General features: G+C 41.9%; 1 protein-coding gene and 1 long non-coding RNA gene across 3 annotated transcripts; one reads left to right on the top strand and one right to left on the bottom strand.

The window, feature by feature from the left end:
• Window positions 1-1,688: 1,688 nt before the first annotated feature.
• Window positions 1,689-51,350, top strand: tgfbr3 (transforming growth factor, beta receptor III). Of its 2 annotated transcripts, none has more exons than XM_029828026.1 (16): window positions 1,689-1,924; window positions 6,637-6,797; window positions 17,773-17,960; window positions 24,891-25,028; window positions 32,423-32,606; window positions 34,499-34,661; window positions 35,070-35,217; window positions 37,330-37,519; window positions 37,681-37,910; window positions 38,866-39,021; window positions 39,971-40,114; window positions 40,440-40,625; window positions 41,258-41,551; window positions 41,713-41,842; window positions 45,452-45,559; window positions 48,029-51,350. In XM_029828026.1, the coding sequence occupies exons 2-16, from the start codon at window positions 6,680-6,682 to the stop codon at window positions 48,145-48,147; spliced, it is 2,496 nt and encodes an 831-aa protein (XP_029683886.1). In that variant the 5' UTR covers window positions 1,689-1,924; window positions 6,637-6,679; the 3' UTR covers window positions 48,148-51,350. The 2 variants fall into 2 exon arrangements, with proteins under 2 accessions (XP_029683886.1, XP_003973872.3); XM_003973823.3 differs by having other exon boundaries at window positions 37,645-37,910.
• Window positions 51,351-80,258: 28,908 nt separating this feature from the next.
• LOC115247284 (uncharacterized) lies at window positions 80,259-84,649 on the bottom strand. Its single transcript, XR_003886340.1, has 3 exons — window positions 84,560-84,649; window positions 80,880-80,992; window positions 80,259-80,711 (listed from the first exon to the last, which is right to left on the bottom strand). It is a non-coding gene; the product is annotated as an uncharacterized lncRNA (long non-coding RNA).
• Window positions 84,650-123,371: the final 38,722 nt, after the last annotated feature.

Raw genomic sequence — 123,371 nt, 5'->3', positions numbered from 1 at the left:
AGTTCTTGGAGCCAAAAACAAACAAAAACAGGTACTTTCAGTCAAGTTGTAATAAAATACTGTATTTATTGATATGGGTGAAACGGTGATGACATGATCTGGTGGCCTAAAGTGAGCCTGAACTATAGCTTAAACTAATGACTGGGCCCAGTTCTATGGCAGCGACAGCCTTCACTTCTGTTTTGATCATATTTACTTTATATTCACATAATGAAGGCTTTTATTTATGTTGCAGTTTTTTGAGTCGTTTAACTAAGTCTTGGATGTCACCTCATCAGTTTCAATAGGAAAATACGCAAAACGACTAATCATCACACTTTATTTTGTGAATTAGTTGCCCATGCGTGTTTTCCAGCGTTACCTGGAACCCAAGAACAACTGGGTGAGTGACTCAAATCCTACACAGCTTGTTATAACTTGTATGGAAAGAAGACATTTGTATTCTGAACTCATAAAACCCCTTTTTTAGGGGTGACTCTCATCAAACACACAATGGGAAAATGACATACATGCGTTTTTAAGTGGTGTTTTATGCAGATGCTCTTGCGTTCTGGTGTAGCAGAGTGCTGCTGAGCTCTTTTAGAATGCTACCCCCCCCCACCCTTTCCTTTCCTTCTATCTGTTGGGAAGACATGCCCAGGCAAGGCATTTGTCAGGCAGCTACTGCCGCACACTTGACCTTTGTGAAGTGTACGTGCCAAAGGGCGGCAATCAGTGCTCGCACACAGACAGAACCATCCTGGATAACCTTCCTGATCTCACTCTGAGAGGAGTAAGGAGAACAGAACATAAAAATACTGCTCACATCCAATAAAGAGAGGAAAAATGGTAACTTTGATTGTTCAGATGGATTGAGGGAGCTCTTTGTTGATCTGTTTTTGACTTGAATATGTTTATGGGGTGTTCTCAGGTGGATTATGTAAAACCTAAATGTTCATATTCTATTTTCTGAACACTTCATTCTGCATTCTGTAATGTGTAGAATGTCACAAAGAAGCTCCAAATCTAAACTTGATAACTGCGTGTAAGATTTACAAAACTATACAGCTTTAAATATTAGGTGGAACCCTGTTCCTAAGGATCTAAATCCTGCCAGGAAAGCACAACTTAAACTTTTCATTTTAAAAATCATGTAAATGTCTAACGTTTACAAATAGCTGCGTAAAATGTAGCTGCTTAAACTCTACTGCTTGAATATGCTGATTTATTTAAATGCAACAGGCACACTATTGCTTGACTGAGGCACATATGAGTGCAATTATAGATAACTGAGCCATCCCACAAGAAACTATTGGAGCCATAAAACTGTGTGCACACAAACCGATGGCGCCAAATACATCCACTGGAGGAGGAATAAAATCTCGGAGGTATGCTCCTCATGACCCTGTGTGAGTTGGAACAATTACAGCACCCCCTATAGTCTGTTTGTCGTCATGATTTTTGCTTATTTTAATAATTTCCCCATCCAGTCTGGGCCCCGCGTTAGTTTATCCCCCCATTGTAATCTGCAACAATACCCTAGGGAATTAATTATTCTCCTACACAACAATGACTGACAAAGTGTCTCGATTCTAATTTTTACATTGCATGACATTAAAACAACATTTTGAACGTGCACCGATCAGGGGAGGGGGCCGCGAAGGCGCTTTTGGGAAGCCCTGCAGCAGCTCAGCCTCCTGCCTGTTAGCCCCGCCCACAGATGAAGACCCCACGAAAGCAGATAGATTGTAGTAAAGTGCTTCAAACTTTGTTCGACAAAGGCTTTCCCCCTCCACACTGTAACACATGCAAGTGTTGTTTCAGCACCGGCCACATAACCGAATGAAAAGCGTGAAGCTTCTTCGACAGAAGAACCACCTTTACGCATCGGAGCGACGTCAACTTCAGCGAAGTTTGCTTGGACGTTTTCTGGAGACTCTGCCCGGTACGTTCAACCTGGAACTAATCGTACACACAGTCTTCAGCAGCCTTTTCTGTATCCAGAAGACTGTGGTGTGTGTATATTTCTAGGAGCGTGTGTGCGGAAACTGTTGGAGCTCTCTTTGCCAGCTGTTTTATGCGTCCGTGAACGCAGCGCAACATCTGTCTGTTGACGTCCAGCTTCCCCGCGCGCTCTCCCTCGTTATGGCTGCTAAACTTTTGACTTGCGTGGTTTAAATTTTAAAGCATAAAACGAAGAACATACGTAGAAGGGGAAAACAGCAGGATATAGTGTTGGTGAGCTGCGTTGAGGGACGAAACCGCGCTGTCGTCGACGCGTTTTTGACGTTGCAGTTGGAACGACCGAGCGTTGTGTGTTTACTTATGTCACCCAGTAGAGACTGTTGTGATTGATAAAGTTGCCAAACGTGTACCCCCCCTGTGGAAACAACTAGGTAATAAATTAGTACCTCTGACATCTATGGTTTGTTCTGTTTGTTGAGGGTCAGTTCGAAATTTCCCATCTACAAACCTATAAACATTGTCTTGTCTGATGCATCAGTCTAGCATATAGTGCAGCACTTAGATTGCATTACAATTACAATCCAAACTTGAACAGGTAATTAGCAGACAATGTTTTGTGTACTCAAAGAATATGTAAGAATTGTCTGTTATACCTGCACCTGTGTACTGCTCTGCTGTCTATGGATTATATTAGCAAATAATGTAATATAATGTAATTGTATATCCACTTACTTGTAGTTTGATTGAAGATTGATAGAAATTACTGTTGGCTTTCTGATCGGGATGTATGTCTGATCTCACCAGGTGAATTGTGGGTAGCATCCAGCACCCCCATAACCCTGGTTAAGAAAAAAGTTTAAGGTAGCCAAAGATAGGAGGGATTTAAGTGTCGTGGTGAATTATTATAGTTACTGCACGTTGGGTTTCGATCACAGGTCACGAGTGTGATTCATCTGGCAAAGGCACTGATCATGCATCTGTAGTGTTGTGCACGTCCGGGCTGTCGCACACACGCCTCATGACACCTGTCTTTTTGGGGGAGTTGTGAGTAAGACTGGCCAGTCTCAAACCTGCGTCTTTTGACACTTGAAGAGGAGCGGGACGCAGCTTATCCAGAGCACCGCAAAGCACAGGGAAGCACAGTGAAAACAGATTAGTAGCCCTTAGTCACATGACTTGGCTGGAGGATGCGAGGGTGAAAAGCCCGCGACACCATGGTTGTTGACACGACCCATGTCGGACAATTAGCCACAATTATTTTGATTAATTTCTTAGCACAGGAAGCATAAATTCCAGGATTCTGGCACTGAATACCTCCTGAAAACAGCTCCGCTCTGAACATCTTTATGTGCTGTTTATAATTTGTGTGAGAATTCTGTTGGCCAGTCTTAACTCAGTCTATAGGGGCCTGAAAAGCAGAGGGTTCTCGGTTCAAACCCCAGTGCGGACAAAACTTGGGAGATGTTCTGCTAATAGGGGCCGGTGCCAGGACACCCTCATATCACCACCAAGGTACCCCCATCCAAGGCACCGGACCCCAAAATGCTCACATAGTGCCCTGGATACGCAGGAGTGTATCCTGCCTTCACCCATATGCAGCTCCCCATGGCAAAGAGAAAAAAAAAGAATTCACCCTGTGAAATGCACAAGTTTTAACCAAGTTGTTTGCATTGTCCCACCCCCTTCCCACCAAAAACAAACAACAGAACTTACAATGATTATAGATATTTAAATGCAGATATTTTGCACCCCCCCAAATGGGGCGTATATAATCTGTCAGATGCCAAACGTGAACTGAGGTCTTAAATTAGAACCTGTACATGTCACGATGCTCCTCTCTTCACCTCTGATTCAGCAGGAGCACAGAGTATACCATCAGGACACAGTACAGATTTGTCAGCACTCCAGTTTATGGACGCGTGCTGCCAAAGATATAAGCCAGACTGTTAACATCGACCGCAACTACGGAGTTCGGTTTCCCTAACGTGCGTTCAGGTTCTGCATGTTTTGATGTGCTTTCCAGATATTCTTTGGGTAAATGGTGGCTAGGCTTAGACCTTCAGGGTTAAGAACAAGTCACATAAAGGGATTTGAGAGTTCAGTTGTTGCTGCAACAAAACCAGATCCGTAGCATTGAGATTTGATAACACAATCATCGCAGGCTTAACTTGGAACGAGTAAGACAGTTTATCTGTCACGAATGAGTTACTAACGATTAGAGCCGCTCCACTTGTAGTTACCGTTGTTGGTACAAACAGCACTTGTTTAGCTCTTCATATCAACTGAGTAGATGAGATATTGCCCTCGCGCTAATGTCTTTGACACTTCCATGTGATTTAACCTACTTTGAATAAGCAAAGAGATGAAGATCAAAGAGGAGAATAAATCAAGTGGAGGACACAGACTCTTGTTGACTAGCTGGAAGTGTAATATTTGTCATGATCCTCCAGAATGACTCCCCAGCCTCTGCAGCTGCCGCACACTCAAAGCCTCTTTGTCCTGAGCGGGCTACTTGCACAACAGAGCGATGCACCTTTCATACTGCATGCACCACATCCCTCACTGACTGGAGTTTACCATAAATCAGACAGAAGCCCTTCAGTATCAGTAAAACCATTGAAATGCTGTAATCCCATTGAATACACCAGCAACGATGTGATCAATAACGAGCAGTTCTAGATTAAAAGGTACTTCAGCATGTCGTCAAAGAATTCCCCACTGGATTTTCTGCTGCTGCTCTTGCCAATATTATATTCGCTTTGGTTAATTCTGTCCTTTTTTAAACTCTTATATGTCTCTATGGATGTGTTGTTGGTTGCTGTGGAGATTGGTCTTGTTCCCTTTGGAAGTTCAGCATGAGTTGCGTAATACCTGTGTTTGTTACATGTTGGTTGTCTTGATGGTGCAGCCTGTGCACATCTGTTTCTTTCATACTGCACGCGTTTTGTGGTCGTCTCAGAAGGAGCCTGCAAGCATTGAATAAGTGCAATTCCTGCCCTTTCATCTCCAGTAGAGACAATGCTAAAGAAACTTCTCCAACTTTGGAAGCCTCACTTTGCAACAGTCAGAATGATTTTAGTCTGATTCAGTGTGCTTGACCTGCATCCTTTTCCATTTAGAACATCTAGGGTTGTGCATGAATCTTTAATACTGGTGTTCTCAGCCAGACAAACATTTATTATAAGGGTTTTATGAGTGCGCTCCACTCGGCTCAGTAAAAGTAATGAGATTTAAAACCGTCCTCATCAGAAAACTAGTGAGGTCAGAGAGATTTTCCACTGGTGAATAAAGAAATACCAATTTTGTGGTCGATGAAAACTATGAATGACCGATTGCACTTTGAATTCAAAACCTTTCGAGTCATTGTGAGCAAAAGTTTGAAATTTATTTTAACTTTCAGCTTATAAAGATGTGTTGAAAAGTCTTAGGATGAATTGTTCTTAATTGCACATAATGAATTGGTCCAACAAACAGTGGTGCAGTGTTGTCGCATCACCGCAAGAAGGTTTCAGAATCGAATCCCCTTGGGGTGGGGGGTGGGGGTGGTGGTTAGGGGTTTTTCTGAGTGCTGTTGGCATCGCATTTCCTGTTACTAACAAAAGAACAGATTTGCTCAGAGTTGCTCTGTACTTATTTCATTATATTGAAATGAACATTGACATGGAATGTAGAGAAAAATGCTTAAAAAAGACAGTAACATTTCACTTCTACAACTATTATTTTAATTTACCAATTCTATATTACTGATACCATATTTGTGAACACGCTGCATTTATAGAAACAGAGTGTTGATGTGCTGGTGGGTTTTTCCCAGCAGCTGACTGACATCTGGGGGTGGTTTGAGACACTTTTAATGGCAGCGTGCTGGCTACAGCATAGAGCCTTTTGCCACTATCTTATGTCCGTGTTTTGTTGATTGCTGATTAAGTAATCAGTTGCAGTTGTCCATTCTGCCAGAGGTGTAGTGTGAGCTTGTCAGCACAGCCTGCTAACTCATTCCTGTTTAATGCTTTCAGTAAAATAGTTACAATCAATATCCTATACAGCAGGTTAGCTAGTTTGTTTCTGCTTTGGGGAGTAACAAGTAACCTTACTGTTCTCTTCTGAGTGTGAGTCCTGTAACTTCAGTGCACCCACATGTAAATACTTGTTATTGGGGGTTTAAAAGTTGCTCCGTTGCACAGATAAAGGAACAATAGATGCAAACAGGTGAGAGCAATTTCTGAAGTTGAAACAGAGTTGACTGGAACATGTGATAGAAGTGTAGCCCCCTCATAGTGGCCACTGTTTAATTACTAATGTTATATAGCCATTAGCATGTGGTCTTAAGCTGCTTAATTACGACCTAAGTGGAAAATCCAATTTCAAATGCACTCAGTTGAAGTGTGTTTATAACCTGTGGCGTGTTCCAAATTGTTTCACACCCTGCTGGCCACTCAGCCATCCCACACACTCCTCACAAACTTTGACCTCCCATGAAAGGTGTGTGCAGCTCAGTGTTTTGAAGCATGCAAGACCCCCCCAATTAACCTTTCTGGATTAATCCTCTGCTCTTCAAACTGTTGCTACTCTTGTCTCATCTCTGCACTCCCACTGGGTGTATTAATCAGAGCTCAGTCCCCTGCTGGTTGGCTAAACTCGGCACAACTTGCTCCGTCTGGTTGACTTTCTCCTCTTTTGTTCACTTCACAGCTGGACCCTGACGCGAACTTCCTATAAACTCAGGCAGACTTTTATGACAAGCAGGAAAACGACCCGTTCTTCACACGAAAGGCTGCGGGACAGTCGTACGATGGCAAGAAGATCCACCATTCTGTTATTACTTCTCACAATATGCTGCTTAGGATCCACAGGTAAGTTTTTATCATGTCAAACACCAAACACGTGAACTTAAGCTGTAACAACATAAAACTGTGCATCCAGTTATTTTTAGCCGATCTGAATATGCATCAACATTTAAAGAGGCATTTTTATATGCTTGATTTGAATATAAACCTGCTAATCGATCAACATGCAGAAGAGCAGCACCTGGTGAGCTCCTGCCATTGCCATAATCTCTTGATATGAGTCTTTGTGTCTATGAATGGTTAATGAATTGTTATTACCTGGATGAATGAGAATGTCCGTAATTGTTGATTGATAGATAGAACACCTCCTGAAAAATTGGTCCGTTTTAACTTAAACAAGACATAACTACACACAAAAAGCACTGGATTTAACAAAGGTGTGATCTACAACTTGGACACCTGCTTTAAATTTTTAAGTGTTGACTCAATTTTGCGTCACTACATTTTTCTCTCAGAAGCTCTGGACGTGCTGACCCAACCCTAGAAAAACATCTGACTTCAGATGGCTTCACTGATAGAAACAGTTCTGACCATCACCTCTGACTCACTGATTTAGTACTGACTTTGACGGATAGGCGAAATCTTGGAACGGCCCGCCCCTGCCATTCACCATCCCATGAAATGCTCTGTTGTCTGAAACCCACAAGTTTGTGATTTTCCACCAGTCCTCCCAGCATGCCTTTCTTGATAGTGCATGTCAGGGGGATTTACAGTCAAGAAAGTGCTGACAAGTCCAATCTAAGAAAACATGGAGTCAGCAGGCCTGTTTTAGGCGTGTGATTGATTGCCAAATGAGGGTAAACAGAGAATAACCAAGTAAATTTGAGCAAAACTAACAAAAGAAATGTGTCTGTGCTATCGCTACGTTCAATCAGTTTATGTAATACTCTGAATAATGTCCTTAACTGCCAAACCTCATATGAGCCTAATGCATTCAATATGTAGCTCTCTGCCCGGCCCTGGAAACATTATGTTAGAAGCAGAGCCGCTTGGCCCTCAGGGCTGTAATTAGTGTCATAGACAGTGGCAAATGAAAGGGAATCCAAACTTTCACAGGAATATTACTATTATGTCGTTTTTGGAACCTTTAATTACATTTTTAATCAGTAGGGTGAGCTACTGAAAGAAGAAATAAGCAATTCGCATATCTTCAGTGAAATGATTGAATAATTATTAGTGGTTATCAGTCCGTGCTGAGATTTCCTGTCTGTTTCTCTACATGTGCAGTTGTCAGGTCTTGATGGCCGGTAGGCTGACGGCAGATTGGACTCTAGATAAGAGACCATGAATACCAAGAACTTTTAACTTTTTACTTCATTACTGCCACTGGTTAAAAAAAAGCAGAAATCAGCAGCAGTTATGACCTAACACAATTCTGACACACACACAAACACACAAAAAAGTATGTTTAATTTACACAATTATAAGTTCTGTTTAATGGTATTTGGATCATTTAAAAAAATGGCGTGCAGCATACTGTTGCTATCCTTTTTAAAAGAGCACAGTTTACATTTTTCATGCCTTCGGGCTAATTCCTGCTACAGGTTGTTATTACAAATGTCCTCCAGAGAGCTGCCTTTTCAAACAATAAGAGTGTGGTTAGTCGCTGCTGTGGGTAGAGAAAACATCAGTTCTCGCACAATGCCAGGATCTGCAATACAATGATCGCGTATCGAGTTTTCCCCTCTAATTTCTTCCCCATGCGGCACAATACAATGTTGTACAGTGTCACAGGGGACTGATATTTACCATTACACAGCCAAATGCCCTTTCCAGCAAAGACCGCAATAGGTTGATGCAAGATTTACGCCCAACAACCTCAACCAGGCACTTCCTGTAGCCTCAGAAAGTAATTTAGCACAGGCTTCCTGGCAGAGCTGCTCCAGCTCTATCTTATGGCCTCTTGAAGTCATTACAAAGTATCTCTGTTGAATTGAGGTGTGGGCTCTAAATTGGCCTCTTCAAAAGGTGGATTTTTGGAAATTTTTGAAGCGATTCTGTTGCAGCTTTGCGATGGTGTTCTGGGTGACTGTTCCGTTGTATCACTCACCTTCTACAGAAATTACAGACGTTCTCACATTAACTTGAATTTTTTCCAGACTTGGGACTTGATCTTCCGCTCAATAATTGCAAACTGACGAGGCCATAGACGCCCTGCTTGTTGTTTTACATACTGCAGACCCATGAGCTCAGATAGAAGCCAGTTCCCATTACGCCTTCACATATTTGGCTGTGAGTTAGGGCTGTTATTAGTAGCCTCGCTCCTAGTGTCTTCATTTATAGGTGGACTGTAGACTAGTGCATCTCTTCTCATTGAATTTACTTTGGAATCCTTTAGTGTTTTTATGCAAATCAGCAATTCTTGATCGTAGCTCCTCAGAAATCTCTTCCTGAGGAAAGCGTGGCACACAGAGGGGTCTTCTTCCTGAAGAATCTCTAGCCCACACCTTCAAACTTGTTTTCTTAGCCGGACTACGTGCTAATCCCTGACCTTTCTGAGTTTAGTGACTCAAGAGTTCACATACTTTTCACTCAAGCAGTGTGAGGGCTCTGCGGTTGCTCTCAATAAAGACTAAACGCTATTATTTCAGACATATGTTTGTCAATAACTGAATAAATGAATTCAGAAAACTGTGAAACTTTTTTTTGCCACCGTGCTACCACTTTCCGTGATCTCTCACCTCTTTACCTTTCTTTTTTTGCCTATGTCTATCATCTTGTAGCATCTGTGCAAACAGTCACATCTGCCCTCTAAATGTCAGGAGAGCTCTTGCTCAATGTTTACATTAGTCAGCAATGTGTCCTCTCAGCATAATGAAAGCCAGGATCTGGGCCTCCCATAACTCTTGAATTCAGCCCAACGACACCTTGACATCCATATTTCAAGTCTCCACTATTTTCTACTCTCCCCTCTACATCCTCACTGTACTGCACCTTTTTGTGATTGCTTTTTTTAACTTGCTGTTCCTATGATACATTTTGGACTTCTTTTGGGGTTTCCTGTGAAACTTTGTGAGCGCAAGCCAGATATTAACTTAAGGCACTTGCCAGGAACACCCCTGGCAGGATGCTAGTTTAACTGGTGACGCACTGAGAGGCACACGAGCATTGTAGTTTGTAGAAATACTCTGTCCTCCTCCTGCCTTTCTTGTAAGTTCCAGACGAAGAATGGGCTGATATCACCTTCTGTTATTCTTTACATTAAGCTTTGTTTGTTTGTTTTAGTCATTCTAGGAGCACATATAGTACATTTACATGCACAGTTTAATCAAACTTTGTTCAAAATTAGACTTTAGTGTCTTGTCGGACTTTTTTCCTTGTCCCAGGGGTTTGTCTTCCTGCTCGACACTCGGCAATATGCGTCTTTTACTGGGTTAGTATGGCCCCTTATCGGATGACCCACACATAATAAACAACTGGAGTCAGGAGGCAGCATTTGGAACCACAGGAAGATTAATAGTCATACAACTTTGGCCATCTTGTACATAATGTATGCATTCTTCTCCTGTGACTACCTTCTTCTTCAGCTTAGTTGGATGTTCTTTTAGGGTCATAGAGCATATGCATTGTTTAGTTAAACTCCGATAAAGGCGTATACATACCAGAGCAACTCGATTCCAATTATCTGGGTGTCTCAGATAGATACGGAGTGCTCCGACAGTAGTGCGCTTACATGCACTTCTGTTGTCGTTATGATCAGATGAAGGAAATCTTTTTTTTCCCCAGATGTCATATAAATTTGGACTGAGAAATTAAAAGAATATTTGGAAGGAAGAACTGATTGTTCTTTATATTCTCATTGGATACATATAGCAAAGTAAACAACGTCTGCATATTTGTATAGTCTTGGCAGACAAGAGCCAATGTGATGCCAAAAGCCCAAAACTGGTTGTTACCACTCGGCACAAACACAAAGATACACACACACACGCACGCCCATGTGCACACATGCATCAATGAGTGAAAGCTTTCTGTCCACAACATCTCTTAAGGCTAGCATGACGGAGACTGCCAAAAAGCATTGTGCAACCGCTGTAATCTGAGAGATGGGTTAGACGGGGGGAGGAGGTAGGCCTGCGCAGGCGTGGATAGCCTGGTCCAAACTGACACACTCCACACTCATGCAGCATGCCAAACCAACAGGGTCCCTTCCAGCGACCAGATGTTGCCCTGTGATTCATGCGAGGAGCAAGAGCAGCCCCGCACAGAGGCAGTGCGCTACGGAGCAGAGCGGTTGGGCTGTTTACATAGCAACGGGAGTCCTGTGTGTGTCTAATTACAGGTCTCCTCTCCCCCATAGTGACGCCTTTATCTTAACAGTGCTGTCAAAGCAGAGGCATCCGCTTCTGGCACGGTTTGTCTCTTTCATTTATTGAAAAGGGGCCATATCTAATGTTAGTTCATTTATTAAGCTGTAGAATTTGTCTTTGATTGCCATGTGCTTTGATCTTCTCGCTTTTCTATCTGTCACACGTTCAGGAAGTCCTAGACCCTGTCTGACCCCCACCTTAATCTACAGTATGTCCACCATAAGTTACCAGGCTCCTGTTAAGAGGAGCGCAAATCAATGGGAGTAAATTGAATCCATCCATCCCCCCCTCTTCTCTCTCCATAGTTCCAGTAAGCTCATGAGTAAATAATATTGTCAAAGGCAGTAATGAAAGGCAGCTGGAATGATTGTATGTTTCCATTGTGTTTCACAGCACTATGAAAAAAAACACTGCAGATGGAGGAGAATAAGAGTAGAAAATGACATCATCGAGGAACGGTTATTGATAAAAAAGGGGGACACGCTAGATAACATGTGGAGCTTTTAAAAAATATACTACTGTTCTGCTGTATTGGTGTAGCTTCTGAATGAATCTGAGTAGGACAGCAAATACAAGAGACACTCAGATTTGTCAACCATAAGGAACTGATTCAAACGGGGGATGGTTAAGACCTTGGTCCAGCATTCATAGTCCTTTCTTTGAGTTCTAATTGAGTTTCCTCCAGATGATTTTTTGGTCACATTTCATAGTATTGGTATACTTTGGTTTGGTTGGAGATTACTAACATTCATCACCCGTGCAGCTACAGTAACCTTAAACCCTTTTTCTGGGGTTGGAATTGGCGTGATGTCACCAAGATTCATAGGTTTGGGTGTAAAAAGTAACACTGGAAATTCCACCCCAATGTAACCCCTAACACTGCGTAGAGATAAGTGGTGGCTAAATTTCTGTATTCCTGCCTTAATGAGTGTAAGGATGTCAAAGCACATCACTTTCTAGCAATGACAGCACACAGCACATTCGTTTACGTACCTGGAACGACATCTGATATGAGGCTGGAGCTGAAATATTCCAGGTAGTTTTTCATCAGCTTCTCCTGGGGCCTCACCTCTCCCTCTTTTTTCCTGCTGACAGACCCTGTCCCAGTTTTAAACTTGCCCTTTGGAAAACAGAATTTCCTTCCCAAAAATGACAGCAGGCTCTTAACTTTCCACAAATAAAAGTTAAAAGCTCACTTGAGAAATGCTTGTTTTAATTCCCCAAATTCTGTCCACATTTTATTTACTGCCTGTTTTGTTTTGTTCCCAGAAAAACACAATCCATTATATTTTTCTATCTGTTAAGTGCCCACTTTGAGGCCCTGTCAGCATTTTTTGTGCATGTTAACACATGAACCAGCATTGCCTTTGACAAGTCATACTTCATTTTGGCCTTGTCTCTCCTGAAGGTGAAGAGCCCTGGAGGAATGTGGCCCCATCCAGTGTGAAAACGCTGCCTGCCTGCCCTTTCTCACCCCCAGGGCTCCTTCACACTCGACTCACAGACATTCACAAAGGGCCAGCATTGTTCTGGCCTCTGCTTTCTGATGATGGCAACCTGCTGCTCCTCAAAAGATCCCATTATCACATCTGAGTGACGCCGTTTTTCTAAAGTATGGCAACATCAAAGAGATCTTTAATGTCATCTATTTGACAAATGACAAATGTGACATCTTTACGATGTAGAAATTTCCCAAAACAACTTTAATGGGCTTTAAACTGTTAACTGTGTTGCATAGTTATATTCTGAGGGCCTAAAGAAATACAAATTTTTGCATAGTGTAGTTTAGATTTCAGTTGACTTTGATCGTAGCTTTGCAGGTGGTAGATGAGTTTATATTCTATGTATTTTTCTGACAAGGCCAGCACTCCAGCAGAAACAAAATCAGGCTGATATTAAGTGGATCAAGACTCTTGGACCTCCTGCATCTTTATCAGCTTTGAATCATTGTGTGTGAAGATGAAAGGTCAGAATTTTGTCCCTGCTGTCCTACAGTCTTTAGAGTACATGAGCAAAAGATCAACAGTGTGCAGCTGGTGAGTGATGTTGTGGACAGAATATTCCCAACACTATATTATAATACACCACATTGTTGGATCCATGCAGAATTTTATACCTTTACTGTTTTTTGTCATTCATATCCTAGTTATTTTCCTCATAGAAGCTCGCTAAGAACTTTGTTGTCCTTTGATATAATCAGTCTAGACAGCACATGTCAGCATCCAACAGTAAAGACCTACAATGGCATCGCACAATCACAACACTTCAGTCATTGCTGTCTCACCTTACAGCGTGGCTCCTGTCTTCCTTCGGGAACAAGCCTCGTGATGTTCAAAGTCTTCTGATTTGGGTCTGCAGTTACAGGAACAGAGAAAGCCGCCTCGCTCGCTTCCCTTTTGTTTGACAATATTTAATATCACGGTGATGGTTTACCAGCAGGTGCCCACACCATTCTTCAGAGCTTTTGGAAATGACCGTCTTAGGGTTAGGGTTATTTTTCAATATGCTGCCTGTCTGGTTCCTAGGCAGCAGTTATTTTGGCTGATTTTAAATTTGGGATAAAAACCTGGGATAAAAGAGTTAAAGCTCTAACTATTAAACAACTAATATTGTAAAAACCTCATAGCTGTCAGTTTATTTCCTTTAGTGTGGTTAAGAAATTAGATTAATTTATTTACAAGGTAATTTATTCTGTAAGCATCTGTTAACCTACTCAAGCCCATAAAACCTTTGCCTGCATTATCTATACAGTACTTGCCTTTGGTCCAGAGCACCCTCATAAATAAACTCTAATCTTCTGAATTTCCTGTCTATTGGCTGGTTTTTCAATCATACTACGAGACAAGATTGTGGAGGACAAATGGCAAATATAGCGTATTTGTGAGATATTAAGTAACAGACTAGTTTGCAGGAGATCTGACTTCTGATGTTACACAGTTTATGACCTTCCTAACAGAGGCCAGGCTCAACCCTCCTTTCACCAGTGCAGCTTCCACTTTTTTGTGCCTCAAATGTTAAAGTCCAGAGATAAATCCTTTTCATAGTCAGGCCAATGGAGTGAACTTTCTACTACCTTTATGAAGGGCTTTACTTACTTCCTGTAGTAGTGACTGAAAGTTCAGGGGTGAGTGGGCCGTGCTAATGTAAACGCAGCAGAGCTAGTGATTCTTTAGCCCTAAACCCCTCAGGACAATAAGAACAGGCAGAATATTATGTTTCCTAAACTGGATTGCGTGGTCCACGGTCCATGGGAATCGTACCCTGTAGGAAAAAAGGGGATTAGAGGATTGGTTTAATCCTGAAGTTCATGTGGGAACTGGGATATCTTAGGTAGGGTAGAGATGTACTGGACCAAAAAACACTGCTGCATAATATTTTCTCTCATTTAAAACAAAGCAAATGTTTTATTATTGCATGTATGTAAGGATTTATACCCATGTTATCTGCAATCCTTTTTGTCGTATAAAACATAATTGGTTATATTGTATTTTTTTTATTTGTATGTAATTGCAGCCATAGTTACTACACATACTTACTGCAGGCTACTGGAAACTCCACATGGGGATGTGTGCTCACTCATAGTGGGAAGGTTCTGTTTGTTTATCCTTGGAAATGGCTTTGTGGGAATATCAGATTTGTCCCAAACTGGCACACACACTGACATCACTTCCTGGACCCATATCTTGGCACAGTGCAAAAGCAACACAGTGAATTCCTTGGAAACAGAGGTGTTTATCTGTTGTGATAGAGAAAGCTGTATTGATGAAGGCACAAAGCAGGAAGGCCTTTTTGGCAGCGTACTCAAACGACTAGACAGACAGACAAAACAGTTGATAATTGGAAATATCTGAAAGGAATAAATATTTAACAATAAATGATTTACTAATCATTCTAACCCAAGTTGAGTTAGATTATTTTTAAGGTTTAAAATATAAATTTCAGTAGGTATTAGTTGGTGCTGTTCGTTTGAAGTTACTTTTTATTGCCTTAGGTGTCCCTTACAGTTTTAATTCAAATGGGACTGCAACACGATCTGACTGTTTCTACATCATTTCTCTTTTATTTTAACGACTTTAATCCACCATAACACGGTGGGTATTTGATCATGTTGCCTCAAGTGCAACTGATCATATAGTAATTTGCACAGCAAGTCTGATAAATTGCAAATTAAAATTATTGCCAAAAATGACAGACAATATAAGAACTGAGAACTAAGAATTAAGAACTGGAAGTGGTGACATGTTAGAACTCTACAGTATGAGAGGGACAGACGCTCTTCCGGACTTTGATAGGACCTTGTCACCTCACTTTCCCAGCCCAAACCGCAGCATCTTGGGCCGTCAGTGTGATTTGTAACCTGCCTGGAGTTACTATTTTGGAGAATAAGCCTTGCTTGTCTAATATATTTCAGTGGTAAATGTCCTTTGGATCAGTGGCTGGTCCTTGTTTGTGTGATCCAGGACAAAGACAGCTGCATAGCTGCGTGTTAACTAAGGTTCTGGCGTCACTACTCACTGGTATTAAAGCACAGATGAGTCTTTTGAAACTTGTCGATTGGACTTGACGATGAGAGGTTGATGTTGAGTCTGTTTGGCTGCGCTGGGATGAAACCATGTTAGTTTTGTTGCTCATCTGTTGCTCATTTGACTCGAAACAATGTTCCTTGAGAAAACGTAAAAGTTCCTCTTTTGGCACTGGGATTTGATCTGTATATTCAATTTCCATGATTAACTATAGGATATAATTAATGGGAGACTTTGATATTGAATTTCTACATGCATCATGCTGCTGAAGCCTCTTAATACATTTGAGCATTATTGCTGCTGCTGGAGTAAAGACTTTTCCATCTGACTGTCTTCGAGGGTAGATTAGAGCTGGCAGAAGCACTTGTTTTGCTCCTTAATTTTGCTTTAGACTAATAATAAAAGTAAAAGAATAGGTTGTGCTCGTATTGGTAAAGGTGTCTTCCTTTATGTAGCCCTTAAAATCTTTTTTGTCTCTCTGAAAATAATAGAAGCAGCATCGAATGATTTAGCTTGAAGAGGTTAAACAGTTCTTGCCTGTTTTCATGCAGTTTGAAAATGTTTTTCATTTGTTTCCCAACACTCCCTAACGACAAAGGGCAGAAGGAGCTTTAAATTTGCCTCAATTGGCAGCTAGATATAGCAACCTGACAGATTGTATTTTCACTAGAAACTGCTCAAGAACAAATTTATTAGTATTCGTTTTCCAGAAGTATGACCAACAAATGAGAAGTCCATATGCAAAATGTATAAATGAGCTATCCTATACATCAGTTGTATTCAAATAGCTTTGGGGTCTCCACATACCAGAGAGATAATAAAATACTAAACTGGCATTGGCCAACAGAAATATAAAACCTGATTATTAGACCTCTTGAAATAATCTTTCTCCAAAACAATACCATTAGCGTTTGAATGCCCTACTTTTCTGTCCCATTTCTCCTCCTTGCATAGTCCAAAACAATGTTAAAACTCACAGCACTGCCCCGTGTGTATTGTAATGTTTTGGCACTCGCCCAGAAAGAACTCTATTTTTCTTTGTTTGTCTTGCAAGTGTTTGTTTTTCTCTGTGTGTGAGGGGAAAAAGTGAGTTGGAGTTGCCCCCCCGCACGCCCATGCATTTGTGGGAGTGAGTCTTGATGACATGCTGTAGCGGGAATAGGCTTTGGTCCTTTGGGAGGAAAAAGGAGGGCAGGAAATACTGATACATCATAGGTTTTTGCTATTAAGCCTGGTCCTTTCATCAATATATCAATAACTTTCCCTTTAAAAGATATCCTTTCCAGTCATAGATAATCCCTCTGAGCTTGAAAGACATTCACAACCAAGAACACAAAAATGCAGGATGCTACATCTATCAAATCTTTAATTTCTTTAGCCAAATATGGTAACAAAGCAGTTCTGTGTTCCTCACAAGAAGAAGAGGCAGTATGTCATACATGGTCTCTGGCTTATTCGATGTTAAAAAAAAAGAAAAACAATAGCTTTTCCAAAAAAATCTCCCTCCCCTACTAGCTGTGCCCCACTGTGTGTTTGACTCTGTTATTCTGTTATTCACTTGATGCTTTCCAAATGTTTTATCTGATTGCTTTTGGCATCCTGTCTGTATTTAGTGAGATGTGTTTCAAATGTGACAGAGACCAACTCGACCCGTGGCCCCTGAAGAAGGGCGTCATCGGTCACATGACACTCTAAAAAGAGCACATGAGTCAAACCACAGCATCATGTTTTTCTGCCACCCATTGCTGCATATGTAAACCTTAAAAGTGAGTCTCATAGACACATAGAACTTTATACGGGAAGCAAAACCTGTGAACTACAGCAGAAACCTCAGGCTGTAAACGAGGAAATCCTTGGTTTCCATACAACATGTATGAAAAGGCTCCTGTCATTCAATGGTCATTTCAGCCAGTGGTGCTGGACAAACCATATATAGAGTCAAAAAAGAGTTTTGGTTGACTGCTGTTCCGTCTCTGCTAGTACTTACAGAGAGACAGAAAGAGTTGATCAATATCCCCTTTTGCTAGCAATTGAAACCAGGAAGAAAATCAGTTTCATTATGCAAAAACATCGACAGTCGTAGGGGAATGTGTGCATTTTGTCTTTTGCATTAGTGAGTTTATTCATGCTGTTTTGTTTTCACTGCAGAGCCCTTGTTCCGTAGCCCCTGTGAGCTTTTGCCAGTTGGATTGGGCCACCCAGTGCAGGCCATGCTGAAGAGCTTCACCGCAATGTCAGGCTGTGCAAGCAGGGGCACCATCAGTCTACCACAGGAGGTCCATATCATCAACCTGAGAGGTCATGAAGCAGAAGGAGTAAGCAACCCTTTCCCACAAGTGAGTCAACATTCTTATTTTCCAAAATGTTTTTTTACATTTAACAAAAGTTGTGCATTTTATTCAGTCGCCCGTTCAGCAAATTCGTCTTGGACCTGCCCCCCAAAGCCACACCGTGTGGACAGGCGTGGCAGGATACTTATAGTGAGAACACCTCCAGGTTCACCGTGGTGCATCGCTGTTCTCAGTCACAGCAGTGTGAAAAGCCACAGGTCTAGATTTATCTTTGTGGTTTTGCTGCTGGTGGCGTACAGAGACAGTGTCTCTGTGTGTGCGTAGGTGGGTCTGCTGCACCAGGATGTTCTTCAGGGTTTCACTGTGCTTGTTCTCAAAGTTTACTCATTGAATTTAAAAAAAACCAATGTTACATTGTGTCACGGAGGAGTTCTCTTCTATTATTTAGTTTCCTGTATAATCTCCCAAACCCAGATGAAGTCAAAGGATTTCCGCTGAGGTTTCTACCAATATTTCATTACAACACAGCGCTGCAGCGTTAAATATTGATACTCTTCAGCTGGTTCCGATCTATGAAAATTGAAAGCAAACCATTAAAGTAATTTGAGCAATAAATCATCCTCCATCTTAAAAATAGCAATGTGTCTGTAGCAGAAGAGCCCAGTAAAGTCATGTGAAAGCTTTCTCTTCATGTCAGTTCATCCAGCTGTTAGTAACCCATCACCTCCTTGTTCAAGTGAGGATGTTTGTGTAGGAGGCAGAAGTTCAGCTGTTCCTTTCCCTGCCCACAGTACCGTCTGCCAAAGCTCAGTCCGGCTCTGAGTGACATCAGCTTTGTGCTTGTAATTGGACAAGAGCCCGAAAAGACGCGCAGACGCTCCGTTTAGTCCTGAGCTGGCTCTTGATTGCATCTCCACCTCCCTGTTGATGCAGCGTGACCAAGACTCTGTTAGGAGGTGCCTATAGTTCTTGGGAAGTGTGTCGCAAGCAGCACAGTGAGTCAGACGATGGGCGCATTTACAAATGAATTTTGAGGGGCTCATTAAGTGGAAAATAAGATTTACAGCTTGAAATGATTAGGATGAATGACCATATTTGGACAAGGACACTCCGACTGCGAAAATTCATCCTTGAGCTTTGAAAGTTTATTTCTTTCAGTAGCAGTGTTCTTCATCTTTTCACCCTAAAACATATTCTCTAAACATATTCTCTTACAAAACCAAATCTAACCGGTAGCTAAAAAAGGCATCTATGAAAAGATTGCAGCTTGTCCCATATTCAGATAGATGCCAACTTTTAAGACCTACCACATGAATTTGCATCTATAATGAACTAAAATAAGAGACATGCAATGTTTTTCATCTGTCCGTACATCTCTCAAATGATTTTATGACTTACAGAATTTCTTTCTGGTAGAATTCATAGGTTTGCTTTAGTTTTACGACATCAAAATGAGACAAGAATTAAAAAACATCTGGTACGTTGACTGTTGCTACAAAGTTATGATCTTCTAAATGTCACCATAAATTCAAACAGGGCAAATCAAACTGGAGAGTTTACTGGAATCAGTAAAGCAGAGACCAAAGTCTGGCCAGAAGGTGATTATGCAGTCTCCTCTTCACCTCTTCTGATGAGGGAGGAAGTCCACAGACCAGACTGTGCCTGGGTGTTTGGTGAAAAACAACTTGCAGCACAAGTGGTGCCTGTGGCTGATCTGTGCTGGCCTAAACTGTCGGGGCAGAGTCTGCCAGAGAAGCTGATGTGTCCCAGTCTCAGTCCAACCCTGAGCAGGTACTGGTAATAGTCCAGTGCAGACAAAAGGGATCACATGGTCAATTTCAGACAGTTTTATACACACAGGCTGTCACACATCCTGCAGCTGCAGCGTGTGAGGCCTGCTTCACTTTGCTTCCATGACCATGTGTAAAAGTCACAGTTTGCCTGTATTTTCACTAAAGACGTGACAGCAATGAATTGTTTCCTGTCTGCCCTCGTGAACCCATTCTGCACGGGTATTAAATAAAGGGTAGGAACTGTTATCCACAGAAGAAAATGCACAGCTGGACCTGACTCAGAATAAACACGTTGGCTCCTGGCCAATGTCCACACACACACACACACACGCACACGCACACACACACACACACACACACACACACACACACACACACACACACACACACACACACACTCACACACCAAAAGCTTAGTTAATAAGTGAAACGGAACCCCTCAGCAACGGCTGCGGGAACCAGAGAATGACACATTAGAAGGTGAAAGTATGCATCAAATTCCCAAATCCACAGTAATGTTCTGGTCCAGTCTGCTGAGGTGCTCCAGGTATTTTATTTACCTTGACCAAAACAAGCTCATGCTGAAGCGGCTTTTAGTTTGGCTTTAGTTCACCATGCGAGTGTATTGTGTTTTTTTCCACATTTTGTCTTGCCTTTTCCACCATGCAGCATGTGTAACCCAGAAGAGGTGGTAAACACCTATGCTGCCCTGAACCTTTGAGCAGACACGAGCAAGTACAAAAATAAAGACAGGCCAGCCTGGGTCGCACAGTAAGTGATAGTGAGGAAAGTAAACAAAAGGGACTTCTGGTATCTGGCATCACTTATCTTTTCTGGAGTCAGTTTACTAAATGAAAACATCAACCAGCCGTTAAATCAGTGTGAGGTGGAGGAGATGATTTATCAGCTGCAGAGATCTTTCAGTTTTGTTCCCTACCATTTTTAATGAATTATGCTTTAAGAACAATGAACGTGCTGTGTAACTCAACAATGACACTATAAGAAGCTTGTTTACAAAAGTACAACGGTTTTAAAGACTTCTAAGCTTCCTGTGGCCACAACCAGATTCAAATGGATGGTATATTGACGTATGGACATTCTATATATCGGCATGTTCTTCCTGTTCCTGAATGGTTTTCTCTGACTGCTTTAGTTTCTGCTGGCAGCTCAAAAACATGCACGACAGGTTGTCTGGAGACCCCAAATTAACTCTCGGTGTGAATGTGTGTGTGTGTGTGGTTGTGTGTGTGTGTGTGTGTGTGTGTGTGCCCAGGACTGGTGGCCTGTCTAGTGTATATTCCTGCTTTACCGTGACAGCTGGAATGGGTTCCGACACCCCCTCTGACCCCGGATGCTACTTTAATCAAAACACAATGACTATAGTGGAAATAAATGCCCACTTAAATGCCAATAAATTATCCACAAGCAAATTCAGTTCTGTTTACATTTCTGCAGTGTTCCAACTTCTCTGAAAACGTTTTAATCAAACTGCAGTCTTTATCCTTCCTCCTGTATTGATGCCATCTCCTTTACCTTAAACATGCCCCCGTTATCACGGCAAGATGGCTATCCAGTCGTTCTTGTCATCTTTTCAGTCTGTCGAGCCGTCCTGCCGTCTGGTGTTGACGTGATTGCGCCCTGATTATCGTCATGGTTCAGGAAAAAGGGCTTCCAGGTAGCATCTCTCCCATATTCAGATACAGGTATGTGGGTGGTGCTGATATGAGCAGTCAACAGGTCTTGGTCGGCCTCCTCCGCCATCATTTTGGTGCCTGAGCCAATGATTAGAAAGAACCTAGATCCAGACAGACAACACATATGCACCCACACATCAGATAACAGTGAGTGCCTCTCTCTTTTCAATATTCCAGACATATATGTTCTCAACTTAACATTTAATTACATTAAGTTATTCATTGGAAAGCTTTTACCAAGTTGGGCTAACCAAACAGTGTTGACTCTTTGTGTGCGCCTTATCAATACTTGTAATTATTATTTCCTGGGAGGGGGAGTGTGCGCTGCGATAACTGGAGATATGACTAATTAAAGGATGTTTTGGCTTTTCTCTGAATCAGCAGGGATCACTTCATCAACTCTGTCAATAAAGGAAAGTACAACAATGACTGAGCTGCTAGGATGCTGAGTTCGGACAGCAGGGTGTTTATGTTTGCCTTTGGAAGTATCACGTCGCAGTGTTTATGAAACACGCTCAACCCAAGCGCCGTGCAAATGGAATAAAAGGCCACAGAAATTGGAACAACAGCAGGCCCACCGCAGATCTCGACTTTATTTTCCATTCCGCTTTCGCACGTGAGCTGATTTGGAACGTATTTTGTAACATTTCCATTGGTTATACGTGCTTTCAACGCGAATGGCGCGCTCGGTGACTGCTCTTAGTTATCCCGCTACAGCTGTTGTCCCTGGTGCAGAGTGTGATTTCAGAAATATGATAGGTCCTCATCTGTGGCTGCTCGCAAATGTGCCGCTTAACTGAAATGGAGACGGCGGTTCCTAATCCTTATGCCAGCCTTACAATAATCAATCAGGTGTGGCCTTGTCCTGTGTTGACCCTCTCTGCGGGGTGCGTTGAAGGTGACAGGACCATCGCATTTCAGTGCAACCTGATCTTCACGGAATCCTAGTGCAAGTCTGATGTCTTCCAGCACCTCTTCTTGCTGTGTGACAAACTCTGTTGCTACACACACACACACACCACCTGCCATTGAATCATCACCAGTACTTGCATTGTGCAGCCAACCACTGGACGAACTTATACTGTTTGGATCTCTGGTTACTTTTTTTGGACTGGCTAAACAGCTAACAATAACCACACGGCTCTTTTTTTTAAAAATAGGATTATTGCCTATTGGCACCTCCGCTCCACAGTTTAAGTTTTCAGGTGACTCATGTCTTCTGGAAACGTTACTGTCTGGGTTTAATTCCCTCATCTTTTACCACCGGATCTCTCCTTCATTTGTATGTCTCAGGCTTTCATTTCTTAAAGGCAAAGCTTTAGAACAGAACCAGGTATGCTCCTATCTAATAACTGTTTTTGTCAGTGGAGTCATTCACTGCTTTTTTCCATCATGGACTGAAGAAGGCAGGTGTACAATTAGTTTATTATTTAAAAGAAACTATTCTTACGAGAATATGTAAGCCACTATTTAATACAGAAGATGTAATGTACAGCAACTACCTGGGCAAGTAGGAATTTAAAAAAATGTAACAATTATTATGGACTAAAATGAGAGAAGGTGTGACACCATTCATGCAGACGTTACACTATGTGATACACAGAGTGAGTTTTCACCCCTACTCATCCTGAAATTGTAGTGATTTATTTTCAGTTTTTCTTCTCACTTTTCAATCTACATATACATAAATGGCTTGTTTATGTTCCTTCCATCCTTCCTGTTCACTGTGTTCCTGATGTCCTTTAACAATGATGTGATCATTGTGAAGAAAGCCAAGAAGACAGGTCTCTTTTTTTCCTGGTGAAGCACATTATGTGGTTGTGATGGAGCAATATTTTGGCTTATTTATCTTAATTTCTGGCCAATTTGGCAATAGTTGTAGTGATGACAATAGGATTTAAAAGAATGCTGTCATTGCAACACATCTGTTCAGTGACAAATTGTTATCGCCAAGTAAGTGTGCTCTTTTTTTCTTGTGAGCAATAGCAATAAAAAAATGATGAATGTTTAGGGCTTTCTTGCTTAGAAATTGTGTGTAGGTAATTATGTTTGCATGATTTTAAAGGTTTTGGAAACTTTACAAACACACAACCAGCTGGAATTTTACAGTGCCATAAAATATCTACAGTAAACTATCTATAGCAGTGCCTGGTTCTCGAGAAGCACTTTTTAAACTCACTTTTTAGTTTTAAGTTAAGTTTAAATGAATAGTAACTTACAAAAGCATCATTTTCTTTATAGATAATCAACAGAAAGGATGTAACTAACCAGAGGGAATAAAGGAAGAGGGAGGGTGGCGATGCTTCAGAAAACTCAGACCAGTCAACATAAACTTCATGCTATAGTTATATGGTTTGTTTTAATCTTTAGACTGTGCTGAGATGGGAACAATTATGTTTACCATGGTTTCAGAGCTATTGCATTACGTAAACCCATGTGGCTTCAATTAGTCCTTTACTGTTGACACGCAGGATGGGGCTAATTTGATTTGTCTGAAGGATCTTTGACAAAGAGTGTGAGACAGGCCAATCCTCTTTTCTCATTGAAGAAATCAGCTCTCAGGCTTGCCTTGGGCATGATAATGCTGCAAATTCCTCAAAACCTGACTGGAAAATGCCTAAATTCAGTCAGTTTTCTCCTTCCTAATCAGTCCAATCTGGCACACTTGTTCAGATCTCAGTTATTCAAACTCCTCACCTGCCACTCACACCTTGCCAGGTGGTTTGTGTGTTCATGCCTGACTTGCCAGTGTTATTCTTTGGTTTGCTTCCTGGTTTATACCAAGCGCCCTCACCAAGCTCCTTGTCTTTTCCCATTTGCCTGAGTTCTACTCATCCTGGAATGAGTTCTTTCCTGAGGATTATCAACCTGTCAGATTATTTCTTGGATTTTTTGGACACTGTTCTTTGATCGGAGGCTGATTATTAATAAAATATGATCATTTGCAAAGTTCTCCTCTGGTTTGTGTTGCATCTGAGTCCTCTATCTGCCCGTGACAAAATTCAGTGGATGCTTGCAATATTGGTTCTAAGGCTCCATACAAATGTGCCACTAGAAACATAAATCACAGTCAAGATCCCAAAACAACAGGTTTTTTTTTTTTTTCATTTTTACCTTTGAAAATCCACTTTAATGGCATTTTAACAACCAAATGGGTGCTGAGATGCTTACAAAATCTGGCTGCTTACTTTTTTCTTCGAACAAAGACTCCACTGTGTGAAAGGTTAGATCCCACTGAGGCTAGATATCAGTTCTAATTTTGTATGTTTTGGGAGAATATAACATTTTTGATCTTATCAGCAGAGTGAGGAACTAAACAACTTAAACACCTGATAAAAAATAATCTACAACCACTGGAACAACGGCAGGCTAATTAGTATATTGTGTTTATCTTGCCAAAAAAGGAGAAAAATTACAACTTTGTTTATTTTATTCTGTTTTATTTAATCTTGGTTTGTGATTCCTCTCCTTTTGCTGGACTTTACCAGGTGGAGCTGCACCTGAAGCCCATCCAGTCCCTCCTGCGCCACCAGAAGCCACTTGTCTTTGTGCTCAACTCCCCTCAACAACTGATGTGGAAGATCAAGACAGAGAACCTGGCCCCCGGCATTAAGCATACCTTTCATGTGAGTCCAGATTCATGAAAAGCCTCTAAATCTTATTTACTTAAACTGCCATTTCATTTCCGCCTGGCCTGTATGCTGTGCTCCGTTTTAATAGTACGTCTTCTCTGAGAAGTATTGCAATTCACATAAATTTGTAAAGGATCTTTTCACAAGGGGTTGCCCAGGAATGATATGGATGGCATGCGTAGATAATAGCGTCGTTTCATTTGATAGGATTTTGTTGTTACTCTCATCATGCCTCCACTGTGTTACATGGAACCAAAACACATTCTTTATCCAAACAGACCAAAAGCGCTTTGTCAAATTGATTCACATGTCTTATGGGTGATAATTTCTGAGTGCCCCCCCTTCTCTGAACAGCGCTGTTGATAATTTGGCAGCTGCTCACATCTGACAGGGTGTGTCTGTACGCCACAAAAACCCCAACAAGTGGGAAAGGTTGGAGCCAAATGCAAAACCAAATGGGATTTGAGCTCTCATATTCGCTGGAATCCTTCAAGATAAAGTTGAAATTAGTTTCCAATGTAGAAATCTCAACATGTGGTTTTTTAACTTAAACTTCAGATACATTCTTTGCAGAGAATAATTCTAACAATGTGTGCTTCTTAATTCAGGTTCCCCGGTAAGTTATTTACTTTACTGACTTTAGAGAGACAATAAACTGGTCGATGTATTAGAAACAGGAGGGTTAGGTGGAGGTTATCTAAGTGTAAAAGACTGTTTACCTGGAGAGCCTGTGGCATTTAGGTAAAAGGCCCTGATGGCTCTCTGTAACCACCCATATGGGGAAAGACCTTTTTCTCTCTGAACGGCTTCTCAGGCGTAATCATTTCCATTGTGCGCCACATTCTCACAGAATGCGAGAATGTCGTATCAGGTACACAAATGTGTTCCACATGTGGTGTTTTCCTGCTTACTTCTCAAAAGCAAAACATCCTGCCATGAAAACCCACATACACCCACCATCAACTGCCCCCCTTCATATATTTAAAAGCCATTCCTTATGTTCAGCCTTATCTATACATGTATACAGAGACAAAGAGCCTTTCATTGGCCCCACCATTTTTGACAATTACAGTAGATTATTAGTGCCTCTTTACAGCTACCTGGAGCTTTTTAGTGTTATCTGACATTTGTATCATTATGCACACATCACATCAGTCATATATGCATTATTTTACTAATGTTCTCTTTTTCTTTATCATTCAGTCTTAGATTGAAAATGTGTTGGAAGGTTTCAGTTAAACTCACAATAAGGAGCAGCACCCTTCCTATTTATTACTATTTCATGTAGTAATGGAAACATTCTCATGTCAAGAGGGACTGATGGAGATGGATGTGCATCTGGCCTGGTTGTGTTTTCCTAAGCTGTCATCGTTTGTGAGTGGTGAGATGGGCGTTTCTGCAGAGAGCAGCAGGTCAGCATCACAGTCAGTCCCCCACTGTCAGTGGTGGCAGACAGAGAACAGCTGACAGCCATCAACCAGCAAGCCATCTTAGGAACAGTTGTGTGTCTAATCATATGGGACTTCAGTGTTCTCTCTTCTTAATCTCATGAAAAAGGGTTTAACATAATGTACATCACTGTGCTATACATGCTATTAACACACTTCATTAGCCTGTAGTTAGGAGAGTAGCAAGACATGTTAATAGTAAACAGGGAGTCGCACAGTCTGAAAAGTTGGGCCAGTGGTTTGGTTTTCTGGAGCCCCAGGTGTTACATATTTTGTGTGTGAATGATGCCACCGAGTCTGTGGGCATGGCTGGCTCTGTCGGTTCGAATCCAGGCGAGCGCTTAGGCATGGCTCCTTATGCATATATGCCTACACCTCGGTATGAGCTGAACGTTAACTGATATCATGCTGAGTCATACCGGCTCGGATGTCGCCCGGGTCAACAAGGGGTCAGGGAACCAGGGCTGCCTGATGTCAAATTGGCTACTGGAACAAGGCATTCATGGAGTAGTAATCAGCAGTAATCATTCATGGAGCAGGGCAGAGAACATGGTACTGATGGAGTGTTACTACGGGAGTAACCCCAGCAAGAGAGGGTACATGCAGAGATGGGTACTTTGAAACCCCACATCCTCACTGACTAAGAAGCGGCTCAGTATTCAAATATCCGCAATAAGAAGCTGCTATCACAACTAGAGATTGACGAGGCACGGCGGTGTGCCTCACCCACGGTACAAAATATGCTACAGTGCTACAGTACACAGCCCCAATGATAGACGGAATCAGGACAAGGGCAGCTGAGAGAGAGAATCATGCAGTCCTGGGGGAACTCAACTACCTCCCTGCCAAGGCTAACACACAAAGTACCAGACAAATCTCTAATGGAGGACATGAACATGGCACTGTCAACCATCCCTACCACTACCATCACTAAGACCAATCAGCTGATGTATGCAGCGGCAACGGTAATCCTACAGATGCTTGGCTATAAGATGAAGAGCATGAATAGCCATAAGGAGCAAATGGCCCCATGGAGGAGAAGGCTAGAGGCAAAAATCATGGCAACACGTAGCGAAGTCAGCCTCCTAACAGAGCTGAGTAGAGGTGTGAATCTAAGGACAGAGCGGCCCAAGAAGTACAACAAACTGTCCATACCTGAGGCACTGGAGACTGATAAGCAAAGGCTCACAGCCCTGGCTGCCTGACTAAAGAGGTACACAAGAGAAGTAGAGGAAAGGAGAATAAACAGGATGTTCTCCACTAACCCAGCAAAGGTCTACTCTCAATGGCAGGGCAACAAGATGACAACAGACCCCCCCAGGGCTGAGACGGAACAATAGTGGAAGAGTGTCTGGGAGAAAGAGGCAATGCATAACACTACTGCCAAATGGCTGCAAGACCTACAGAGTGAGCACAGCCAACTCCCAGAACAAGACCCAGTAGTCATCACCTTAGCAGACATCCAAACAAGAGTGTCCAAAATGAAGAGCTGGATGGCACCAGGGCCCGATAAGATCCACGCCTACTGGCTTAAGAAGCTGACTGCACTCCATGAACACCTGGCAGCACAAATGAACCAGCATCAGGGGACCACCCAGAGTGGCTAACCCAAGGCCGGACAGTCCTCATAATGAAGGACCCCCAGAAGGGCACAATACCGTCCAACTACCGGCCCATAACCTGCCTCAGCACCACATGGAAGCTCCTGTCAGGCATCATAGTGGCTAAGATCAGCAGGCACATGGATCAATACATGAGCAGAGCACAGAAAGGCATAGGGAACAACACCAGAGGTACCAAGCACCAGCTACTGGTCGACAGGGCAATCGCCCAGGACTGTAGGATGCGGCACACCAACCTGTGCACTGCCTGGATTGATTACAAGAAAGCCTATGACTCAATGCCGCACACATGGATACTAGAGTGCCTAAAGCTGTATAACATCAACAGGACACTAAGAGAGTTCATCCAGAACTCCATGAAGCTGTGGAACACGACTCTGGAGGCCAACTCAAAGCCAATTGTGCAGGTGAGCATCAGATGTGGCATATATCAAGGAGATGCTCTGTCCCCCCTGCTGTTCTGCATAGGCCTAAACCCCCTCAGCCAGATCATCACCAAGAGTGGCTATGGGTACCAGTTCCGGAGTGGAACAACCGTCAGCCACCTCCTCTAGATGGATGACATCAAGCTGTATGCCAAGAACGAACGTGACATCGACTCCCTGATTCACCTCACTAGGATCTACAGCAAAGACATCGGGATGTCATTCGGGATAGACAAATGTGGGCGGATGATATCTAGAAGGGGAAAGGTGATCGCAACTGACGGGGTTGAACTACCTGAAGGGAACATCACAGATGTGCAGGACAGCTACAAATACCTGGGGATCCCGCAGGCAAATGGTAACCATGAGGAGGCAGCTAGGAGGTCAGCCACAGCCAAATACCTGCAGAGGTTAAGACAGGTCCTGAAAAGCCAGCTGGATGGTAAGCATAAGATCCTGGCCATAAACACCTACGCCGTGCCAGTAATCAGATACCCTGCTAGCATAATACCCTGGCCACTGGAAGAGATACAAGCCACTGACATCAAGACAAGGAAGCTCCTCACCATGCATGGAGGGTTTCACCCTAAGTCCAGTGTCCTGAGGCTATACACAAAGCGAAAGGAAGGGGGCCGAGGACTAGTAAGTGTCCGAACTACTGTCCAGGAGGAAACAACAAGCCTCCAAGAATACATCAAGATGATGGCCCCCACTGACCCACTGCTGAGTGAATGCCTCAGGCAACAAAAGCCCACCAAGGAGGAGGAACCTGAGGGGCTATCATGGAAGGACAAGCCCATGCATGGAATGCACCACCGATAAATTGAGGAAGTGGCTGATATCGAGAAAACATACCAGTGGCTGACAAAGGCCGGAGCACCAGAGCAATAGAGGCCAGGGTCTACCATACCAGACAAGACCCCAGGTGCAGACTGCGTGGAGATGCCCCTGAGACAGTCCAGCACATCACAGCAGGGTGCAAGATGCTAGCAGGCAAGGCATACATGGAGCGGCACAACCAGGTGGCTGGCATAGTGCACAGGAACATCTGCACTGAGTATGGGCTGGAGGTCCCAGGGACCAGGTGGGAGACACCCCCGAAAGTGGTGGAGAACAAGCAGGCCAAGATCCTGTGGGACTTCTAGGTCCAGACTGACAATGGTGGTGGCCAACCAGCCTGACATAGTGGTGGTGGATAAACACCGGAAGACAGTGGTGGTGATAGAAGTAGCAATCTTGAGTGATAGCAACATCAGGAAGAAGGAACATGAGAAGCTGGAGAAGTACCAAGGGCTGAAGGAGGAGATAGAGAGAATGTGGGGCATGAAGGCAACAGTGGTCCCAGTGTTGATTTGGACACTAGGGGCAGTAACACCCAACCTGAGTAGATGGCTCCAACAGACACCAGGAACCACATCAGAGATCTCTGTCCAGAAGAGCGCAGTCCTAGGAACAGCTAAGATCCTGCGCAGAACCCTCAGACTCTCAGGCCTCTGGTAGAGGACCCGAGTCTGAAGGAAGGAGGCACCGCCCAGGAGGGCGAGGAAGAGATTTTTTTTAAATTTTATATATATATAAATAAATTTAAAAAAAATATAAACATATTATATACAGTATATATAAATATATATATATATAAAACCCCTGTGAGCTTGCTGATTCATAGAAACACATCACAATCAACCCAACACAGTGACAACTCGAGAGACTAGATCAGAACCAATCAGACTCCAGCAGTATTTATCACCTCAGGATCTTAGAGTTGCTGCATGCTCGTATTTCCCATCAACTTTTTCTTCACTTCCTGTTATCAAGCTTTGTTTGAGACACCTAATTTCCACAGGGCCTTCTGTGATTTTCCAGGCCAAGGTGTTGCTCAACGGAAAACCTCAGCTCACTCAACAATTGAACTCAAATGTTTGGCATGGCTTTTTCATGCAGCACATCTGGGTCTGGAGGTATAGGCTTAAGAAATATACTGGTAAATATTTGAGAATCTATAGAGTCTGTGTTGCAGATGTGCTTCTCAGAATATACAGTATATTCACCACCATGATAATGCTTTCAGCAGCATTTATTAGCACCAAAACAGAGCAATTTGCTGAAGTAAAAGGTTTCCTCACATATATATTTGTGAACCAAATGACATGTTTTTTTTCCCTGTGTGTATGAAAGCATCGGTGTCAGTAACTTACATTTTTTCAGGTCTTTCTTCATACTTTGCTGCTAAATCTGTGGAATCTCTCGTCAGTGGAAGTAATCTCTGGTATTCAGCTTCAGAGCACATTTCAAGACCTTCGCAGCAAACAGAGTGTAACTTCTACTGTTAATAGCAGTAGATGTAGACAGTTTATGGCTTGGTAGGCACTGGGAATGTAAAAGGCATTGTTGCATCTGTTGGTGTTACGTATGGCTAGTATGTTATAGGGCCACTTTTATAAACTAAAGATGAATGAAACAACCAATTGTGTGAAGTGTTTAAATATAACTGTAGGTATGTTTGCCAACTTTGGCAAAATGTCAATTACTAATAAGTGCAAATTAGTTCAATGAAAGATTGTAAAATAGAAAAATATTAAATTAAAAATATACATGACACGTTCGATGGTGCCCCAGGACTGATGCCAAGGACAACTGTGATGAGTTTCCTCCTAAAACTTGGAGCATCTGAATCCTCAGGCACATGTGCCTTTACAGGATTTGTTTGTGAGGGAGGGGGAAGCACACATATACGCAAGATCACTGTGTGTGGCAAAGCATTTTTACAGATGTAGCCTATAATACATCAAACTCTCTGCATTGTTGCTTTATGGGGAAATAGGAGTTATTTTGGTCATCAACTGGGCATGCAACAGTGAAAACGGAGAGAGGGAATGAGCGTGTTAAAGCCCAGAGTCGGTCACTTACTCATGTGTTTCAGACTCCTGAGGGTTTTGGTGATCTGCAAGGTCCTGGAGCTAATTTGGCTTTCAGGCTTTTCCCTCTCATGCTTTGGGTCTAATTGCAGTCACTCCCGTAATTAAAGTGATAAACTCTGCTGAGCATGGCAAAGTCAGAGGAGAAACCCTCCCCTCTTGTCCTCAGCTTGGGGAACAACACTTCTCCATCTCATGGGTATACACACACACATAAACACACACACACAAATCATCCTGAATTCTTCGAAAGAATCTGTCTCCTCCTTCGTATTTCCTGCCGCTGGTGACACTGCCAGGAATATTGAGGAGATGGTCCAGGTCAGACAGATGTTCCAGATGAGAGAAACTGAATCATTAAGGCCTGGCCAAATCTCAACAAGTCAAGGGAAAAACAATCTGTTATCAAAAAAAAAGTACATTGACACATACCAGCTGCAACATATGCCTGTACTGCTAATATAATTTCTTTTAATTGTGCCTGCCACCCCCATCCCAGCTCCATCTGCACACAGATAACACGCTGGGGGAGAAAGAAAAACAAGCATGGGCATAAAATGAGCGTGACTGTCTAGACTCTGTGCTCGCATTAATTTCATCATTTTGTGGCACATTTTCCCTCTGAAACGAAGCATATGGTTCAGCTCCATTTTGTAAAGAAGACATTGGCTGTTGTCAGTATGATTTTGTCAAACTCAAATCGGCACTTCCTCCCTGGCTCATGATAATTCTCCTCTGACAGTTTATACTTCACAGCTGGATTCAGTGCAGCAACAACCGAATGTGTCAGTGTAGACTTCATTAGTGATATCAAAAATTTTGCCATCTTTGGGTAATATTCTTACACAGTTTCATTTCGGAATATCCAGTTGGAATACTGTGTGTGTGCGTGTGTTGGCGTGCGCATGTGTGTTGGGAGTTGGTGAACCTACAGCATGTCTTTTGTAATCTAACACTCATTTTTTCTGCATTCTCAAGGTATCTGAGGGCTCAGAGGTCATTTTTCTGCCTGGAAACTTCTCCCTCGCCTGCCAGATCCAGAATGAAAACCTTCCCCATGGCAACGAGCACCTTCTCAACTGGGCGCAGAAGAAGTACAGCGCAGTCACCTCCTTTACTGAGCTCAAAACTACTCAAGATATCTACATCAAAGTTGGAGAAGGTGTGTACAAGATTCTCAAAATTCTCAACCAAGCTTGGTACCTCCTTGTTCCCTATAAGTTCCCATAGTTTAAATTACTAACAGCATTGATGCATTGTTGCCTTGTTAAAGGTGTAAATGTGCCTCCCTAAGAACAGAAAGATGATCTTTTAACAGTTTTACAGTTCTTAACAGACAATAACAGAATTGCACCCCAGAAAACAGGTGTGTAAATCTAAGGACATCTAACAGTACTGTACTTGGATAAATGTCAGTCTTGTACAATGTTAAGCAATTAAGTTTATATTACTTGTAGTAGTATTGTTAGTACTAGTAGTAGCATAGTAGAAATGGTATTTTTGTATGATTTCAGCCGACTCTGAGGTCATAATTATGTTAGATAACAGACAGGTGAAAATAAACAGATATACACTGAATACAAAAGAGACATATCTATGTAATATTTTCCACCAATAAATCCTCTAAGGAGAAGCATGAATAAAGTGCAGATCGAGTGGGAGAGGAGTTTAGGTAGATCCTCTGGATGTTTAGTCCTTCATTCTCTAGCGGCCTCCTCCACACATTGATCAGGCGTCACGGCGGTCTTCATAACACGTCAGCACAAACCATGAGCATTTTTCAAGGCATGGAAATAAAACAAAGCACATGTGTGGGGAGGAACAGTGGCTCCGTGAGTGTCGGTGATAACTTCTGTCTGAGTTAATGGTTGCTGGGGAGAACTGTGAAGTGGCTGCTCAGCCTTGAAGCATTTCTCTGTGTCATTAGGGGGCTGTGGTTTGGCAAGGGTCCAGGGTGCCGTGATGTTTACTTCAGGCTAAAGAGCTGTGGATCTCCACTCTTTCACATCATTAATAGTGTTCCATGAAGATGGCTTCGTAACCAGACTGTAACCACAAGGGTTTTGGAGAGGAAGGTGCAACCTTCCTTTTACACTCTATCCAAGGTGCTTCTTGCCAAAAGAGGAAGCATCTTGAGTTTTCTCTGAATTCTGAGAACAGTTTTGTCATTGTGTTGAGTCAATTACAATTATGACATGAGTGGACAACTTTAAAAGTGCAGAAGTTCAATTATAGTGTTTTTTTTCAATGCTATTGTCTTGTTAAATGATTTGTACATTTTACTGTATAAATTGCTTGGTTTAGCTGCACAATATAATGAGTGGGGCTGTCAGAATAATCCCATCAATGTGGGATGAGTTGTTTTTTTCCAACATATATTAATATATTTATTATAATGATTTGCCATCTCATGTGCTTCTGTTACAAAATGGCTGAAATTCTATGTCTACCTTTAGTCAGTTATCTTTCAATTGTACTGTAATTGCTCCTTGGGGATAAATGAAATAATTTGAATTGAGTTTAATAATTTAATTTAGAAGAATAATTAAGCATTACCTCATCAAAGTCTGTGGCAGCCACAATTCGTCTGATTAAATATTTTAACCATCTGACAACTCTGTTAATAATACTTAAAAAAAATCCACCCAGTTTATCTACACTATAACAAAATTGTATTGTATCCTGAAAATTGTGGTCAAATTATTTGTACAATAACCAAACTTTTTGTTAAAATGGGCAACAATAATGTAAATTCAAAACAATGCCCCCTCTCCACAAGGACTTCAAATTTTTGACATTGTTTATCTAGTACTTTCATACAGTTTAAGCTTCTAGCTTTCTAGTTTTATCGAGAGGCTACCACTACTATACTGTCTGAACCTGATTGGGCGGAAACGATGGGAATACCAGCTGCAGGGGATCTGTTTTTCTTTTTACCTGGAATGCAGTGACCTCGCTGTGGTGGAAGGATAACGAAAAAAGCTGTGTTTCTCCTCTGAGAGATCGAAATAACCTCAGCAAAACATAACGTAAATATCTTTTTCCCCCTCTCAGATCCAGTGTTTTCTGACACCTGCAAGATTGATACCAAGTTCCTGTCTCTCAACTACCTTGGCAGCTATATGGAGCCACAACCATCAAAGGGTTGCATCTTGTCTGGGCCCGACAAAGACAGAGAGGTCCACATCGTTGAGCTGCAAGCCCCCAACTCTAGCAGGTGAGCATCCAAAGCCAAGAAAACATGCCATCATATTTTATGTCGAGGTCAAGATGCTCTTGTTGATCTCTGCAGAGTTTGTTTTGAATGGAAACAACATGAAGGTGGATTTAGGGGGGGTACTGTTCACTTTTGGGATTTTTTTGATAAACATATTTCAGAACTTCAGAAGTCCAGCTTTGCCAGACAGTGTTCGCACTCCCTCACCTGAGTGATTATTTAGTTCACCCAGAAGGCTACAAATATGGGAAATTCTCTCGCTGTGCTTTATCTCACTCTATTGCTATTGGTGTGCTGTGCCTGTCTAGGAACACAGCCAGCATTTTAATGAGTTGGACAGACACAAGGGGCGCGATACCCGGGCCAGACCTCAACCTTTCAAAAAGATTTTTCCATGTTTTTCTGCAGTGCTTTCCAGGTGGACGTTATAGTGGAGCTGCGGCCGATGAAGGATGGCATCCTCCTACATCGTGACGTTGTCTTGCTGCTGAGGTGTGCCAAGTCTGTCAACTGGGTCATCCAGACACACGGTGTTGGAGGCAGGCTGGTTATAGTGGTAAGATAGCAACAGAAATGACTTCACACTGCAGCAGCGACAAAAGGTTTTGCCACATTGGAATGTGTGATGCTTCCTCTGCCTCACTGTAGGGGAAGGTGGGTATAACATTTTAGGGAGAACTGCGAAATTTCACAGCACTTCAGGGACTGTCATCAAGTTCTGGTGCCGGGGGATCACACAGTGGGCCTGGAATATTTTTCAGGCAAGACCGGATAACGGCCTCGCATCTGTCATCAGGTGTTACCTGGCAGTTGTTTCAGCTGCTTTGTTAATATGTGAGCTATTAGGATACATGAAAGAGAAACTCAGACATTTATCAGTTACCCATCCTTAAAAATTCCTGGGTTTATATGCAGTTTAAGCATTAAATCTTCATTACTCTTAACTTAAATCTCTTGAAATTCCTACAGTATGACCAAAAAGACACCTGCAGTAAAAATAGCTTTGTTCAGACCATGTTGATGGAACCTTGGCAGTTGCCCAACCACTGTAACTGCTTTCAGATATGGAATATTACCCCCTGGTTCTCAAACATTTCCCATGACGGATGCTATCTTTGAAGACTATGTACCTCCTACTCATTTAGGTCTGTGGTCTTCTCATGAATGTACCACTATTTGGCCTTTACAGGTTTCATTAGACTCTTGTTGGGTATTATGTGCTTCCTCTCTGTGTAACCCTGATATTCGCCCAATGCCGCTGAAGTCATCACTTTTGTTGAGGCACAGTGTATTTGCACAGCTGTGTGGCCACTGACATTGTATAGCACAGCGTCGTAAATCAGTCTAAATGAGTGTGATGGTTAGCTTCGTTCAGTGGTAACTGAATAACGAGGATACTCATATTTAAAATGAATATCATTTTACGGTAACATAGCTTGTATAAGGAAAATGGTGTCACTGTATAAATGACAATTGTTGACCTTTACATGAGTGGCTGTACAATCAGTTGTATTTTAGTTTCATAGCAACGACTATGCAAAATCAAGGTTTTACATTACAATTTTCATCTGCCTTAAAGCAGCAACATCAGAACTACAAGCATCAGCCATTTACAGGAACTTTTTCAGGGCCTAACTCAGTTCCTGCTTTCGGGTAGGTACTTAGATCGGGCCCAAAAGCCTCCTGGGTGGGGCTGGAGGTTTAATTGGCGCTGACTGACTAAACATAGAGTGCAATGTGATGTGTAACCCAGCAGAAGATGAGCAGACACCGCTCCTCCTCTCTTTCATAGGATCCAATGGCATGTACACACAAATCATGACACGTCCTGCTTTGAATTTCCTGAGTAACAAAACATAACACGTTGTGTTTGCATAAAGTTTATTAACTCATTGATGTGTCTACAGATACAGCCTGCAGTGTTAGATCAGAGCAAAAAAAGTCACGTGGGCAAAACTGCACACTTCATGGAGCTATAGGAAATCATATTCTGTTAGAATATTACACGGGTGTCCATGTTTTTGTCCTTCCCTGTTGTTTTCTTTGTTATTATTTATGCTGTTGGTGGCTTGCCCGGCTGACATCATGGTCAAAATTGCCACACAACGATTAGGCACTGTTCGAAACTCATGACGCCACCAAGGGGTCCTACCCCAAAGTAGAGACCCGACCACCGAGAGGGCGAGAGGAATGGTTGATGTAAAGTTCCTGTCCACAGTATTTACCAGGAACTGCACATTTAGAGAAAAAAAACACCCCAAAAGAGGATTATTTTGCAGTATCGGTCATCATGTATGTGGTATTTATAACTTCATGAGTGGTTACCCTGGAGATGAGTGTGTTGCTGTGATGGAGATGTTGTCAACAGTGTAAATGTGATAATCTCATGAAATGATCACCTCCTGATATCACTGGAATTGCTCAAGGGAAATGAATGTGTGGGAAATGACTGTGAGAACAAATTGTTACTCCCCCTCATGAACGGCGATTGCAACATCGGTGTTGCAGTGTTACCTCACACTCAAACTCACGGTTCACACTCGACACAGAATGTGTGCAGAGCCGGATTTGATGATGAACATCTTTGCACTACCTGAGCACTTAATCATGTCATTTGTTTGTAGAGTTCTCTTGGGATTTCCTTCAGGATTTACGCTTCCTTTCGCAGGCATCTGACACCATAAGTGTTAGTTCAAATCCAGAGGGAGCGGTGCAGCTGGTAAAATCCCCCAAGCAGAGGTTGCCATCAGGATCACAAGCCTTGATCATGTGGGCAGGGGATCATGGCTACAATCCCGTCACATCTTACACCAACACTCCTGTGGCTAACCACTTCAGCATCCACCTGAGGGAGTCAGGTATGGTGAATTCTACCCCTGATTTAAGTTCAGCTGCAAGAGAGAAATAGAAATAGTGTTGAATTGGCATTTAGCTTAAACAAAATATATATTTGCAAATTATAACCAAGTAACTGTGTCACCAGTTGCAGTGGACCCAACAAAGAGCATGTTTCCGCCAGATCTGTCCATCCTTCGACACACCGATCCTCGTCCGGGAGAGGGAGCCGTCTCTGGACGCTCTAGTCTGCCCTTTCCATTCCCTCCACCTGTTGACTTCCCCCCCCACTCCCACAATCGTCCCTGGGAAAATATAGATGCTGAAGACCATCAAGATGCCCTTAACATTGGCCACAGCGTGCAGTGTGAAGACACCAAGATGGTGGTCAGCATTGAAAAGGAATCCCTGGAAGTGAGTCAAGAAGATTTGCGTATGCACATTGTTACATTGTGGATGAGAATGGAAATATGGTTGACGTGTATCAGTTTAGCTCGGTTTGCACCGGAACTCGAAGGTCAGACCAGCACACTCAGTCATATAGTGTGTGAGTGGAAAATGAAATGAAAAATCTTTCCTGCAGTGTCTGCAAATTATTACATATTAATGAAGGCCTCTTTATTTTTCTTGTACTCAAACCCAGCGGTGGACCAGCAGATTCCTGTTGCTTTTTCTCTCCACTCAGCACTGCTTTCTTTATGCTACAACATTGGTCTGATGGGTTTCTTTGTTCGTCACTCACATCTGTTAAAAAGGGTTAAAACAAACTAGTTTCACTCCTTCCATTTGACTTCGTCAGATCATCTAGGGAATGTTAGTTTGTTGAAAAATCACTTTGATCTTTGTGTCTCCTGGGCCCATATTTGAGGCTCTGTTTCTTTTTGGATGTCTGCACAAAGGACACCAGCATGAATACCAGCAGCTTGACCAATTTGTGGGATTGGATTTTTAACAGTGATTAGAAAATGACAACAATGTTCGTATACTTAGACTGACCTGTGACCTCACATAAACGTGTAATCCACAGAGATGAATTTGGAAATGATGGCAAGTTTGGATGTACACATAGAAAGAGTTATTTTGTTCCTATGAAAATAGCGACATTGTTGTTAAAATAAACTTTAAGTAAAAAAAGAAAGAGTTCCATATGAAAAGTTTTCACGGGAGGATTTCCATCATTTGTTGTTTGAACATGGGGAAACACAGCCCACATCACAGAATGGAAACTGGCAGAGACTATAATTAGGAGAAACTGGAAAGAGGCTGTGCTGCTTTGTGGGATTTGTTGGTCTTGCACGAGGCTTTGCCTTCGTCCAAAATGTTAATTTTTGATGTTTATCTAGTGTCGCTCTTTTGTATTTTTCCTTAGGCAAATGGATTCACTAATGCCAACCTCGTGCTTCAAGACCCTGCTTGTAAAGCGTCAGTCAATTCCACCCACTACATACTGGAGACTCCTCTGACTGGGTGTCAAACCACCGTGTATCCCATACAGGGCAGCCCAATGGCTCTCTACATCAACTCTGTAAGTATCAGGAGTCTCAGGCGTTCTGAATCCTGCATATTGTGACAGACTCACATCAGGAACTAATACGACATTTCCCAGCTACTGTTTGCCAAATAATGAATTTTGTCTCAGCAGGTGATGTCAGCAGCTCTAGGCTTGTAATTTAGACAGTTTTCCACAAATGGTTTTGTGGAAGAAGAAGGAAACATACTGTAGTTATCTGATAAAAATGACAGACATTTGTCAAGCATTTTAAAAGCCAGTAAAAAAACATGTTTTTGTTAAATTCTTTTGAAATGAAAATCTATGGACGAATGCTCCAAAGGTTAAAGACTCATCCTCCCCGTCAGGTCTCTCCAGCAATTGTAATTAGTGGATGCTTTCACACAGTCTTTCTCCCAATAAGCAAAGACAAATCACTTCCTGTGTGATCATTTGTGGAGGAACTTTGGAACAACATATTTCCAGTCCCAAGCAGTAACCCTGGGCACACGTCCAAGGCTGCCTTTTGTGTTTGCACTTGGAAGCAGGGATGCGCTCTGTCCCTTTGTTAAGAGATAAATGTTCATTGTCTGTTTCTCCACACATCAAGGATTATCTGTTCTGCGCGATGTTCCTGTTGACCTGTCACATTCTGATTTCATTCAGCCGTGGCACCAAATGGCTGGACAACAATTTAACGCAGACTTGGGAAAAGAACTGCAAATGTCAGTGAATTCATCCAATCACATCATTAAGTCATTGCCTCCAAAGAGCACGCACTCATCCCAGAGCCTCGCAGTTCCTGTGTGTCTGGGTCATTCCCACAGTTTGAAACTGACTGGTTGCAGGGTGTTTTTGCAGCCCTTGTTGAAATTTCAAAGCATCTTTCTGTGGTCACCTCAAAGTCTGCTTAAGCTAAAGAAGTTACAAGTAAAGTTTGTAGGACATTAAAAAGATTTTTTATTTGTTTTTTTTGTGATTTTAGGTTTCGATCAGTCGTGCCGAAAATCCGGATGCGAGCGGTGGGCCGCTGGGTTTTGTTAACATCAAAGACCTGATGTTCCCGAGGGACCCGTCAGAGTTGGAGAGAAAAGCGACAGACACTGTGGAGCACCAGTCCATCATAGTGGTGAGACTGGGCTTCATATTCAAATCACAGGAAGACCGTTGGCGTGTCAGGATCCATCATCTTCTGTGTAAATCATGAGCAGATGGAGGGCAGGTCCCTTGATGCCAGGAAAGATTCCTCTGCCTTCAGAAATAACCCTGATACGTTTTTTATTAGAAAGCTCTCTATTTTCTCATTTGCTCACTTGCTTTCATTTGGTTATCATTTCTTATCAGTGTTCCTACACTCAGTATGTTTACTTGCTGGACTTTTTTGCTACTCAACGTTGATTCTGATTGAATCAATTTATAAAGTATTTGTTTATGATTCGATCCCATTCCTACAGTTCAACTGCACCTACAGAATGAACCAGCCTTCATCGAACGCACTCCCCAGCATTGTTCCAGTACCAGGGACGGACCCAGTGAAAAATGCTTCTTTTACCATTGAGTTGTATGACACGCTGCCCTTTAACAACCCCTCACGTCAGGCCTTCTACACCGTTTCACAGAATCAGCAGGTCTTTGCAGAGGTATGCTGTTATACATCTGATTCCACTGTGCTTTTGTATCTAAATTAAACCACATTTATTTGCCCTGATTAGAGGTTTTTCCTCAAGTTGTGTTTCACTTTGGGGTTAAAAGGATATTATTTTAATGCGCTGTATCTGTGTTGATTTTTTCCCCCGCCTACATCTGTTTTTTGCTCAAAAGCATGTGTTCTGTTTCACAACTGTATGGAAGGTTAGGTAAGGGATGAGAAGGCTAATATTCCAGTGTGCTTTGAAGAGTTGATTTATGATGATTTGAGAAGGAGATGCTCTCTGGATGGTGAGGACACACAGCCAGATGGTTTCAAAGATGGTTTCTCTGCATATGTTCTATGCAAGGATACATCCAATGATGTATCCATCTGATGAAATAATATTTCCTCATTTTGTTTCTCTTTTTTAAGAAAAAGAGCTTTCGTTGTCCATGTGGTCAGCATTGTCTACCAGAATGATTGAGATTTTCTCTGTCTGCCCACTTACGGGCAGGAGGTGTGCAGTGAACTTTGCAAAGCTGCTGCCAGATATGACTTTAAAAACAGATCGACCTTTTCGTTATAAACGGCACAAGCTTTTTGAAGATTCATGTTGTTTTTCTTCTCCCTGAAATCTTCCAGGTGACATCAGCTGCCTCCGAGCCAGAGTTGAGCTTCACCATCATATCATGCTTCATTTCGCCAAACTCTAACCCCGCTGTGACCTCTGACTACACTCTTATTGAGATGGTCTGTCCCAAGGACGACTCTGTGAAGTTCTATCCTCAGAGGGACGTCCCTTTCTCGCGTGCACACGTGGAGAAAAAACATTTTGCATTCAAGTTCAACTCAAAGTTCAACTTATCCCTGCTTTTCCTCCACTGTGAGATGTCTCTGTGCTCTAAGGTGTCTCAGACCGATTCGAACCTTCCACCGGTGTGTAGTGTCATTCTCCTATTCTCTTTTATCCTTATGAACATTATAACATTAAGGTTTTATGTATCTTGGTTGAAGAGTATACCCTCTTTTATCTGGAGGGAAAAAAGTAGCATCATTTTAATTAAAAACTTGTCTTTTTTCAAACTCTATCCACACAGTGCTTGAAGTCCAATGACACCTGTGATTCCATTTCCCTGAGCAACATTATGATAATGATGATGAACACCAAGATATCCACCAAGCCGCTGGTGGTGCTGGATGCACCGCCAGGTCAAGCACCATCTCCAGGTCAGAATTACAGTAACATTGTCCTAAAAAAAGTTCCACCATCAGTAAGACTCATCCAGTTTTTATTCAGGTTGTACATTACGGGTCTTCTATATAGTTTGAGTATAAACTGAAAAGAGAGAACGAATGAGTCTCTCCTTGGAAATGCAAAATGCCACACACTTTTTTTGCACATCTGGTTGCCGTTAACAGCAGCGTGTGTTGTGTGTTGTGTGATAGTGTATCGAATCTGTGGTCGGTTGCATCGGTGTGCGTGTGTGCGCGCATATGATTGTATACAGTAATGTTCGAAGGGTGTGTGTGGGTCCATGAATACTGTAGAGAGGCGTTTTCTAACACGGAGGCCCAGTTTGGCTCCCCTGGACTAGCTCATGGTGCGCCAGAGATGGAAAAAGCAAGAGTGAACTAGAACCAAGCGCCAGTTGTTTTTGCTTAGAGGACCTTCGCTGTGGCCTTTCTTTCCACTAGAGAGGGGAGAGAAGGAAGGAGTTTGTTTGAATGTGTTCGAGGGAGAGGTTTTCTCCTTGCTGGCCTCCTGGAGTGCAACAAGAGCCTCAAGGCAGCTTGCTCAATCATTGTTTAGTTAGCTGCCATCACTATTCATAACTATGACCTAAGCTGAGATGGGTTGATATCATAAGTGCTTGATCTATTGTTGCATGCCAGGATTTTTTAAATTTCCCTTTGAGAAATGACATCAGCAAAGAGAATCGGGGTCAGATGAGAAGGCTTTTTAAAAATTATTGATATCATATACAGTATATCTCATCAATCAGCAGCCTGATTGATAGCGGCCGGCTAAAGTAAACCCATTTCACATGCCGGCTCTTCCTACTCTGCACTGTGGCAGATGCCAGTGACAGGTCATACATTTTGATGTAGAAGTCCTTTAAACTGGACCCTAAAAATTGAATACATTATACTATTTTAAATGTTGTTTCGTGAGTTGTTCCTGTTATACTGAATTCTTTGCAGAAGTGAGACGTTTATGCATTTCAATCGGGTGATTCGTTTTAATTGTGGGTTGTAGATCTTTCAGTGCGGTGAGGTTTTAAAAACTGTTGAACATACAGCAGTCGTGAAAAGAGAGACTCCGAACTCAGTGTTATGAGAGAGCTATAAGCTTGTCCAGAGTTGGCAGCATCGTTCTTTATCCACAATGCTGTGCCAGCGAGGGAGGTTTATTTTCCATGAAACAGATTCAGTAAACACAGATACTCAATAAAGACGTGCTGAGGGCTGTGTTTCGTAACACAATGGCATCTTTTATGCTAGAATGGCAAGTTCTGCACTGGACGGCATCCCAATGCATTAAAGTTGATTTACAAATCAGCGGGAGCGCTTGTGGCCAACAAGGTGCATGGAAAAAACATAACGGCCTTGCAGCACATCCCATTAAAATATGAATTACTGCTTCATGACCTCAATAAATTTCATCCCCTTTATAGATTTGTAAGACAAATTTTTCTGAAGCTGGCAGTAACATCTCAGGCAATGTGATTATCTTTTAACCGATCGCTTTACTTGTTGCAGGCATTAATATACAGAGGGTTTGTATTTGTTCACTCCATAATCACGTAATCAAAGTGGATTTTGAATTAGACTGGTACTCTACCCACTATGTGACAGAAACGACCCTGATTTGTAGACTAGGGAATGAATAAACATTAAAAATGACATCACATGATGAAATGTAGCAATACGCTACCTTTTTTTAAGCCTCCGAGCCTAAATATTGGAATTTAGATTGATTAGCACAAAATTAAGAGCTCACTTTTATTAGACTCTGAATTCTTTCTGGGGTAATAGTGGTGCCGCTGTTGTTTGGGGCGAGGTCGGAGTTAAATGAAACAAGTTGTTGCACTGGTGTGCTGCTCTCTCATTCCAGCAAAGTTAAATAAACACATGATGAGATATCTGGCACGAGCTTAGCTCTGTCAGCTGGGGTTAACAGTAAGAAAAGGGAATAAAACGAGATCTCGCCGACCTCCTGCAAGGTATTCTCCCCTTGGATATCAACGTGCTGCAATGGATTTTCTGCTTCAAATCATTTCTTTTTTTGTAAAAAAATGCATTTGAATTTAAGGAAAAATGCCAGACATCCTCTAGACTCGTCCTCTAGACTCAGTGTTGTTTTTTAAAGCTGCAAAGTGGCTGCATTTTCCCTACATTTTCATCATAACAACTCCAATGTTACAGATAGCACAGGAGCAATGAGGCGGGGGTGAAGGGTACCAGAGAGGACGTCCTCGGGCCATTATCCCCTCTTAAATTAAAGTCCACTCTGATGACCTGTCATCTGTTATGCTACATGATAACCTAGAGGCTTCCAAGAATAGTGCCCATTGTAATGGAGTCTTGGACCGGGACCAGGCTTGCCTCTTGAGTTTCCTCACACACAAGTGCCTTTGTATTGTTTGTCAAGACATTATTAAACCCAAGTTGACATTTAAAGCTTTCCACATACTGCAGCTTGAAATAAATTGGTAAGGAAAGTGGGTCAAAGTCAGGAGGTACATTGTTGTGGACGCTGTCAGCTACTAAAGACCTGCTCGGTCAGAATCTGACAGAGGTGGTTTCACCAATGCTTTACAGTATTTATCATTGCGTGGCGCATGGAAGTGTTGCAAAAATCACTAGTAAATCAAAGCATGCCCTCCAAAAGACACTATTTGTCTCAATCCAAATGTCCTTGCAGAGTACCACTATGGCAGCCCAGTGGGAATAGATGATTTACAATTAGGAGACTTTAGAACATTATCTGGCCTTAGACTGTGGTCGCCACGACAACTGCCTGATCCCTCCCTGAGGAAACGTTGGAATTTACCTCAAAATTTAAGAAATGCAGTTATAATAAATTCTAGGGCATGGGACAGTATATGTAGGTCAAATGTGGCTCTTCTGCTGGAGAATGTTCCAAAATACACAGCAAAATAACGCCATTATGCATAGCTTTTATTTGAGTAAACACAAGAGTACAATATTATACAACAATTAAGACTGATCACACCGTTTCTGTGGAGATTAAATATCATTTATTGCTGTGTCATCTTTCATGAGCAAACAGATTCGAGGGAGAAATGAGGGTCGCAGACCGGTTGATGCGTTAGCCAAAGTGCTAGCACAAGCCCCGACTAATGTATGCTCCCCTTTAATGTGGTATTTAAGATGGAAACATTTGGTGATCAGTGAACTCCTTCCTGTAAAGTTTGCACAGTAGTTTGTGTTGGTCGACTCTTCCGTCCTGGGCTTTCTTTGTGAATCAAGAGGGCCAACATGCTGTTTAGGGTCTTCTATCTTTATCGGTTGCTTCTGCTGCACGTCAGCTGCCAAATTGTGCATGCATGATGGCGCCTCTACTTGTAAATCCTGCCTGAAATGTTTCCAGAGGCGTTCAGAGTCATCGCATTAAAACCTGATTACCGACCGTTAACGGATAACATTGCATTTTTTAATATTGCACCATTTTTGTAAGTATTTTGTATCTCTGATGTTTACATTTCTGTGTGTTGATTTGGAGGTGGAGATTGAGGTTGTCAAGAGTTTATCTGAATTATTTTCAGAGTTTCAGGTCAATATGTCTAAAGCGTGTGCTGTCCTGTTTTCCAGACCCTGTGGCCGTGTTGGACACTCCGACCGTGGTCGGCATCGCCTTTGCAGCCTTTGTGATTGGAGCTCTGTTGACCGGAGCCCTGTGGTTTATCTACTCACATACAGGTAGGTTCTGCACCTGCTGTTCACTGATCTGCTGCCAAAGTCCACTATTATGAAAAGCTAAGATAAGGAATGTGGGACAGAAATGAGCTGCCTGTTGGGGTTGCCAAACATCCTGCTGCTAAGAGACGCTGTTTCCAAATAACATATTGAGTCTTCTACTGTTAATATATCCTGTTGGTCAGCAGCAAGAGTTCTTCTCTTTCCTGTCTTTGAATGTTTTGAAGGCTGCGGGGTGGTCAGCAAATATTCTCAGCACAATGGCTGGAGACGAGCTGGAAATTCCCCTTGTTGAGTTTAGAGGTATTCACAGGAAAAGATACACAATCTCTCCATTAGATGCCAAGAACTTCCCCTTTGCCTCAGTATGCTGATCCCAGTTAACCTTTCAGAGGATGTGTGCTCTGAGCAGCCCATCGGGTCCAACATGCCGATGGCCTCTTTACCCTATGTGCATAACACTGAATAACATCCAATACAGTCATTACAGAAATAATTGAATTTTATCAAAATGTCTGGTTAAAGGTTTTGAGAGGTACATTAAGAAGTGGTTACAATTCTGGACTTAATAAGGACCCACATGGCAAACAGTGGGAAATGCTAATCGCCCAGACTAAATATGAAATAGATTTTGATGTTTGTCAGAACTGATCAAATCTGATAAAGACGTGGTGAAGAAACATGTTACTTTGTCCAGCAAATAAAGTGTTAGAAGCACAGAGACAAAGACACGTTCATAGTTTAGAGCTAAAGACACTCGATGAGTCTGATGTCGTTAAAATAGGATCTAGCCGGGTGTGTTCCTGTCTGAGCTAAAATGACCTTAAATGGCAACGTGTCCACTTTCTGTGAAAACCCCAAGAATGTATATCCCCCAAAACAAAAACCCAAAATATCACTTTGGTGTATTTTAAACTAGTGGACAGTGTGATGAAACATCAAAACAGATTTGGGTTTATCCCCCAAGTGTCCCAGGGTGATGTTCTAGGCCTCTTAAGAGAGCCCGTTTTAAGCCGTGCATAATCATTGGCATTGTATCTGGGATTTTATTCTATTCTATGTTAATTCCTTATAAGGCATGTAGAAGAATAAATGCAACCTGTAATATATTACGTGATATTTTGTTCATTGTCTTGGCACATAGTGGTAAGGCTTGCGTTGCCAGCGATGTTGTCACGTTTGCTAAGAGTTCTGGTCTGCATCTCACTCAAATTATGATGTGAAATGCAGATAGAAAATAAATACCAGCCAGGTGTTATCTAGTAGGAGCATTAGATCAGAACCACAGCGGGTTCATATCAATCACCCTAAACAATGTGTCCCGTCCCAGCAGCACTAATAGTTTCATCCTGAGGCTAGCCAAAAGGCTAATATAGCCCGTAAACACTCTTCAGACAGCTGCTGCTACAGGTCTCATCCGCAGTGTGTTTGTACGACAGAGATGGAGCTCGATCTCTTCTAGAGACGGTACCCGCCTTCCCAAAGTGAAATCCAAGTCTATTTATTTTAAAGAGCTTTTAGTCGTGTAATGGAAAGCAGCACGGCTGCTTACAGACAGTGGGACTGAAGCTCGCCTGCACACACACATCTCCCATATGTGCAAGCACGCATAGGAACACATACAAATAGGAATCCAAATGTACATGTAGTTAGATAATATTGTATCTTTCATTATAATTGTTTAATCCAGAGAGGCTACAGACTTTAATGCTGAACCAGTCAGTGGTGTGCACAGCAGTTAGGAGGTCCTGTCTGCTGTTTGTTCTACTTTATCTCCTAAAGGCACTTTAATTGAATCCAGAAAACCAAACAAATGAAGGCCATGAAGAGGAATCCTCTGTGCTGCATAGGTCCTAGTTCAATATATGATCTGTTAGAAGGGATGGGAGCAGTCATTTCAGCATTTTCCGAGCTGAAGCCTTTTCGGAAAGCGTCCTTCCAAAGATGGGAAGCTTTAGGACTTTAAGTCTGGATTTCTTTTTGTATTTCCATTTTTGAAAAGCAAGACTGTTTTTATTAGACCTGGACCGTGGCGGTTATTTGATATTTGGGATGTACTGATCCAGCTTTTCCCCTGGGCTGGTGTTGGTGTGATATTAACATGCTGGATGCTTCAAGGAAGGGATTCAGTTTATTCACAAGAAAACATCAAACTTGAGTCGAACATTACTTTGCTAATTTAAATATTTTTTAAAAAGTACTGAACTCTTTTGGTCTTCAACCACACTGATAACAACTGGCCATTTCACTTGATAGATTTCAGTTACTACACATCAAGAACATGTAATTTGGTGTCTACTTTTAAAAACTGACCAGTCCCAGTACTGCTTTTATTAGCAAATTTATTTATTTAAATGATAGGCTTAACTGGGAATCCGATACCTTTTTCTTTATTGAAATGTATACATTTAAAAAACAATGTACACAAAACCATGACAAGGGTATCTTGTCCTTCCTCTTTCTCATTGGTAGGTGAGACAGCTGGCACGCAGGAGCTCCAAAAGCCCCCACCCACCTCAGAGAACAGCAGCACGGCGCACAGTACAGGCAGCACCCAAAGCACCCCCTGCTCCAGCAGCAGCACAGCCTAGCCCAGCGCGGGACCCAGCAGGACGGAAAGCTGCGCCACAACAAAGCTTCACATGGACTGGTTTGTTCATCGCCTTCCAAAACATCTTTTCTGGGATTCAAACGTTGGAAAAAGTATGGAAATAAAGTAGGAAAAAGTATTTAGAGCCACCACTTCAGCAGTCGTCTGGCTAGGAAGAAGCCAGCGAGTTGTTGGACACAGGAGAGCAAATTACTTTACAACACATCAGCCTGAAAGTGAACAAAACAACCACTATGTGGACATAAGTGCATTATGAACTGGGCTCCACCAAACGCGTAGGTGTTGAATGTATTCAGAAGAGTGAATGCCAAAAAATGTGAAAGAAAAATGTGAAAAATCATGCTGAACAAGCCCCATTCAATAGTGTCAAATAGGATTTCTAGACATACATATTTTTCCAGTCTTTTAGGTGGAGCGCGATAGACAAAGCCCAGCTTAACGGGAACACTGGTAGCAAAAACACGTTGGTGTGGAATAACAGTGGATCTGTTCGTTGACATGCTTTCTGTTTTAGGCTAAACTTTGTGGAAAGTTGTTAACCAAGCTAGTCAAAGGGGGAGAAACCAGCTGCCTTGGCTCTTCTCAAAGACAATATGCTTCCAGTCTTATGCTAAGCTAGTTCATTTGTCCAAATATGCAGTACATATATTTTTGAGAGCTATCATATTTTACAAAATATCTATTTTTAAAAACCATGTATTTTTTTTGTGTGAATATTGTAAATAGTGAAAACACCACATGCACAAATTCCATGTTTCGCTTGCGGATCACACAGGGTTCACCTGGAAGGTTAACTGTAGATACTTTAAACAAGATTTACATTGAAAACGTCAGCGTTGGAAAAATCGGGGGGTGTAATTTAAGGTTTGATGTTAATGGCCCTTAAACTTTATGACAGCTCTTTGTTGATTCAGTTATTAACTGAACAGTAAAAAGGACTGCTACAAAAGTAGTTTTAAAATAGAATAAAGGGTTGTGATTTAAACCAGAGAAAGATAACAAACCTTTCATTTAGCCTAAAAAACCAGAACAAAGACTTAGCTGTTCTCTTGTTTTGTGAAACAGCAAATTTGTCAGTCAGTGAATGTTTTTGTGTCCAGTGTGTTCAGAAGCTGTAGCTGAAGCTCACCGTCGCAAACATGTATCACAAGTACAACGCACAACTTTTCACCATCAGAATCACACACATCTTTACTGGAGTGCAACTTTCCCCGAGCCTGTGTGTGATAAAAATGCCTCCTTTTGGAAAAGGGAAGTTAGACTTTTACATTTACCGTGAAGACAGAATGCATAATATCTCAACTGTGTGTTTGCTTTGTTTCTCATAGAACTGTGTATAAAGCTAGAGAGGGAATTGTGTGGTTGTGTGTGTGTGTGTGTGTGTATATACATATATACATATTTGTGTATAAGATTTTATTTTGAAATATATTTACCAAGATGAATTTATTGTCTATTGTGTGTACTGTGAATTAGATGTAACACGTCTGAGGGTGGGCTGATTTAAAATATGTGATTACAAAAGGTCATCTTTATATTGGTCATTATTTAAATTGTTTTAAAAAGGTATTATTTTTAACGAAATACATAAATATACTTTGGCCCCTACAGTAGTAATTTAAAAACACATGAGTGGTTGGACCCGTGTCACAAAACAGTTAATGTGTTTTATTTTATATTACAGTATGAAAATCAGAAATCTGTACGTGGAATAAAAGTCCAGATTTAGTAGAGCAGCACAAACTCAAGTGCTTTACATAAAACATTTAAAATAGCATACTGTAACCAATGTTAAAATATAAAATAGAATATGTAAGAGTGCTGAAATGTGCTGAAATAATCCAGTATCTATATGTATGTACATACAGTAAGGCAGCAAAATTAAGAACCTGTGTCAATAACAGTTTAGATCTGGACCTTCTTACAGCTTAGAGGTACTTTCACAGACTTTTTGTACGCTATGACATCTGCATTTGCTTTGTATATTAAGTCAGATTTGGGCGTTTATCTGAAACACAACTACATTCAAAGGGCTTTCCTTTTTTTCATGTACTGGTCACAAAACTTATGTCAGATGTTTGATAATGGATGTGATTACTCACAGCCAGAACTGCCCTCTCAGCCACCAAACCCAACCCGACGCAGCTTTGGGTTCCGTTACTCTGATTCTGCGGGGATGTGTGTGTGTTCAGTCAGAATCACCTGTGGAGAAAAACCCAGCAATATAAGGTTTGTTTCTGGAAACCTTTCATGACACATTTGTTCAAACCTTTTTTTTTTCTCTTGTATGTTATTAGAGGCACTTTACAGCAACCTTAGCGCTCGGCTGTTATACGAGGCCCGTCGCCAGGGGTTTCCATGCCAAAAACTAATCGAAAGCTTGAGTCAGTGATACTGGGTAATGTTTTGAAACCCACCGGGAGGCTATGCATCACATGGTCTTTGGAAAGTACTGCATCTTTGTGGGAGTTATTTGGTCACATGGGCTTTCTGACATTCCGCACTGTGGCCAATCCATGTCCCACCTGTGATCCTCTCTGGATCTAATCTCTTCTTTCAACCACATTCTGGGGCTTTTCAGTCACTCGGGCCAGTGATGCAATCCACAGGGGTTAATGGTTCAATCTCGTTATTCAATGGGGCCCCAGTGCGCGCTGGGTAAATCCCTCCATGATCACTATTGTAAATAATGTCAGAAATGCTGTATCTGACAGGAGGAGCACTGTAAATGAGCTGAAGCGCGTCCACTGAGAGACTCGCGGTTCATCTTCACCTCAGATCAGCTGTAAATGGAGAACAGTTCCATGACCTGGTTCCTCGTTCTGAATGATTGTATTTTTATTTTTTTTTAACCTTTTGACTACCTCAAGTTTTTTTTCTATGAATGTTGTACAGTCTGATTTGGTGGGCCTGTGTCCTCTGTTGATCGCTTGTATTGCAAATAAGTGATTCGGGGTTCGTGTGTGATTTTATAGCTGCTTGGCTTCAAGCATTGAGCACGTTCAGCTTTCTTAGGATGCCTTAACACTTTTCTGGATGTTGTGAATGTGTAAAAGTTTAGATCTCCTATTATGGTTTCCTTTTTTTGTTGGGGTTTTTTCCAGTTCTTTTTTCCCCTACACTGTTAAAAAATGCATGATATCTGTACACCCATTGTATCCAATAAATCACCATTATAATTTATTAGCATGTGTAATGGTCTTTTAAGGTCTCTCTCTCTCTCTCTCTCTCTCTCTTCCGTGTGTGTGTGTGTGTGTGTGTGTGTGTGAGGGCACTGCATGGATTTGATTTAGAACAATAAGCAGTAATGATGATGTGTGAGGCTTGGCTCTGTTGCGGTGAAGTCATGACTCCTCTCTGGTGAGCTCATAACACGATACAGTCCATGTGGCTGGAGGTGGTTGTGGTGGGGGGGGGGCTGATGAGTGCTGTGCGTGAGTCCTTACCACGCTCCCCACCCCACACCCCTCCCTCCCTCCCTCCCCACCACTCGCGTTTGCTTCATGTTTGCTTTTGATTAGAGGTCCTTGGAGAAGACTGAGAAGCGTGCCTTGGAGTAGATTTAAAATTCTCTCTGACTGTTGCACAAGAGAACGAGGCTGAGGGAGGGCTGGAACGTGACCCCTCGCTACCCCACTGCAGGTTACAGCCTCTGTGATGTCATGATGGCTTCCCCAGACTGTCCTCACAGAGCCATCTCCAGCCCCCGGCTAGTCCACTTCACGATTTACGTCTCGCACGCTGAATAAAAGGTTGAAAACGAAGCTTGTCCATGTCATCGTCGCAGAATTCAGATGCACTCACTTTCTTCCAGTTTTCCGCTCTTAAATGTGGGAAACAAATGCGTTGTTGTTGTCTTTTGTGTTCTCGGGCAAATCAGATTTCCTCCCGAGCATCACGCAATGGGAGTGGGAACGCTCACGCAGCGGAGTGAGACTGGCCTGATGTGGAGCAGACCTTCGCTCTTAAACACGATCACTTACTCCCAATTACGTTAAGTGAGTTGATTTGGAGCATTTGATGATTTACAAGATTAGAGAATGAGCCGAAAAACAAGACCACCTCGTATCTAATATTTATCTCACAGTATAATAATGAATCCATATATATACACCTATACAGACACATATATGTATAAATCATACTGCAGAATATATGATTAAGTGGAACAAGCCATTTAAAGCACGTCTGTGAGCTCCTGGACTGATATCAGCATGACGGATGTAAAACACTAAGAACCTCAGCTGGTTGTAATGCAAAACAAGGTCATGGTTCATCATTTTGCTGTAAGATTCTCCATAAATCAATTTATAGCACTAACATTTAAATCTTTATGCTGAGGGAACATCAATTTTAAGCAGACAGTTTTCCTGGATTGATGTTTTGGGTTTTTTTTACTGCCAAAGAGCCACTGGTTTGAGTTGGCAGCTCAGTTTAAAAAAGAGAGATTTCCTTTTCTTTCTGTGCATCAATCAGAATCTGGCAACATTTTTTGTTTAAGATTACAGGGTAGTTTATTTAGATGGTTTCTCTGATGCCGATCGAACCACACAGTCATGATTACACATATTCTTTGACATTTTTGGACTGTTCAAGTAAAGCGAATGTTCTCAGGAAATCCATCAGTTCACATCAGTATCTGTAAACGTGATGCTCTATTATATAAAATGCTCTTAGCACAATATTCCATACAAATACTGACAATGTACAAAACAACCCCATTCATTTATTTATGCTTCTTTTGTTCTAAGACACTGGACTCATTTAGCACTGAATCACTTCAGAGCCACTTTTACTCATCACACTTGTTCAGTGAGACTGTTTTTTATATGTATATATGATCAGCTGGGAAGCAAAGCACCGTTAAAAGAAATCCATCTCATTTTATTAAGAATGACCCATCAGCCACCACGTTTCTATTTCTATTTTTTACACTGACCCCTTTCCCCACATGTACACACCCCCTGATACATATTCTATACTTGCATGTGGCGATACTCTCACTTTATTCCACTGTAAACCACAAATTGCCATTGTGAGACTATTAAAGTTTTATCTTTGTAAGGTCACAGAGGAGCAGTTTGCCTGATTTCCTCAGTTAGCTTGGTATTGTATGTTTCCCTTAGCTTGTGTTCAATCTGTGCTCCCTTTTCAGTCTTACACTACACATTGTTCCGTATCAACATCAATGAAACATGATACAATAATCTGCACCAGTGCATCATCTGATATGTTCCAGTCTTATTTCACATGTTTTCCTATGCAAAGAGATCATATTCAGCTGTACTGAAAGTGAGGGAGGCTAACGTTAGCCTCACGTCTGCAGCTATTTCCTTTTGTTTTCAGATTCCCTTTAACACTCTCAATTTGCTGAATTGCAAACTGTGTTTGGATTGTGGCACATGGGTACTGCATGTGTGTGTTATTGTAGATATATGAAACCCTCGCAGTTCTCGCTGGAAGAAACCAGAGTGTTTCCAGTTGGGTGGACTGAAAAAAAAGGGGGAAAAAAATCCCTCTGCAGCCAAAAATGATACTACTCATACTAAAAACACTCTATCATAACCAACCTTATAACACAAACATCTCCCATTTAATTAGTAATTCCCTTAATACACCCTCTCATTCCACCTCCACACACTCACACTTCGCGTGCCCATTCGCACACACTCCTACACACACTCCTGATTCTGTTCCAAACCACAAATTCCAACAGAAAACAAAAACAAACTGGGGAAAAAAGAGTGAGCATTAACTGTTTTTCCAAATGATCTTATCGACGTGCGCTGCTTGTAAATCTTTTTTACAAACGGAGGACCTTGAGAGCCAGCGGTGAAGGTTACGTTTGTTGGTTATGTTCCAACGGCTCCTTGATGTTGGGATTGCGTAAGCGGCATGGGTCCAGAACCTGTCCAGACCCTGATCGTGGTCCCACCTGGCCACAGGTCCCCTCACACATCACATGTGTGGCTCCATCAGGCCGACAGATTCCTGTGACGATTGCGTTTCATTTCTTTTTATCGGAGGTGAAAACACAGACACTGACTGTAATTCGTGTGCTTGTATGGAAACCTGGCTGTTTTGGGTGTTTTCCTTTCCTTTTATTTACTTATGTTGATCTCATGCATGGAGGCACAAACAAGTTATCTGTTCCACACGTGACTTCGGTGTTGTAGATTCTGCTGCCAAGTGAACTGTAACTTTCTTCCAATTTTTGATTTTTCAAGCATTAAGTTTAGTCAACAGTCAAGATAATTATGAACGAGTAACCCAGGATTTAACAGCACAATTAATCCTCATCAAAAATAAGCCAAAGTTGTTCTTAATGTTAGAAATCCACACTGAATCCTGAGAGTGGGGTTGTGGTCAGTTCCCATCTTGTGATCTTCTTGTTCAGGTCCAAGGTTCAGTCCAAGTTGTTTCCTCCCCAAGAGTCATTTGCTCTGATCTTTTCTGGTTCAGAAGTGGAATTTGTGAAATTGAAGAGTCGTGGCTGTTTGATTCACTGGTTTTTAAGTCTCAATCAAGTCAGACATTTAGTCCAATCTATCTAAATGAAAAAAGGACAAGAACGAATGAACTACTGAGAAACGTCTACATTCCTGCTTTCTGTAAACATGCTGCTCAATTATGTATAAAAGTGTGTGAATAGATGTATATATATATATATATATTTTAAAAAACCACACACATCTAACTTTAGACAAGAAAGCGGCAGGAATTCTTGACATGTTTCGATGGATTCTGTACGGTCACAGAGCACAAGGCGCTGCAGTTAGCATGCTAACCAAGTATGGCTGTCTGCTTTTGCTGCACCAGAGAGGTGACACAAATCTGTCTCAACGCCAAAACAGACTGAAAAAAAGAAGAGTTGATTTATTTTTATAGTTACAGTAACCAAACTGCCTTTAACACCCCCCCCCCCCCCCACCCAAAAAGAGGTCATATATCAAAGATATAGATATAAGAAGGAACAAAGTAAACTTCTCTGTGTGCAGCAAAATTCTACTAGTAAAACCAGTGAGTAGTTCATCAGAATATTAATTCGTTTTGTGTAATTTATATAAGAAGTAGACTTTATTTATTTATACTACATAAATATTGATGTTCAAATTGTTATTTTTATACATTTAACTTAAAAAAAATCCTTTTAATGCCCTTCACTTACATGTCAATATCTATGCAATGGTCATGAACTGGACATCTGTTTAGAATTTTGGGAACTTTGGTCTTTTGTTGATGGATTAATGTTGGAATGACACCCGACAAGAGTTGACAATAATCTAATTTTCAGCCCATTTTTCTTCCATCTTCCTAATGAAAACTCCCATATTTGCTGTCCGACACACACACAGCACCTGAATTAGAGAAGGCCTCATTTAGTTGACTTTTTTTCCCATCAAGGGTGAAACCTACTGCTCTTCCACAATTCAAACTGCACTGCAACCAAACCAAATACGCCGGCTCCAAGTACCCACCTCTAAATACAACCAGATGTCTGCCCCAAACCAATAATCACTGAAAATAGGGGGCGCCTCCTGTGATTGGCCCAGCTGAAGTCCCTGCTGATCAGTGAAAGCTGTCACCCAGAAAACAGATGTGCAGTCCCCACGCTGAAATTATGGCGGTCGCCACCGGCAACCGAAAGGTGAGAGGAGCAGGAGCACAAGAACAAAATAACAGCTGGGAATAGTTCCCTAGTATGACTTAGTTTAGGATCATCCAGCCTCAAATAGGAAAACAGGTGATTTGCTGAAGGCCAAATACTAAAAAATGGCAACAGCATGTCTACAAAAGCACCAGATTTTGGCTAAGTGAGGATAATTTGGCACTTTACATCAAGTCTCACTCAGAATTATTCATGTCTTCTCTCAGAAACTCGCTTGGAGCCTCTTTATTGTTATATCAGAGGTGGCTTCGCTCTCTCTTCTTCCATCTTTACGTGACGTGCCGTCCAGTCTGCTTCAGTTTGATCAGCTGTCGGGAGAGAAAGAACCCTAATGTGCTCTGTTGTAGTCTGCAAACCCTGTTTGGATTACAGCTACATTAAGCGGCACTTAATTTCTGTACAGAGCACAGTCGACGTGATGATTTTACTCAACATCACGGTGGTGTTTATTCAAGTGCTGGACTTAATATCAGACACTGGTTGGGGGTAGAGATTCAGTCTTTATTTGGCTATGAATCAGATAATGTGGGAACATTGTATCTTTGCTTTTGGCAAAGGATTTCTCATCATAATACCTTTCCTCTTACACGTCATTATCAGTTTTAGGTCCTTTTTGTTACCTTCAGTTACCGAGAGCTGAAGTGTTTTTTACTCTGGGACTTGTCATTGGGACATTCCAGCTAACATTAGCAAAGAAGCCCGCTGAGTCTTATTAAAGTCATGATTGCTGTGATGTAAACACCATTATCCTCGCTCTGCAGATCCAGCCTCACTCCTCTGCCCTGCGCAGAGTTTACACCCTATATGGTAAGCACAGTAAAAACACTTGGGGTTAGGACCCAAAACAAATTATTCACAGGGACCTCTGTTTATGAAAGTGTCACCGTCTTGACGTTTCACATTTTTGTGAAGGTTCCTGTCCTCCGTTGGAGCCCAGCTGCACAGAATTTTACTCTCAAAACACAGAAAAGTGCATTTCCAAGCCCCCGAGCGAGCGTGCATCCGTGCATTTCTAATTACCAGGACGTGCTGACGCCATAAATCTCTCAGGATTAAAGTTGACGTGCAGGGAGAAGCCACATGCTGCTCAGCACCTGCGGGACCTGCAGGACAGCACAGCCACCATCAGGTTACATCAGCTGCTCACTTTATTAACATGCACGTGCGCTTCGTTTGTTTAGCAATTTCAAATAATGGGGGATTTACTGGCGTGCTAACACTTCAGCACTCTTATAAATCACATGGATATGATGCAGGACTGAGAAGAGCGAGAGTGTTTGGGCTGATCTGCTAATGTGTTCCACAGATGTTCACAATCCCATTCTCTTAAAGTGCATATCCTGGCTCTTTTTAAATAATATAATTATAATTACAGAGCTCTGGCACTTGGACTTGTTGGTTTGCTTAATAGAATCTATATTATTGTGAATTATATCGTGAATTTCCCCGATGTGGGATCGATAAAGTTTTATCTTATCTTATCTTATCTTATCTTATCTTATCTTATCTTATCTTATCTTATCTTATCTTATCTTATCTTATCTTATCTTATCTTATCTTATCTTATCTATATATGATCTAATTTCCATCTTCCATTATGGAATTTAAATAAAAAACCCTTCTCAGGTGTTTTGCTGCTTCAGCTGAATGATCCTCATGATGTTGTGGGGCCAGGATGACAGCGCAGCGAGAACGAGGCCAGCACGCCTCCAGAAATATCGATGGCCTTTCGTATTCTTTTGCTGTGGATGAAGCTCATGTGGAGAAGCCACTGATCACATTTTCCAAAGCAGTTGTGTGCAAACAGGATGTGTGACAATGATGAACATCTAATTAGCTGCAGATGTCACTGATGGTGGGATAAAGTTCAAACCTCAGCAACAAACACACACGCACACACACACACACACACACACACACACACACACACACACAATGATGCGTCAGCTAATGTTTTAATAAGTCATATAATCACGGCACTGTTTACTCTGGCTGCAAGCCTCTTAACACATGTCATTATTTCTATACTTTATTTAATATTTATGGGCATTTATTCAAATTCTCAGTAATGTTTTTGATGCTAGGATAAGCTCTGTATTGAACAGAGAAAATCTATTCTAAAAGATCAGTAAACATGTTTTTACAGTAGCTGTTTTATTGTTGTCTTGCTTGTAAAATGTTTTTTTTTATTATTTTATTATCATCAGCAGACAGTAAAGATATTTATCTCTTGGACTTTCCTTGCTGAACTTGTTCGGGGGTCGGTCTCTGGGTTTTGGTGATGATATTGATGAACATTTTTTTAAATATACTTTAACAGCTACTTGCTAAGAGGCGTATACCTCAAAAGGTCATATTTCATGTCTTATCCCTTTATTCAGAGTTCAAATTCACCTTCTGAACTTCTTGCATAGCTCTAAGTGTTTGCATGTGGACAACTTTAACCCCTCCGAACCGCGAACCTTCTCAGAAACCTTTCTTTGGCCCCCGCTGCTATGAAAGCTCATTCTCGTGAACCCTGATGTGATGGCTTCTCTAAAAGTAGACCAGACCTGTTTTTTCTCAGTCGTGCAGCCTTGACACGCCCCGGCTGAGCCTGGCCTGGTGGACTTTCGTCAGCTCTGCATCCGTGGAGGTCATCTCTCTTGACTCTGTCTGTGTCCAGCTGTTCCTCTGTTTACACCAACATCTACAATTCCCCTGATCTCAAAGTGATCACAACTGAGAGGTTCTAGACCTGGTCTGTTAATGTGATTGGTTAACAGCAAGATGAAATGATCTTCAAAACTCATAAAGTTACACACTAATACTCTTGCCAGTATGTGAAGAAATGATAGCACCCTGCAAAAGAACAGGAAGCCCAGGAGACGTGAGCTCTCAGATAACGCTGACCAACGCTGTCAGACCCTTATCAGCTTCTCAGGGTCATGACCTGTTTACAGCCAGTCATCCTCCTCATCTGGAGAACCAAAAAGCTTTAGAGTGGCTACAAAGAGCTTTTACAAGGTGTTGGACTGGCCAGAGGGGGCGCTATTGGGTAATAATGATGCCCAACCCACTACTGCAGGCCTTTTTACTTTCCTCTTATTTTGAAAATATAAACAACAACAACAACAATAATAATACATTTTGACTAAAATGTAAATGGAATGTGTGATCTGTACCTGTTGTGCTGTGGGTCTAAATCACTTTGATTTGAGTTGGATTTGTAATGTGTCCATTTAAAGATTGAAAACTCCACATAAAAGTTAACTAAAATACAGAATAAGAACATTTGTTTTAAATCGAACAACATCCTAAATATAAAGTAATGAAGTCAAAAGTGGGTTTAGCTCTCTGTGTGACCCCACTAAGAAAGTGGCCCTCCAGACTGACTTTTAATGAATTTACAATCACGTCCTGGAGAATTCAAAGCACTCCTGAACTGTCCATGTCCCCGCTGATCTGGACAGTCTACTTTGCTTTGACAGGGTCATCGTGCTGCCATTGGACTCTCTGCGAGCCTCACAGCTGGTCAATGCTAACTTTTGCTCTTTAGCTTTAATATTAATTACCGTACTCACTCCCCCCCCCACAGATTGTAGATTGTAACACTATGAAAAAACATACATACTGTGTGAGTATATCTGTTCAGAAAAGTGTACATTATTTCTTAGTTTGGGGTAACTGTGCCTTCCTTTTCACATCTGGCTGTTCACCACTTTTACATCATGACGATATCCAGGAAGTTCTTGGATTTAGACGAAAACCTGTAAAAGTGAGTGTGCTCTAAAACCTTTCACTGGTAGCATATTAAAGCGTTCTTTATGTTTACTTCCATAAGGGTAGGGTCCCCTACAACTTTAGCACAAAGAAAGGGTTTGATGTGAATCCTGTACATTAGCTGTTGTTGTTTTCATTCTGGTTTTAAACGGCCTGTTCATGCCAGCATGCTATTTGCATGCCTGCAGGGTAATGAGCCTAGAAAAGAAAATAGCCTAAAGATGGTATCTGTACAGGGTGACCAGCTTCAGATTTACAAATTGTTGACTGTAATGTATATTTAAATTGAAACGCAGTGCTCAAAACATGATGATCATGATAATTTTCCTCAGCCTTCATATGAAGCTGCTTTATTTAAGCTCTCGATTGTTAGCTGTATCTGATTGAAGCATTTAACATATTGTGGTGCTAAAAAATGTGGTGTATTGCATTTTAAGGAGACCTGCAGACGTGTTTCACTATAAACAAATGGCTAATGAAGCTCTTGTGGCAGCGAACTGCACCAAATCTCCCTTCCCAGCAGAATGTATAATTATGTGGAGAATCATTGAGATTGTGGTTCAGTTGTGATTGAAACGGTGGTATATTTACAAACAGGCGCCGCAGCTCTTATGAGGCATATTTAGACCATTAGATAAGCCACACGTGACAATTAAAGTGTTAGCTGGGTCTCCCACACACATGCTTCCCTGACCCTGTTCTCATGTGAATCCCACTCACCGTACGGAGCGACTGTGAGGCTGCTTTTTCAAGGTCTTTAGGTTTTAACAGTTGTTAAAATGTTAATTCCGTGCACGGGGTTGTTATTAGGGTTTCTTTACAGACGTGTGTGGTTAAGGAGCCCACCTTATCTGAGCCAGATGTTTCCAGGTTGAGGCCTCTTTGGTTCCTACGACTTAAAGGGTGATAAAGTAAAGGAAATTACATCAGCTATCATCAGTTTCACAGACAGTCCACTGTCACATGTATCCTGACTGTCAGCCTGGTAAACAGGAAATAGTTCAAGACTGGATGGAATCCCTTCAAGAGACTCTGCGGGGTTCAGTGAATGAGGCAAAAGTGAAGTCTTGTGCAATATCAGGATGATTTGAACCACATGATACGTTTTTATTTGCTGCTGAGGTCTTTTTGAGCAGTGGTCCAGGATGCCACTCTTATGGAAGCAGTTTTTACCTGTTGTCTGGCAGCCACCTGCTTTCCATTGAATGGCTAAAACATCTTGGACCTCGGGAGAATTGGCTGCGTGGTGTAAGCCCAGTGAGTAGACAGCAAATCACCAAGGGGATGGGGAGAGTAAAAGTGGAGGAATTAAATGGTTTTACATATGTCACACTGCAGATTAATGGCCATAATCCTGTGCTGAAAAGACAAGGAAAACAAATATGGATCCAGATGCATGGAAAAATACACCCCAAGGGGACTCTCCTCTAGACAGATTGGAGAGGAATAAATCTCATCTTTCCACAACGCCGTATTGTACTGCCTTCAAATTGAAAGTTCAAATTTCCTTTCCTGATAAACCACCAAAGAAGGGTTGAATTAATTAAACATTTTTGTTTCACTCACGTTTAGACGCATGCGATTTAAGTTAGCAATTCGTATTCTTGCTAACCATGATGAAGGGAATCGAGTGAATTGCGGAGTTTGTCAGTGTGTCTTCAAATTTAGGAATTCCAGCTCAGACCCGCGTGAGATCGGCAAGTCTCAGCTTCAGAAACTGCTCTGGGGGCAGCCCACAGAGCACTACCCATGGTTTCAGATGTTCTGAGCACTGCGAGGATGCTTCCTCCAGGACAGAGTAGTGTCATTTGGACAATGTGACAATGTTCCACGGACAATTACGATGTGTGACTGTCGCTTTGAGGGTCAACAACACCACTCTGGGTGTTTCTGGATACCAGGAGTTATCAACGCCGGGACGTCCTGGTGTCGCTGCAAGTTTGTAGAAACAACATCCAAGATAATCAGTCCTGCTTTATTTCCTGTACGGACAACACCGCTTTCCTCAGATTCTGTGTTGGTGCGTCTGGCTTTAGAACGCATCACAGACGTGTCAAACACAGAGATTTAGAAAAGGGCTGAAAAGTACAAGCAAAGGTGAAACAAGCCTTATTTCTTCTCCTCTTTCTGTTAATGAATAGTCACCCTAGGGGGCACCTGACGGAACATTTCAACCATTCCCGCTCCCTCTAATCACTGGTATAAAGCTCAGTTGCTTGTCCTTTTTATGGAATTGATTCATCATAAGTTCTAGTGAAGCTCTAAGCTGTTTGTATCAGGATTCACTGGTACTGACAAGTGTGTGGTACTTTAACACGCTGAAGAGGCCAAAAAAGCTCAAATGGTTTGTGTTGGATGAAAACCAGCAAAGGGGATTGTGCAATATTAGGCTGAGCTCACCCTGCCTGCTCGGGGAGGCTGAGAGGCAGAGCAGAACGAAGATCTCCCAGGGGACGGCTGATCCAAATCCTCCTCTAATAAACGACTGAAAACACCTGAATCCCATCCTCCCTGTGTGTACGCGAGTGTCAGTCTGTACCAGAGACAAAGAGATAGTCGTGACCCCATAATAAGCTCGTAATAGATGACACAACTCCATACAGACGGAACGATACTTCGTTCTGCATGAAGCAAATGAAATTCTCAGCCATCAGGAGGAATCCACTGAGATCAATTAGCTCATCAGCAGCTGCCTCTAGTGGAATTAGAATGCCTGCAAGAGTTGCGTAATGGGAGTATCATCAAGAAAAACACCCCAGAAACCTGCGTGTCATGGACAAACACATGCAAGTTGCATTCTGCATGTGTAAAATCTTTAAAGTGTTTTGTAGTTGCTCCAGTCCAACCCTAGTTTGGTAATACTCACACTTCATATGCAGTCAAATACTGTTTTTCTCTTCTGCAAGGCTGATTTTCGATAAACATTAACTGATGCAGTTCGGTCTTCAAAGTTTCTCTTTGAACTCTTGCACCACTTTGAAATTCATGTGAACTTGACTGAACCCCTCAAACACAGGTGGACTCTTCTGCAGCGAGACGGAGGAGTTTTTCGGAGGCGTACAGACGGTGACCCAGAGCCAGCGTCTGCATTCCACAGCGCACAAGTGCAGCACATTAAATACAGCAGCTGATGTGCAGGAAGACACTTGGCTCCCAATCGCTCCTCGCTCCAAACTGTCCGAGGAGGGAAATCTATATCTCGTGCTGTCACGCTCCGACTCAAAACAAGTCGAACTCCTGCGCCGTCGTTGTCTGGGGAAGAAAAGTACTCATCTGTGATATCGAAACTGACAAAGAGCAGCTAGCTAGAGGCCACCGTGGATATCCAGCTGGGACGGCGTTTCACAGGAAAAAAAAAGGGATGACGATGTGCGACTTGCGGCGCCCTGTCACTGTGATACCAGAGTGCAAAGGGACTCGGTTCAATACGCGTCTAACTTTTCTGCCATGAGGAATCATTAAAAACAGTCCCGCCGCTTTATTTCCCCCATGGCGGCGCTCAAATGCTTCTCAATTAGATTCAAAGCGTTGGAAGTGCAACTGTAAGTAACACAGCAGCACTGCACTCCGCAACTGTCAATCAATGTCCCCATTAATGAAAAACTTTACAAAAGGCGTTGTGTGGCGTGTGTGATGGAGACGGTGGACCTGTGCGGTCCCAACAGGGCGGACGTGCAACCTTGTCCTTACCCAAATCAGCATCTTTTATTCATCCACTTTTTAGGGCAAAAGGACTAACTTCACAACAGAGCAGGGGTCATCTGCCATTCTCTTTATGTAGCAGCAGTCAGCAGGCAAAATAGGCTTATTGAAATAATGAGGAGGAGCACACACAACATCACACACACTGTCGCTAGATTTCTCCCAGCTTTGAAGAGAACAAACACCGCGGTGAAACTTCTTTATTTCTGCCGCTCAGATACGAGGCAAAGAGAAAACAAATAGACTCCAAAGCACTCTTCATCTCCAGTGTACAAAACTAATCAGCCTGCTTTTTTATTATTATTTTATTTTTTTTTGGATTGCCCAAGGTCTTAGCATTTTTCATTAGCGATGCTCAGCACCCACAGAGCTGCAACATGAAAGGAAACGCCAAGTGCTGCCAAGATGGCGTCCTCTGTGCAATCTGTGTCAATCCCACTCGCTGCAGCGTGTTTACAGAGAGATCAATTCCCAAACTCCGAGGCCTGACATTGTCAAAAATGAATAATTTATTTATTGTAACCTTAAACTTGCTGTCTTGTAATAATTGCTTCTGTAATATTCTTCCAGATGTATTTTTTTCCCCCTCGTCCAGACATGACTGGAATCAAAGCAGGGCTGCTTGTTTATTTCATGGAGACAAAAATGTTTCTTTAATGACTTTGACCTTCAGCTGCTTCCAGATGGTTGAGAGGCAGCTTGCACAGCTCTTGCTGGTGGAACCGAATTTTCTTGACAACTTTGATGACAGAAACTTCACATTTCAAATTAAAATACTGCGTTTAAAGAGACAATACTGTTCCTCTCTCTGCATAAATAGCCCAATCGCATGTTCTCCTGGTTTAAGCAAGGCCAGCAGCTTTGCACAAGTGCTCTTTTACACAGCACTATTTAAGTTTCTGCATAAATGTTAAGGTTGTGAGGCTCATCAATGAATCATATCCCACTGCTTTCCAGAAGATACAGATCTGCTTAGCCAATGAGAAATTACATCAACATCAAAGAAGTCCTCTTAAAAGAGCAAGTTTAATAGAATTAATATTTGATCACGCTCAAACCCTGCATAAGCACTCTGGCAACGGCTGCCTGATAATCTCTTAAGAATATTAAAAGCCCTAATATGGCATATTTACTAATATTAAGGATTAAAACAGCATATAATATGCGTTTAAAAATCGTTTTGCATATCAAAATACAATTTGTGAGCAGTGATTTCCTGATGTTTAATGAGACTCATTCCAGAAACTTGAAATGGTCTCATCAGGCGTTTTTCTGCCACCTTGTGGTGCTTTTTATTATTGCACGGGTGCGGTAAAACGATACCCTGAATTCTGAGGTGGATCAAGTCGCAGCTGGTGGTTTGAACTTATAATCTACATATACATTCACTTATCTTGATATGGATATGTAAGGAGTGTTAAGGTTTGCTGGTTTTGACTCATAATGATTGTTGAATGTACTTTCTGATTGATACGTGATCATTTGATACCCACTCTACATCGGTGCAGTATTAAAGTCATTGGATTTGACCTGAAGACTACTTCTTAAACACTCTAAGAACAGAAAACCATTTGAATCCACACTTGTTTATTATTCTAAAGTTTCTCTCAAAAACAGCTATAATAGAAATAAAATGCAGCTTACAATCTGTACAGTAAAAACTACAGTAAAAGCTGACAAAATATAAACAAGCTACATTGTTTTTTTAATGTATATATTTGCGGTGCGTTCGACTACATGCAGCACACATCTTAACTTTTATAAATCATGTATCACAGAACTTCTAAGGAGTATTTGAACTGTGCAGAGACAGTGAGACAGAAATCTGACTAACTTTAAGATGCTAAGCTATCCACATCATTTATGGCATCAAATCCAGACATGGAATCGAACACATCGCCCCCCCCCCCCCGCCCCATAACTGTGTTTTCGCTTTATGCTCAATGTTGCTAGTGCCTTGTGTTAAGGTTTGACATGACAGTAACTTTAAACAAATTATGTCAATTTATTTCTTCAAAATCACTGTTTCCAAAGTGCTTTTCTGCGAATCCTCCCATAAAGTTCAGACGTTTACTAGCAATTTTATTCTCATGCGCCATATCAGCAAAGGATCTGGTGCAAGTAATGTATTAAAAATGTATGTTGAACCCATGCTGATGTAGACACATTTATAATAGAGGGCGGGGGGGATTTCAAGTATCGAGGAGTGATGAGGTGCTGACCTTGAATTAAAGATTTGCACTGAAATGTCCCTCATTAGTGAATGGGTTCACCTGTGGAGATGAGATGAGCTGCAGCGGAGCAGATTTGAGGTGGTGAAGTCTGTAATCCCTCGCCTGGCGCCCTGTGATTTAAACTGGATCTCGGCCTCTCTTTGTTAACTAGCTTCAGCATAATGAAGCAGTTCTCTGTGATGTTCCAACACCATGGCTGGAGGCAGGAGTTTAGTCAGCAGCGGGCGAAGCGGGGGTGGGGGAGGTGTGTGTGTGTGTGTGCGTGAAGCACTGAAAAATGGAGAAAAATGGCTTGCACTACCCCAAGGTAGGAAATAAATTGCAGAGGATAACGAGCGAGGCGAGTCACAAACAGCATAATAAATTGTTTGGGATTTTTGCTCCCATTTTGTGGAACAAAATCAAACTTTGGAGCGCGCAGTTGGCAGGCCATTAAAAGAATTACTTCATGCTCTGAAAACAGGGGGCTCGTGTCAATCCGTATATTTCACACAATAAGACAACACAATCCCGGAGTTACTTTGTGTTTGTCTGCCGAAGAGGTGGTTGCGCTGATAAGCTGAGATCAGTGAGCCGAGCACAAATACAGTAAGTGGTTTGGGAACAGCTCGGAAGGAAGGAAGCAGATCTGTGCTGAAAAAGGAGCTAAAGCTTAATTCAGGCTGGCACCGAGTAGATAAATATTTATGCACAAATATTTATGTCTTACAGTTTCTCAATATATCACTTTGAATGATTAATGAACTCCATTCCACACTTTTAATTATTCAACAAAAATAAATAAGTCATATTTTTGCCCACTATCCATATTCAGTAGATTAAAAAACAAAAAAAGTCATTGACTGCACGCTAGTTATTGTTGATAATAGCCACCACAGGAGCAACGCACTGTACACTTGAAGCTGTTTGCTTAATCCAATCAATATTTTATAGGTTTGTGAGCAAGAGGATGATCACTCCAATGAAGCCGTGCACACCTCACAGACACAAAAAGAACACACAGAAGGAAGCCCGGAGCTACCAACGCGCCGCGCCTGCGTGCAAATATTTAGGGGGGATAAAGTGGATGAAAACGACTATAAGTTTCCCATCTTGTGTTTATTGTGGCTGTAAACTTGCTTGAATACAGTGTTCTTCAAAAGCTCAGTCTGGGATCTTTGCTGGGTGTTCATAGAAATCCAGCAGTTAGAAAAGCAACAGTATTAATAATGCATTCCGCCTTATCATTATTCTATAATTTAAATGGAGGTTAAAGCTCACTGCTTTCCATGTACAAGTGCAATTGAACATTAAATATACACCAGTATGTGGATATTTCTTCCCAGTAAAACATCCATTTAGAGACGTGCAGCTCACAGTGATTTACAGGACTGTTCACACACGCATTGTGGTTAAAGCATCCTAGTTTATTCGTGTGTGTGTGTGTGTGTGTGTCCGTGTCTGTGGCTCCAGCTATATGAAGAAACTACAGTTCCCACACTGTTTGCTTGACCCTTTGCACCCATTAAACTGAATATGATCTTGTGTTAATTAGGAGCACATGAAGGAACATTTTGTGAATCTATCCCTCTCTGCAGGTATCTATAAATGTGCTTTCTTTGCCTTTGGAAGAAAACATCAATATCATCTCAACAGCCCGTTGTGCATGATTGCATTAGCACACCACAGGCAGTAACTGAGTCACCTGTAAATGAATCCATTTTTTGAATGATGTTATCCACAAATTGATCATATGTCACTTCCAGAGCTATTTTTTCCACCAAGACACCTGAATGCTCATCACAGCCTGCAGAAATATTTCCTCTGTTGCTCCCATCCTGCTTACGCAGCTTTAAAGAAGAGACGGGGAGATGCGTAGACACACACCCTGGCCTAAATTAGCAACTCCTCTGAGGGACAAAGATCATTTCATATTCATATGGATCTAAAAATATTGACGTTTACAGAAGTGTATCAAAGGTATTTGACATTCTTGACTTCTCTTATATGTGTGGAGTCCTTAACTTCCTAATTGTGTCTGTAGGGGGCATAATTGAGCCGCTTCTGCTTGTCTACTGTGTTGGATTATGTCCTCACCCTCAATTGCCAGAGAAAGATATTAGAAAAGTAATTATGGTTCATAAAAAAAAAGCAAAATCTTTTTTTTAAATAAAAAAGCTGGTTCAGAATTAAATCAGCAAAGAAACACATGTTAATACCCCAAATATGCAGCAGCCACCTTTCAGAGGCATTTTTGTAATAAAGGTCCAGTAGGTTTCTACGTTGTATCAGGAACACATTAAGACTTTGATAAACCTGAATCTGTGATTCTGTGGCGGCTAATTTTTTAGAGGTTATTTAAGCCAGCGTGGCCCTTAGTTGTTTTAAACGCGTTCACGTTCAGTCCCCCTGAACATCAGCTTCCAGCTTCCTGTTATCAGCCACCTGGTTTATGAGCTTCAGCTTCAAGGGAGAATGTTTTCTAGAAACGTGGCTTTTTGAGAAGAAATCTAAATCTTATTTTTATTAATAACACATTTTTTCCACAACAAAGTGACCTTTCAAGGCGAAGCTGTAGACACCATTGGAATTCTTTATTAAAAGCCCACAGAAGTGTGTTTCTTGGCTGTAAGGTTGTTATTTTAATCAATGTTCTAAAGACAATACGGGAGAATAAATTATATCTGCATCGGAGGAGGTGTCATTCAGAGGCGCAGTTGTGTGTCTCTCTCCTGGCTTAACACCTAAAACTGTAGCACAGATGTGTGAAATGCTCTGAAACTATAGCTGGGTGTGATTACCAGTCAAATTAAATCTGAGATGTCAGTTACATGTGGCAGTGCTTCCACTCCTACGCCTGGCAGGTTGCAGGGAGTGACAGGCGGGCTGTTGATTATTCCGGTGTAAAACACCAGCAGCCACATGCAGCTAGCATCGCCCTCTGCTCTTTGTTTGAGTTCTGTAAAACTGTTGGTTTGTTCCGCGGCGTCACAATTATTATGCTATTATAACTCATTTCTGCATGTATCACAAGCACCGGTGTGAGCGGAGCGTTCCCGGTGAAGCAGGATGCTGCCTGGTGCCGAGCGTGAAGCTCCTCCAGCTCTTCCACGTGTGCACGTTTGTGTGGAGATGCTCCCGGAGCAGTGGAACGTTTCAGAGGTGATTCCCATGCCATGAGTTCCAAAATCCGCGTCACAAAATCAATACACACGTCAACAAATGAGCATCTGATCTCATACAAGTGATCACTCATACAGTTCCTGAGCTTTTATCAAATTATGTAACTAACGGCGTTTCCCTTTTTCAAGTTGCTTTTTTAAAAACACCTTTTACATGTGAAACATTACCAATCAGTATTTTCTGATGCGTTATCATTTAATCCTCTTCTGCCGCTGCTCATCTCTTTAATTTGTGTCTCTAATTACAATTATTCTGCACCAATGAGACAAACTGGAAGAATTTGTCAGGGCTGATGTCGCTTCCCTCCAGGCTTCCTCCCACAGGCCAGAGACATTTGATGAACTGGCGACTCTAAACTGACCTGAGGTGTGAACGTGAGTGTGTATGGTTGTTTGTCGCTATATGTTAGCCTTGCAAAGAGCCGGCGACCCGTTCAGGGGGGACCCAAAGGCAGCTGGGACTGGCTCCAACTGCTCCAGTACAGCATTGGAAGATGGATGGACGTCATTCTTTGGTTTTGGTTGTATTACGAGACGCCGCTGCATGAAAATATCACCATACATGAGCTTTTTTCCCCATGTGTACAAACCTGAATTGTCGTGTTTTAGACGAGCGGATGACAGTGGCTCTTCTTTTAGGAGAAAACCTTTCAAAGGAGAGATGAACTACGTTTGTGGTGACTAAAGTCTTTGCTGTCAGGACTGGGTGAAGCATCGGCGGTGGTGTACAGATGTCCACGCTGGAGGCTGCGACTGAGCCTCCAGAGAACAAACATCCCGCTTCACCCTCTTTTACTCAGGCTATGGATCGTTTCCTCCACTAAGGGGCAGGATATGATCACTGATACTCTGTTCTGCTTCCCAAGGACGGGACCTAGAAAAACACCATGGGTTTATTGTGGCTTTTGTAATTACTTTAGAGTTGATAATATCATCGCAGACATGGGGAATACAAAGGGTATTCGAATTAATAGGAACAAGAATAAGAAGCTGGATTTTTTTTCCTCTTTTATTCTGGTTCATTTGTACCTGAGACTATGAATGTCAGATCAGAAGTATTTATCCCTCAGCACATTTCACAAGTCCAAACAACCTCTGTCTTTGAGGCTTTGGATTAATGAGCTTCTATCGAACATGAGCTGCGAGGCGGCTAACCCTTTTCTGTGATACCTGTCTGGGGTTGAGCTCAGCGCTTTCCTCATTAATTTTCCACTTATTCTCAGAGTTGGATGTGATATTTCAGAGATTTGAGCATGCGGGGCACAGGTTAGGTGCAGTTATGCTGACGGGGGGGCTTTTATTGCTATACTCAATGAAGTGTGGAGTGTAGGATTATACATGTAGAAAGCGATGCGGTGATTAACCTTCATTTCAGTACCCCCGGTGACCTCTGCGAGCCAAATCCTCATCCAGTCAGCTGCTGTAAGGTGTGGTTCTTCGCTCTGATAAATGACCTTCACAGCAATAGATCGACATGCTTGTCTTCGTCTCCCTCTGCACTGGAAGCATTTGTTTGCCCTTTCAGCTAGTTCAAATGCTCCTTTAAACTAGATACCGCATTCAGTTTTCATTCAGCCATATTGATCCAGATAGACCGCGCAGATATACTCTTCTTATGTTCGTTCCATCCGTCAGACAGATACAGTTCCAGAAGGGCTTAAAGGAAGTCAAATTCAGGGCAGGATAGAATAGAATAGAATAGAATAGAATAGAATAGAATAGAATAGATAGATAGATAGATAGATAGATAGATAGATAGATAGATAGATAGATAGATAGATAGATAGATAGATAGATAGAGAAAATGGCATCACATTACTGTATATATGGTTTCGGTTGAACACAGTAATGTGGCTATTTTTTGCATTGGAAAAAAAGCCAAACTGAAAATCATTTTATTAATCTGTCCATCGTAGGAAAAGTGGAACTGAGCAGTTAAGAATAATACAAGCGATTTGATGCCACGATTTTTCAAGAATTTTGTATGGACTTGTGAATGCATGATATACAGTTGAACACATGCAGCTATTCTGTCTGGTGCTAGCTTGCGTTTTGAAAGCATCAGTACACAGATGGTGCGGAAAGTGGGCTTTCACAATAATGGCAGCTCCCTCCCACACACCCCACCAAGAAAGGACATTTTTGAGTGCCTTTGATTCGGCTCGATATGTTTTGATGTGAGGAGTGAGTGATTTTTAAAATCTCCTTAACTCCACAGGCCTGGCTCTGACTCCCACAAGGCTAATGACCCCAGCCAGGCCAGTCTTGAATAATACAAACACTTGCGAGGTGAAAGTAGGGGGTGGGGGTGGGGGGTGGGGGGGTTAGACATGGGTCCTCCTTCTACAGCACACCTTCATTGATAAGATTGCATTAATTGGTATGAATAGGGGAGATTTTTTCCTCCCTGTCCTTGTATACATTTACCATTGTACTCATTAGCTTCCTGCTGCCTCCCAGCGAGTTTCTTCTTCACATCGCCCAGGGTCTCCTGGGAGGCAATTTGCATCTCTCCATGGTGTCTCTCTGGGGTTATTGAGGAAATATTAGCCCCTTTTCTTCAGTGGCCTAGCCTTTGATTTATTTGGAGCAGGAGCTGATAGAGTGACACTCACATGTTAATGTCTGGTGCTGATGAAGGCCCCTGGTGTAGGACAACACATTGATCTGGTTTGAAAAAGTACAATGGACAAGGAGTACAGAATAATCACCTTACACGTGTGTGTGTGCGTGCGTGCGTGTGTGTGTGTGGACCTTGGGAAATGACAAGGGAATCCCGCTGCTGTCAAGGCTACTGCGCTCAAGCTGTCCACTTTCCTGATAGAGTTAGATAAATAGGCTTTGTTGGCCTCTGAAATCCTTGTGACTTTTTGACAGCAGCAGCCCCCCCCCCCCCACCACATCCCATTACTCTTCAGAGAGTTGCTTTTTCTTCTTCATTCGCCAGAGCTTCTGCTGCTCGTGTCACGTCTTTGACCCCTCCTCCCCACGCAATTACAACCGCACTTATTTTAGCCATGTTGGTGTCTAAACCCAATCAAAGGCTGCAAATACACTTGATCCAGTCAATGTTTTGAGTTGTTTATCCGGGTCTAATAATAGAATCCAAGGTGACTACAGAGGACTTACTTTAGCTCGCCCTCCCCAACCGATGCCTGCAACGCTTGTATTATGTTTAAAAGAAAGCTGATGAGAGATTTCATCCAAATTCCTGCAATGCTTGACATGCCTCCATGTTTATGTTCACTGATGTTTGCTCAGCAGTGTGGAGCCTGTCCTTAATTTGGAGAGCAGTTTGACGCCCTTTCATTTGTACGGTCACGTGTCGGCAGCATGGCGGGAAACCAAGTATGTGCATATACTTGGTTTCCTTCCATCTTTACCAGAGAGGAAAGCATCCCAACATGCCTAATGATAGCAACAACTTCTGTCTGGTTTGTCATTTGGATATTTTCAGTTATATGCTAATGATAACATTTAAGAAAAGTCAACATCGAGGCTTCCTTTCAACCCAATTATCCACCAGCGCCGTCGCTGCATCCTCCCTGTATACTCTCCAGATTAGAGGTTATGTATATTACTCGCACGACTCGTGCATCCAGTTATAAAGAGGAGAAATGCAAGGAAATGGAAATGTGCCATTTGAAGGAGGTGGCGCAGCTTGCCAAAAGCAGGCAAGTGGGTGGTGCTTGTGGTGATGGTTGGGTTTGTTTTCCTCTCTGTACCGGGAGATGAGAAGTCATGTATCTAAACACAGCAGCTATGATGTTTATGAGAGCCAGCCACTTGGCAGCCCTCTTGCGCCCGCTGCCCTCCACAACGTGAGAGCAGCCTCATCAAAACAGTCACATGTCTGAGATTTTTCCCCCCTTTCTCTTCTTCTACTTCCCCCTTTTAAAGGGAGTTAGTTCTAAACTAACAAAGCCTTGAGAAATCCCCATCAGACATCCCTCCCTTAATCCATTTAATTTTGAAAGGTATTGTTTCAAGCTTTAAAGCTGATATCGTTTAATCCCCCTCCAACACTACGGGCAGTAAATGAGGCCATGTCAGCAGCTAGAACAGATATAATCTACTCCACACAACAGAAAATCCTCCTTCAAGACAAGGTTGCATGGTTTTCCTGTGAACTTGCTTTTTGATGTTTCTACCTGCTATTGAACATGACTTCTGTCTTAACCCAACTGTCACTCGCTCTCTGTCCCCTTTTATCACTCCCAATGCTCTCGCTTCACCTCTTTTCATCAGTAAATCATCCATCCCAACCACTTCACTCTGTTTTACTCGATACTACAATTGAACATCATTAGATTTGAGCAATGTTTATATTAATTAGCATTAGCCTGGTAGCAATAGCATTGGCATTTGTGATAGACTCAGATTCAGTTTATCAAAACAGCAATAAAGTTTAGAAGTCTATTACATAAACTATAGTTTTATGTTACTAGAAGAGCCTAACTACAAACATTCTTGGAGCAAAAAGTCAACTTTTTAAAATGGTAATGATTCATTTCTCTGACCAAAATCCTCACCTGCTGCTCAGCCCTGCGAGTGAATGTAAAAAATCTTATTTGGGTGCAGCATGGAAACAATGCGTCAACAATTCATCCTCATTTCTTTGTCTTTTTTTTTTTTTTTTACAAACTCTAGGTTTAGTGTTTTTTTTCACATTACAGATACGCTGGTTGTAGTCAAAGCTGAAATGCTGCAGTTCTACCAGCAGACGCCGAAAGGGTTGCGCTCCCATCTATGGCTTTTCAAAGTTCCTGTAATTTAATATTTATGGACAGTGTTGGGCAGCATAACTGCCCTTCTTGTGGAATGACCTTCTGAGTGATCTGGGGGATTATGAATAAGATTGCCTTGTTTTTTTTTTTAAGATGGAATCTGCAGCTTCCTGTTTCACTTAAGTGTCCTATTGTTTTTTTTGTTGTTGTTGTTGTTTTAAAGGAAAGAAATATCACACTCTATGTTTCTTAATAAGAATTCACCCTCCCAGCTCTAACATCCAACTATCCTTAAATACCCCTTCCAGTAATACGATTTCTTGTGGTTAAAATATGAATTAAAATTTAATTTGCTCCTAGTACAAAGAATGCAATTTTCTCTGCAAGATGTCACCTATGGCACTCATGCGTTTCTTTTAGAGTCGTATAATTGCAATATATTTTTTCACTCAAGCAGTAAATTACATTGTTTAGTTATCAAAGGCTTTGTGTAATTACATTTGTGCAATTCAAGATGACAGGGCTGATAGTGTCTGCACAAGATGCTGGCATACATAATCACAGCACAAATCCCATTAGGGAAAACGGAGACCATTATTATGGAAATGACCTTTGGGTGACGAGAACTGAGAGGGATAAAAGAGTGTAATCCAGACAAAGACATCCTGTGAATCCACTGGCTTCTTTTCCCTTTCTGGAAGTTAAAAATGAAAGCGGTTCAGAATGTTTCGAGTTTTTAATTTGACATCCTTGCGTCAATTAAAGCAGCTAGTCACATTGAGGGAAGCAAAGGTTGTTGCGCAATTGCTAATTTCTTCCTTTCCCTCTGCCGTTCGTGTTGAAAACGGCAGAAGTTAAGTGTTGTTTTCGCTGTAGCGCCTTCGCTAAGAGAAGATACTCACCTTGGGATTACTGGGGTGTCGAGCCGAATCTTTGTTTGTTTTGAGCCACACTTTGATACCTTAACACTGAAGAGGCAGCTTCATAAATTCACATTGTGTCAAATAAATCAATAGATCCCATTAGCTGAGGAAGTAGTGTAGTGCAGTACTTGTGGGAACCCACTCTTGTTTTTCTCTGTGGCAGAGGAATTTGAGGTAGACGGTAGATTCGTACAGACAGCTCCAGCAGTTGAAATGGTTTGGCTGACTGGTCCCAGTGGATTCCCAGCACTGCCAGCAAGGGTCCTCAGACAAACATGGAAATGAAAATGTATTTATATCCTTGTTGTATTTGGGTTCTGGTCATTATTATTTTGAAAAAAATCATTTAAATCCTACTGAGAAGCATTGACATTCTTCCTGTACAAGGAGTAATTACCAGATTTTGCTTACAGCCAGTCTCAGGTGGGCAAATAGAAAACAAAACTGCCCAATACGAACATATATATTGTCAGAAGTAACGTTCTCTGTGGCACCGCTATAGGCTGCAACATGGTACAGTTAGTGTAGAGGTCGGTCCTGACTCTGGTCAAGTCATTTGTCATGTAATCCTGAAGCTCGTTATCCCATCGTTGACCAGATCCGGATCTTAGGCAAGTGACAGCACAGATTCAAACACACAACTAAAGGTTCTCCGTGGATTCTGTTCCAGATCCAGAATGCAAAGAACAGTATAAAGTTTAACTCACCACATTTAACACTAATATTTGATTTTAGGTTCAAATAACGACCAACATCAAAAAGACGGAAGAAAGTGTTATTTGATATTATTTGTGCGCGTTACTGAAAGAAAACTGTGTTAACATTTATTATTATTACTTTATACAGCTTGGTATTTTTGGGTGAACTATCCCTTTAAGATGCTTTGGTGAAAGGTTTTGTGCCAACTCTGTTTTGAGAAGAACAACCTGCATCAAACGTAAAGAAATAATAAAAATCCAAGTGTTTTTTATATATAAAATGTAGGTGTTGTGGTTTGTTTTCCAATATTGATCAGCTCGCAAAGAGTCAAGATCTTTTTTAAATGTCGACCGTCTGTTCCCCTTTCCAACCTTTAACACCACAACAGATGGAGTGAAGATGGGGCTTGGATGGTTTTGTCTCTGAGGTGGTAACAGTGAAGCCACTCATTAACACTGAATTTACCACTTCGTTAGCAATGTTGCTTCCTGTAGAGACAGACGAGCGCTGGATGTCAAATCCACTGAGAATGCATTTCAACTAAATCAGCTCTGGACAGCTTAGCGTTAGCCACCATGCTCATTTTATTTAACGTGCTGATTATATTTTCATCTACTGGCTCAGTTTTTAACTTTAACCTGGTGTGTGTCTTCTAATAACTAAAGGATCGCATGTGTGTGTGCAGAGACATATGTTTTCTTTGTGTGGCTCTGTGTTTGTGTTGAAGACAGATTGGGCGCCTGCCAATTTGTCAGGATTCGAGTAACAACGGTCTCATGCTGGGATCTGTGTTGGCACCATCACGGAGTGAAAAGACGCAATATGATCTCATTGGAGGTGTACTTTGTTCCCATGGAAATTGGTCAATTTTAGCAAACGACTGAGAACTTTATGTGGTGAGACGGGAAGGTTGTGTCCCAGAGGTACGCTCTCATAATTAAACGTCCTCGCCAGGGTATGCCGGGCCAACAGCAGGGTTTGTTGTGAAAAGAGGTGACGAAGGAGGGTGTTGGAAAATGATAATTCAGTGCAGAATTATCCCGCTCTCATATGATGGATAAAAGCCAAAAACATCATCACACAAATCGTCAGTACGCTGTTCTTGCACCTGTTGTGCACATTTTTACAACTGCAAACTGTCCCTAATAAGCACTTTCATGTAATTAATAGTTGTTTGTTGACCACAAATGGGGATTTCTGAATTGCAGTTTAGATAAAATACCTGCAGTGAACCCAGATGCTCAAGAGGACAAAGACATAGAATCTGACAGTCCAGGCGGTTCTTTGGACCCATTAGAGAGTCACACTTTGTCCCCGAAGAACAATGCTGCAGGTCTGTCCTTAGATGAACACGAAAACCCTTTAAATGGAACCCAGCCGAATCCATTTGTATACAGCAGCGTCCCCACTGTTCCTCATGCAGGCAATTCATTGCCTTCAGGAGCACTTGTTAATGGACCTGGTTCACACCCAACCTCAGAGGTACACTGTGTCCTGAACAAAGGCAATGTTTTATCCAACAGTGTCCTGGACGCCGCGTGGCAAACGGAGAAGGACACAAGCCCTGGAGGTGTTACCACCACCCAGTGAGCTTCAATCAGACGCTTGGAAGTACACAGCAGGTCGCGTCGCAAGAACGCCAGCCACTCGGCCGGGTGTCAACACGCCACCGTCTCGCTCGGAAGAGAATAAGTGTAAACTGGCCTGTTCCACACAGTCAGGTGACAGTGCAGCCCAAATGCACATTAGCCAATCTGCCACAAAACAGACAATGAAAACAAGATCTCCGTGGGACGCAGGCTGGTCAGGAGGCCCTGCTGGTGATGATGATGATGCTGAAATAATCAGCTGGTAGAAGATGACAGAAGGCCGCAGCGAAGAGCCAAGCAGACACGAGGACGTTAAAGGATCGCGCCCTCTTTGAAAACCCCAGTCAAGATGAGGATAATTTTATTCCATTTACAGTTGAAGACAGGAGAACTTTTCTCGTTAGGCCTTATACGGCGCATTAAATTCGGGGAAAATAACACAGCGCATTTCCATAGATATATGATGTATCATTTAGACAAGCATAATCAGGTGAAGGGCGAGAATATATCACAGCCTTTTATATTCAGGGAGTGTGGGCGTTTGTTCTGTGATAGTCACTCCCTCAGGATTCATATCATTATTCGCCTCGACGGGGTGGAAAAACTTTTCTAGAAAAAGATCTGAACAACACTTTGACTGAAGGCGGGCAGACGTTGTGTATTTGTGTTTAAATGCCCTAACAAACAACAGCGTGAGCTTCTTCTTCACCTCACACTCTGTAGAGCAGGAAGTTAAGGGACGCACGTCGTCCAACAAAAACACCCGAGCGACCAAAATTTGATTGTTCAAGGACCTGTCTGTAGCACCAGCATGTCTATATGTGACAAATGTTAATGTCTATGGGGGAAGAGACCACAACAACAACGAGATTTGTTCACACTGAGAGATAAAGACGAACCAGCCGTAAGCCCAACTCAGACCGTGGTGATGGAAATGTTCTGGGTTGTAGTAGGTGGCTAGACCAATGGTCTTGTGTGATGTGTGTGGTCACATTGGCTGGATGACATGTCGCAGGGAAAAGGCAGGTGATGCTCAAGGTCAAATGATGTTTCAGCAGTGGGGGAATATATTATTGGATGGATGTTCAAAGCCGAAGTGCTAGAGATCATCAAAAAGTAATGTAGCAGTCTAAGTCAGATCTGAGGACTCCTGTTCCAGTAAAAGTGGGGACATTTATATTTAAATGTAATGTCTCTCCAGTTCAAGTGTCATCTCACACACTTCAAGGACATGTTCGCACCATTTTTGATGATCGCGGGGCAAGAGAAAGTACTCCGATAACCTCAGGGGGAAAAGTCAAGGATCTACAATCTGCATTGTATGAATGCAGTTTTTCATATGGCTCCCAGTCAATGCACGTGATGGCTCCTTACTCATGGTCCACAGGCAGTGAGAGGGTTCCACACTCTCTTCCTCAGTCTCCATCGGGCCAGTCCCAGGACTCGACGACATCTGAGTCCAGCCCTGCCAGACACTGGCCCACGTCTTGCTGTTAGCGTAGTTATTAAGTATGCTGAGTTACGCTAAAGCCCTTTGTTTGTCTCACACTGTCAGCACAAAGCAGCAAACAACAGAGCTGATTTGGAATCATTTGACCACGGTTGCAACAGGAAGAGAAGGAACTCAACTGGAAAGTTGGCCCATCGTTGGTGAAATCAGAACTCAGATGGGAGCCTTTTCAGTCCGCTGGGATGGGGTGCAGCCTTTGTTTATACTCTCGAACTATGTGTTCACTCACTGACACCCTTGATCACTCCAAAATGCCTTATTTTATTCTTCATCTCTACTGCATTTTGTTTATTGTCCATCCACATCCTAATCCAGGTGCTAAAAAAGATGGAGTTTAAGATTCCGATTCAGAGAAATGATGAAGTTCTACTGTACTCAGAACGGTAACAGAATGATGGAAAACTGGCACAACTGCAGCGTAACAACACTAAAAATGTCCTTCTGCTGTGTATTATCAGAGTGATGATGATAACACAGTGTGTGGGGGGAGTGATAACACAGAGTTGTAAAGTTCTTTGCAGTTTTCATTTCACCTAAAATTGATTTGGAAGAAGCTAATTCATTTTCTTTATTTCAAAGGCACTCAAACATCCCGGCTCACAGTATGGTGCACGGCAGTGTCACCGTCACAACCCCAGCAGATTCAGGAATTTGTCTGTGCATATGTGTGATTTATGACTCTCATGGGGGGGTGGATGTGACAATAGCCCCCCCAAAAGACTAGCGTTGTGTTAAAATTCACTGGTAACATTTTTCAAAGCAGGAAGTGCAAATCAGATGCTTCAGATAAAAACAGGTGGATGAAGGCTCTGGAGCACAAAGGAGGTGACAGTTGCTTGATAATAAAAATTACCGCCAAATAAAATAACCACGTGAACTCAAGCTTAGTTATTCTACAGCGCTCCAAGTGCTCACAATGTACTTCAAGGAAATAAATCTAAAAGTCTCGAGCCATTTGCATGATTTTCTTTGCTTTTAAAGTATAGGCTAAATATGTTTTTTTTTTTTTTTGACAACAGAGTTATCTTGATCTTTCGGGAAGAATATTACCACTTAAAAAACAAAACTTTGCTGCTTCTTGTAACTAAAAAGAACTGAAGAATCCTTGAGGATGAGAGATGGAAAACATTTTGAGATGAAGGTCGTTTTACTACCAACAGCGGATGTATTTCATTCAAAGTTTGTCTTAATGATTCTCTATCTTTGCTGTTTCTTTCCTTTAACAATATCCATCCTCAAATGATTGCGTTCACACTTTTGCCCTTTAAGCGTCTTTACAATGAAGGTGCCTGTGATCACTTTATGGGACATAATTGAAAATAAACTTTTGACTGATTATGTAGTACCGTCAGCAGCACACAGTAGGCACAAAGCTTCTCTTTCATCTAGCAAAATCTCCTTTTCAAACAGAAATATGTTAGCGAGACTAAACTTGATAAACTGTTCAAATTGAGAGAAGGGAAAAGACAGAAGACATGTGGGAAACCTCTCAGATTCAGTTACCATCCACCTCAACATGGCGCCGTTCACTGACTAGTTAGTTATAGCCTTTTTTATCTCTTTTTATGCACCTTTTTCATATGTGCGAAAGTCTTCCGTCTCGAAAAATATCATCCCAGAGTAGAAGCTACTTGAAATTAGGACTAAATGAAATAATTTGTGCACAGAAATTAAGGCTTTGCCTAATTTTAGGCCAAATAAAGGACAAAAAATGGGTGCCTAGTGCAGTAAATAGGTGATAATTTCCCAAATGGCCACTTGATTTCAAATGGAGCAGCTTTCACTGTTTTAGAAGAGTTAAAATTCAAAGATACAAGACTCATATTTAAATATGGTCAAATTTATCAATACTGACTTGCAGATGGTTTCCACTGTAGAAGAACTTGTACAGCTCCTGTCACATAAACATGAATACGTGCAATGTGCACATGTAAAATATAATGTGTATTAACATATTACCAACATATTCAGCTCACAAAACTCACATTGATATATAAAGTAGAAAATATATAAACTGATTGAACTGAGAGATAAACACAATTACACATTTTTTATTTCAACATCATAGTTGATAAAAGATTCCAGTGGGTGTCCTTAAGTGTTTTATTTTTATTTGCAATGATTGTTGTAAATCACAGGACAAAAAAACCCTCATAATTAAATAAAAATACTGTAAAACTTTAATAGCTCCAACTACTTTTAATATGCAGATTTCAGAGTTTTTTTTGTAACCATTCTCACAAGAGAAGATAATTATCAGGCTGTGCTCTTTTTAAAACTCAATTTTTAGCATTACAGACTGAATACTTGGTGTCTCCAAGTCCTGATGGCCACTTCTGGGTTTTCTACTTACCAGTGGCAAAGAGGTCTAACCCTGCAGTTTATCTCTGGCAGTATTTAAAGCAGCGATCAAAGCTGTACAAACCAATTGTCATCATGCTTTTCCAGAGGGAATTTTGAAGTACATTAATGCTCTTTCTTTGGGAAATAATTGTGCCACTCTGTGACTTCATTAGGTCTCCTGGCTGTTTCAAAAGATGTTCTCTCTAGAGGTTGAAAGCCACATCGCTGGCAGACAGCATCCCAAGGGGCCGAATGAATAAAAAAGGAGAGATTATAATGAGATTGAGTTAGCCATGACCAAAATCGAGCTTTTCATTATACCAGTAGAGGGACAGAGAGAGTGTGAGGGAAGGCTGACGTAAAGAATTGTGTTGTTGTTGGGCCCACACTCACCATCTGCCATGAGGGTCCAGTGGTAGTCAGCCAATGCATGCTTATCATTACCGTGGGTATCAAAGGGGCCTCGTCTCTAGAGAGTGCTCTATTAAAACTGCAAACAGCAGGCCCTGTAACACATAGACAACTTGCATTTTAGTCAGGAGTAATATGGTTAAAAACATTTGCAATAACAAAATAGCCTAGATGAATGTCTAGAATTGTGTCTGTTTTAATGATGTCATCCTGAAAGTGGCTGATTAGCTGAAAGGACTTTGTCAGCTGCTCTTGTGTTTTTCTGGGAGCAGTGATCCAAAGATCAGGATCATTGATCATGACCTCTCCTTTAGCCAGTTATTCAGAAGTCCCACAGACTACCTGCGAGGGGGAAAAAATGCATGAGAAAAGGAAGAAAAATCAATAGGTTTCCATTATCCAGTTGGGCAGTGTCACTGGCCTGTCAACGATCCTGTTACAGTGGTGGTACAAGGGCGACATGGGCCCACACTCAATCGCTGCTGACAAGAGGAAAACATGCTGACAGGCACCAGGAACAAGTTGGAACACAGATTTGCACTTCAAGCAGCCGTCCAAAGAGGTATTGTGCAAGGCCACCGCGCGGCAAGGGACGAGGCGCGGGGTTGAGGACGGATGGAATAGGGGTGGGGTGGTAGGAGTCCCAGCCAGCCTTCTTCTACTGTCTGACTGTCTAGCTCTCTAGCACAAATGCTTTTATCCCTCTATAAATTATTCACCTCTGGATACACCAAAGGAAACTCAGCTGCTCTGATTGTTGCTGAGGGGAAATTCATACAAAAAAAGAGCACAGCTCGACCACTCCTGCAAACGTATGCAAATCCCCACCTATACCATATGCTGCTGCATATATGCGAGGAAGCACCAGCTTGTGTTCAAAACACAAAAATAACACGGTGTATTGATCGGATATCACATTTTCTGTAGCTGCTCGCCAGTATTTTCTTCAGCTCCCGACCCTTTTTTGTTCTAAAGCCCACAAAAGCGTCAGTCTGCACTGATCAGTCGACCCAGATGGCCAGTAAGAAATTAAGAGAGACATCAAATGTCTTGTGAAGGAACATGAATCAATATATTTTGACAAGGATCAAATGTGCTTCAGTTGAACCTTTTGGCCTTTCCAAAGCAGTTTTTCTCCTCATGTCAAACCTTTTTATTTTTGCCTTTACCCATGTAATGATCGGATATATGGCAATGGTTTCTATTTTTGGTTCTAACACAAACATCACATGTCACATCCAGGGAAAAGTTTGCATCTTCACATATACGTATAATGGATTGAATGTTATACACCACAGACCTTAATCGAATAAAGTGTCTCTTTAGTTCCCATCGTTTAATCTTACTTGGAAACTTTGGATTTATAAGGCAACTTCCCAACAACCTGGTTGGTCGCAAAACAGCAATCACAATTTATTATCACATTAAATGTTTTTATAGCCAATAATAATATTAATAACAGTACAGTCTGATTTTCAATGAGACATTTTGACATTTAGGTGTATCTATATCTGCAGGGTCAAAGCCAGTATAATGTGTAGAGTAGTTTACATCAGCAGAAGCCACATGTGAACAATGGAAAGCAGCATGGGATTAGTCCCTTTCTTTGCAAATGCACACTACACGAGCATTAATCTACCTATGGAAGACGTTCATACTAATATTCACGCTTGAGTCACATCTTTTTCTGTCACTGTGCACTTTTATTACCATCAGCTAATAGATCAGCTGATCGCGCCCTTTTTAATACAGTTGAGAACAGCCCTTTTTTTCAATTAAGCACGTAAGCGTGTACCCCCCCCCCCCCCCCCCCTCATCGTGTGTTAGAGGTTTAGTACATAATGACAGGGGAATTCAGGTTAATATGTTGACAAGGTTTAACAACAGCGGGTCATGTTGCACAACACGCATGGCTGCCTCCGTTCACTGCAGCAGCTGACAGGTCCTAATCATGCGTTGCCCTAAAGGCACTGGGGCAGAGAGGGTTTTAATCACCGAATTATGGACCCGCGCGAGGCTTCAAATTGAGACGTAATTAAAGTCAAAGTTGTAATAATTGTTTCAGCTAATTGGACAGACAAGTGCGCGTTGTGGCGCGACTGCAGGGCTGCGATTACCTGCGTCAGATCGTGCTGATGAATCCGCAAAACAGGGGAAAATGATCAGTTTTCGCATGCGCGCTTTTGGTTGCATAAAATTACAATATGTTCCATATTTTAATATGAACAGCCCACACGGTTTCAAATAAACGCTTTCCTTAATTGCAAAGCTTTCCCTAAACTACACAAGCGTCGCTGTGTCATTTACAGTACGGAGATTAATAATGCAACAAAATGCCCACGGTGGCGTTGCCGCACCTTCGGCAACATCATTATTTCCTATTAATTACTCGCCAACCAAATGCCTTCAGAATCGGAACTGCAGTAGGTGTGATGGGGGACTGGTCAGAGAGCAGCTGCCCAGCATCCCGCCGGGCACACTCTGACCTCCTTTTATTAACGTCCCTAAAGTGGAGGCTTGACAAGCAGCGCGCACGGCTTTTGATTTGGATGCAGGGAGAAATGTAGAATATGAGCCAGAAATGACGAGTCAGGCACGATCTGTTGAAAGAATGAACCACGAAGATCTTTACGTGTCTGTTTTGGGGCCTCACGTCTGCAGAGATCCATCATATTACGCTCGGGCTGCTGAAACCGCAACGTCGACTGTCACAAATATCCGTCATATTTGGCCATTTAAAAAATAAATATAAAATACAGTTTTTTCAATGGTAGAAAATAACATTAACGGTGGTCACCGTAATCAACGTGATGCGTCGTACTGCCATTAAAACGGACAAACACACAAAGACGGATGCGCCTATTCCGGAATTTGCCAGTAGGGGGTGCTGTTCGTTTCTTTCTGGTAGCCAGAATAAGAAAACACCACACAAAGTGGTTACACGGAGGTCGATATCTGCAGACTGCATTGAAAAAAGAAGACGTGGAATTAAAATGCGATGTAACAAAACAAATCAATTTTTTGGGGGGATTTTTTTTTTTAGGCGTTTATGACACTGCTGGCAAATGAATTGTGATATAAAGTATTTAGATATGAATCTCCCGCAGCTTCGAATGACAATTTGTTCATTTATTTCTTTATTCTTTAGCTAGCCAGTCCAGTTTGTTCAGCAGTTTGCGTGGACTAAACTTGTTTTACTGACTGGAAAAGAGTGGATTTCATGAATTTAGAGGGGCCACTATAACCCCACGTGGCTGTCTTGCTGTGCACGATTTTGCACAGCTCCTCTCAACTTCACATCAGTAATCAAACAGCCCACAAGAAACAAAATCTTCTTTGTCTTTTTCCGGATTTGAAGGAGAAATTTAATCACATCCAGAGGTGCATGCAGACAAAAGATGCGAGGCGACAAATGAATATGCAGAGCCAACGACACAACGCGAGGAAGGAATGCTGACAGATGAAAAGACAAAGGATGTGCAGCTAACAGGCAAAACGCGTCGCTACAAAGACGCGCGCACCTTTGAGAGCACAAGTTTGTTTTATTGCACTTCTCCCGAGTTGCATCTGCTGTCGATTTGCAGAAGACGAAGCGGGGATAAGTGAACATGCCCTGTTTAAGAAACAAACATGCAGATTAGATGGGACTCTCACGCACGCACCTACACACGCACTCATCTCAGATTCCATGATGTCCCACTGCTCATATCTCGGCTCTGAAAAACATAACTTGAAAATCCACCGCTGGGGCCTGCCATCATTACAATAAATAAATAAAACTGATATCAACGTTATTCACTAAACCCCAAAAGGATATCATTTTTATGTAGATTCAAGAAAGTGCAAGTGTGTGTATGATGTATAGCCTACTTCTCCCACCTTTAGATAACATTTTAAAAATCCATTGCATAAATTATGTTTAGAGACTTTTGTGCAATCAAGACAAGAGCAACAATCAAGATAGCATTTAAACATTATAATTATGCTTTCTAGTAATTGTTCATTTATATGACAATGAATCTGATTGACCATTGGATCTGGTGGGAAATATGGATGGCTTAATAGTCATACTATGTGAAGAATTATGTAGTGATAGTAATATTTTCTTTTAATTTCAGTTAGTAGTTAAGTTTTGACCTTTTGATTGTGATCAGTGGTTCCCACTCAGAGGATTTAAACAGTTTTAGGTTGATGATGACGAATTTCCTTCTTTTTTTCTATCAATTTGTTGAAGACAGATCACAACATACTTGACTTGAACTGCTGTTTAAAAACAGACATTTTAAACAAATGTAAAGAAATGCAGAAATACAAAATGCAAAAGAATTTTTAAGGAATAATATAGTGTCATTGTTAAAAGATATATGATAATCATAATATTTATACAATAGTTTTATGTTCCTATACACTACATGATTTAAAAAAAAATTGAGGAGGAATAATCTGGGAATTTTTGCACACACGTACACACACAAAGATTCCGCTCAATTCCACCAACACCCACACATCAGCTCATAGCTGGCTGGCGCTGAGCCCTCACCTAGCTGCCATTCACATCAGGAGCGCTCAGCTGGGAGTTAGACTCCATGTTTAAGGGACAGATTCAACCTGTTACTGGGAATGCTGCTCAATATGCCCATTAAGCTGCAGTAGCATTCAGTTTGTGCCGGGCAAACGGAAATAAACACACACAAGACAAAGTCTCTGACTGTAAATCGAACCTCTGTTGGCCAGCAACAATGGACATGGGGGGTTCCACCTGTACTCCACACAGGTAAAGACACTCTTCTGGATGAGGGGCTTTCTAAACCACTGTGTAAGATTATGTAAAGGGAAAAATACGCTGTTGGGTACACTATGCACGATCTATGTTAATGTGTTATGGAAGCAGATGGTCCTGAGATATACTAGAATGCAAATGATATGATAATTTTCTTCATACTTTTAAGACACTAATATGATATTTTAACATTTCCCTTCTGGCAATGCGGGAGCATAATAACTGCTCAAGGGAACACTTCCTGCTTGTTGTCCCCTGATTGCAAAGTAAGGTATAGCTGCCCCTGATTATATAATAAAACCACACCACAAACAAGTGTTGTTTATAGCATAGTTTCATAATTTCAAAATTAAAACAGGGCTGGAAAAGGTCACCATGGTCTAAAAATGAACTCCTCCTTGCTGATTATTTGAAATCAGGTATGTAATTGTTGTAAATATACATACGAGCCAAAGTAAAACTGATATTTGCTTTTTTGCTTGTTGCCAAATGAATCCAGAATTACTTCCTACAAGCAGCCTATGTCATCTTTGTACTACACCTTATACACCTCATGTTGGATTCTTGCCTGATTTCCCGCTCTGTGAACTGTGACGGTACATGGTGGCGGCGTCCCCAGAGGCCTGAACCATGCTACTGTGCATTAAATCTCCATGGTCAACTGATTGTTCCTTTCTCCTCCACCTAACTGTCCAAGGTCGATCTAACCGCCAGATCAATAAGCAGACATGTGTGAGAGAACAAATAATGGGGAGAAAATGAACAAATGATTAGTATGCTGTGAAAAGTACAATGCGATTCTTATTTAGCATTTAGATAACTATCTATCCTGAGGAGCAAACTTCAAAGTTGAACTCAGTTTAGGCGAGGGGGGATTAATTCTCTCTCCTGCATGCTTCAGTGAATCTCTCATTACCAAACTTTGTCTGTATTGATGTTAGATTTGATTGAAGATTAGAGCATTTAGCAAATCTTGCTTTTCCGCATGTATCAGGGCTTTTTCAAGCACGGCGCAGTGCTCGCTGGTCAATACCCTCACTTTTATCCAGTGTCTGCTTCATTTAAACTTAATCAACTCCATCAATGAACTGGAACAGACAACCATCCCCTGGAACAATAGCTTTTGTTGGATAATGCTTTGGTCTTATTCCCAACCGGGTGGCGATAAACCTAAAATTACACTATGATGAACTATTTCAATCAATATGATAATGGAAATTGGCTTGACTGACTCTTTGCAGGGCTTAAGGAGGCAGGCTAAAGCCTATGTGACATTAATACGTCTCTCTCCCTGCTGTTGCAACCCCCTGCCTCACTTTATTGTCCCATCATTTCAGTGACATTGACTGCACCATATTGCAAAGCGTGTGGTAGTTTAATGATCTATGTGCACCGGGGAATGCTTGTGTCGGAATGGATGCACAAGCCGACAGTCTCATGCATTGTTTTCTTACTAAATTATTGCCTCCATACTTTGTTTCCAGTAGTGGCTCAGCAGGGTGTAGATCAATCACAGGCGGAACCTCTGTATAACAGCTACAACCCGGCTTTTTGCTGCTCATTTGGACATTTTGTCCTTGTGTGGGGTCCAGTGCCTGCATAAGCTACAGTTCATCATATTTATACTGCTACCAAAAGACCAATTTCACAGGCCTTAGCAAGGAAAAACACATGCTTCCCATCTGTTGCTTGCTAATAAATATGCCACCTTGTGGGACGATCCAGGAGTGATCATGATGATCAACTGCCAAGTGGCACGACTTACCATAAACCTGTTTATTTGAAAAGTTCCCCTCAGCCAATAATTGTCAAATTTATTTCGGCATCTATTATCGTCTCCCGAAGTGATTTACAAAAGCAGCGGGAAGTTGTTTTCTTCCCCACCTTTCTGAGTGATTTCATTATCCTTTCTGAAGCTGGTGCCGCCATATGTTACGCAAGATGGGTGCTCCTGTGTTGTGCTGCACAGAAGTGAGCAGTTATTACCAGAGCTTAAAGTCCTGCCTGTCCTTTAGGAGCGAGTCACTGATCAGCTCCTGCTCCTATGAGAGGCAAACACAGATGCGATTGTGCTTTGACAGTCAGAGACAGTGAGCTGTGATTACACCAACAACACTGCGGAAAAAGGAGATGGAACCTCTTCATGTGCACCAGGCAGAACAAAATGGTGTTCATTTAATAGACAGATGAACCGGGAATGTTGATGTATTGCATGTAATATAAGTGCAGGATGTCAAATAGTTCTAAAACTTTCCTTTTTGAGATTGTTTCCCCTCCATTTTAGAAAGTTATGAAATCCTAATCCTTATTTATTTTTCATTAAAACGCACATTTAGAAGAAACCATCTTCCAAACCCCTCCCTACGTTTCTTTGTCGGTAAATTGAAATTAATTAATTAGTTATTTTTTTAAAAAAAGACAATTTGAACAAAATTAATAACTATCTTTGGGTATAAAAATTCCCTCAATTCTCAACCAAAGTGAGCGTGTGGTCGTAGCACCCTTTGTTTATGGGAAATCTTGCTTATTATTATTGTTTTGATCTGCTCAATTCCTCCTTTACTCACACTAATGACAGTTTCTCGCACTGAGATGCCGCTAAGCCCAGCATTTTAGCTTGATAAATGGCATGAATGATTAATCACTTGATTAATTTTCTGCAGACACTGCTCCAGTGAGACTCTCAATACTTGCTTGCAGTGGTAAATTAGAATCCTTTAACTATTTATCCACATTGTAATTACAGTGCTTTTTCCTTGAGGATAGTTTCTGACAACCGCGGAGAGTTTCTGCTGCTTTAACCTGCCTCTTCCTGCAGCAGCCACTGTCAATTAGGCTGTCCTGCATCCTCACCGATGGGTGTTGCTTCTGTGTCACTGCAACCCCGCAAACATGAAACGCCGGATGTGTCGTTTGACACGTTTGAATATGTTGTTTGCCTTTGTTTCCATGTTTTACTCGCAATGCTGGAAATGATTTGAGAGTACAGACATGCACAACAGATACAGCACCTTGAACATCAAAAGCCTGCATCACAGTATTACTGCAGCAGCAGAAGCAGTGCGTGTGTGTGCGTGCGTGTGTGTGTGTGTGTGTGTGTTTCTGCTGTAACTCTGAACAGCCTCACACCCGTCCATATAGCTGCTGTGTTTGTGGGCACATCGGCGTGGCTGCTCTAGCAAAGGCTCCTTGACAGCCAAGAATCTCAAATTTTTTAGGGCTTTTCCTTCCTTTGTCTGCCTCCTCTCTCATTCTCTTAGGTGAACAAGGCCTTAGTGATCGAGCCAGGAGCTTTCATCCGATCCAGTGAGTGTAAATAGCTGTCATGTTTGATTGACGCTCTGACATGCACACGTGACACTTTGGAAGTGGGGTAGTGAGAATACAGCACAGCATAGTTCTTCTGTCTTCAACATGCCCTTGTAATAAATGAGTAATTACACAAAAACAGCTCGGTCTACATTTCACATATTGGCCAGCTTGTATTATTCTGGATTGAATTTACATCATTGTCTTTAAATTGTCCTTTAGTGGCGGAAATCTTTGCAGTTTATGGATTTTAATTTAAAAACTAAAATGAATATTCTATAAACTCTCTTCACAATCTGTGTTACTGAACATGAACCACGAATGAAAGTCTTTACTACTATACCACCACACCAAGTCCATCGCACATCCTGTTTCCCTGTTTCATTTGCAATGGCCTGGGGAGAGCCTGGGCCACAATTAAACTTGAAGTTGCATCAGTATATAAAATCAGATCAACCAAGCAGCAGCAGGGTTACACTGGGGAACCACGTCTCAGAAATTCAGAAAACACATTTTATCACCTGACTAAAGCAATGGCACGTTTTCCCTCCCTAAATAATCTTCTCGTGATGCTGATCATCTGCTTTTTTTTGAGGTTTTCTGCTAAAGAGAGTTTAAAAAAATTGACTTGGACCTTTAATTCAAGAGAGTGTACTATGTCCCCTCAAATAGCAGACCCCTGCATTTAAATATCCCATCACTGGTTTAAATCATGACATGACATTTTTAACTATTACTATCCAAAGTTGACATTTATAAACATTTACAATCTACATCTCAGCAGAAATAAGGTACTTCATGCTTTAACATTAAATGCATACAGTATATACACATAGATAGATAGATAGATAGATAGATAGATAGATAGATAGATAGATAGATAGATAGATAGATAGATAGAAAACATGTATTAGATGACTGCAAAAAACCTAACTTCTTTCTCATTGCATCATATGAACTACACTAACTCAGATTTATGGCTTATTCCAGGGCTGCGAGTTTGACTCCAGCACAACAAAGCATCTCTGTCCTGCAGATAGCCAATCTTTCATTTTAATGACACGATATATTATTTTTGAAAGCATTATGCACTGAGCACAGTGATGGATGTGCGGCTTGACACATATTTCTTTGTTTGGCCCTCAGAATAATAATGCTTTTGTATTTTACAATAGGCTTTTGCTTTGATTTAAAACACAAAAAAGGCAAATCAGTCTCATCTGCACTCCAATGGGTTGGAACTGGCAAAGAAAAAAAGTGGTTTAACTAAAGAGAATATATGCATCAAATGAAAAGCACATGAAAAAATATTCAATTATGTTCCTGATTGGGTTAAGTATTTCTCTGCCAGCACATGCCAGCTCCCACCAGAAGCCGTCCCAAATGGGCAGCTTCCAGGCCTGCGAGAAACCCCAGGAAACATCACATCAGAATGGTGCCATCTCCCTCTCTCTTCTCTCAGATCCACGGCCAGTGGATCCCACCCATGCTCGTCCTCCTCCCTCTTTTGCTCCACTCAGCCCTTCTCTGCGTCCCAGATAATGGAGCTCAGATTCTGCCAAAAGGTTCGTGGCTGCCTGGGAGTAATGACCTGAGGGGGTACTTTGTGACAACCAGGGTATAATAATGCCTCTAGCCACAGACAAAGCAGACCCTTGGGGTCAGTTTTTAAATACTTTTATGCTTTTCAAGAAAGGCAAAAGTCATTTGTTTTTATTCTAGGCCATACTCTATGTCTGTTCTGTAGAAACAACACCTAAACATCAAACAATGAAAGATAGAATGTGGAGCTACATTATTTCAAAATGTGGTTTCACGTAACTGGAGCTGACCTATCGTTTCTTATGATGCGTCTTCCATGCTTTCAACAGGATTGTCTGTAGGCCATAGTCCCTCACATCAAAATAGTATTATTGAAGCACGCAGGGGAGTGTGGAATCACCTGCCAATGAAAGGCTTCTCCTAATAGGTTAATTGTAACAAAAGCGCAGGGTCTTGCCCCATTGAACAGAAGAGGGTTGTGGAACACAGGCCCGTGGAAATGATGTTAAGCAATGTGCTGCCTGTTCTCCCCTGCAGGGCCAGAGTTTGACTGTCAGCAGTTAAATGCTTACCTCCTACCCATCCCATAACACTCAACAATCAATTTTCCTCCTCAGGGTCCATGAACCCAAAGATTTGACCTTGCAGACCCCCTCCCCAAACAGCTCATCTCTCACACCTCAACGAGCTCTTATTAGAACGTAAGGCGGATTCCCAAAGTTACCTTCTATGCCTATACACAGATTATCGAAGGTTGAAAAACCTTTGGTTAATGTGCAAAAAATTTTAAATTATCCAGAAAATATGTGCATAAAAAAGTCCAAAGAGAATATTTTACGATTTACTACTACTACTACTACCACTACTACTACCACTTCTACTACTACTACTACTACTACTGTTACTACTAATAATAATAACAATAATAGAATTATGGCTGCATCAGTATTGGGATAAATACATGATACAGCCAATATAAAAAAAACACAAGCAAGGAATAATCTTGCAATCAATAAACTGAATACATTTCACTGAAAAAAGTAACCAAACAAATATTTTTGTACCTTAAATATTTAACTTTTCTTTATAATGATTATGATACACAGCCTGGAGATGTCTTTGCGTCAATCAAAGGATTAAAACCCCAAAATATATTCCGTTCCCCTCCCATTCTTACAGTAAGCAATGGTGGCGGTGCACACTCTAATTGGGCAAACTGGGAGTAAAAACAAACACACGCAACAAAAAGTAGAAGAAGGAAACACACTTTGTCAGATCATGCGATTTCTATTGTAAATGGATGATTTTTTTAGAAGTGAGGGAAGATGAGCAGTGAGCATCGCCTGCTATTTTTAGCTGTTTGTCAAAGGTAAAGGCTTAGAAATCTGCAGACCAAATGGTTGAATGAATGCTTTGCCATCATATAACAGTGAATGTAAAGGTCGCTAAAACATATATATAATATATGAAAATGAATATATAAGAATCTTACATGACAATGTATTTAAATGAATCCTTGCACCTGCCCAGAATAAAACAATCAAATTCAGAAAAATAATTCCAAGAAATGGAGGAGAAAGTGCTGAAAATACTGTACATTTTGTTTTCTCTGTATTCGAGTTCATGCCGAGACTCACTCAATAAGTTGGTTGATTACATTCACACATGTTGGAGCAAAACTGTTAAAGGAGAAGTTTTAAATTTTGGGTCAACTCCACAGTTAGCTACACAGCATTGGGTCCATGCTGTGTAGTTTCAGCCTGTTGGAAGGCTGAAACTACACAGTTCCTTCCTGTCTTCCTTGCAAATAATGTGACACTACAAAAAGAACACAGCTGGTCACCCTTATAAAGGAAATTAGGGATGATGAGTTGCATTTAATGTGTGTTAAGCACTGAACACACTAATGATTAATTAACCGAGCGGGCCAACGTTTGTCAATCACGGGAAGCACAGAATCCAGTTTTGGAAGTTGTTCTCACATTAAAATAGCATCTTTGTAATTCCAGTAAGCCTACCTGTCCTACTTCCTTCCCTATGATAAACAACAGCTTCAGTTTGTGTCTAAAAGCACAGTGGTCTAAAATAGGACTGTTTGAGTGTGTGTCAAGTCTTGGCTGTTTTTCTGTGCGGGTTTGCCACTGAGAAAGCAGCATGTAATGTGTGTTGCTAGACTTTTCAATTTGCTGAGGGGAAGACAGTGGTTGAGGGTGTATACACGTGGGGAAAGAGCTGCTGTAACAGAACTCAGCTGGAGCAGCTTACTTGAGGGAATGCTTCAGGAGCAGGAACAGAGCCAAAAGAGCGAGGAAACATACTTCACTTTATTGATTTTGTCGATCGTCTTAAATGAGGGGCACTCCAGGCCAAAGGCTCACCTCTGCATTTTCACCCTGTGCGCCTGTGCTCCGCGGTGGACAATGAGCAGCCGCTACAGGAGCTGCAAGACAGGATCAATGCATGAGTTCATGTTTGTGCGGGAAAGGTAGGTAAGAAATATTTCAAATTTCAGGAGGTGTTATACCTGAACCTTTTGTGGTTGACATGACAGTCGTCGTGTTTCATATGCCTCCAGTGTAAATAAACCTATTGTTTGGACCACATGCATCACGTTAATGCCCACAAGGTTGGAAGTAAAAAACACTTCAGCTACACCGCCCCCGTCAGAGATCACGACCTCTGCATTCTCTCCACACTGTGGTGTGACTTATTCATCAATTGTGACCTGGTTATGGATGGCTTCTGAAGGCAAATATTGATTAAGTCAAGTAACATCACTTGGCTTAAAGTAAATGTCCATAAGCAATTATGGCGTTTACTCTCATAGTCTTTTCCATTTTTGCCTTGACTGACAAACACATTTGTTTTATATTCCCAAAAGTCCTGCCAGGTGGGATATGGTTTCCTTTGTACGTTCTCTGTCAATATTTATCCATTAACCAGCACTGTGAAGTTTTTACCTCTGACCCTGAAGTCATAATCAATATTCACGTTACTGACATTAAGGTTTGACCTTAAATTGCCTGTGTAAGTTTATATATAAAAAAACACATAAAAAACCAATCACTCCCCCTCCCAAACTATAATACTTCCGTATCACTTGAACAGTTTTTGTGAATTATCAACTGAAAGAAAAACCTGTATCTGGACAACAGGCAACATTTTTCCATGTCTGATGTGGATGCTTCTTGTATAAATGATAATAAAACGTTGTAAAAGAATAAAATGCTGAAACTTTCCTCCGTATTATGAATCTTTTAAACTTGTATTTTGAGTTTAAAGTAAGTAAATAAAGTATTTTTGAATAAAACTGACCAATCTGCTTTTCTAAAGGAAATTGATTCCTTCCTCTCTTTGTCGACCAATGTTGCTACTATTTAGCGTTTGTCTGCACTGGTTTTTCTGTGATGTTTTAGGCTGGAAATACTGACATTTTCATAAGGTACAGCCTTTCTAAATGCCTTTACTTTAAGCCTTTCTTTATCAGAGCTAAATCTTTTCATCTATGCTTTTATCTTTTGTTTGTACGTAAGAGTAACCGATGAGAAACCAAAAGAGGAGGTACATCCACATCCACTTTGAGAAAAAAATGTCAAAATGTTAATAAAGTCAAAATGTTGAGAAGAAAGTCAAAATGCAGTGTTGAATCTAATAGTGGAAAATTGGTGAAGAAACAGTCCTGGCATTATTTTTCCAACTTCATTTTCCGCATTTTGTCTTTATTCTCGAAGTGCCTGAAGGAAAAAAAAAAGCCTCCTCATTTCCCCCCTCATGGTTGGCCCTATTACTATGCTGGAGTGGTTGCCCTTTCTCGACAATTTTTGCTGGATTAAAAAAAAGAGAAGAATTTTACAGGCTCTTGCTGCTTGAGTCCTTTATTGGTGTCTCTTCATGTTTTGTCTTGTGCATTTCATTACACAAAATCCCAAAGAAACCACTGGGCAGGATCAGTCAGTCCCAGCCAGCTCAGTGGTCTTCCTGTTCTTTATTAAAGTGTAATCAAACATCATTTTAAGTGGAAAATAAATATCCCGTTCTAATAAGCTGCTCAGTCGGATCATGTAAATGCAAATTTTCAAGCTGGGTTCAATCCATCCCACCGAGGGGGGAACACGACACGGCAATTGTGTCCTCCGCTGGTGATTGTAAATCAGGCAAAATAATGGCTGGATAATGACCAGTTTGCAGTCTCAGGCAGACTGAATGATAACAAACTGCGCATGTTACATGCAGCGTTTCATTTAACATCCTATCATGGGGAAAGCAGGCGAACGGCTTGGTGTGCCTCATTAAAGAGATCGTCGACGCCTTGTAAATTTTCTGGAGCAAGGGGTAGAAATTCACAAGACAAACTTCCCGATAAGGGGAGACAGGGTTTATTCCCCACCCACAGGGGCCCCCTGCACCAGAGCCGGGAGCCTGAAGATCAGAGAGGACCAGTGAGCTGCCAACTGCATTGCAGGCATCTGTTTTCTCCCGTGAAGGAGTGATAGTGCGAATGAAAAGAGAAGAAACAAGTGCTAAATAATGATTTATAGGACATATAAATTGCTTCATTTTTGTTTGGGGAGAGGCTGATTTAGCTGCTAATTGGTGACAGAAACTGTCAAATGGGTGGCAGGGAGTGATTGCGGTGGCTTCTGTCAGAAATAGGTGAGGAGGAAGAGGGAAGAAAGAGCTTTCTTCTGGAGAAAGCAAAGACTATGTGACGGCAGTCCCCTCCCTTTCCCTGTCTGATATTTACCCACAACACATTAAACAGATAAAGAAGAGAAAAGAAACAATAAGCTCAGGATTACGGACCCTGTCTCTTCCTTTAGTCTTGAGCTTTTTGTCTTCTTTTTTCCTCTCCGGTCTAAACTGCCTACTGTGATTGATTAACGTGTTTGTTTGAAGAAATTCGGGATGTTTGCTCATGCAATAAAACCCACAATACAGGAAGTCTGCAGACAGGAACGCTGGCAACGCTCCGAGACAATGAGCTACAGAGAGCCCGCAAAGGAGATAGATAAAGACTGACTGACTGATCTCTCGAGGACATCTTTCTCTAACCCAGCTTCGAATCTCCTCCCTTCTCTCTGGAGCATTAAAATGAACAGTAATTAGGCTTTGATACTCTGGCAAATGAACAGTAATTAGAGTGTGCTACTGTGGATCCTCTGCCTGGGCAACTCATTGAATATTCACACCATTATTGAACCTTAAGATTAACTCTCCGCTGTTGTGCACAAACAGTGTGGCATGGCAACGGCCCTTTTGCAGATGGCGTTAGGGGGATGGTTGGGTTAGTGTATATATATGTGCCTGTGTGTGCGTGTGTGTGTGTGTGTGTATGTAGACTGGTCGCCCAAGCCTGGCGGACCCTCAGAGGGGATTTTCTGGTTATTAGATCTTTGCCAGATCATGGGCCAATTATAAAGAAAACTGTCAGTCAAGGCAAAGTGGCTATGTGATTAGTGGAAAAGGACAAAATCAGGTGAGGAGTGCGAATCTTTCTGGAGGCAGCTTTGATTTGCTAATAAGAGGGAACGGAAAAGGACCAGGCCAGGGTCCCCAGCTGTAGTCCTGCTTTGCTCTCTTCATTTTCACTGTGACCTTCTTAGCACTGCTGGCCTAATCTGTGCTGCAGAGGAGACATAAAGAATCACCATTTTGGGTGGGTGGGTGGGTGGGGGTGACCATAGGGATTGAACCACAAATATAAGAGCAATACCCGCTACTCTCCAACAGAGAAGTTAACCATTTCTGCAGCAAAAAAAAGGGTCAAATGCTTCTTAATTACCCTTTTATTTCCTCAAGCCTTTAACTCCAGATTGGAGAGATAGAAAATTGGAGGAGTGAAAGGATATGAAGGATGTCTGTGAGCATCCTTAGTGTATCCTAATTTAGTGGCTGCTGACCAGGGCTGACACTGAGGGGCGTGGTAAGGCCTTTATACACCCCCACCCCCCCGGGCCTGTAGTTCGTGGTTGGGGAGAAGCGAGCTCTGAGGGGAGACAGGCAGCACAGCGCCGGTGCTATAATGAAGCACACTAGACAGCAGGCCTGACAGCTCTGGCAGGTGATGCATGGGGCCCATGCTAATTCTTCAGCAAGCCAGTGATGGATCCTGAAATCTTGACCACACATCCCATTAGCCCCTGTCTGTGACAGGAGAATAAAGATATTAAAAAAAAAAACACAGGATGAGTTGGGAGCATGGACAGCCAGTCTGAGGACCTTAAGCAAAGGCTCCAAGTCCTCCGCAATATTTTCTGCTGCAAAGTTATTGATGACTTAACCTCATGGGTGCAGGTTATGGGTGATGGATACTGTGCATCCTCAACATGGAACAGCAGAGGATAACAAGGCAGACAGTGAATCACCTGCCCACAGATGATAAAAATAGAATATGACATGTCGCGGCCACATTATTCCATTGCACATTCTAAAGAGATGAGTGAACTAGGTTTTCCTGTTAATAGATTAGTTTGTTGAATGGCTTTGCTAAGGTCTCAGCTGTTGGTGCCCTAGCTCTTACATTTCAGCGAAGGGAGGTATGTTTATTACATACTTGGCAACTTCTCTACATCCTCTCTTCCCTGTAAAAAGGAGCTGTAGCGTGCACATGACTCCTCTACTATCAAGCACTCAGATATGTTTACCATATATCTTTTACCCTCCCATACAGGATAAAGCTAATATTTTTGACAATTTTAGTGGGAAATATAAATGACCCTGCCTTGATAGGAAAACTGGTAGCGAGGCGAGCCGAGGCCCTGCAGAACCCTGCCTATTTCTCCGTCATGACAAATAGCACCGAAGAAGTTCCAGGGGAAGCTGAGAGGTTACTGTGACAGACAAGGAGCACAATTATCACACTATGATGAAAGAGCCATGGTGAGAGCTTGTCGCACCGTTAATTACCGTCCTTTTTCCACCAGCTTCTAATGTGAGGAAAAACACGCAATGACAAGTGTGTAAAAGAGCAAGCACTAAATTACTGTCAGGAAAAATAAACGGAGGATCTTGTGGCCCGCGCAGTGATTTACGGGGGCAATTAGTCACCGCCCCATGGAGATGCTGAGGACAGCAGTGCAGTGGGAGTGTGTCACGGAGAGACGGTGAGAGACACCCCCACGCTCCACCCACGCGTCGGAAAAAAATGTAGGAGAATGTCCTCTGTGCTCTTGGCTGCGTGACCTTTGCATGGAAGGGAGCTGATTTCCAACTTTTGTTGCTGTTAAGGGAGCTGAAAAGTAAATGATCAAGCTAACAGCAGTGCTCCAAACCTCTTCAAATCAATGTCACACTGTGCATGTCAAACATATGCGCGTCGTAATAGAATAAAAGCAGTAACATCAATGGACAATATGGAGCAAATTTAGGTCAGCATTGGCTGTTTTTTGCCGCTGTAGGCTGATTAAGATGCAGGGTTTACGACAAGTTAAGCAACGTCTGTCGTTATGCTAACAGTCTTTTGTCTTGAAGTCGAATATGTCAACATACTTGAAATGCTAAACGTTGAAAATGAGTACTCCTCCATTCTGCCATCAAACATCAATGAGCTTTAATTGTTTTTAAATGTGACACAAGTTAAGATACTTCAGCTTAAAGCTGCTCATCGCATCTCAAAAGTGACGGTTGATTCCTTGTCTCATCTGCCATTGAGACAGAAGGGTGTGTTGGAGTCGTCACATGTCCCTCATATTTCCTGCCCGGCAATGAAACAAGCCTTTTATCACACATTGTAATACCTGCTGTACTTTTAAGAAAGTAAAGCCGCTGGGAATATGCCCAAGCATGTGGAGAGCCCATTGATTTGTAATGGCTGATGACAGATTGTGTCACATCATCTTTGTTAATTCCACTCATTGCAAGCCACTGAACAAATATGCAGCACCGTCTTTTTTTTTCCCCCACCAAAGTGATGGACTATTGTTGAGTAAATCTGAAGTGCACGATGTTAAGAAATTGTGTGATATACAGATATGATGAAATAAGAAGGCAGAGGTTAACATCTTAAATACATCATTGTCAACTAAATAGAGTTGTTGTGAAGCTATAAAAAGGCTCGAAAAACCCTCAATCATTGAATTTCGACTCTCTGAGCTTTTGAAACATCCACTTTACTTAAGGCTTAATACTTGACGGCTGCATGACACAATGGGTTGGAAGATATTGGCTTTTCAATCTGCTTTGTCATGCCAGAAAAGATGGTTAAAGTGAGAAGTTAATGCCCATTTTAGAACAATAATAACACTGCCAGTAAGATGAGTGTTATTGGCAGCAGTACATGAAGGGATCTGTGTGCATGTGTGTGTGCGTGCGTGCATGCACAGGCGCAGAGGGGGGCACACATTCTCGAGGCAATAAAAATCCAGTAGGGCTAGTGAGTGGGCTTGCTATGTTGAGCCACATTTCCAGGTCAGTGGCCTTGAGCATGCTTGGTTACAGCTGCCTTGCCCATTCTTATTGGCAAAGGTGCCATAAGACAGGGTTGTGAGGGGCCATAAATGGTGAGGAGGAAACGGTGGAGGAGCTAACCAGGAGAAGACCATATGCATGTCCAGTAGACAGCTTCCCTCAGGCTTTCTGTGCACATCCCTCACTTCACTGCATTATCTACTCCTTTGCCCAGGCTTGCAGGACATCAGACTTCTTTGAGCTGTCAGTATCGCTTTCCCCAGAAGAAAATGTTGTATGATTGTCTGAAGAAGTAGCTGGCAGAGTGAGAGTGAGGAGCAGAATTGGCTTCTGCCACTGTTATTATCCAAGGACTTTTAGTTTTCTCTTTAAACCACATGTGATGCATCTTATTTTATTGCTCTTTGTATATGATATAATGAAAGGAACGATTTCTGTTATCACTTTAATGTTGTAATGTTTAACATATTTAAACTGTTAGTTCAGTGCATACATACAGTACATACATCTGCTAAAGGCTCTAGTCTCTCTTGTGGCTCCCGATAAATACATTCAATATTATAAGTAACCTTGATGCCATTTGACAGAAAATCAATTGGTTTTGAACATTGAACTATGGTTGCTTATATTGGCTTAGTTTTCCCCCATGCTACTAGCTCTGCCATTTTAAGATGTTAGTTTTGAAGCTAATGGCATCAATTTTCCAATAGTGTTTGTCTCCTTTACAAATGGGAGTCTGATCCAGCAGAATCATGTATGTTTGTGCGTGATACCATATTAAAGTTAAAGGAGCCTCAAGACCATTGGTGTACTCAAAGACACTTAACATTGAAACGTGTTTATGTCTTTACATTCAAGGATTTTCCAAAAAAGTATACGATTAGCTTTAAAATTCATTTTTTGTTTGTGTTTGTGAGAGCCCCAACAATATGGACAGAGCTGAAATGACATCAGTGAATCACAAATATTCTATCGTTATGCTTAGAAATGTCAAATATTTAAATCACCATCATCTAAACCCTCAAAGGACAATTAATTAATTCATTCATTTGGATATTCTAAATCATCTACTGAAATTATGTTTATCGTTAAGCAAAAGGGATATTTCTCTCATAAAGTCTGAAAATGAATGTGTAAAGACTAAGCTAGTTTAGAGCATAAATGCTGTTAGCCTGATAGCGAAGACTGTGTTATTAGACTTGTTCCTGTGTACTCAATGGATGTTCAAGTTTATTATGAAAATCAAATACATGCATTGCTACACATCTGTTAACCTAACAGCTACAAATGTGTGTGTTTTGAAAAGATCGTTCACGAAACCTGCACTGGGAACTTAAACGTCTAATTCTGTCAATGTTACGGTAATTATTATAAAATTAATTTTGCCACGCTGCTCCTTGTCTTTGTGTTTTTCTTGTTTATCATGGAGAGCTATTTAAAATCATATCAGGGCTTTTGTTCATAAAAGAGACTGAAGCGCGAACCCCCCCCCCCCAATCATTATGGCTCCTGGTGTTTCGTGAAAACAGGCTTTGAAATTAGACTAACTGGCGATGAAACAACAGACACGCCAAGGAGAGGAGGATAAAAAAAATAGGGTCTATGAATCAATATGGGCAACGGGGGAAGGCCAAATGTAATAAATAATACAATAACAAGGCTAACTAATGAGCTGTTGCGATGCTGCAGTTCACTGAAGAGTCCCTTTGTATGAATTTCTGCTAATAATCTTGGGGAGCTGGTGGATGATGAAGTGTTGCCATAAGGCAACACCTGTGCAATTAAAGCAGCAGATTCTTCTGCACGTAACATTAATTTTAGCCCTTTATAAAGGCGCAATGAGCACACTAATAATCTAGTCTACTTGACTCCATGTCTAGCTGAAGCGGAGCATCTAATTAGGTAAAGGTAATTAATTAGAGATAAATGGAGCTAATCAGGGCCCCTTTAGTACTCCCACTTTCTTGGCATTAAGACACCCTGCCTCTTGCACTCTCATTGGCTGCCCTGTCATCTATTCAGTGAACAAGAAAGAGATATGTTTCTAATAGAGGCTCTCTGATCTGACAATGAACCAGCCCACTCCCTCCAGATGAAGATACAGCTCTATTCTCTTCTAATGATCTTATTAACCATTGAATTTCCTGCTAAATTTGCCATTTAATGAAATGGGAGGTTACGCCTCTCTAATAATCACCATGATCGTTACACAATGATCTAATGGAGGTTATAATGGAAAGTCAATGTGCTACAATTTAAATTGATTTCCTCATGACATGAGAGAACAAATAAGTATTTCCAATTTATAACTATGTAATTTCTCATGTCGGGGTGAACAAAATGGTAAAACACCCTTGTTAAACCTGTTAGTGGTTGAGATTTGAATCGTAGAACTTTGCAAATTGGATTTTGTGTTCTACATCCGGTATTTCATGTAGCCTATATACACCAGACAGAAAACATCCCAGCTCCTATTATTTTTGTTGTGTGTGTAATATGAAAGGTGCACAAAGGGACCTGATACGTTCGCCCAGGAATGACAGATTTGACTTCTTGTTACACTGAAAACCCTAGCAGGGTGAGGACCCCTGCACCTCCTCGCTCATGTCCCGATCATGTCCAATTTCTTTCCATTAGATATCCTAGTCTGCATATATGTGCAAATATTGTTTGAAAATGGGAATTTAATGGCGATTGTAATGAATGTTGACTTAATGGATCAGAAAAGCAGGAGGAAGCAGATGCAGGCAAGAGAAAGGAGCCTTGTTTAGATGTTTGGCTGTTGTTGGGTTTTCACGAGGACGGATGATTCCAAGGAAACATGATTATTTTTTCCCTGTGCTTTTCCCTTCTACACAAGGGAGTCGTCTCGTACAAGAAGGCAGGGCGCTCCCTTGATACGCATCATTAGAAGGTTTTTTACAAGCGACAAGCAGGCTATTTGGCTGTCATTGGGATTGTTTGAAGAGAATATGTTTCTGTACCATACTCCAGGGAGCCCCGCATCAGGAAAAAGTAGATCACCCTTGAGCACTTGACACTGCTTTTATGCATTTGTCAATATTAAGGCTAAGAGGTTGGGCCAGCGCGTGTAAATTGGGAGTTTGGCACCGCTGCTTCCTTCAATGTGAGCTGACCTTCAACCTGACATGCCATTCACTGGCTAACCTTGTTTGAACTAATCATTAACTTGCCACATTCATTTCCAATCTAGTTCCTGGGTGCTTAAGTGAGTCAACACTAAGCTTTACTAACTTTTTTTGTAGTCATTTTGGCATTTTTGAGCAAAATATTTATCTTTATTTGCTGTCATTTTTACAGTTGCATTTTTATAGTAAGCAGTGTGGCAGAACAAATGCAATTACTTATCTTGATAAATTAATTGTTGACTAACTGTAATTAATTCTATGCATTGCTGTGTTTAGACCCTCTCACCAATGTAGTAGTAATGAGTTAAGTCGGTCCAAAATGTAAATTTGTCCACACATCCCTGCCAACAATTCCATTATTAGCGCCATCTTCTGGACTCTTCTGCATTTCCACTTACATGTGTTAATAGCTAATAGAGCAGCACAGATGGCGGGAAGTGTTGGAGCCCACCATGAAACTGAAGGGGCAGACTGTGCCGACATGATGGACTGTCATATTTTGAGCGCTGCCCATAATGCAGCCATCACTGGTCCAAAGTGCAGGGTGTGTGCAGCGTTTACAATTGAAATGAGGCAGAGTGTAGACATAGAGAGCCTCATTATATCATTTCCCCCAGGGCTGAGGGCAGAGCATCAGCCAGACGGGAACGAGACAAGTGTTTCCTCTGTTCTGCCGAGACATAAATGAGGAACAGTTTTGGTTTCAACACCGATCTCCAAATGGCCTTTCGAAAGTTAGAGGGAGGCGACGCATGTTGGGAGGATTTCCGTGTCGGTGTCTGCGATTGTGGTTCATTTGTCTGCTGTTCACCATGGGCAAAACAGGCGAGCGTGGCATGTGGGTCACATCTGATTCCCCATTGGAGCTGAGATGGTGAGAGGATGGCAGCAGTGCGAGGCAGCGTTGCAGCACTCCACCATGTCCAAAGCGATCTGCATCAGTGCTGCTGATTGTGAGGCACCCGCTGGCGCTGTTTAGATAGTTTGACTACATCAAGCTCCCTTCCAGACGGCTCTTACTGGTGCGATTAGAGGAGGGTGAAGATAAAAGGTGTTCGGTGTATTTTTAAAATTGTTGATTTTCCATGTAATGATAGCTCATGCAATTAAGCACTGGCTGCAGGCTCTGTATGTCCTTGTGAAAAAAAAGAAAAAAAGATCTCAATTACTGGCTCTGTGCGTGTGTGTGTGTGTGTATGTGTGTTATGCAGCGGCTCGGTTATATATTTCTAGTTTTGCAGGCAAAATTCTCATTTCACCTCAACGATCGCTGCCTGTAGTTTAAATCTATCAAAATAAACACAACGCTGCATCTACAAATGCAGTTTTCAAGCTGTTTGTGATGCCGATGCTGAAAGTGCGGTAAAACTTAAAGTGAGAGAGTCAAACCGGCACCCACACGTTGTTTACTGAAACGTACTCGCCTGACAACAAATGTTTCCTCTTGGATGGAAGCATAAGCCAACGTTTTCTTTTGTAGTCTGATGTACACTTTTCACTGTATGGATGACAGGAGATTTTGTGGTTGCCGCCGCGTTAAATGGTGGTAGGCGTTTGTGCACCCAGCGTTGGCACGGTGGGGTGGGGCTGACCTGTAGGGGTAAGATTGTCAAAAGGGCTAAATTTGCCGTATGAGTAATTGTTCTGCTCTGTGGCATTCACTTCTGCTAAATGTAATCACTTTAAATAATGTCAGTGACATCTTGTGAGGTATTTGGTGGAAGAAAAGGCAGTATGTAGGGCAGGCATCTTAGTGTGTGATCCTGACTGTCTGTGTGTTATCTTCTCTTTCATTAGAGATGAACAGCCTCGGGTTGGATTGGCGGGGGTGTGTGTGTATGGGTGCATGCATGTGTATGTGGATGCAGGGGGTGGGCAGAGGGTATGAGGGGGGTGGCTTCACTAGAAGTGGTAAATAGGATTATAAAGAGGACTGTAGTGTTGCCTAGAAGACAAAAGTGACTGATGATTAGCTTAATATTTGTTGCACAATGCAACACTGGCTGAACACTGTGAACATTTATTGCTAGTGCCAGGGACTTTCAGCCAGCATTTCATCACACCAACTCTGGCCCTGTAAAATCCCTAGTTATTCTACAAGCAGTCAGCATGTTATAGGAGCAAAGGGGGAAAAAATATATAATCGGCGGCTGCCTGATGTGACTCTCGTACCTTGAGGCATGTCGCTGGAAAATTCGGTGTGAACTTTTGACACTTAAATGCTAAAATGCAACTGATTTGGAATGATAATAGGCACTCTAATAGAAGCTGATCCTTTGCAATGGCTCCCAGTGTTATAGCAAACAGCTGTAATGCAATGTGAGTCGACAGTTAGGGGAAAAAATTGGAGAAAGGCACAGATAGCGGAGGATAACACAACATAACCATCCTCGCTGGCTGAGAGGGAGACATGTCTTGTAGAGCTCTGCTGTGTATCAGAGATCGCAGCTGATTGGAGGGGCAGGAGATGGTAAATGGAGTTGGCAGAGCAAGGATCCAGGCAAGGGGGCTTGACGGTGTAAGAACAGAGCTGACCCCACAGCCCTCCAAGATTCACAAATGGACAGAGGCGTCGGACGGGACAGGCCTGGAGTCAGAGACCTGCTCAAGGTTGACAAGAGCTGAGGTCAACTTTCAGCAATCCTGACTGTAAACAAGCTGCTGTCAGAAGGCTCGAGGGTTCCAAAAAGGGTGGCCTTTACAGGATTTCTTCACTTTTGCCATGCTGAATTTGCCTCTGTGCTGCCTCAAAACAAACCCCAAAATGTATTTAAATACATCATCTTCTACTTTACAACAAAATGGCCATAAGTGCCTCCTTCAATTCAGTTCTCACATTTGCCAAAAATAACTCATAGTCTTATTGATGGGAAAAAAAAGTATAAATCGATAACTATATATACCGGTATATACAGTATGTGTGTGTGTGTGTGTGTGTGTGTATAGTGTCAAACTGTAAGAAGACTAAAGATGTTTACATTAAACAGATACTGTCGACTTTTTCATAAGTAAGGATCAATAATCAAATTATCGTTTTCAAGGTATTCAACAACAGCAGTGGGTTTCCAAGGGTGGTTGTGTATGTGTGGGTATACACATTAGATGGAAAACGCTCTCCGTTTTATGAAAGCGTTTGTGGATTGTTATCAGCAGTGGTAAAAGTATCCTCCCCATTGAGCGAATGCACATCCACCAAGAGAGAGACAGAAGCCGGCAGCAGTGACACGCACGCTTGCATTATTATTATTTCTGATGCATTTAATAATCTCAGTTTAAGCTTTGAAGACAATCTCAGGGGAATATCGAATCTAACCATTTCTTTTGCCCTGAATTCCTCTCAGACAAAACTTTGTTAATTAGCCCCATACCTATAGGCAGAGTTTTCCTTTTCTCAGTTTTCTCTGTTATTATTAAAGATGCTGCTGACTTTTCCCACCCTGCATCTTCCTCCTTCTCCTCCTCTGTTGTCTTGTTATCCGAATGTGCCATTGGCACTTTTTTCAACATGTAAATTAGGGCCAAGTGTTTTTGCAGCATCCTTTCATACCATTAATAGTTATGGCCTACAGTCGGCCCTCCCTGTCGGCTGGAGCTGAGTTGTCGACTCTTTCTCAACAATTCCTCAAGGCCCTCTTAGCCTAGTCCACATCAGCACTGCCTTTTATACTATTAGCTCACCGATGTCGTTCTCAAGGTCTTTAAATCTTTTCAGATCCATTTGTAAGTTAGTTGTTCCCACTATTGAGCCAAAAAATCTTTTGTAAGCACCTGAGTTTATATATGTGCTTTAAAACACTTTTTCCATAATTAGCACCTACATAGCATGTACATTCAACATATGAGTGTAGCTGTAAGAGGGTGAAACTAATCAATACTAATCATAGGTCTGTGCAGCTTTTTTTATCTACATCTTATCTATGTATAATATTACCTGTAATGTAATAATAACAAAGTGCTACTGAAGTGCTCACAGTTTAAAATGTTTAGCTGGAATAACATCCACTTGTACTAAGTAGTTGGCTGCCTTTTGAATAATTACATTTATGCAAGACCTTTGATTTGCCTCAAACTTGGAGAATTTGAAGTGATAACCCGCGGCTATATGTTTCACGCTAAAGGACTGCTTTACATTGCCAAAGGGGCCGTGCCAGCTTCTCCCCCATCTTACGGGCGGATGTTATTCACAACAGTATGCAAAGTGCCAACACCTGGGACTCTCAAAAGGAAGTCGAGTCTAGCATTTAATCACTAGAAAGTCATTTTTCAAAGAAGTGGGACATTTTTGTTTTCATAGCATACCTAAATGCATGATTTATCTCCACCCACGAGGCAGTGTGGTACTGCATTGCATATCATAACTCTGGGCTTAATATATTGCACATGGAAGCAATTTAAACTGTACATAAGCAGCTACATGCCTCCGCTTCTTTATATGATGAAGAATAAAATGAACAAATAGTCTCACAGCCCTTTAAATCTAGTTTGGTGCTGAAAGTGACTGACCACTGACCAAACAGCTAATATATATATATATATATATATATATATATATATATATATATATATATATATATATATATATATATATATATTGTAATCCTTGATTGTGAACACAAAGATGAGCAGAAGAGATGAGACCCCGTCTGAATGGGGTCTTTGTGGTGGTGGCGGTGCACCGAGCCGTGCTTTAACAATGCTGTAAAACAGGATGAGAGCCCCTCTGAATAGCAGCATGATCACAGGCAGTAAAACTTTTACAGACGGTGACAGATGATCAGTGCTGTGCAAACTGAATTCCAATGACTCCAGCTCAGAAGAGCGCTCGGTGTGTCCAGTTACGTGACACAAAGGTGTATTAAAGGGCGGGATTACTGCTATGCAGTGTTATTACAGCCGGAAACTTTTTATTTGTTTAAATTTATTTGGAGAAAACTGCAAAACCCATAGGGTGATCATGCTACTCATTAAATCCCCTATGAAGGGTAAGTGTTCCCACTGTATGTCCTGTATCTGTTAATACAGCTGGATATTTACTGAGGCAATTCGGGTTAAGTACCTAAGATACACAGCAGCGTCCCAGCTGGGATTCCAACCTTCTGGTCACAAGTCTGCTCTTTTAAACATCCCTGCTAATTGGGCTGTGGGTAGCTTCCACACATTATTCAGGAGAACAGCTTTCCCCTGGTTACCAGTGCCAGACGCAAAGTTTGATCACACTCTCCTCTAACATGCATCAGGAAGCATCATAATGAGTAGTAAATGTCACCTAAATCTATTTGATACCATTGACAGTAAAATGTTCCCCTCGCATTTGAGATTTATTCGCTTTTGTGTGTCTTTTGTTTTTAGTGGAAATGAAGGCATCGTTTGCTTTTAATGAGACAGTAAATATGTGTCCAAAATGTATTTGTACATTTATATCTTCTTAGTTTAGATTTGAAATTGAGTGCTGATGCAAAAATAATTTTATTTCAGTACATGAGCTTTTCAAAGTGTTGTGATGCCTTTTTCATGCTAAAATACATACTATCATAATCCCTGATGAATAAATAATATGTGTTTGGATCCCTTTGGACTCAAATGGTAACAATGGTGAAATACATTAATGTATATTTTGAGCTTTATCATTGTGTGCAATCAGCCTTCTCATCAATGTCCTGTTTGATTTTTTTAAAGCAGCACTAGAGGAACAATGGTGAAATTTCATGTGTCTGTTGCCATCATGCTATTCTAATTATTATTTTATTATTCTAATTATACCAGGTATATATTGTTTAAACTTTTCTCTAGGGGGACCAGTGTGGTGCTCACCAATATAATACCTTGTTTTAAAAACATTGATTTATAAGCGGGAAACTAAAATTCAGTATTTCGCAGGTGATTTTCCTGATGGCAGTTAAAGTTTTGTCTGCATTTTATAAAAAGAAAAAAACAATAAAAAGGCTGAAATCACAGTGCAGGCAAATTGCACTTTCAATTCAGTAATTAACACTACACACATGGCTTGTGCTCTGTGCTGTACTGTACATTTAGATCATCTTTAACTGTGTGATGCAGCATTAGAATACCCTTTAACCTCTAAATCTTGAGTGAACTGTGCATAATTGGTTGGTCATCTCCTTTGCTAATTAGTGTAGCATTAATGTGTGCAGCCCTGGGCCAGTGTGGTGCCAGAGTTACTGGGAGAGCGCAAGGGCTGGCATGGCTTTGTGCAGCAGCCACCATTAACGTTGCCCCATAGGCAACCTCCCGGGAGGTGAGAGTGTTGTAGAAGCAGTCAGGTCCAGGCTGCGGGTGGAGGCTGGGAGCTCCCTCTGATCCTCATCTCCAATGTCCTTGTAAAGCACCACCCCTAATGCTGCTGCAGCTCCTCTGTGATGACAGCCATGTGACCCCTGCCACTTCTCAGCACGCCGTCCTCACTGCCGGCAGGCCAGTGCAAACGGGTGACTGATGTTGGCATGAGACGTGCTGCCAAGTGCTCCAGCTTGCGTGTCCAATCACGAATGTTGATTTCAATTAGCTCCGTCTCATGCTCCAATACTGACCTCTCTCATTCCAGGGCTTTGTCGTGAGCTGCACTTTATCTTCCCTGCACGTGGACATGATTACCCCTTGGCGAACAGGGTCAAATTGTTTGGTTTTTATGTGGCTCCAGGTTACAGTGGACCCTCGGTCATGTTGGCCAAGACATTTTAGCACCGGCCTGCCAAGTGTTGTTGCTTACCACGAGGTGGGGGGAAAGGATAGGGGGTTGGGTTAATGATGTAAAAACTACCATGGTAATCTGTCTGAATGCTGGTTGGTGGTGATGGCTGGTGGCTTCCTGGTGCTGGGTTGATTGATGTTGGCCTATGCTTCACTACGGAGCCCTGACATGTGGAACCTACTGTGTCATTGTGACGAATCCTCTAGTCCTTAAAAAGCCCAGTTGCAAGCATTGCTATGTGCTTCTAGGGCAATGGGAGGGTACATGGCAGGGTAGGAGAAGATCAGTTGGGACAGAGGGACCCATAAAGGCCAGCAGTAATCATACTTATCCAAGGAATGATACGTTTGCTAATATAATAATATAAGGGAGCCATATTATGGTTTCTTTTTTAAATCTAGGGCCTGTGTTTGTGAGAGCTTCTGCTACTTCTATGTTTTTAAGCCTGTGTCCAGGAATTTTTCTGCTAACCACTGTCTGAAGCCCAGTGGGGGAAGGCCATTTCTTTAAATATCCTCAATCCGACTGCCAAGCGTAGGTCGGCTCTGGGGCCGGCCGACCAGAGCCGTGCTCCTCTCGCTTGTCCCGTCCCAAATGCTGTGCTCACAGTCAGAGATAAGTGCTTCTCCAGAGATGGCCGCTCTCTCTCAAATTGCCTTCCACATCTGTGTAAGAATGTCCACAATGTGCATGCTTAACATGTGACCATTAATCACAGTAAGACAGTCAATTAAAGCCATCAGAGCCACACAAACCAGTAGCATATGCATTCAAAATAATACCAAAGGAACCCAATGAACAGAGGATAGAGAAGGTGAGCAGGTTGGGCTTTGGTGGAAGAACCTTCAGGCTGGGTTTGGTCAAACCTACCAGGCGGGCAAATTCAGTTCAGCATTGAATTTGCATGTTTTTCAAAGGTTTAGAACATTTTCCATACATTAAATACATATGACAACATTTACAAATGTGAAATATTTCTATTGGATATTGCTGTAGTTACTGTAGTTACTACTATAGTTACTACTATTTACCACTATGTCTACAGATATTATTATCCTATGTATGTAGAGATTATTTTTAGCATAAATATTAATTTAATTTCAGTGGTTTCGTTCACAAATGTGCTAACTATTGAATTATTGATATTGTGGTATATTACAATATTAATATTACCTTTTTAAGCCTCGCTCAAGCTTTCATTTTACTGCACATAATAACAACTCAACAAAATCCTTTGTTAACTTGTTTAAACATTCTAAACGTTCAAAGAATCAATGTGACATTTAACCGCGTGATTATCCAAGAAAAGCTAGCACGAAGGTCATCAGAAGTGGAGTCTGCTCTTTCATTTTCTCTATCCATCTGTCACTGCTGCCTTTGTCATGGGTACAGGCTATAGATAGAGTTGTCATGTCGGACCTGTGGGTCGAGGGGTCGGGGAACCTCTTCACTTCTGTTGACCTTCAGACAGACAGATTTATACACTGTCAAGTCCCACGATGAGTCCAGGCTCTCCCACCTCCTGTGATTGGAGACAACCGTAATAAAGACATCAGGCTCTGACCCCTGTCACTCTCCTTTTCACCAGTAATTGTCAAGATTTCTGAATAACACAAAGATTTCCAACTGTGGCATTACCCAAATTAGGCAAGGGGAAGACATTGATGGGTAGCCTTTCTGGCAAAGAGGCCTTCTTGGAATATTTTCTTTGTGCAAGCGACTCATTTGCTTTTATAATGACAGTATAGTACGTGTAGCTTATTTGCAGATTGTTGTCAGCAAGATATGGTGCAATTTACCCATTTGACAGCTTAGTTAGCAGTCCAGAGACTTGTGAAATATCACATTCACACCTATTTTTCCAGTCTGAGTGCTGGGAATGTCTGGCTGAGAATGTGGGAAGTTTACCCTAAGTTGGACTCTACCCACAAAGCCCATGCCATCGTTTTCTCATAATACAAAACCTGTTTTAAGCCATTTCACTGTGTTGTTATCCATAAAATGTAATATTGTTCTCTGGGTGTTTCATAAATACTTTTCATTAAACATGGATGCCAAGGGTGGCAATTAGAACAGAAGGGCTCAACTAACAAGCTAACAATAAACAAGAATTGTCACGGCATGGCAGCCATTTCTTTTCTTTTTGTGTTACCCCATGTGGGTAAACAAGCGGTTGACATAAGTTAATTATTAATTAAACATGAAGCAGAAGACAGAATAGAATGAAAGAGTCCCTAAAGAGACCCCTAAACAAACCGGGCATGGAGCAGGTACCAACGCGACCCTGCTCCCAAGAGTGCTGTCTGTTGTGAGACTGCAGACTCACTAATGAGCTGTTTGCAGAACTGGGTACACAGTGACAATGACCTCTGACCTTCACCCACGCCGTCTGGGGAGCAGTGAAGGATAGAGTAGAGAAACCTGCCCTCTCTATCCGGCTTCTTTACTTTATGCTAGTGGTCAAATGAGTCTATTTTCTTGTGTGTTCAACATACGTCAATGTGGAAAATGCCCTTTGGTTCCTTGTATTACCTTTGTGGAAGGAACCCGATAACACTGTCTAAACTGCACGCTCACTCACATAAATACTACTATAGTAAGGCTAAAATGAGCAAGACAGACAAACGTGACCCTTGAGCAGCTAAGCTCCCCCTTTTTTAATTATCTAGATTGTGCTGGACTTGTTCTTTCACAGGAACAGCAGAAAAGTTTGCAATGACCGGTTTGACAGTCTGACAGAGATGCTCTTACATCACTTCTTGAACCTGGCTTTAAATCTCAACGTGATTCGATTGTGATTAAATAAGACTTTGTTTCCCTCCCTCCCCCTGCAAACAAACTCCAAACAACCCAATGACTAAGGTTTAATTTTCAAATCTATATCAAAAGGCATGATTTAAAGATAATTACCAGCTTCATCTCAGGTGGCTTTTTGCTTGGTCTGTGTGTTCATTAATAATGTTAAGAGGTGGAAGGTTAAAAACTCGTTTAATTGCCTTTATATTAATGACATTATGAGTAGTTGGGACTGCTGAGTCTAATTCTGTCCAGTAGTTAGTCTACAGGCAGGAGCCCCCTGGAGGGCTGCTCATTTTGCCAGAATTACACCACAGCAATACAAGTATTAATGTGCACCACACTTTACCAGCGATGACAAACATGCTCTCCAGCAAGGAATTAGCTTGAGAAATGAGGCTGTGGAGACACACATTTCCCTTTTTCTCCCCTCACACACATAAGCGTCTGCTGAAATTGTAGCATGAATCTGGATTTTGTAAACAGAGTCCAGCCTGACTCATTTTTACATATTTTTACTGCCTTTCAGGGCCCCGGCACTAATTAGATTCTCTTTACTCTCATGTCCTGTAGAGGTGAATTCCTTCCCACCTCCTGAAATAACCTCAACCGAGTTGAGCACTGACGACTAAATTGCGCTCTACTTAGAAATAATGATAATGAAAATGCCTCTCAGCCAAGCTCTTTCACCCATTAATATTGCAAAGAGGTAATTTGAGCGAAGCGTTGGCATTTTAGCTAATTTAAATTCCTGTTATCCCTCCAATATTTTTGCTGGTTTTATGGTTACTGAAGCAGACTTGTGTATGCGTTATGGCCACAAGAGCCTAACCATACATCTGAATGCTAATTAAACATTTGAATAATCAGCTGAAAGAGCAACGCAACCAGGAGGACATGGCTCTGCTCTGTGTGACACTAACATCTGAGGAGCTAAACCCCAATTTCCACATGGAAAATGAAACGTAGATTATCAAAAGCGCTACATTTTTCTTCTCTTAACATCTACAACAAATGTATTTGTACATGATTGTTTTGTATATGATCCAAACTATGTAGCACAAATAAGTTATTAGTTTACACGTATCACCATCCAGAAATGAGGCCGGGGGGGGGGGGGGGGGGATGATGAATGAGCATATTTCCCCAAGCAAAAGGCTGACCTGGATAAGGCTTTTCTTCTTCCCCTTTCCCAAGTGCCAAGTGGGCCACCATTTTTCACTGGCTTCACACTTAGCCACGGACAGGCTTATTTTGGCCTGCACTAACAGAAGCCCTGACCTGCAGCCTGCATCCGCTGCCACCCTCCTTCTGCCTTCATCAGAAAATTATAATCCCTTTACTGGGGCCCGGTAATTTGATCAAATAGCATGCACCCTTCCCCACCACTTATTGGCCAATTAAGTCAAGTTCTCACGCAGGGGGTCCAGCTGGCTCGGTGTTATCTGGGGATGAATTGATTGAAGCCATTCAGCATCTATGAACCCTTCTTTAATGATGTAGGTGATAATACTTGTAATTCTTCTCAGTCAGGGGACTGGCGGGCGCAGCTGTTACCGCAGTAATCCTTGTCCTGATACACTGGAGTACCAGCGAGGCATTAATCTGCCTCTCCGGTTCCCCATCCACCAGGTTTTTCTGCATCCTCTCATCCCCATGTTCCTGCCTTTGCTTGTGTCTTGTAGGTAATGCTACATCTGCCAAATGTGACATTGAAGGCATGAATACAAGAACAAAAAAAAAGAAAAAGAAGATAAGACCAAGAGATTCAACGTTAATTATCACACACGGCTCCCACTCCTTCAGTTCAAGCCCTGACCACTTTGTTTAAAACAGACCCTCCCTTTCCTTTGCCTCCAACTTAACCATGACAACTTAAGAAGGATAGATTTAGAAGTAAAAAAAAAAAAAATCAATAAATACGTGCATTAGTTTCAAAGGCAGACATTACCATTCTAAAACAGACTGCTCGTATAATCCTGCCTGCAGCAATCCAGTCAAAATATCAAATTATCATAACGAGGTCTAACTGCATATAAATGCTAAGCATTAAAATCAGAGGAGGAGGTTGCAAGGACTACGGTACTTTCTTTATGACGCATTACACAGGATCTCTGTATTAGTACATATATCTGTAGGTCGCTCGCTTAATATTGCAACATTTGCATGACGGCACATTTCGGGATAGCTAGAATTGATAATAGAAGCATAAGCAGGGTTTCTTCTTGCTTTTGTTTTACATACTGCCTTGTGAAGGTGTAATATAGAACTGAATTTGAGGCATATTATGCACAAAAGAGAGGATGATCATGGCAGAGGTTAATTAAGATCATTTATCCTGAGTTCAGAGAGGGAACGGCATGGAAATTAGTCCAAAAATGAAAAGATACCTCACAAGTTGGTCATTTAAAGCTGCAGAGGTCATCTGCTCAGCTGACAGGATCAAATGTGCCCGCCACGTGCACGTGAAACATTGTAGCTGAATAAAAGATCTACATCAGGTCAAGATTAGGGTCCTCTGGGGAGCCCAATCCTGTGAGGGTCAGGATGTTACCCAGACCAGGTGCAGACTAGCTCACATTTTTTTTTCATGGAAGACATGTTTGTCGTCAGCATAAGTGATGCACCTGCAAACCAGCTGGTCCTGACAAACGCTCACTTTGTCTTTTTCTTCAGTACTCCACTTTCTGTTGTGTCTCTTTTCAAATGCTTTGCAGGACACTTATTGTCTGTAGTACTTAAAATAATTCCCCCATTTTAATGTTCACAAGGCAGAGTATCATTTATCAGTGCCATTAAATTTACATTGCCAACTTTTGTAAAATTTATTTCCCTTAAAGCGCCTGTGTCTTGTAGGAAAACATAAAGTCTTACATTTTGTATTATGTGTGTAAACCTAAGTATACTGATAGAATTTGCAAATCACTCGGAAAATGCATGGAATAATGATGAATAATGCATAGCTTCTGAACAAATTAGACTGGCGTGAGCTCCACAGTGCCCCGCGCTGCATGTTAGCTGAATGCCATGAAAGATTTCAATATTAAGGATGAAAAATTGGGTGACTAAGCAGCACCAGCAAGCTGGATCAGGCTCATGGTAAACAATTTAGCGTGGGGGCGTGTGGTAATTACTGCTTTCAGTCTCATTTAGAAAGCCTGTTGGCACTCGGGAGCATGATGTCACCACAATGCTGGATGCATCTGCGGATTTGTGATGCACTGATATGAACAGTAATTTAAGTGACAGGATGCTTGAGCTGTCATGCCAGCTTTGGACACTTCCTTATTTTTTTTCCCCCCCTCCTGCTGCATTTGCTCCCCTTGTCGACAGTGTCAGGCCTACTTTTGTCTGAACACATATTGCTCAGTTTAACTGCTACTTTTTTTAATCTATCAAATCTGTGTGTGTGGTTTTGGAGGGGACATATAATCAGAGAAGTAACATTCACAAGTATTCATTTAGATTTCTAGCATGAGGTATGTTTTAGTATGGCAATTTAAGGTTGTTTAAGGTTGTTTGGCAGTTTAAGGTTGGATGTCCCCCCTCCAAACTGTCAAGAAAACATTTAATTAAATGCGCTTGTATGTGTTGGCTGTGTGTTGATTTTCAAGTAAAAATCATATAAAACACATTTTGCGTGTCTGTGTGTGTTGCTGTGTGCGACTGCAGGATAAAATAAGCAACAAGCATTTGGGGGCTTGTAAACACAAGCAAAGAGGAGCGTCTGTTGGTTTCCGTCCTTATTATTTTTGGCAGGGTTGCATATGTTCCCTGTGCAGAGCCGAGCTTGATTATCATTCCAATCAGCAGAGGTGGAGAGAGTCACATTAATTTGTAGTAATTAATAGCACCGCTGCATCTGACAGCATGTGCTAACGAGACCCTTTGATTGTTTGGATCTCTAAGTGTGCCTCTCCTTGTTTGCGTCACCTCAGAGGAATTCTTAATATCAAAGCTTAGCGCTATCCGATGCTTGTCAAAATGCAATTTATAAAAGTTTAATTCTTTTATTGATTTAGTGTAGGTTTGATGCCTGCAGTGTCAGCTCCCTTGGTAGGACTTAGTGGATTCAAATGCTTGTCACCAGCTCGGCCTCCTTTTTACTGAGAACAATTGCCACAGGCCAGCCCAACAGGCATGGTTTAATTGCCATTAATTAAAAGCATAAATCTTTTTCTTCACTCGCTCTGCTCTTAAACAGGGCTTTGCGTATCTGCTGTTTTTTTTTTTTTTTTTTAATGCTTGTCAGAATCCCTTCTGGCTAGTCAGGATTCGAACCCCACCCCCCACTCTCCCCCCTCTCCCTCCCTCCCTCCCCTCACTCCTTTCCTTTCCTTTCCTCGCCTCCGCTCTCTGCTAACCAGACGTTTCGGGAATCATCTTTTTAGCACACTCCTGCATGATCTGACGTGAAGTGCGGGCAGCATGGTGATATTTAGTAAACTGGCTTCCTTCTTTACTGATGTATAATGAGGTCAAATGAATCCCATTGTACACATGCTTAGATGGCTCCTCGCCTCAAATCTATTCTGACAGCAAAGTAAAACAGCCGGCAAACACAACGCTGACTCCCAGAGACACAGCCATGGATAAAAAACAATGAGAGGGAGGGAAAAGGGGTTTTATACCTTGGAAATTTTCCTCCTGTCTGGTCCTTAATTGTATTCAGATTACCATCTGAACGCTTCCTTGCTCTAAGCCTCTACAGCAAATATGGGATGGTAGAATTATAATCGCTGCCTGGTTTATTGTCAAATCACGGCTCTATTTACTGAAAAGCAATATTGAGCTCCAACAGTTTGTTCCTACTGTCAAACATTATCCCCTTGTTCCGGGGGTGACGTTTGCCTTCGTCTAACCACAGAGTGGGATGGAACCCTGAAACGCTCCGATGTGTTCAATGTAAAAATCCTCTTTAGTTTAGAATTATTTTCAATTTGAAACAACCAGAAAGGATGGAACTTTTTAAAATTCGAGGACAGGAAACGAGGCGCTTCTCTTAACGAGTTTGTTGGCGTCTTTCTGAGAAGGAAATCGTGGCGTTTTAAGACAAACTGGGATGTATCAGGACATGATTTCTCTCGCCGTTATTTTGACAGCCCCCCCCCCCACCCCCCATGAGCAGCCCTTCTCGCTGTGTTTATCTACATGGATCACTGGCATCTTAAATTATCAGTAATGTCAAAACAATTCAGTTCCCTCTCATTGCCGACCCTTGTTCCCTCGGCGTTAGGTTCCCTGCCTCTGGGAGGCCGCGTCTCTGTCAGCGGCTCACTGGAGCCCGTTTATGCATATTTGCTTACTTGCCGCATCTGCTAACATTCGCAGCCATTCTCTCAATGTGCAGCTGCAGACAGGGCTGAGGATGAGCCTTCCCAGACCTTATTAGAGCCAGCGGAATGTTTTCAGTTCAGGGTCGTTGAGACAGCACAGCCCATAAATATGTTAGGGCAGCTCTATCAGACGGTCAGTTTACTGGGGGTGATCGATGATGGTCCCAGCACGCTCGCCCAACAAACATCTTAAGCGGATGCGGGTTTTGCCTAATTGGGAGCTTTGCAGCTCAGATTCCAACTTATTTGATGTTGATGATGAAGTCCCAGGAAAGCTGAGGGGATTCTTGTAAACTAAATGCGTGTGCGTGCTGTCTTCATTCATACACCAGTCAGAACTGTTACCTGTCAATTTGACCTGCACAGTTTCATCCGAGGCGCTGTGAATACACACACACACACACACACACACACACACACACACACACACACACACACACACACACACACACACACGCACACACACACACGCATAGCGAGAGCTCATTTTTAATCCTTGGAGCACACTGTGAAGGAAGGAGGAAGTTCCAATTAAAATTAAAATAAGCTCTTTTAACTGTCTCTTAAATTGACAACTGAACAATGATTTTCGAATTGGTATCTGTCAAAGGTCTCGGAAAATCCTCAGTTGATAAGGCCCAACGCATCCAATTAGTAGCAGACCAGGGCCTCAGCCAGTAATGATTTCCAGGTCCCTTAAGATGTAGCGCGGACACTTATTGCAAATTACTGACAAAGAGCCCTGCTGTATTGATGAGAGGGAGAACAGCCAAGTCTCTGTGTTCCCATCAGGTGGACGAGCACCAAGAGGAGGGCCTGGTTCTCTCTATCTCTCTCTGTAGCAATAATGTGGCCTTACCGTGGAGCTCATATATAGCCCCCCTGCTGACATGGACTCTGAGAGACCAGCAGCCTCTCTTGACATGAGCCCGAGCTCAGGGAAAATGCTAATGCTAACACAAGGGACGTGTCAGCGACGGATCATCAATAATGTCTGCAAGTTAACTGCCCTTTTCTAATTATAGTTCCTATCTCTCAGGGCTGCGGGAGTCTGCAGCGGAGCTTCCTAATTGAGCTGAGGAAGATTTTCCTCCCTATCACACTTGCTGCCCCATTGTTTACAGTCCTTGAGTCTGATTGAAAGGAATCAAAAGCTTGGTGGAGATGCATGTTTTGTATGCAGGAAGGATGAATAAAGGAGCATGATTCTTGCTGGTCAGGTAGGAGTTAGATTTGAAGGCCATTCTATAGCCAGAGGTCATATCATTTATTCTGAGAGTAGATGCCTCTGGAATACTGCATGTGTTACGCTTTCTCTGTCTAGTCTGACACCAGTAGAGCAAAAAAGAAGCGGCTTTTACGACAGTCTAGTAACCATCGTGGTTTTGGGCGTTAATATAGTGGATAATCACATTTTGTGCATTTAGATTTTGTTGCTTCTGTAGCATTATTTTAGAGACCATTTGCTCCATGGTCTCATGGGGGTGTCGCTGCCGGTCTGCAAGGCTCTCAGGCCATGTTGGGTCCCTCGGCTTTTGCATGAATCTGCAGCTTCCATCCTGCTGTAGGCTCAGTAAAGAAGGTGTTGACCCTTGTGACCTGAGCCTGCTTCCACTGGGTGAAAAAGGGCTACTCCATACTCTGTGCTGCAGGGTCAAATGGTTTGTAGTTTGCAGTTTCCTCTAGTTACATGTTTGTTGCAAATGACTGTTGAGAAGTGTGAGGAGGCAGGCTGGCTGAGTATCTGCAGCAGGAGGCAGGATAGAATGCATTTGCTGAAGAAGATGATCTTGCTTCCATCTCTGCCTGATCTGGCCAATGGACAGTTGATTACATATTTAATCCCACCGAATGCTAATTATTAGATTGACTTTCTCTTTTATTAATCTATCTATTTGTGATGGTGACAAATATGCAGATTTGGCCACACTTTATTTAACTACCGGTACAAGCTATTATTTTACGAGCACACACACACACAGACACACACACACTCCATGCATAAGGTGACTCGTAATGTCTGTACATGCATGGTGGTACTAAATGTTGGACATTGATCCAAGTATCGTAGCACCAAATGTAAAGATAAAATTTAACAGATTAAATTTGTTACTTAAATACTTCCCCCCCATCTGCCCTAGGAGCCTATGCTGCTGTAATAGCTGCTAAACTTGAAACCCCTCGGTTTCCTTTAAGATGAGAGGAGCTTTGATTCCCCCCATCTTTGTGTCACACTGACTGGCGTACTGTTTGACAGGTGGAGATAAAATGGAGAAAATTGTGGATGGAAATTTGTCAGTCTCAATCTCTTGCCGTGGGCTGTGAGCTGCAGAGACAGGAGCCCACTGCTTTGTGTCAAATGTTTATCAAAGGGCCTGATTAAATCGCTGTGTTCCGGGTAACAGCCTAATAGATGGGAAACAACATCCTGTCCTTAAACCTTTGCAGACCGTGATTGTGTGATTGTGAGCAGAATAAAGCCAAAGATACTGAGGTGCCAGAAGAAACCTCTGACCAGCCGACTGTAAAGGAGTATAATATATCATATGCCCTTTGTTGTCACACAAAAAGCAAGGGGGATCTGTTGTTGTTCTCACTTCCCCCTGTCTTTCCAGTCATCCTTTTTCCTCTTCATTGCTGGAGGAAATAAACCTGGCCCCTTTGCTGACGCTGACTGGCTTCCTCTGGCCATAACTCTCTGTTTTGTTTCAAAAGGGCAAGGCTCTCCAGCCTGAGCAGCTTGCCCTGCAGTCACACGCCAGAGGCGATGCTTGGCTAAGCTGCTTCATCACTGGGGGACTGGGCTAACGTCTCCTGACTGCACTTAGCTGTGTTCTTATACGGTCATATCACATCAATCTGGGCGCATGTGACATTGCTTCTTAACTTTAAGCAGTTTGCTTCATCCACGTTCTTTTTTTTTTTTCATTTTTGCTTTCATCCCCCACCTCTCCCTGCCTTTCTGTCTTTTTTGGGGGGGGTATTTTCTTTTTAAGTGATGTTATGTTATCTGTAATCGTATTCGTTGCACTATTTTCCGCCAGAGCTGCTGCCGCACATTTTTATTGGCTAACAGGGCCTATTATAAGATCTCTGGATCTGGCCAGTTTTCCCCTACAGGAGACAGAGAGTGTTAGACTGCCCCCTCCCATCTTTTTTCTTCTCATCCTTACCCTCACATTTGAATTTCTAGATAATAGGCTTTGACTTCTGGCTGCACGTTTATGGGTCTTTTCATGTTATCAGCTTAGCTCATAGCGTGGAGCTGAAGAACACAGACTCCTAGTGACAGGCCAGCCAGTCAGCAAGGCGAGCCTGTCAGGATCTCTCATACACTAATGATTTCCCTTTAGTCTATTTTCTGTCTCATTGGCCGTTTCCTTCAAAAACAAAATTGCTCATTTAAATTCTCATGCCTGGGGCATTTTAGTCTTCAAATATTGTTGGAAAGTGAAAGGATTAGGCAAAATATGCTTTTTTAAAATGTTAATATATTTTCTGGTTCACTTTCTCCTCTGAGGCCAATTAGAGAATTTCTGCTGGCTGCATTAATGTCAAACTGACATCCCCAGCTATAATTACACTGTGCTTGAAACCTAACTTTCACTTGTGGGGAGATGAGGGTGCCTCGCAGTGACACAGAGACTCACTCTGCCAGCTTTTGATCATTTAATCATTGCTTGCTTTCTTTCACTTTTTACTCGCTCGCCTGCCGATGATTTCACCTTTTATTCTCTCGGTTGCAAAATGCAATGCTGCGTTTCATTATTCACAAGTGTGTTTTGCGGGGTTGGGCAGTGACATCATACCTCTGCTTTGCATGCTGGCACTAACACAAGGAGAATGGGATTGCCCATTATGGTGCACACACCATACGTCGCTCGCTTGCTTGATTCGCCGTTTACAGCGTGTTGTGTCGTAAGATTGTGCGCTCTCAGGAACGGCAGGATGGGAACTGTGATGCACAAATGCTCTCTGCCTGTCATCTTCATCCTGCAGTTCTGTGTCACAACCGGCGAGATGGCTAATGATGGGTAATGCTCTCACCATCAATATGGATATCTCCACAAAGCATCTAAAGCCATACGGAACGTTCCACTTCTGAGTTGGGCTCCTTTTGTCTGCCAGTTATCACAATTCAAATGACAAGTCTGAGGAATGCAGGTTGACGTGCTAATGTTCCAAACATTCCCCATGCTTGGCGATCTCATACTCAAGGATGATGCGCTGACATTTATATTTATTATTGTAAAGAAAAGAATAATTTTCATTTTTCACCATATTTTTAGGTAAAATCAATGTTACTGATATACTGAAAAGGGCTGTTTAATGCATTTGACCTGATTACAGGAGTAAACACTCTCTGCCTCACAGAAATCAGGTTACCCAAAACCATCCACTAAAAGGATTGTTGGGTGTTTCCTGAAATCACTCGATCAAATTTGATCTTACTTTGGTGCAGATGAACTTTAGAGATTAAATATATTTTCCAACCATTGTGATCATGGGACTGATGGGCAGAAAACAAGAAACATTTGCATTGAAAATACCCTGAATTGTCAGGGATGTTTGTGGCAACAAGACCAGCTATTATTCTAATCCTATATTTAATGACTAAGACAATGTCCACACTCAAACTGTCTCTCTCAGCATATGTCCACTGTCTTTTCTTCTTACTGCATTTTACCATCAAACCTAGCTACCTAGATTTAAGATTTATCCATCCACGCTATAAGAGAAATTACGCTCTATATTGCACTTATTTTTTCAGGCAGGGCACTTAATTTGGAGCTGAGAATGCTTTTGGAAATAATCACAAGTGTCCATGATTGCTTTGAGAATAGTTTGCATCCTGCAGCCAGCTGCAATCAAGAGCAATGTGAAATTGAACTCAAGTCAACAACTCTTGCACCTTTTAGTTTCCATGTTTTTGGCACCATTTGCTTACCTCTGTGTAGATTTACAGACACCACTGCCTTATAGACCGACTCAGTATTGATGTAATGGAGCTACTTCCTGTACTTCACCGTAGAATATGTTGCAAGGCCAATAACCAACGCTTGACTTTGTCTCGACTCATCTGCTGGCATCCTTTATATATCTGGGTTGAGGTCAGTTAAGAGCATCTAGAGACTTCTTCTAGTTGCTCTGCAGCAGCAGTTAAGTTTTTGGGGAGGCTTTGGGGTCCAACTTGATGGAGTCAACAGTCTCCCCAAAATGTACCACATAAAGTTACGGATAGATAATTAAAAGTTGATCGTTTGGCTAACGAACAAAATGCTTCCAGCATATCTTTCATGAATTTAAGTCTGCAATTGGTCCAAAAGCAGGATGGAGTGGAAACTTTTTAGGATATCTCTACAGGCTGATTTGAGACACTAAATGTTGCCGTCAGATGAAAGCAGACTCTTGTGAATGAGCAGCATTGCCCCTCCTCCCCACTTAGCCTCCAACAGCTTGATGACTGTAAATCAACTTAATGACCCAGTGATTGTTGTGGATTTCATTAGCCTGTGTTGGGCACCATCAATCTGTTGGAGTATGTGCTGTGGGAGGCTCGAGGGAGGAGATTATTATTTTTTATTCAACACTCACAGTTTGACAAAGTGCACACAAGCTTCCTCAGCTGTTCCAAACGTCCACCCCTTCGCTCTGTCTTTTCTCTTCGCCTTTCTCTGTTTGCATTGTTTTACCCTCTTGCTTGGACTTCAGGTAATAGGAAATGGCACTGACCCCTCCTGATCCCCCCGATTACCTTTGTGAAGCGTGAATGTGGTATGGAATCACACATCAGGAGACGAGTTGTAATTATTTTTGCGGCGCCATCAGCATGGATCAATCACTCAGGAAGGTTGCTAGTGGAAGTACGCTTGCAGCCATGGATGGAGCCAGCAGCGACCCTCTTTGACTGACAGTTTTGGTAATTAAGTGATTGTACAGACCCCTCCGACTGTTATAACAACCTTGTCAGGGCCAGTCTGCATTTGGAACCCACTCAAATCAATGTGTTCTCCATTCTGTGAGATTTCTTGATCATGTACCTCACACAGAAGGAGGGTAAAAACAATCTTACGCCTTGCTAGTTGCTTCCTGCAATAGCTCAGAGTGGCAGTAGCTTTGTTTGAAACATATCCTGTGCACGTTTCAGATTTTTTAATGATAACCCTTGATGAATTAAAGCAAGTTCCACCTTCTGTTTTATCCTATTTGGATTTCTACCAGGCAGCGATACTAACTTGGACATCAAATCGAACTTGAATGTCAAATGTTTCATTACCGCACAAGTAAAATAAGAGGTTGGAATAACATAGAATATGTCAATTGTAAATGTCAAGTCAGTTTCACACCGCAACCTTTTATTCCAAACCTTTGGAGATACAATTTTGCATTGAAATTTGATACCCATCCTCACATGCACATAGCCAGTTGCCACCCCATGACAATTAA

The sequence above is a fragment of the Takifugu rubripes genome, chromosome 20, assembly GCF_901000725.2.
Source record: "Takifugu rubripes chromosome 20, fTakRub1.2, whole genome shotgun sequence".
Lineage (NCBI taxonomy): Eukaryota > Metazoa > Chordata > Actinopteri > Tetraodontiformes > Tetraodontidae > Takifugu > Takifugu rubripes.
The sequence above is the reverse complement of the archived record's forward strand: the minus strand, read 5'-3'. Positions and strand labels throughout refer to the sequence as shown.

What these genes read in the sequence shown, in the direction of transcription:
- tgfbr3 (XM_003973823.3), top strand. Translation starts at nt 6,680, where the DNA reads ATGACAAGCAGGAAAACGACCCGTTCTTCACACGAAAGGCTGCGGGAC. An exon ending in GAGGCAGGCTGGTTATAGTG is followed by an intron (nt 35,218 to 37,329) that starts GTAAGATAGCAA and finishes TTCCTTTCGCAG; the next exon opens with GCATCTGACACCATAAGTGT. An exon ending in CATCCACCTGAGGGAGTCAG is followed by an intron (nt 37,520 to 37,644) that starts GTATGGTGAATT and finishes CTGTGTCACCAG; the next exon opens with TTGCAGTGGACCCAACAAAG.